Below are 132,503 nucleotides of genomic sequence, written 5' to 3'. Positions count from 1 at the left end.
TATGTATATATAGGTATTCAATAAAGATCAGAAGTGGAGACGGCGCTTCTACAGGACAAGGAATAAAAGGGGAACTTTATTAAAAACTAAGAGGGAGTATTCGACGTTTCGACAGCAGCGCTGTCTTCAACAGGAATGGGATATTATGGTGACGCAAAACAATTGCAAAGAATGAGAGGGGAATATGTACAAGGGGAGAGGGCAGCACACGTGCTTTGTCAAACAAAGGTAAAAGGGTACAATGAATCACAGGCAGTCATATTCTTCGCCGGAGGGCAATGATTTCATGGGGTGACCAACCGGGGAGTCTGAAAGAGATACAAAAGAGTGTATGTATTTTAAGAGGATTAGGAATTTAGGTTGCGAACTGTTGAGAGGACGCCGGGGTCCTCGTTAATCTGGCTTTTAAATTTGTAGATCAGGAACGATTCTCTTTGTTCTCTAAGGCGTTGGGATGGAAAACCCGATTGCAGAACGAAAATGGCTATGTCGTTAATTGAGTGGCCGGGTTTACTAAAATCTGCCAGTGTCTCGACATTTTAGTAAACCCGGCCACTCAATTAACGACATAGCCATTTTCGTTCTGCAATTGGGTTTCCGTCCCAACGCCTTAGAGAACAAAGAGAATCGTTCCTGATCTACAAATTTAAAAGCCAGATTAACGAGGACCCCGGCGTCCTCTCAACAGTTCGCAACCTAAATTCCTAATCCTCTCAAAATACATACACTCTTTTGTATCTCTTTCAGACTCCCCGGTTGGTCACCCCATGAAATCATTGCCCTCCGGCGAAGAATATGACTGCCTGTGATTCATTGTACCCTTTTACCTTTGTTTGACAAAGCACGTGTGCTGCCCTCTCCCCTTGTACATATTCCTCTCTCATTCTTTGCAATTGTCTTGCGTCACCATAATATCCCATTCCTGTTGAAGACAGCGCTGCTGTCGAAACGTCGAATACTCCCTCTTAGTTTTTAATAAAGTTCCCCTTTTATTCCTTGTCCTGTAGAAGCGCCGTCTCCACTTCTGATCTTTATTGAATACCTTTACTTTTCATGGTCAACCGCATTCGTTTATTTCAACTTATATATATATATATATATATATATATATATATATATATATATATAAAGGGGGGGAAAGCCATTAAAAGAATAATAAGTAAATGATGCTAGACGTGTTTGAAATTCAAACTTACAGATTAAAATGGCTTCTATGGCTGCACGTAGAGAAACAGATACTCATTGAACGATGCGACAGCACCAGAGGACACGTGTTTCGCCGTGTTTGCGGCTCGTCGGCCCTGGGTAGCTGCCCTGGGTAGCTGGGTAGCCCTGGGTAGCAGCTACCCAGGGCCGACGAGCCGCAAACACGGCGAAACACGTGTCCTCTGGTGCTGTCGCATCGTTCAATGAGTATCTATATATATATATATATATATATATATACACTATCAGATCGTGCACTCCCAGCCAAGTACAGCTGTTTCGTCCTGTACTTATTATGTATATTTTCACTTTGTATATATATACATATATATATATATATATTGAAAACATATATTCACACTTAACTGGGACGCCCTGTATACCACTCTTCTTGCTTCTAAAATGTCATGTTATCACCCCTATCAGCTGGCAATATAAGCCTTCTACATAGCTTGCATATATCACGCAAATCATGAAATATATTTCCTCATTTATGAAATCGTCTCTATACATATTAGAAGAGATTACTCTTGTACACGCCTGTTGGAGCCGTTTTCATTGTGCTGCTTGACTGAACCCGCAATATAAATTCGGTGTTTGATAGGTGTATAAAATGGTTACGTACACAGCTAAATCTTGTTCTAAATATGCACTCAACGACCGTAAACTTTACATGAGCCAGGTGCGAAGCGATTTAGTAGTTCAACTTGAATAGAAGTATACAAAGGAATAATGGCTGCAAAGGTGAAGTGCTGTACTGCTTTGGAAAGTCTATTCAATGGGTTCGCGCACTGAGACAAAAGGGAACCGTTACAAGGACCGCCGAAAGATGATGTATATTCAGCCCCGTTTTAGTTTTCACGCCGGTGCTCTGCCGTATACTTTTGCCGGCAGAGACGAATGCTGGATAACTCCTCTGGCACATCCAGTGCACACAATATCCTATTGCACACCAACACACTCTATTTTCATTTGGTTTGAACCCACTCGAGGTGAAACGAAAGCAAACGCTTAGCTCTTCACACGGCATATCAAGGCGTTCCACTTGTTCAGGGAACAAAGTGGGTGAAGCATCAGTCGTGAGCCAGTTTCTGTTTGGAGCCACCCAGCCCGGAATTACCAAAATGTCCGTCTCCACAAAAACGTCGTCAGCGAAACGTAAGGAACAGATATGCAGAACATGGCGTTCTTCCTTCACACTAGAATTTTGTTGCGATTGCTGTTTCCCACTCGTTTTGTGTTCCTGTCCCCATTCCGATGGACAGGGTTAGCCCCATCCGCAGGTTAGCCTCGGGCGATTTCGTGCAGCCAGGAATGTAACACCGCGTGTCCCTGTACTCCTCGGCATGTTTCAATCTCAATAGCAAGGAAGGTTCAGCAGATTTTCGCCGAAATAAGCACTTCGTATGGACGATACGAAGTCGAAGCAGTTGGTCTTCGAGTAGCAAAGCACAATCGTCAGCCATTCAAGCGTGCGCTGCCCTCTCCTTCGTCTGGCGCTCGGACCGAGACGTCAAATTCGAGACGTTCACCGCTCACGAGCACACGTGGTCAACTCGAAGCTGCAAAACGAACCCTGCTAGTCTGTGGTGCAAATCAGAGTTGCGGAATGGGGTCACCTATTCCATTCCAATTCCATTCCGAGGAATGGAGATTTGTGGTGATTCCATACCTTTCAATTCCTCGGAATGAGAAGGTATGATCAATTCCCACTCCTGGAATGGCTTGGCAGCCCAATTCCATGCCGTTAATTCCCTTAAGAAAAGAAAAGGACCGGTAACCGTACTGGCAAGTCCAGCAGTGCGAGAGGAGATTGACATTACCAAGCACGGAAAAAGCACGAGAGCAAGGTTATTTCACTCTGGACCATGTGTAGGTGCGGTGCAAAGGGTGCGAGGGCAGAAACCAGCACGTTGAAACCAAAACTGCCACCGGGGCACTCAGACCATTCCATTCCGAGGACAGTTTCCGCCATTCCATTCCAATTCCTTCCGGGCAATGCTAAATCTGGAATGATTCCGGAATCATTCCAACTCTGGAGTCGCAACTCCGCAACCCTGGTGCAAATAGATGGTACCAGTTATTATTTCCTCTAAGGTAGCAGCACTATAGTAACTTTGTATTTTTCTTTCGTGCTTAAGAGCAATCTTCTTGTAGCCGATGTGACATTCCACTGCTCGTAATTAAAGACGTTTCTACCAACCGTCAGCAGATTAGCCAGACTTATCTGAAACGGCAAAGAATGACGTTGTCGGTTATCCGTCTGAAACAACCATCCTTCGCCTTCAAGATTTTAGTTGGTTGAGGTATGGAAACAGAACTGAGTATCTGAACGATGTATTCTCATTTCCCACACATGTTTATTCACATTCGCAGACATTCTGAGTGCCCTTCGGGAGATAGAGCTTAAGATTGGGAATGTAGGCAGCTAGTTACCGAGTAAACCAAAAACGTCTAATGGATATCCAGAAGATGGTACATAGTGGACATTTGGGATGTCTAGTAGATATCCAGATACGTCCAAATTACATTCCATGGACGTACTATGGATCGTCGGAAGCTTGTCCATAACTGTATAAATGCATGTCCTCTGAATGTACCTGCTGTACATTTGTCGCATCCAGTGGACGTGTTTGTGAGGCATTACGACGTCAAATATACGTCCTATCGATGTTCCTACCGGATTAACATACGACAATATAGACCGGATTGCAAATCTTCTTTTTGGGCTATTTTGTCTGCATGAACAGCACAAATGCCGTACCCGTGGCTGTACCCCACCCAACACAGCTTGAGCATTTCTCAGCAGCCTCTATTGGCGTACTGGATGAAACAGTATATATGTGTGTGTCAAGAAAACAACGCCGGCTATCCTGTGACTACTATGTTGATGATGTCTTGTTAAAATAGGTGAACTCCTTTAAATATCTTGGGGTCTATTTCCAGTCGAATCTTTCATTGAGTACTCATGTTGACTTTGTTGCTCAGAGAAGGTTGCGAAGGCTGTTCTAGCTCAGACGTACCTTATGGATAAGCACACCGCAGGTTAGACTAACGGCATATAAACACTTAGTTCTCCCGTTGGTTCAGTATGCCTCCACGGTTTGGGACCCACATATTGCCATTCATAAGAAGAAACTGGTGCAAAGTAAAGGAGCAATATTTCTTTATAAGGATTTCAGATAAACAACCTCGGCATCTGTTTTATGTAGACGGGCGGGGCTGCCCCCAGTTGAGTTATATTTCAAGGTACAGCGACTTAAGCAACTGTTACGTAAACGCAACCCTTACTCTCCCTATCTAGCTGCAGACAGTCAGCCTTCAAGACACAAACATAGTATGGCCCTTCAGGAATTTCAGGCCCGTACCGATGTGTTTAAATTCTCATATTACCCTAGGACCGTACACGACTGGAACATCCTTCCTGAATCATTTGTTGCCGAGCAGAGCATGCCTACGTTTTTAGGTAAATTGGAAACACATGTGTATAGATCACTCCTGTAACGATCCAAAGCTGGATCAACAGTATTGTAAATAAATAAATATACTGAAATACAAATAGTTGCGGGATGTTTGTTAAGTGTAGTGGGGGGCCGAAAACGTTTGTAACAGTGACAAGGATCTGTTTCTGCAATGAATATGTACGTCTGCAATGAGTCAAACTACCCGCTAACATTTCTCACATTCCTTCCTGACAAATGGTACCTACTGAGTGTAGCTGTCAAACTGATAGGTTTCCTGTCCCAGTAAACCACGAACGTCTAAGGGACATCTAGAGGATGGTACACCGTGGATATTTTGGATATCTAGTAGACATCCGGATATGTCCAGCTAACGTGGAATGGATGTACTATGGATCGTCGGAAGCTCATCCATAACTGTATAGATGGATATCTTCTGGATGTAACAGCTGGACATTTGCACATCCAGTGGACGTGCTTGTGAGGCATTGCGACGTATAATATACGTCCCATAGATGTTCCTAACGGATTAACATATGACAACATATAGACCAGATTGCAAATCAACTTTTTCAGCTATTTTGTGTGCGTGAACGGCGCAAACGCCGTAGCCGTGGCCGTACCCCACCCGACACGGCTTGGGCATTTCTCAGTAGCCTCTATTGGCATAATGGATGGAACATATACTAAAATACCAATAGTTGCGGGATGTTTGTTAACTGCAGTGGGGCAAAAACGTTTGTAACGGTGACGAGGATGTGTTTCTGCAATTAGTTCGTACGTCTGCAATGAGTCAAACTGCCCGCTAACATTTCTGATATTCCTTGCTAACAAATATTGTGTTTGTAATTCAGGCTATTGTATATGATGAGGTTACCTACTGAGTGGAGCTGTCAAACTGACAGGTTTTCTGTGTTGGTGGAAGAGTGCTACGTAGATACTTTGCAGAGAGCAGGACGCGAACAAATGGAAAAACTTGCTTTTACTTGTTCTCCAATTTCTCACGTTCTCGCAAGATAGATTCGCTTTCTTCTAGCGCTATACGTAAAAATTACTATTGAATTGATAGTTGAAACAACGTTTCATAAACGTACGTCTATATTATCGTATGTTAATCCGGTAGGAACATCGAATGGACGTATATTAGATGTCGCAACGCCTCACAACCACATCCACCGGATGTGACAAATGTCCCACTGTTACATCCAGAGGATATCCATTTATACAGTTATGGATGAGCTTCCGACGATCCATAGTACATCCATTCCACGTTAGCTGGACATATCCGGATGTCGACTAGACATCCCAAATGTCTTAGACGTTTCGATCTTTCTGGTATGTCTAACAGACGTTTGTGGTTTACTGGGGTGTTCGTCGAAGAGTGCTACGTAAATACTTTGCAGAGAGCAGGACGCAAACAACAGAAAAACTTGCTTTTACTTGTTCTCCAATTTCTCACGTTCCCACAAGATAAATTCGCTTTCTTCTAGCACTATATGTAAAAATTACTATTAAATTGATAGTCGAAACAACGTTTCGTAAACGTCTCACAACGTTTGTACCATCCATTATACGTTCATTGCACCTGCTAAATGGATGCACAGAGGACGTCTAAACATGGGTATAAGCGTCCCATAGACCTCCACCGTTTACAAGTAACTAACTGTACGTATCATAGATACGTTCCCTTCGATCTTAGATGTTTGGATAGTTCTGGTACGTCTAACAGATGTTCGTGGTTTGCTGGGTAGCAACTGCGTTTTAGATGTTACATCTTGACGCCCACTTCAGAGTGTCATGCTCTTGTGTCACAGTGTCACTAGTAATTTGATTTTGATAAGCTTCTACATGTTTCTTCTTCATAGAAAGTAGCGGGCAGTGTCAAGGGAGATTCCAGCATTTGGTTTATATTATTTGTAAAATTTAATTGTTGGCACGGTGGTGCACATTTATCACGAGTACACGATCCAGTCACTTGCTTTCGTGTTTGACTCAAGCCGCCCGGCAGCCTGTCGGCCATCTGAAGGCTCCTTCGTTTTCCTAAGTGCCTTCGGGGACTCGGAGTGAGAAACCCGTTATCCGTTCGAAAGAAAGAAGTAAATGGTAAGCCTTGAAACGGAGCACAAAACAGCATATTAATGTGAAGCAAGTAACTACATTAGGAATTTCGGTAAACATTTTTACGTGGAGTGGACGTAGCTTGAGCAGGTTTCGGAGGACATGCATTGCGCACAATTACGTGGATGGCTTTCTCGAAGGTGATGATCACGTGAATAGCGGCTAAGCAAGGAAGAGAAGAAATGATTGTGGCCAGGATGAAACAACTGAACACTTTTTGCTCAATGTAAAACCCCGAGACAAGGGAATACGAAAGGACAGACAGAAACACGAAGTCTCAAACACAGCTAAAACCCTTATTTAACAGACCGCAAACATATACACACAAAGGGGAAAAAAACAACTTACGGTTGATGAAAAAATAAGAGGTCAGTGCAGAAGAATGAGCAGGCTGTTCAAGGCCGGACCGAAGGTTACGCAGGGGTTGCTGACACAGTTTCCACATCAGGTTATACAAAGGGTCTCTCGCAAAAGCCTTCTGTGTGGGTCACCTTCCGAAGCCTTTACAATTGTTTCATCCCATAAAGGGAAGCAATGTGAACATTCCTCCAAATGCTTAGCATTTTCGTAGTTCTGAGGTTTATTTTTCACCTTTAAGGAATTCTCTCTCAAACGGTCATTTAAGCAACGTTTTGTCTGGCCAATCTAACAGAAACCATAAGCTAGGGGGATCTGATAAACAACGTTTGAAGAACAGGGGCCGAATTGGTTCCTGTTGTTCTTGCAGGTAATTTCAGGTTTCCCGAAAGGCGTGGGAGACGGTCAAGACGGAAGTTGTTCTTGAAACCAAGGTTGATTTGAAATTTCCTCGCAACGGCCAACAAGTTGTGAGACACTTTGTGGAAGTGATGGGATTACCACACGTTTGGAGACCAAGTGCTCAGTTTGAGGCGAGCGAGGAAGCAAACTCTTCACCAAAAACCTAATGCACCAAGTAACATATGTTGAGGAAAACCAGCATCATTCAAACGGAGAAGCTGACTCTCCGTAGAAGGAAGGACATGGTGAAAACAATACTTTTTTACGGCAACTCCCCATAAAATCGACAACAGAGAGAGGGCGCAGACAAGCTGGTTCATGATGACAAGGATGCAACCCGAGGCAGGGAATTAAACAACAGACAACAAATTCCTCAGACACAGCAACAAAATTTAATAGCGAAACCGTCACTTATATACACAACAACCTTCGGAGAGGGGGTATGGGCACAAGGGAGGGCTTGCTGACGCAATGTTCACGTGCAGCTGTCTCTATAGATTCCCTGAGTAACCTCTGCCACATATTCCTTTCTTTACACAAAACTTCGGTTTCAAAGAAAATCGGTTGGCAATTGTTGCATTCACGCACGTGGGCTACGAGTTCACTGGAAATGTGATTATTCCCCCTATTTAGGTTATGCTCTTGCAGCCTATGATTCAAGCACCTCTTTGTTTGCCCCACATAGCATAGGCCACAACTAAAAGGAATACAGTGAACCACTCCGCTGGAGCAAGGTACGAAGGGCTTTTTGTGCGACACAGTGCAGCATTGTGATTGGAGCATATTCTTCTTCATTGCCCTCACTACCAACCTTCCCGAACCACACTCTCCGAGTCTCTTCGTCAGCTGGACTCTCGCCCTTTCTCCCTATCGAAATTGCTTGGTCCCTGGCCCAATCCAGCACAGCAACGCTCTGCACTCAAAGCTCTTCTGACATTTCTGGACACCACCGGACTTCGATCGTTATTGTGAATGGGCTCGTTATTTTATTCCCCCCATTCCCACCAGCAATGGGATAGAGTATCGCCTGTGGCGATGAAAATCCCCACTCTCCAAGGTCAAAATAAAGTTGTTTGTGATTGGGAAAAAAACGGCGTCAGCCTGGATAACTTGTAAGCATTAGTGAACACTGCCCTTATGCCATAGTCTTTTGCTACTGCCAAAATATTATGAGACACCGAGTGGAAATAGGGAATAGAAACAGTATGGTCGAAAGAAGGCTCTGTTGATGATTGATTACTGGGGGGTCTCATCATCTTCTGCAATTGAATTAGAGCACGCTTGGCCAGAATGTGTTGTTCGTACCCAGCCTGTATCAAACGGAAACATTGTTGCTGCAGACTGTACGCAACGTGGTGGTTTTAGAATGGCAGCTCGAAGCGGGCAAAATGGGCTTAGCTTGTGATTTGCCGTAAACCCAACAAAGAGCGAGTTTTAATAAAAGCCTGATATCAAGAAACTTAAGCACGTAAACTCAGTAGGGGAACTCAGTAGTAAACACAAGCTCCGTGGCCGCGGACAAAATTACATTCTTACACTGATAAATAACACTATCATCGGTAGAAACAAAAAGCAGATTATCTACAAACCTTCTTATAGCGACATCACGTGATGAAAGAGAGGACATAAAGTATAAAACCGCATTGTCAATTACCCTCAGGTAAATCTCTGAAAGAACAGGTGCGATACTCGAGCCAATACAGACACGAGTTTTTTGGGTGCACAGTTGGCCGTCAATACTCATGGCAGTTGATCTCAGATAAAGCTCTAGTAAGCGCAAAAATCAGTGACAGATACACTAACTTTTGATTTAAAGCGGACCAAATTATCTTCAAGAAATCGACGTACTCTACTTAACAACGCGTTCTCTTGCAGTGAATAGTAGAGATCCTTGATGTCTAAGGAGAAGGCAAAACATTTCTTTCCGTGAAACAATTCTAGATCCGGAATAAGTTCTTCAGAATTTTTCAAGTTTAACGCACTAGAAACAAATACAGAAGAAAACCCGTTCTGCAACCCCTCATGGTTTCCTTCAAGCATGTAAGCGCGCCTGAGAAGCGCATCACCTTCGCCGATGGAGACTTATCTGGGCGGCAAAGCGGTTTATCTGGCCCGCAGGTCGGCACCTACTCCAATCATCTCCAGCGCTCCAAATCACGTGGCCCCCTGACGTGAAATGAGGGCTGTACCCCCGCGGTTGTCCACCTCTACTGTCCACCGGGCTGTACCACCACGGCTGTCACCGCGGTTTCGGTTTCGGCTCATTTGCATATCAAAATTTGGGGGTGGATATCTTCACGCATGTGCGTGTTTCAGGATTTTTTAAACGTGGAATGGCTTTCTACTGGGATGATATCTCATTCTGATTTCCCGCTTTTGCCCCAAATCCCTTAAGTAAAGAGTTAATTAATAAATTTTAGGTAATTAGTCATCTTGCAGTTGCATACTTTCTTCGAGGGGATATCAGCCTGGCCGTAGAACTGAACTGCAGAAACGGCATCTATTTCACTCTGCTCGTTTTTAATAAAAGTTCTTTAACGAATAAAAATAAACACCCTGTATAATACGGACGCTTTTATCGTTTACAAAAATTTTCCACACAGCAAGTCGTCCAGGTATACTACCGAACTACAAAACACTGCATCTAGAATAAAGGCTCTGAGAAATGAAACACGTCTACACGGGTGGTGCTTTGTGTTTGCACGTACAGCAATTTTAATTAACTAACCAAATCTACATTTATGTTCTGTAACGCAGAATGACTTTGCCATATGAATCCACATATGCAGGCGGAGCTTGTGTGTCGCGAAATTATGGCATTCACGAGTCACCTCCCGCCTTTCCGTGCATTTCTCGTAGGATTGCGGGGGCGGGCTCGGCACTTGCGCTTTAGTGCAACACGTGAAGCCGCTCTGACGGGACGAAAGTTTGGAATCTAGCTAAATGGAACCTCGAAGACCCGAATATTTTCAGAGAAAAATCGCGTGACATGCTTCTTAGTGACATAGGAGCGAATGCAATGCGCCACCAAGAGAACGTGCTGCACGTGCTTTTCCATACGTTATACATTGCGTCTATTGAGGTTCAAACAGGTAAAGCCCACTATACGTTTTGTCCCGAATTCTTGGGCATGCAGATGCGCCTAACCTCGCCTTACACCTCATCACTGCCACAGAAACGTAATTACGCCCAAATGTCCTGGCCAATCTCCCTTAGTGGCAGACGGCATTTTTTGTTTGGAAGAAGAGGATGAAGAATGATGTGAGAGAAATTCACTGGATGAGGAGGAAGAAGATGTGAAAAAGTAGGCGCACGAACCATTCTCGCTTAGCAACTTCATGAAGTACGTTCTGTTGCCTGCAGTAATGCAGCTTCTAGTTGCCGTCGGCTGTATAAAAGAAACGGATCTCTACAAATCAGGTGAGATCAACATATTGCATTGGAGCCATGGGCTATATGCAGCTGCAGCCTGCAGGTATAGAATAATTTGACGCATGCGAAGCCAGCCAGGCAGTCATAAAAGTGCTGGTTCGTCATTGTCCCAGTCCAATGATTGATTGTCGGGACCACTCGGTTTTAAAAAGCAGTGAAAGCGTTTGAAAGCTAAATATTGCGCAGAAGTGAAAGAAGGTCATATACTGAAACCAAAAATATCAGCATTATAAAATTGTGTGGTCTAGAACCTTTTTTATATGCGCTTGAACAACATAATCTGAAACACTTCTAGCACAGGGGAAACACGGCAATACTAAGCCTAATGGATTCCGAAGTTGCCAGTTTGCAAAAGGTGGGGCCGTTGAGTTGGGTTATTTCAGCTTACTTTAGTGAGGTTAGGCCAGTTCGGGTTTGGCAGATTGGGGGTTCTGCCCCCCCCCCCCCCCCCCCCCAGGCACGTACTAGGCGGTGGGGCAATGTGATTGTGCAGCCGGTTGGATCCTGGAAACCTTAGTAAACATGGCGCTCATCTTGGAGACACCGGTGATAAAGTTTAATTTATGTACGTTTCGCACAATACGGCACAATTCCCACGGCATTCACACAATATGACGCTCATTCTTGTTTAATATGATACCTTGTTTGACTGCAAAACATATCTTCTTTGTACATGAAAGAACTGATGTTCTGAGGCTGGAACAACATAGAAGGGACAAATACATACAAATCCTCAATTTGCCTAAGAAATTAACGAGGAAAGATGAAAGTCACTGAAAAGGTTAGCCAGCTGTAGGACTCGAACCCACATCTTCTGGAATGCCGGTCCAGGGCTCTACCAATTGAGCTTAGCTAACACGCCTTCTCAGCGACTTCCAGGGTGCGTCATCTGAAGGGACAAACCAGCCACTCTCTCTCACTCATCCTCCTTTCACTCCTACATTTTTGCTCACTCATACATACACATTCACACATTCATACGACGGGGTCGATGCAGGCGGCAACTGTTCAACACGAAAGAACTGATGATCTGAGGCTGGAACAACATAGAAGGGACAAATACATACAAAGCCTCAATTTGCGTAAGAAATTAACGATGGAAGTCACTGAAAAGGTTAGCCAGCTGTAGGACTCGAACCCACATCTTCTGGATTGCCGGTCCAGGGCACTACCAATTGAGCTAAGCTAACACGCCTTCTCAGCGACTTTTTCAGGGTGCGACTTTCAGGCTAACCTTTTCAGTGACTTTCATCTTTCATCGTTAATTTCTTAGGCAAATTGAGGCTTTGTATGCATTTGTCCCTTCTATGTTGTTCCAGCCTCAGAGCATCAGTTCTTTCATGTTCAACAGTTGCCGCCTGCGTCGATCCTGTCGTATGAATGTGTGTATGAGTGAGCAAAAATATAGGTGTGAAAGGAGGATGAGTGAGAGAGAGTGGCTGGTTTGTCCCTTCAGATGACGCACCCTGGAAGTCGCCGAGAAGGCGTGTTAGCTTTGCTCAATTGGTAGAGCCCTGGACCGGCAATCCAGAAGATGTGGGTTCGAGTCCTACAGCTGGCTAACCTTTTCAGTGACTTTCATCGTTATCTTCTTTGTGTTAATATTCTATCATTAAAAAACCGAGTGGTCCCGGTGCGGAACTACATCTCAAACGGACATTCTCCTACGCTGTGTTCGACTACAGCCAGTATACCGTCGGACCTGGTTTTATGAACCCTCGATATACGAATTCCCTCAACTTACGAACGGCTCCACAGGGAACCAAACTTTCTCCGTGTATTTTGACCTCGTTTTACGAACCCTGGATATCCGAACTATGAACGGATTATTAGGAAACGGACCCAAAGTAGCCAAGCCATTCTGACCTCGATATACGAACGGGCGTTATGAACGTACAGAGGACAGGCCAATGGACCGGAGGATAATGAAAGTTCCTCAGTACATGCTGCCAAGGTCAAACATACAATGTCCCAACGTCGCTACGTTCCACAAACATGATTCACCATTTCCTGAAAGAATAATTCGGACGTTTACAGCCGAACCGTTGTGAGTTTGGACCAGGTCTCCGAGATGGAACATCTTGCCGTTCTAAGAGAAGGCGTTCAGTCCTCACAGCCGGTGACAAGCGTGATATTTGCCGTTGGAAACAGTCTCATCCACGCGCGATGCGGTACTTTGAGGACCGGGTGGATGAGTCAAGTGTCAGACTTCTGTCATCTCTTCTAAACAGGATAGACCCTGCAGAAAGTATGGTGCAAAGCACAATTACGCAGTATTTTCAAAAATAAAACTTATTCAAATCAATTCCCCGTGTTTTTGTGAGGTATTTGTGCACTGCACACCTCGGACCTCGATTTACGAATACCTCGATTTACGAACGATTTTCTGAGAAACGAAGGGTGTTCGTAAAGCGAGGTTTGACTGTATACGTATAGTATACTGTTTACAACATGTTGGCTACAACATGTCTACTGTTGGCAGCCTAAAGGAATTCCAAAATTCGCTCCTACTTTCCTTTCTCGAGTGACTGCTGAATATTGCAAGGCTGTCACAAGACTGGTTTTGTGCTGCAAAAATCTACTATACGAGCTCGAAGCGACCCGCGAGCGGAGCAAACCCTCGCGTTTTCCTCGAGTAACAGCAACAATAACTTTATTTTAATGATGATAATGCGGTAGTTTCACCGGGGAGAGATTTCTATACGAACATCATTTATGAACGTGCAGGGGCCAAATGTTGAACACGAGTCGAAAGCAACACCTTCCTGGTGCACCGGGTTACCGATAATCCGGATTAGCCAAGGTGTGACACCTCGCCTACTTCGGATTGTCGGATGATACGTGGGTTGTGTGTCCGAAGTTAAGCGAAACGGGTCGGCGTTACTCTTCCGTCTCGCACAGTGACTGATCTGTGCACAGAAATGAATTCGTTCTTGGGCCAACACTTGCAGCAGCCCAAATGAAGGCCTCCTTTGCATTTCTGAATTGCAAATGTGCATGACATCAATAATAATGACACAAATCGATTATTATCCTGTAGTGCCTTTCGGTGATGCAGGAATGGATGAATGTGTACAACAATTAAGAGGCATTGATTCTGCTACACACTTACACAATGGATAGAGCAGATGCCCTCTACTGTCGTACATAAAATCCCCGGCACATACGTGCGCGCGTCTTGCCCTTTGGCACCTATATATTTCGCATCACATAAAAGGGAGTGCCTGACACGTTGCTCTCATTATCGTATTCTATACATAAGTCACCATTGCAAATCACACATTATACACACTTTTCCAGGCGGGTGTGTTGGCAGCACCTACTACACCTTTCGGTGTAAACATTTTTTTGTTTCTCAAAGCCAGTGATCGGCAAAGTACCTCAAAATTGTACTTAAAGTAAAGTACCAAGTACCTGGCATCATTAGTACTTCAAGTAAAGTACAAAGTACTAGGTAAAGTACAAAGTACTAGGTAATGTACTTCAAGTACTCATCAAGTATATTGCCAATTTAATTTGTATCACTTTGCATTTCACTGTTCTGTGTCTTGCTTTTTTGGCAAAACTTTAGCGAGTATTCTTGACAAATGCTCTGAAGCCATAAAGTCCTAGGTTAAGTGCTAACCCGTGAATATGAACTTAATCAGATGTCATAATTTGCAGTTACATGTAGAGAGGTAATCAGTCAGCTGTGCTGTGACTATACAAAATAGTATTATACTCTGACTGATCCAAGATCGCCCGCCTAGTGTGGTGTTCCGGTACCAGGCTAGGAAATTTCAAAGGGAAAAGAGTACAAGCCAAGAGACATTATATATTTCTGGGCATTCCTTGCTGCTTTTTGAAATACAACATGTTTAAAAAAAGAATGCGAAGAAAGTAAAAAAGGATGAAGCACAATGTAAGCCTTCATTTTTATACGACTGTGATCTGCAGCAATGTAATCCATGTGACCAATTAAAACAACGTAAAATGTAAAAATGAAAACGTGTGTCTTTCAGAGTGTTCATCATGTAGTGCAAAAAATCAGACATATAATGTGATATAAAATAATTATTAATTGCCAATGAAGGAAACAATATAAAAAAAGGCATAGAACCCTGCGTTGGAAGAACTGAAATGACAATTGACCAAGTCATTGTGCTGCCGGTTACAGTGTCATAATGTGTGTGTGTCTTTGCATTCCATTCGTTTTACATGATCATAGAAGCGTTGATACTTTTTCAACATTTCAAACCTCTCAACAATAGATTTACTTCAAAAATCTTTTTTTGTAAAATGTCAGACTGGGATTCTTGGTACTGCATCCCACTAAACGCGCTAAAATGACGGCAAAAAGACGAAAACTCAGAGATAGCCCTATGTGTGTCTTGTTGTCATTTTAGCGCTTTTAGTAGGGTGCATTTTTGATACTCTTTTGTGATTTTTTTGTCCGGAGTCCAAGTTTGGGTACTTGAGTACTTGATGGGAAAGTACTCGCAAAAGAGTACTTGAAGTACGGTACAAAGTACACGATTAACAATGCACTTGAAGTAAAGTACAAGTACACAGAAATGTACTTAAAGTACTACTTGAGTACTTGGTACTTCAAGTACTGCCCATCACTGCTCAAAGCCCCTTGTTTACATGCGTGTGTAAAAATATGCAAAAAGTACCTTTAAAGGGACTGTCGCATCCGGGTTCATATGTAAGAGACCGACACGGTAATCTTCGCCACCGATTTACAGTCAACTTGACCAAGTTTCTTCCGAAAACAGCGTACATATAAAATAAACGAGTTTTAGAGATTCGCACTCCCTCTGCAGCTAACGCCATGGTGACGTAAGCCAGGTACACGAATGGGAGCGCAGCGCAGGCTATTATCTCCGGGGCCGCCTCTTTAGCGTACGCATCGCAATATATTAAGTGAAAAGTCCTCGGTAAATGCGGTCGACATTCGCTTACCAGTGTGAGTTCTGATGTGGCCATATTATGTGGAATACGATGTTACGCTCTTGGCTGTACCAACACGGGCTTAAAACGTCCGACGCGGATTACTCTGGTTTACACTTCGCAAAATAAACTTCAAGAATAAACTCCTCAATATAAATCACGAAAAAATCCACGGTGTAAAGATAAAGCCGTAAAAATCAACTTTTGCGATATAAACGCTTTCGATTCAAACTTTCAAAATAAATCGTCTCTGATTGGTCGACAGGCACGGCAGCCCCAGAGCAGCGAAGGTTTTTGGCTCCCGCGTCTGAAAATAGCACAGGGTGGCATCCAATGTATTGCTCCGTAGACGAAAGCGTGCCGGGCGAACGCAATGCATCCTGGACAGGTCCTAGTCGCACGTCACAGCAAACGTCAAGGTACACGTCACCTTAAAGATGGTGGCGCCCGTGATCGGCGACCAAACCGTTTGTAAATAATGCGGTTGTTGTTTCTGCACGACGTTTTGGATGTCTTTCGATCACGGTAATTATTTATATCCAATAATCTCGCAGTAAATCGCGCAGTTTTACACATAAAGCCTCGTACTGTGGGCAACTTCCAAAGGTGTGATGACGACCGCGCGTTAAGACCCACCGAGCCGATGCGATGTACTTAAACTAAGGCAAAATGGGCTACCATGTTGCGGAAGAAGCACCGCATAGTTTACGCTGGCAAATTACGTTCATCTCTTGGTGTTATGACGACGAAAATATGTCGGTAAGCGGCAAAACGACATGTAAACAAAGTCACATGATCTCAAAACGACGTTTTTTATGACGTGCGACCGTGTAAAGGGGTGTACCCTGTTACCCACTCTTAATAATAAAACTTTTGAAATCCACGCTAAGAAATCCACCCTTCAAATTCCAATCCTTTCAAATTCAAACTGTCAAAATAAATCACAATGGGTCTATGCAGTCCAGTGTTAAGCATGGTTTTACTTGAGAAAATCAGTGTTTAAGAAGGTCACACTCCAGAATAACGAGTCTTTATGCAATTCTGTGTGGTATTCAGCATGTATCTCTCAATTATTCATTAATTTAATTAAGTTAGAGGCGTAAATAACTACGCGTATGAATACTAGGAAAACAACGCTTCAGAGGTTCGGCCGTTCGGCTACTATTGGGGACGAGGCTATTAGAGAAAATGGAGTAACGACGGAGCTGTATGGTGTTGCGTGATGTGCTGCATGAAAAGGATAATCACTGCAAGCTCTAATAAAGCATATGTTTCTTCTGCCGATTTCGTCAGGTATTTTTCAGACGTGTAACGACTTGGTGTGCTAACACGCGCGTGTAACTTATAAAGGAATTCATTGGTGAAGTGACATTGATGCAGTCGTAGCTGTTTTGGACAGGCAATCTGGTAGCGAAAAATGTCCACGATAGGCAACATATAAAACGTACCGCAAAACTGCTGTGTCGACCATTTGTCACGACGGTAATCACGTACATCACGGTAAACATAATGGAAACGTCTCTTGCTTTCCTCGGCCTCGGCCTACGAAGAACCGCTAATGTTGTGTTTGATAAGCGCCGCGAAAAGTGGTTTAGCAAGGTAAAACTGTGCCGGACACGCCGTCACTTAAGGAATGCAGAGGAAGACAGAGTAGAGTACCCTCAAATTTTGTACTACTTTTTCTGAATTACTTGTAATTATGCAGCAGCTACATAGGCAGCAGTTAAAATGCTACTGAGAATTGCCAAAACTTCATGCTAGCACTCAATTCTTTTTACAAACTTTGGTTTGTGATGTGATGAATGTTTCGGTGACTTCCATAGGCCCGGTTTCACCAACTCTGGTTAACTGAACCAATATCAAGGGTTGCCAATCCTCGAACAGACACTTAACAGACACTTCTTTTTTTCCATCGGTGATGTGGTGAAGCAGATAGTTTAATGACCGTTCATCTTAGTTCAGATGCTGAAAAGGTTGGTGAAACTGGGTCATTATGTAGCCTTTGTGTTCTGGTGCTGTGCAATGGTTTTTCGAGGGATTCAAACTACAAAAAAAGGGTAGTAATAAAAAAAATTCTTGGCATACCTACCTACCTACATATATGTCCTGGACAGCATGTAAGAAACTCAACAGAATATAAATGTCATCATGACATTGGTAGACAGACTGATACCGAAACAAATCGGAAGGGGAGGGCTGGGTTCCACGAATGGGCACTTGTTCACTGCCTCCTCTTGAAAGAAAAGTAGGACCGAAAGTCGCGTGCTCTGTCAAAGACCACCATAATCCCCTCAAGACCGTGCCTTTTTGATGCGAACTCGTCCCCCCTAGCTTTGAGCGTAGCTCAACTGTACCAAATTGGTGGCAGTGTTGAACAGTATGATGTCATTTGTTTTTATGATGGACAGTTTGATGTCATTTGTACCGTTTCTAAGGCACTTTGTACAAGGGTTTTGTATGCCAGCAGTGTACTGTCTGCGAAAGGTAGTTTCCGTGTCCACTTCAAGAAGACAATTTTTTTAAGAGGCTTAGAGGATGCGTAACTAATGTGTGATTCCCACTAAATATCAGAAGAGAGGTGCACACTTAAATACCTGAAACCCTCAACTCAATTAATTGTAGGATCAAAATTACGTGGGAATATATTGAGGTTTGTCTCGTTCACAAAAGACATCATTGCACACTCTGCAAAGTGCATCGGTAGTTGCCATGGCCTACATCAATCATAGATACTGCAAACCACTTATTGAGCATATGACTATGCTCAATAAGTGGTTTGCAGTATCTATGATTGATGTAGGCCATGGCAACTACCGATGCACTTTGCAGAGTGTGCAATGATGTCTTTTGTGAACGAGACAAACCTCAATATATTCCCACGTAATTTTGATCCTACAATTAATTGAGTCCGCGGTGCACAAAGTGAAAAGCGTCATTGCCCATTGTGAACATGGCCATGCAACAGTGCTTGCGGCTTCGCATTTCTCACTAGTTTCTCTCATCACTTTGTTATGAGATGACTAACGCTTTGCCAATTCAACACTTGGAACTTTGGAACAACTTTGCAAAGCATGTGTACTCGTATGCACTTCCTTTAATCGCTTCAGGAGTATTTCATCCGTAACATATCTCAGCAAAGCAGTATGTCATGTAGGTAACACAATTTTGGCACAGTATTTGCTTGATATGTCCAACAAGCAGAGATATCAAATCTTTGTGCCAAAATGGTGTGCCACGTGTCCGTGTAAAGACGAGTCGCTTAGATGGAATAGGTACAGCATCTTGATGTTGAATGCAACAAGTTAATGTTTGACAACATATATGTCATGGGTTAAATAAAGCAGTATACTGTAGAAGTGTTTTTTTCCACGTGGAAAATATTTTCGCGTTTTCGAGCAGAGCTGCTTTGAGGATTGATTCGCGAGAACTTAAATTCGCGACACAGGTTTCCGGGAGTGCTTTGCTCTTGCATATCGTGCCGCCGTCAATATTCGAGCATATTTCGGCACGTCCTAAGACATCCGTTGTTCACGTGGATTGCGGCATTCTAGGTCTATTCCTTTCTTCTCCTCACAGAGATGGGAGGAAAGGCCCTGTCAAATGGCCTTTAGGGGCCCTGTAGGAGGCCATAGTACTGGCCGTGTGCAAGTTAGCCAGTTTATTTTAGCAGTTCTTATTAATTATCACTCGGGGCACTGACCAGTTCGGTTGAGATGTGGTACTATCATTCAAGCTGGTTTTGAGAATGCGGGGAAAGGCATGTTCTGGCTTCGTGGTATAGTGGTGGTATATTGCATGTATAGTGCAAAGCGTTTAGAGGAGTAACAAAAGCATGATGAATTTTCATTTCTTTTCATCTTGCCTGACGGGATAAAACAATCTTCTGCGCTTGCTTAAACTGCCTACGCTACATGGAGTAGAAAGGGTCAGGTAGCCGCGGTATAGCGTCGAACGCCGAACGATTTTCGCCCTCATATGGCCAGAGTTACTCGTGGGAACTTAAATTCGCGATTTTGGAGGTGTGCGCGAAAAACGCGAAAAATAATTCCGCGTGAAAAAAACCACTTCTACAGTATCATACACATCAGAAGAATGCCAACACTTCAGTGCTTTACCTTTACCTGTTATTCCAATGTTTACTCTCCCTTCTATTGGGATTATGTATTTCATAATCATTTTTGTATTACTGAATTTTAATTTGGCAATCCTTTCACATGTCTTGTGATAGACAGGTTAGCAATGTAAGCAGTGTTTATGTGCCTCTCACAACCTGCATCTTTATGCAAAAGTACTCCAAAAGCCGGGAGACGACATAACTAGACAAAAAAGTAGAGAACTCCAACATAACATAACAAAATAACAAGGTTTACTCAGACGTTTCATCCGTGATGCGACGGAGATCATCAGTGCCTAACTGAATGAGCGATTGCACAACCTGTCATTATTTAAGGAGATGGGAGTATTGTTCGGGGAAGGGCCACGGTTTTTCTTAAAAACCGAGGGGTCACTGCGTATGTTTCGAGACTCTAGAAGCTTCCTGTGTCCCCATCTTTGTTCTCTCTTGTTATGCTTGTTAAGTTGGAGTTCTCTACTTTTTTGTCTGCATTTTTATGTGTGAGGGTGTTTTTGTGACAAGAGGGCAAGGGTGCCGGCAACATGGCACATGTTAAAAAAAATGCAGAACCAGAGACACACACACACACACACACACAAAGTATACCATAACACAGTCCCAATCATTTTGTCGTGTCCGTTTTGATGTGTCGTCTGTTCTACAGTTTTTTTTTTTTTCGTGTGTAGTTTCTGGATTTTAAGCCCAGGAGCAGTTGCTGCAGAGGATGCTGAGAACATGTGAAGCATACATTTTCTCATTCTCACATTATGCTGTAAGCAGTGTGAAATACAACCCAAAAGGAATTTAATGAGAGACAACTTGTCATCAAGATCAGTGTGGGAACATCGCAAAGGAAAAATAATTCTGAACCATAATGAATTTCTATCCTATTTAATGGTACAGTATCAGATGAAAGTAATCCAAATAATATTAAAGAAGTAACCGTGCAAATTATGAGTCAAACAGTGAAGCTGGCTGCAGTACACTACAATGTGTCACATGTAACAATATCAGTGTTTCCAAAACTGACACATAAACCTTAGGGAGGCCGCAATAGTCAAAGCAGGGGTTACACAAGTTGGCGAAACGAAAAAGCAGATGAAATGAACGCAATATGCGACAAAACCAAGGAAACTATCACGCTACAACTGCAATATATTGAAGTTGTTTTTAAAAAATAGAAGTTAGTTCAGCGCACAGATATCAGCTGTCGAACACACAGCCATCCCGAAAACTATGCCCATCTTCGTTGATGCACCCACGAATCCACAGGAAGACCGCCGAGGCTTTCCCACTCGGATTAAGTATCTGTACCTGGAACTGTGAACAGTTTGGTGTACACTCCACAAAACGAGAACAGCTGATTGCCGATTTCATGGGCGCGGCCATGCGAGCCGACAAGGACAGTTCAACAGAGGAGCAATTTGAACGCGAATGTGGCGCTAGTGGTAGGCGCAACAATTTGCACTTAAAAGGACGTAAAGTGACCAAAAATTAAGCAGCGACGATGCGTGCTTGCTCATTTTTGATTATTTGGGCCTTTAGTCCACATCACGGTTCAGAAAAGCTGCTAAAATGCCGATGACTGGCACAAGAAAAACGAGTTTGCAATGTTTTTTGACCCGTTGCGGTTCAAGCGAATATATCTTTTTTGTGCTTCCTTCCTCTTTTTTTCTTTCTTGTTTTTCTTTTTCTTTTATTGTTTTTTACTGTTGTAGGTTTGTTCCGGAGCCCTAGCTTGGAAAGCTGCTCCTGTTTAGTTTCGGTATAAATCGGAATGTGGGGGCAGGGGGAACAGTCCACCGCTCCTCGAGTTTTCACAGTGCTGGCTCTGCCCCCCACCCCCCGCCCTCGAATTTTCCCTCCGAGGACCTCTTTGAAAATGCCGTACTTCTCAATCTCTAACTCCATGTCCAGCAGTGCTCTCCTTCAGGTTAGGTTAGGTTGGGTTAGGTTAGGGCTCGCTCCCCCTTGCCGACTTCCGAGTTAGTGCGAGCGAAGTATCTCGATAATGGAGAATCTGAAACGGTGCACTAAAAACAAATGTCACCTCTGGGGATAATAATTTGAAGCATATCGATGAAGGATTCATCTCATATCTAAACCGATTGCCAGCAATTCTACTCTTTCTGTTTCTCGAAGAAAGAAAAAGAGCTTCACACACACACACACAAAAAAAAAAATACATCTTAGTGAATTATGCAAATTAGAATGCCAAAATACCTTGCAGATAAGGTTTTCCTCCACTCGCGTACGCGTACGTGCGAAACTAATGTACACATAGTCCTAGTTGTTTTATTTTAAAAAATCTCCATTAAAATATGCTACGACCACGAAGTATGCGTTTGTGGCACCCCGTTTATTTTTTGTGTGTGTGTGTGTTTCAGCTTGGGGGGGCTTTTATAAAAAAGTAACGAGAGCACGTCATTTTCACAGTTGAGTTATACGGGCGCGTATCTTTTCCAAGAGAGACGGTAATGACTAATAAGGATGACTAATCAATTAAATTCATTATTTAACTCTAATAAGAACGTCTTGAACAAAAGCCAGATACCAATATGAGAGACTGTCCTAGTTAAAATCCACGTTTAAAAATTTTGAAACGCGTACGTGTATTAAAATATCAATCCCTGAATTTTGACATGCAAATGGCCAAAACCGAAACCGTGGCAACCACGTTTGGGGTGGTGGTCTTCACGGTACGGGATCTCTATGGGATACTTCTGTAAGTCAACTCCGCTCGCAACTATATTGTCTTGGCTCCGAAACCGTATGTTTCTGGAACGTAGAGAGGGAAAAAAGGAATCACACAACAGGAATATACTTCAAGTACTCTTCTCCTTAGGGAAGCGAGGAAGCGAAAGATTTATTGACTCTACGTTACGTTGCACTAGTGTCAGCGCGCTGAGCGGTTGAGCTGGAATTGGAATTAGAATTGGAAATGAATCAAACAGAATGATAAATATTACTAGAAAGAAAAAGAATGAAAAAAGCGTTATCTGAGCTGATCGAACTCGGTTCACTCTGGAAATTGTTGCACCGACGACTGGCGCCACGTTCGAACTTACCTAAAATTGCTCCTCTGTTGAACGGTCCTTCTCGGCTCGCATGGCCGCTCGCATGGCCGCGCCCAGGTCCCCCAAACTCACCTCGGAAAAGCGTGCAACGAAGAAGGCCGCCACTAGATACCCCACTGTTGCCGTTCCGGGTCACTTCAGCGCGCTAAGTTTAGCGACAAAATGTTTTTGTTGTTTCTGCGAATGAGTCTAGTCTTTATATGTCCAAATAAAACGCGTATAACAACTTTCTCTGTCGTGTTTCACTTTTTGGTCCCGTTTTTAAACGTGTTGAGCGATGGAAAGGATCAAGTGCACGACTGCGTGCATCACATAGCGTACCTGTCGTACCAGGCGCCGCAGGCGCTGCAGTCGTCCATTTCTCCTTCGGTGACTTGGCCTGGCTTGGATTGTGCTTCAACTGGATCTTTAGCGCGCTACAATCCACGCAACCCAACGTCTGGTAACAATGGGGTATCTAAGGGCGGCCTCCGGCATTGCACGCATCGGGATACGAACAAATGCATGGGAAAATGGCGACCTTGGGGGACCTGGCCGCGCCCATGAAAGCAGCAATCAGCTGTTCTCGTTTTGTGGAGTGTGCACTGAACTGTTTGTAGTTCAAGCTACAGGTACTTAATACGAGTGGGAGAGCTTCGGCAGTCTTCCTGTAGATTCGTGGGTGCATCAACAAAGATGGGCATAGCCTTCGGGATGTCTGTGTGTGTCAGCCGGTGTCTCCGTCTGTTACGTCGCGAGACAACTGAGATCACCGTCTGTGCGCGCTCAGGAAGCTCGAAATCTGCCCTGATACATATACAGTAATATACACCTTCAATATACGCTGATACATATACGGTCAATAAATTGGGACTTGCTCCACGGCAATCTTTCCAGGAGTTCACAAGAGACACTGTTTGTGGATTTATGCCTTACATTTAATCTATCGCATGTCGTTCCACATCCTACGCAAATAACTCATGCCACGCAGTCAACCCTTGACTTGGTTTTAACCTCCCATCCTGAGCACATCACTTCTTTGCATGTCACTGATGGTCTCAGTGACCACAAGGCCATTTTCAGATATCTCTTCAAGTAGTCCAAATGTTCATAAATTCAACGATAAAACCATATACGACTATGCTCGAGCTAACTTCCAAGCCATCAACGAGGGTCTTGAAGCTCTGTATGAAAATTCATTTCATGGCACCTTGCCTCACTCCATTGAGGATAACTGGTCCCTCTTTCGTGACAACATAAGCTACCGTACCGAGTACAATGTTCCAAAGATAAGAGTGTGAAATCTTATGATCACAATCCTTGGTTCACGAAAAGTCTTAAAATCTTGCTAACCAAGAAAAAGCGCTTATTCAGGAAAGCAAAGCGTCTTGGCGACAACGTATCATGGGCTAAATTTCACTACTGTGAACGGGAATACAGGTGCTCGATCAAGGAAGTGAAACATAAGTTCTTTACCATCGACCTCCCGTCTCTCTTGACGAATAAACCAAAACAATTTTGGAAAATCTTATCTCCACCAAAATCCCACCGTATCAGTCTGACACCCGCCGACAGCGACTGCGCCAACGCTTTCGCTTCCTTGTTTTCATCCGTTTTCAACACCGATAACGGGTACACCCAAACTCAATTATCAGTAATCGCCTTGTCACCTATGGTCCCCATTCATATCAGCACTCATGGCATTTGTAAAATCATTGAGTCACTTAAGCTGTCGTCGAGTGCTGGTCCGGACTCTATTAACCCGAAGGATCTATACAACACGAGATCTATTTCCAGCAAGATTCTATGTTGCATATTTACTCAGTCACTCCAAGATTCTGCCATACCGCAGGACTGGAAGATGGCGAAGATTGTCCCTATTCACAAATCAGGCAGCTGCCACATCGTTAATAACTACCGCCCCATTTCACTCACATCTATAGTATGTAAAATTCTCGAACGCATACTCCAACGTAGTTAAGTACCTTGAAGAAAAATGCTTCTTCTATCACTTGCAGCACGGGTTTCGAAACCTCTTTTCATGTGAAACTCAAGCAGTCAGTTTTGTTCACGACATCTTTCTCCACGCGGACAATAATCATCAGACTGACGCCGCTTTCTTAGACTTTCGCAAGGCCTTCGATATGGTGCCGCACTCTAAGCTTCTATACAAACTCTATCTGCTTAACCTCGACCCGTATGTCGTCCATTGGATGGCTCAATTTCTGACTAATCGTACGTTATTTGTTACTTGCAACAACCACCAATCCCCAGATGTACCTGTGCTTTCTGGTGTCCCTCAGGGTTCAGTCCTCGGCCCTCTCCTTTTCCTTATCTATATAAATGACCTTCCTTCAGGCATATCTTCCACGATTTGCCTCTTTGCTGACGACTGTGTAGTGTACACGCAAATCCTCTCTCCTTCTGACCAACTAACCTTACAAAGCGACCTTTAACTAATCCGGCATTGGTGCAATGAGTGGCAAATGCCTCTCAACATTGCACAGTGTCGCATTTTGTCGTTTTCTCGAAGACGGGTCTCCTGCCTTCCTCCTTTCCCCTACACTCTAAGTGATATCACATTAACCCGAGCAGATTCTTACAAATATCTTGGAATCCACCTTTCCTCCAACCTAACTTGGAACGAGCACATCAACCACATAATAACTAACGCTTCTCGCTCCCTAGGCTTTGTTAGACGCACCCTCAGGTTGGCGGGCTCCATCTTAAGCTCCTAACCTTAACGGCTCTTGTACGAAGCAAGCTGGAATATGCATCACCTATTTGGGACCCTCCTCAAAAGTATCTCTGCGACGCCCTAGAAGCCATCTAGAATCGGGCTGCCCGTTTCATTTCCAACGACTACAAATTCGATCCCTTGTAACCGCGTTAAAATCAAACCTTAATCTCGACTCACTCGAACATCGTCGCCGTATTGTCAAGTTAGCCCTCTTCCATTGGTTCTTTTTCATCTTGCCACCGCACCAATCGCCCATCACCCGCCCGGGTGTCATTTTTCCTTGCATCCACCACACTAATAAGGTCACATGCTTTCATTGTAATACCAATGCATTATCCAGATCATTCTTTTGTTCAACTGCCATCGAATGGAACAACCTCCCATCACCTCTCGCAACTATTATCTACCATACACTATTTTGTAACACCCTCTCCCGTTCACTCCACCCACAAGACCAACACGCTTGTATGTCAGTTGCTATGAAATTTTTCACCTCCCCCTTATCATATTTGTTAATTATCTGTACTTACGTGAACGAACTCCCTGTTTCACGCTTTAATACTTGTTTTCATATAAGATTGTACTGTCGTCGTTTCTTTATTTTCCTGTTTACTTACTGCTAATTGTGTTGTTCTTTTCTGCTTGCTTGTTTGTTTCTATCAAGTTGCCGTAAATGTATCTTACGCTCGGGTTCCCACCCCCCATGTAATGTCCTCCGGACCCTTGGGGTTCTCGAAATAAATAAAGAAATATGAATGTTATACTAGTGCGTGAAGTAGCGTCTGATGTAGGTCCACGGTCTCGTCATGATACAGTGGGGAATACTGCTGCACACTTGATCCAAAGCATTGCTGCGAGTTAGCTTGTTTCCCGACTGATTGTGTGCTGAACTGAACTTGCATTTTTGTAAAACAACTTCAATATAATGCAGTCGTAGAGAGATAGTTTCCTTGGTTTTGTGGCATATTGCCCTCACTTCATCTGCTTTCTCTTGGGCCCCGTTTGGGCTATCGCGGCCTCAATGGGGGTCCTGACACACTGTTTGGGTAACACTGAGGCATACTGTATATTGTTACATGTTGTAGTGTACTGAAGCCAGCTTCACTGTTGTATTGTTTCTTCGCATGATTACTTCTTCAACATTACTTGAATGAGGAATGCGGAGAATGAGGAAATGTATGCCTTGCATGTTCTGGATGTGCTCTATTTGCTGACCCCTGCTGTTGGGCTAAAATCCAGCAACTACACAAAAAGATTAACAAATGCAGAACAGGAGACAGAAACACGGACACAATGACACAATTGAGATCATGATATGTTGTCAATTTTTTTCTGTGTCTCTGGTTCTACATCTTGTGAACATGCACCACATTGCCAGCACCCTGCTACTCCACTGCCAGCACTCTTGCTACGAAGAGAGCCTCTCAGCAATAAAAATGCGGGTTGTCAAATGCACGTAAACAGTGGTTACATTTTTTGGGGGTTCACTCATCTAATGTTTATGCCAGAAAATGCTCCCCTAGTTCACATGGCATACTGAATATGAGTGTGCTCCACAGCCACAAACTACATTGTAAATTAGCACTGCAGTATGTTTATTGGCACACATGAAATTACCCTTCATAAGTGCATCATGCAAGCTGATTGATTCTGATGCCAACTGCTCATGAAATAACGTGGGGTGGGGTGAAAGACACTGGAATCACATGTTGCGTCACTAGCAGTGCCGTACTCACTCAGCAGTGACATCACAAGCAGTGATTTTTCGCTGAAGCGTGCAACTCAACGATGTAATTTACATCTTGATTGCAGAAAAAGTAAGCACATGTTTGTTATTACTTGGTATACAGTTGAAACTTGTTAATGTGATGACGGTCATTCTCGTTGATTTTGGCAATGAAACCATTTTAGGATAAAAAACACCTGTCAAGGTGTAAGCTATGAAAAGTAGTAAATTGAGTGAGGCATTTTAAATTGCCTTTTTTCCTTTATATTTCCAGTGCAGACATACATCAGCTTGTGTAACTGTCAACCTGGGCTATTCCAGCCAAAACCAGCCAGAGATGTAGCTTGACTCTGTTAAATATCACTGAAAAAAATTGTGTGCATTTTTTAGATGATGCATATATCGAATGTAACTCATCATTTTGTTTTCTTGAACAATGGGGGCACATTAAACTGTGCCGAAATATGAAGTTGTCCCTTACGAGCTTCCTTCTGACATCTACATATGCATCATTTGTGCGCTTTCCTAGCCTGGTGTTAGAGGGGAACCACGGCTCTGCCATCCCAAAGGGTATGTAGAACGAGAATAAATCTGGTGACGTGGTGAGAACTCGAGAAAAGAACACATTTGGAGTCAAGTTTACAATAAATTTCTGACACATTAGCATTCTTGAAGGAGCCCCAGATTATTTATGCTTGTTACTGATTGCTTGTGATTAGCTTCACATAAAAATATCAAGCTGATCTATATTCATTGTTTAACCATGTGTTTGAGAATAACAAGCACTTGCAAAAAATTACCTTTTTTTTCAGATAGTATATTCACATATAGGTCGTCTAAAAGAAATCTTCCCTTATTTGTATAACTAGTCCTCTCATGCAACATATTGAAAATCTAGAGGTTTATTTTTCTTTAAGAAAAAATTAAAAAAATTGTCACCATAATGTGCTGCAGCTTGTTCGTCAGTTGAGGCCATCTAGGAAGCAAAAAAAATATTTTGAGAAACTAGCGGTTGTATTTGCTCTTACGCAAGAAAAATGTTTCGTCAGCTCATTCATATCCCATCTGTATGACGCTATAGCACACTTTGAACAAATTCTGCATTCAACCGTTCTGCCCAGTTCTACAGATTAATTGCAGTCGCTGCTTCATAACAGCTTTGTCAACATTTATGATTGTTTTCACATACCTGAAGTCATCTGGAAAGTGAACAAATCTCATCATTTCAAGGGCATACCCTCTCCTATAGCATGTTCAGAATCTGCTGGCATGTGTTTTCTGTAGGTCTTATAGCATCAGCTGACCATATTGGCTCAGATCATGTCAGAATGCGACGTAACAGCTTTTGGAAACAATTTATTATGATCTCGTGTGCCCTTCAACCACAACAGAAAAAAAAAAAAAGAAAACAGTCTTTCTTTCAGTGGAAATAGGTGTTTTTGCTGCATTAACAGAAGGTGGCTCAAATTAATTGTGTACCTCCTTGTGGCCTGGGTGGAGCATGCCTCACTGTGCTTTATGTCCAGTAATTTCTTCTCCAACCGCATCTCTTTGGCAGTGAGCCACGACGTATGCAGTCTTCAAGCTTTCTTTCACCCGGAAGAACAGCTTACAGCTCTGCAGGCATCAGAATATTTGCACGCAATAAGGGGCTACAATCTAGCCCTATAGATGCTAACGTTTTAAATGGTACTGCGAACACAGTCATAGTACCCTATATCACGGCACAAAGCAATTATGTCAAAGCTATGCTTGTGGAGGCAAAGTCACGCTTGCCAAAGCCAAAGAGGCAAAGTGATGCTTATGGAGGGTTTTATTATGCCCTGCTGCTCAGTGTATGGCTTCTGTTTTTAGCTGGAACAAACCAATAAAAAAAAAATCTGAGGAAAGAAATATGCCACCTTCAGTTGTCATCGACCAAGCAAACTAAGTCAATAATGGTGGTTGTTATTCACTCTGCTATGTGATTGTCTTCATGTAAATTCACCTCTTTGGTACTGTGGTATCAGGTAGCTTCCTTGTAGCGTAACATATATGTGACCACATAGAGGACAAAGAGGACGAATTAGCTAGTCTGGCGTAGGAGCTCTCACACTGGCATAGCTGGTCAAAAAGAAAATGTGGGCCATACATCACATAAGACACAAATACCAGTATATTTTCAGCAAGCACTGGTTAATGTCTAGTAGGTGCAGTGCATATAGCATGTCCATGGACTGATTTTTTATTCTTAGAGAAATAATATTTTTGCAGTTATAAAGGATGACAACATGTTCTATATCCGAAGCGAATGTACTAATTAGGTCTCGTTTAATTATTAGAAATAGAAGGTCGGTGCAAATGCAATGTCAGTTTCCCTATGTGCCGCTATAGTTTTCCAAAGTATGCTCGTGACCATTTAGTGCGAGGACATGGCCCCGAAATAATGGCTGTGTGAGAGTAAATCCCGGAGCGTTCTTTTTGCCTTTTCACTTGAACGTGAGGAAGAAACAACGCTGCAGAACTGCAAGCAGCACATTTAATGTAATGTCCTACAGGATGCAAGTTTTACAGCGATTTCATATTTCAGCACAATATTTATAAGCTGTAAAAATGGGTGCAAGGGTACCATACAGTGAAGTAGCTGGTACCGTAAATTTTAGACCTCTTCTTGGCGTGGGTGCTTGGCATAAAGAGTGACTGCTAATAAACGTACTTGGGGATTTCTGAATGCGAAGATCATAGGAGAGAAAGGAAGGCAAACAAAGACAACAGAGGGTGCCATTCATTTCTCACAGTTCTGATTTCAGTTACTTCATTGCTCTTAGTTTTCTTCAGTTCCGACATCTGATAACCAGAATTTACACTGTATGTCCACGCGAATAAAAAAAGATGCAAAAATTCCTGTGAGAAAATTTCATGGTTTTTAATACCTTGAAAATGGCATTCTTCGGTTCCAGTGTATTCAAAGACCAGTGAAAACAAAGTGCTTGAAGTATTATGTCTAGATACATCTTTTGCAGCTTTTGCATGGCAAATCGTTGTCTAGGAAGGTGCGCGAATCAATGTGGATGTTCCTGAAATTAGAATCTTATTTCGTTACACTTTGAGATTACCGTATGCTGGTTACCAAAAAAAATTAGGACCTCTGCTGACTCAAGTAATTCATTCGAGAGAAAATAGTTTTTTTTCTTGCAAACAAACACACAATTTCTTCACATTCATATGCAGCTTATTTGCAGAAATGCATTTCGAGAGTCTGTCCAGTACCTGTTCCGTGCGTTAATCAGAACGTAGGCTCACAAGGAAAACCACAGGCAGGTTCCGATTTCACGATTCTACGGTTCTGAGCCTGGAACACAGGCAGACACATACAGACGGACAAACGCAACACATCCACACGGTATCGGAATCAGGCTTTTTCGTCCATCGTCACTTTTCAACTATACGATTTCACAACCAAGGCAGCCCTGCAGGAGAATGGCGATGTTCGCGACAATGTTCATAATATAGCAGGTGTCCACCATAGCTGGAACCAACACCGGGAACTCATTTGGTGACAAGACACGAATTCAGAGTTCGACATTCGACAGAGTTTGACAGGCGAGCAGCAGAACCATTAACTGCAGTCTCAACAGAATCCTGATAGCCGGCGAAGAATACAGTAAACGATTCGTCCAGACTCGGTACTCTCGTTCCCAGCCCACCGCAAAAAGCCTCACCCTGCGGGGAACTATTTTGAAACGCGGGAGCGAAAAGCCTTCGCTGCTATGAGGCTGTCGTTCCTGTCGACCAATCAGAGACGATTTATTTTGAAAGTTTGAATCTGAAGTGTTTGTATCGCAAAAGTTGATTTTTACAGCTTGATCTTTACATCGTGGATTTTTTCGTGATTTATTTCGAGGAGTTTATTCTCGAAGTTTATTTTGCGAAGTGTAAAACAGAGTGTTCCCGTGTAAAGATAGCCGTAAAAATCAACTTTTGCGATACAAACGCTTCAGATTCAAACTTTCAAAATAAATCGTCTCTGATTCGTCGACAGGCACGACAGCCTCAGATCAGCGAAGGCTTTTGGCTCCCGCGTCTCAAAATAGTTCCCCGCAGGGTGAGGCTCTTTGCGGTGGGCTGGGAACGAGAGTACCTAGTCTGGGCGAATCGCTTGCTGTAGTTTTCGCCGGCTTTCAGGATTCTGTTGACATTGCAGTTAGTGCTTTGTTTTGCTGCTCGTCTGTCAAATTTGAGTACGTCCAACTCTGAATTCGTGTCGCAAGTCACCAAATCAGTTCCCGGTGTTGGTTCCAACTATGGTGGACGCCTACCATGTTGTGAACATTGTCGCGGACATCGCCATTCTCCTACAGGGCTGCCTTGGTTGTGGAATCGGAAAGTTGAAAAATGACGATCGACGAAAAAGCCAGATACCGGCACCCTGTGGATGTGTTGTGTTTGTCCCTCTGTGTGTGTTCCAGCCTCAGAACCGTAGAATCGTGAAATCAGAACCTGCCTATGCACTTTCCTGCGTGTGGTTTTCCTTAGGAGCATACGTTCTGGTAAATGCAGGAAACTGGTACTGGACCGACTCTCGAAATGCCTTTCTGCAAATAAGCTGCATGCGAATGTGAAGAAACTGTTTGTTTGTTTGCAAGAAAAAGCTGTTTTCCTTCTGATGAATAACAGCAACAGATGTGCCTTCATTTTCTGTAACTAGTAGACTGTAATCCCGATGTGTAACGAAATGAGATTCTAATTTCAGGAACATCCACATTGATTAACGCACCTTCCTACACAACGATTTGCCATGCGAAAGCTGCAAGAGATGTATCTAGATATAATATTTCAAGCACTTTCTTCTCACCGGTCTTTGAATACCCTCGAACCTAAGAATGCCATTTTCAAGGCCTCAAAAACCATGGAATTTTCTCACAGACCTTGAAAAATCTTTGCATCTTTTTTTATTCGCGTGGATCCACAGTGCAAATTCTGCTTATCTCATGCCGGAACTGTGTCTCTAAACGAAGAGCAATAAGCAACTGAAACCAGAAGTGTGAGAAATGAACGGCACCCTCTGTTGTATTTGTTTGCCTTCCTTTCTGTCCATCATCCCTTCTGGTCTTTGTGTCATCTTCACATTCAAAAGTCCCCTAAGTACCTTTATTAACAGATCACTCTTTATGCTAAGCACGCACGCCAAGAAGAAGTCTAAAATTTACGGTGCCAGCTACTTCATTGTGCGCAACCGTACCCTTGCACCTACTTTTACAGGTATTGTGCTACTATTATAAATATTGTGCTGAAATATGAAATGGCCATAAGACCTGCATCATGCGCGACATTACATTAAACGTGCTGGTTGCAGTTCTACAGCGTTGTTTCTCCCTCACGTTCAAGTGAAAAGGCAATAAGAACGCTCCGAGACTCACTCTCACAGAACCATTATTTCGGGGCCATGTCCTCGCGCTAAATGGTCACGAGCATCCTTCTGAAAACTGCAGCAGCACATAGGAAAACCGATGTTGCATTTGCACCGAGCCTCTATGTCCAATAATTTGACGAGACCTAATTATAGTATATCGACTTCGGATGTAGAACATCTTGTGATCCCTTATATCTGTGAAAAAATGATTTGTCCAAAAATAAAAAACCCAGTCCATGGACACGCTAAATGCACTTGCGCCTATTATAAATTAACCATGACCAAAACAGGTGACTTAACATGAACACAATCACAAGTAGAGTGAATAACAACCACCTTTGCTTATATTGCTTAGTTGATGGCGATCGAAGGTGGCATATTTCTTTCCTCACCATTTTTTGTTCATTGTTCTGTTCCAGCTAAAAGCGGAAGCTATTCACTGAGCAACAGGGCGTAATAAAAGCACGGACATAACATAGAAAAACAAAATTCAATTGCTAACGTTTGCCTCCAGAAGCATGACTTTGGTATAAATATTTTGTGCCGTTATAAAGGAGACTATGTTGGCAGTACCATTTAAAAGGTTGGCGCTAATAGGGCTAGATTGCTGCCCTCTATTGAGTGTAGATATTCTGATGTCTGCACAGCTGCAAGCTTTTCTTCCGTGTGAAAGAAAGTTTGAAGACAGTGCATACGTTGTGGCTCACTGCCAAAGACATACGTTTGGAGAAGAAATTACTGGACATAAAGCACAGTGAGGCATGCTCCACCCGGGCCACAAGGAGGTACTATTACTTTGAGTCATCTTCTGTTCATGCAGCAAAAACGCCTATTTCCACTGAAAGAAAGACTGTGGGCTTTTTTTTCCTGTTGTGGGAGAAGGGCATACGATACGAGATCATAATAAACGGTTTCCAAAAGCTGTTATGCCACATTTTGACATGATCTGAGCTAATATGGTCACCAGATACAGTAAGATCTACAGAAAACACTTGCACAGAGCAGGATGCAAATGCGGTGACGATAGTTTTTCCCGTTCAGGAAAACACATGCCAACAGATTTTGAACATGCTATAGGAGAGGGTCTGTCCTTGAAATGATGAGATTTCGTCACTTTCCAGACGACTTCAGGTATGCGAAAACAATTATAAATGTTCACAAAACTGTAATGAAGCAGCGACTGAAACTACGGTAATCTGTAGAACTGGGCAGAACAGTAGAATGCAAAACTTCTTCAAAGTGTGATATGTAGCATCATACAGATGGGATATGAATGAGCTGACGAAACATTTTACTTGCGTAAGAACAAACACACCTGTAGGTTCTCAAAATGGAAAAGCAGAGTGTAGATTTTCGCAGGAGACAGCCACAAAGGCATCATTTTTGTTACTTCCTAGACGACCTCAACTGACGAACAAGCTGCAGCACAGTATAACTTGACTTTTGAGAAAAAGTTTTTAAAAGAAAAATACATCTGTATGTTATAGGAGAGGACCGGTTATACAAATAGGGAAATATTTCTTTTAGACGACCTATACAGGGTGGTCAAAATTAAGCTTTCACGAGCGCAACGCAAACACAGCGATGACAGGAAACCGGATGATAACTTTACGCTACTTGTGTAAGAAACAAGTGCTGCTAATTATGTAGCACCTGTTTCTTACTCAAGGAACAGAAAAAGTAGCACCAGTTTTCTTACTTAGCTTACTTTTGAACACCCTGTATGTGAATACACTATCTGAAAAAAGTGTCATTTTTTGCAAGTGGTTGATATTCTCGTACGCTTGGTTAAAAAATGAATATACAAGGTGTGTGCAGAAAAACGTAACCCGCATTTTTACATGTAACTCGTTGTCTACTTACCCGAGGAACTTCGGGTGGCGTACGATGGCGTATTTATGCGTGCGAAAGCTACGAAAAAATCCTGGAAGGCATACTCAGCGTAAAAAAATAAACAGCGCGCGAAAACATCGTCCTCCATGCATTAGAATAGGCCGGTCATGAGAGTGTATGGTAGTGCATGGCGGTTTCAGGAGAGTTATGTGCAGACACCACTAGGGGCACTAGCATCCATGTGGGCCATCGTTTCAATTTCTGCACCGATAGCTCCCCTAGCGGTACCTGAACACAACTCTCCTGCGTCCGCCCATGTTGCCCTATTCTGATGCACGGAGGCCGACGTTTCCGTTGCTTGTTTATTTTTTAAGCTGAATATGGCTTCCACGATTCTTCTGCAGATTTCGCACGCATAAATGCGCCATCGTGCGCCACCGGAAGTCCGTTAGTTAGGTAGACAACAAGCTAAGTGCCTAAATGCGGGTTACGTTTTTCTGCACACAACCTGTAGATCTGCTTGATATTGTTATGTGGAGCTAATCTCCATACAGCAGTTTACAAGCATAAATAACCTGGGGCTCCTCCAAGAATGCTAATTTGCCGGAAATGTATCGTAAACCTGACCCAAAATGTGCTCCGTTCTTGAGTTATCACCAGGTCACCAGATTTATTCTCGTTCTATCCCAAAGAACACACGCGGTCCTCAGGACGTCCCCACAGTGTCATCGTGTCCTCGTCCTTCGAGGTTATCCTCAGGACGTCCTGAGGATAACACCTTCGGACTGTCCGTGAAGAGTCATTCAGGTACGTCCTGTGCCCATCCCTGTGGGTAACTAGCGGGGCGAGAAATATTAAACATGAGAGATTTGATGTTCTGAGGCTGGAACAACATAGAAGGGACAATAACATACAAGGCCTCAAGTTGCCTAAGAAATTAACGATGAAAGATGAACGTCACTGAAAAGGTTAGCCAGCTGTAGGACTCGAACCCACATCTAATCGGTAATCCAGAAGATGTGGGTTCGAATCCTACAGCTGGCTAACCTTTTCAGTGACTTTCATCTTTCATCGAGAAATATTACTTTGTTTAGTTTACCTGTTCAGACTTTCTAAACACATTTGTTTTCTTTTTGGGCCGATCCTGGGACCTGAGTGACATTTTTCTGAAATAAAGGGTGGTCCAGGGTAAAATTATCTGCATCTAAAAAGGATGAATGTCTATGATAAATGGAGCGCATTACTCGTGGAATGGAGAGAAACGCGCGATTCTGTCGCACTGCTTTTGACTTTCAAAGCTCCTACCTGAACGTCTCAAACCAAAAGGAGTAAGAAACATAGACTTTGCATTGATGTGGATCTAATACGTCAATCTATTCCTCACTTTGAGTATTCTTTCTTTGCGTAATCGAAAGAAACATGGATAGCTCACCCTTCGTTTTGTGTCACAGGCGAGCAGGACTCCCGAATGTACGGAGGATCGCGTTATCAGCAATAAACATGTCTGTTTTGGCTTCGGAAGAGAATTCTAGTACCTTTCGGAGTGGGTTTCTCGGATTTCGCGCCCCTGACAAGATTGTTTTTTTCGTCTTTTATATATCTCTCTCTCTTTTTTTAAACCGCTGCGCTCGTTGTCCGTTATGAATTGTACTAGAAACAAACAGTGAGATTGTATCGCGGAAGTTAATCAAGATGTATGGAAAAAGAGAAGTTATCAGGACTGCGTCTGGTTTCGTATAAATTATACGCAGAAAAATGAGGTACAGGTGGGTGCAGGCGAAGTCGTCCTCACAAGGTCCTGCCAGTGTTCCAGGTTGACACCCTGAGGATGTGCAGGTGATATGACCGGGTGTCCCAATATAACACGGGGGTGACACTGGTAGGACCAGTTGATAACTTCCTGAGGATATCATCATCGTCCGGGTTGACATCCTGGGGACGATCACAGGACGTTTCTGTGTTGTTGGGGATATGCCCTTCGGGATGGTATACCCACGCTTCCCCTCTAACACCAGGCAAGGAAAGCGCAGAAATGATGTATGTAGATGTCAGAAGGAAGCTCGTAACGGACAACTTTTTCATATTTCGGCACAGTTTAATGCGCCCCGATTGTTCAAGAAAACGAAATGATGAGAAAAAGGTTTACGTTCTACATAGGCATCCTCCAAAAAATGCACACAATTTTTTCTCAGTGATATTTAAGAGAGTCAAGCTACACCTCTGGCTGGTTTTGGCTGGAATGGCCCAGACTGACAGTTACACAAGCAGATGTACGTTAACTTTCAAAAGATGAAGCATGAGTACTCTATGGCCAGATTCCTTATTTTACTACTTTTCATAGCTTACATCTTGACATGTGTTCTTAATTATCCTAAAATGGTTTTATTACCAAGATCCACGGGAATGACCGTCGTCACATTAACAAGTTTCAACTGTATACCAAGTAATAACAAACATGTGCTTACTTTTTTTGTAACCGAGGTGTGAATTACATTGTTGAATTGCAGGCTTCAGTGAAAAATCGTAACTGCTAGTGACGTAACATGTGATGCCAGTGTCTTTCACCCCACCCCATGTTATTCCTTGAGCAATTAGCATCAGAATAAATGAGTTTGCATCGATGCACTTATGAAGGCTAATTTCATGTGTGCCGATGAACATACTGCAGTGCTAATTAAAAATGTAGTTCGTGGCTGTGGGGTACGCTCATATTCAGTATGCCATGTGAACTAGGGGAGCATTTTCAAGCACAAAGATTAAATGAATGAAGACTCCAAAAAATGTAAGCGCTATTTATGTGCATTTGACAACCTGCATTTTTATTTCTGAGAGTCTCTCTTCGTAGTAAAAGGGCAAGGGTGTTGGCAATGTGGCACATATTCATAAAATGTAGAACCAGAGACACATAAAAAAAATGACAGCATATCATGATCTCAATCATGTTATTGTGTCTGTGTTTCTGTTCTACATTTGTTCTCCTGTTCTGCATTTGTTAACCTGTTTGTGTAGTTGCTGGATTTTAGCCCCACAGCAGGGGACGGCAATTAGAGGACGTTGAGATGCAAGGCATGCAAGGCATACAGTTTCTCATTCTCCGCATTCCTCACTCAAATAACATTGAAGAAGTAACCGTGTAAAGAAACAATCCAACAGTGAAGCTGGCTTCAGTACACTACGATATGTCACATGTGACAATATATAGTATACCTCAGTGTTTCCCAAACTGTGGGTCAGGACCCCCAGAGGCCGCGATAGCCCAAACGGGGGTTACACCACTTGGGGAAAACAGAAAGCAGAGCAAGTGGACGCAAGCACGTCGAACAATATGCGACAAAACCAAGGAGACGACCTCGCTACAACTGCTGTATATTAAAGTTGTTTTACAAAAATGCAAGTTCAGATCAGTGCACAATCGCTCGGGAACCAAGCTAACGCAGCAATGCTTTCAATTAAGTGTGTCGCATTATTCCTAACTGTATCATGACCAGACCTCTGGACCTACAGCATACGTCACTTGCGCGCAGTAGTTTAACATTTATATTACTGTATATGTGTCAGGGCGGAGTTCAAGCTTCCCAAACAAGAGCGCGCACACAAACACACACATGCACAGACGAAGAAAAACATCAGCGGTTGCGCATACAGCTATCACGATAGCTATACCCATCTTTGTTGATGCACCCACAAACCAACAGGAAGACTGCCCACGCTCCACCCTCGCATGAGATATCTGTACCACAAACAATTTCATGTACGCTCCACACAACGAGAACATCGGGAACACGAAAACAGATGATTTCACGAGCGCGGCCATGCGAGCCGAGAGGGACAGTTCAACATTCAACAGATGGACAATTTTGCTGAGTTCGAAGGTGGCGCTAGTGTTCGGTGCAACAATTTCCAGAGTGAACCGACCTCGATCAGCTTAGATAGCTCAACCGGTCAGCGCGCTGACACTAGTGCAAAGTAGAGTTAATAAATAGCTGGTATAAAAACAGCGGTTAAAGGGGCCGTAAACAGGTACAAAAGGTGCACATTTCTTTGTGTTATATTATTGGAACTTAGTCGGTGAAAACTCCTTGCAATTACTAACGCTCAAAAACAAAAGGCGCTTGCATACGGATGAAATATTCACTGCACTCTTTCGCATTTTAGCTCCGCCCCGCGCTCTAACTTTACGTCATTTTGACGTAGCGCTTTCCCCACCAATTACGATTGAGTGTTCCATGTATGATTTTATTTCAAATGCGGAATTGGACTAGATGAGCGTGAATCCTCTTCTATTCAAAATCTAAACAGTTACAGCCTCAAACTGAGAAAGAAATGCGTTTAATTTAGGTATCATACGCGCACTACGTTTTCTGGGCAGTAGCACGCAGCACACCACCTGCGCGAATGAATATCCCGGACTACAGTTCCGGAATCTTAGGCAGGTGCGCGATGGAACATCTTCGTCATCTTCGAATGGTTCCGACAACTGGGCTGCCGTACTTTGATTTGATCCACGCGGCGTTGCGTCACCAGCTCGCGTGGTACAGTGGATAGCGTGCTGGCCATGTCACGTCGTGACTGGGAGGAACCCGGGTTCGAATCACGTCATGTGATAGCAGCCCAGCTGTTGACGTTTGCGCCAGCCGGAGATGCTGAAGATGTCATGTCGTTGAATTTCGGGACCACGGAGCGCAAAACGTCGTTTCACACAAACAAACTGAGCGCTCCGACTCACAGCTGATAACGAAGTATGTTTATTGGCTGGTAATTTGAAACGTCATGTGCGCAGCTGGGCCGCCCGATTGGACGGCAAAACGCTACGTAGCCATGTGACGTATGCGTTGTGGAGAGAGGCTCGCTGGTTACTCATCTTTGAAAGCAGTTATACGGGTTAATGAGCTGGCACGAGCCGAACGAAATGTGTATTTGGGTATTATGAGATGCGTTCTTTCATGGGGTATCATTATTTCAGAAATGTTTGGTGGCCTGTTTACGGCCCCTTTAATTTCACATTGTGTAGCAAAGGAACGGCGAACTCTCGCTTCCCTAAGGAGAAGAGTACTTGAAATATATTTGTGTACTTAGTACTGCAAGCACTGCCCATCACCTCGCTCAGCGTTGACTATCATTGACCGTGCTGATACAGGTAGGACGATGTCAGAGCTGCTGAGCTTTCAGCCTGGGAATATTATTTTTGGCGCGCGCATGAAATCTGCAATCAGCTGTTCTCGTTGTGTGGAGCGTACACGAAACTGTTCGCAGTTCAGGCTAAAGGTACTTGGTGCAAGTGGGAGAGCTTCGGCAGTCTTCTTGTGGATTCGTGGGTGCATCAACGAAGATGGGCATAGCTTTCGGGATGGCTGTGTGTGCGACAGCTGATGTCTTTCTCCGTCTGTGCATGTGTGTGTGTGCACGTGCGCTTGTTTGGGAAGCTTCAGCTCTGCCCTGACACATATAGAATAATGTAGATGTTATACTACTGTGCCCAAGTGATGCATGCTGTAGGTCCGGGGGTCTCGTCATGATACAGTGAGAAATAATGCGATGGACTTGGATGGAAGGTATTGCTGCACATGAGCTCGGTTCCCGGGTGTTTGTGCGCTGAACTGAACTTGCATTTTCGAAAAACAACTTCAATGTATTGCAGTTGTAGCGAGATAGTTTCCTTGGTTTTGTCGCATATTGCGTTGACTTCATCTGCTTTCTCTTTTCCCCAAGTGGTGTAACTTCCGCTTGGGCTATCGCGGCCTCCCTGGGGGTCCCGATCCACAGTTTTGGAAACACTGAGGTATACTGATATTGTTACATGTGACACATTGTAATGTACTGCAGCCAGCTTCACTGTTTGACTGATCATTTGCATGGTTACTTCTTTAACGTTATTTGAATAACTTTTACCTGATACTGTACCATTAAATAGGAATTTTCCATTATTGCTTAGAATTATTTTTCCTTTACGATGATCCCACACTAATCTTTCTGACAGATTTTCTCTCATTAACTTCCTTTTGAGTTGTATTTCCCACCGCTTACAGCATAATGTGAGAATGAGAAAATGTATGCTTCACATATTCTCAGCATCTTCTACTGCTGCCAACTGCTGTACGGCTAAAAATTCAGCAACTACACACGAAAAAAAAACAAAAACAAATGTAGAACAGACGACACAGCAAAAACGAACACGACAACATGATTGAGACTGTGTTATGCGGTAAATTTGTGTGTGTGTGTGTGTGTGTCTCCGGTTCTACATTTGTAAAAACATGTGCCATGTTGCCTGCACCCTTACCCTCTTGCCACAAAAAGAGCCTCAGACATAAAAATGCAGGTTGTGAGAGGCACATAAACACTGCTTACATTCCTAACTTCTCTATCACAAGACATGTGAAAGGATTGTTAAATTAAAATTTAATAATTCAAAAATGAGGCTGAAATACATAATTCCAATAGAAGGGAGAGTAAAGATGGGAATAACAGGTTGTAACAAATGTAAAGCTCTGAAGTGTTGGCATTCTACTGATGTGTATGATATACTGCTCTATTTAACCCATGACAGATATGTTGTCAAACATTGTAACTTCTTGCATTCGAAATGAAGGTGCTATCCCTATTCCATCCAAGTGACTTGTCTTTACACGGACACGTGGCAGGGCTCTGCAGGAAATCAGAGGCAAGACAGAAATATTGAACAATGTCAAAATTATTCAGGATGATATTCGTATCGATATTTCATATGCTATTCTATCGAGACTCCTGCTGGCGCAGATATTGATATTTTACCAACTTTCGAGTCTATGAAAGTACTTTGATGACAGTGCTACCAGATGTTCCAGTTTCGTTTGTTGCATATTTTGTTCACTTCGTCTGTCTAAGCAGACCCCTACAAAGTTTGGAAAATTTTGAGACATTCAAAAGTATGAGGAGTGTCTATGCCGCGGTGGGATTAACTAAGGTTACACATGCTAGGCTACCTTAAAATAGTTGCATGCGCATGTTCTATACAAAATATGTTTATGGCACAAAGGTTTGATATCTTTGCTTTTTTGATATATCAAGCAAATATTGTGCCAAAATTGTGTTACCTAATGATGTGCTGCATCTCCTGAGACATGTTACGGGAGAGAAATACTCCTGGAACGATTAAAGGAAGTACATACGAGTACATATGTTTTGCAAACAAGTTGTTCCAAAGTATAATGTCGTTCGTGTTGAATTGGCAAAGCACTGATCATCTCCTAACAAAGTGATGAAAGAAACTAGTGAGAAATGCAAAGCCACAAGCACTGTTGTATAGCCATGTTCACAATGGGCAATGATGCATTTCACTTTCCGTACCACGGACCGACTACGCTCAATGAGTCGTTTGCAGTGTTTATGATTGATGTAGGCCATGACAACTACAGATTAACTTTGCAGAGCGTACAATGATGTCTTTTGCGAACAAGATAAACATCAATATATTCCCTTGTAATATTGGTCATACTATAATTAATTGAGTTGAGGGTTTCAGGTATTTGGGTGTGCACCTCTTTTCCCATCTCTGGTGGAAATCACAGATTAGTTATGGGTCTTCTAAGGCTCTTAAAAAAATTGTCTTCTTGAAGTGCACACGAAAACTACCTTTCGCAGACACTTCGCTGCTCGCATACAAAACCCTGGTACAGCGTGCGTTGGAAACGGTTTGAGACCCCTATGCAGACAAAGATGTTAGAACCCTCGAAAACGTTCAATCGAAGGCCGTTAGGTTTGTCAAAAAAAGTACGCTGAGGATCAGCTTAGAGGATCCATACTTCGTCCTCCCAGGATCCTCTTCACTAGGCTGTGCACATCATCTGAATATTGTACCCTCTGTTCAGGTGTCAATGTTTTCAAGTATAGCTTTTTGCCTTCTACAATTGCCAAACGGGATGCTATTGGTGGTGGAAACAGGGAACATACTTTGAACAAATTTTCACAGACTGTATGCTCGCTCCTGCCATACCTATAATAATGGCTGCAGTATGTATAAATAGGCTTGTAAAAGGCTGAATAAACAGACAACACATATTGTCACGATGTGGTTTGGGCATGGTGAATAGGCACGAAATACGGTACTGTTTCCCAAATTGTGGGTTGAATCTCCCCCAGGACGGCTGCAGAAGTAGCACAGGAAACACAGAGAGCTTAAGAAACTGGACAGAACTGCACAGAAGTATATGGACTTTATTTCCTGCTGCATCAATAGACCGCTCCCTGTTTGTAAACAAATGACATCATAGTGTCCAACAGCGCCACCAATTTGGTAGAGTTGAACTACGCTAAAAAGCTAGGGGCGGACACGGTCGCGCCTAAAAGCCATGGTCTTGAGGGAATTACGGTGGTCTCTGAAAGGGCACGCGACCTTCGGTCCTACTTTTCTTTCAATAGGAGGCAGCAAACAAGTGCCCATTTGTGGAACCCAGCCCTCTCCTTCCGATTTGTTTCAGTTTCAGTCTGTCTGCCAATGTCATGGTGACGTTTCTCGGGTAGAGATCTATTGAGTGCAAATGCCACTTTACTGACTCTTATATTCTGTTGAGTTTTTTTACTAGCTGTCCAGGACATGTATGTAGGTAGGTAAAAATAGTTACGCCAAGAAAATTTTTAATACTAACCTTTTTGTAGTTTGAATCCCTTGAGAAACCATTGCACAGCAGCAGAACCCAAAGGCTACATTATGACCCAGTTCACCAACCTGTTAGCATCTGAACTGAGATCAACGGTCACTAAACTTAACTCTGCTTCACTAAAGGAGTTATTGTTACTGGGACATTCACCTCATCACCAATGTAAAAAAAGAAGTGTCTGTTGAGTTGAACCCTTGATCTTGGTTCAGTTAACCAAAGTTGGTGAAACCGACCCTACGGAAGTCACCGAAACATTCATCACATCACCAACCAAAGTTTGTAAAAAGTATTGAGTGCTGCATGAAGTTTTGGCAACCAATGATGGGCAATTGTGAGTAGCATTTTAACTACTGCCTATGTACACTCTAAGAAATTTCGTTGAAAAACAGCCATATTTACATGAATCGTTGATGTAAAATTTTACAGAACCATTTGTAGACCCGCTTTAACAGGGCTGCTCGGTCAATCGACACAAAAATGGTCGCTGAGGCGGTCTCCGATGCGGAGAGTCGGAGTATGTTTTGCAGCAGTCAGGTAGCCCCGTAGAAGAACCTAGATACAGAAATTGGAAGCAGGACTCGCCTAACTCGACAGTTCGCCCACACCGTTATTCCTTTGAAGCAGGAACAGCGCAAGAACGTTTCATAGTGTCGACGGACGCCGTGGCAACCGTCATTCGCCTTTCTCTTCGCCTGCACTGCGGTTCTGTTGAAGCGTTGGTATGTACACTGCAATTTCTGTTCTTGTAGTGCTGGAAGTCTGTTACAGCCAATACTCCGGTAATGGAGTGATAGTTTGGGCTCCTTCGCATACATTGCTTAGAATAGGGAAATCGTGTTTTCTACTTCTCACCCCGCAGGGGAAAAGCCGATGCTGTCGTGTTCGTAATGTCGGTTACTACAGCCATTCAGTTGGTACGGCAGGCACGCTAAACCAATGTTGCGTTCATGCAGTTGGTATTGTGTTGTGCTCGTGATTCGTGTTATTTTTGTTGTTGTGTGCGGAATATGATATTCACGCCTTTTAATTCTTCATAATTCTTCATGTCGGTAGGTGTAAGTGACACGTTCTTGTTTTGTTCATTTAGTCACAGATGACGAACAAATGTAAGCTGCAACATCGATGTCTTCACGTACGAGTTACTTTAGACATCAAAGGAAACATCTAAATGTCAGCAAGTATAAGTTTCCATGGTTTGCGTCTGAATGCAGTGCGAAGCGTTTTCTTCACATTCCGTTTTCTCCTCTCAGTGCCTAAGAAATCCTGCTCGTAAAAAGCACCAGCGGCATGGCCGAGTGGGCTAAGGCGTCCGCTCGTTGGTGGTAACCAAGGTCGTGCTGTAGACTGGGACGTGGTGGGTTCGAATCCTACCGCCGGCTGTGCTGTCTGAGGCTTTCCCTGGGTTTTCCGAAGACTTTCCAGACGAATGTCGGCACAGTTCCCCCTGAAGTCGGTCCAGGACGCACACTAATCCCCTGTCCCCCACTCCTTCCTGCTGTCCTCTCTCCGTCTCTCCACATCTGAACGCCGCTTATAGCAACAGTTGCTTCGCGGCGCTAACACGCAATCAAAAAAATCGTAACAAGCAACAACTGCCGGCTCCAACGATTTTCAGCATGGAGGAGACTGAATCATTCCTTCTTGGAGAACTGCAGGTACCGACAGAATAACGGAGCATAAAAGACGTGATTTTCTCCTGCAGGTAAGCTTTGTGCTGAGATTGCAGGAATGAACCCATGTGTGCTTGCAGCATTATAAAGCACGTTATAGCAGTGCACGTTGCTCTCTAGGCAGGACAACCAATCCAGGATATCTCTGTTCCATCCCACGCTAGTCATATATTAAAAATTGGTAAAAAGTAATATGCTGAGATCGTGTTGTTGAAGCCAGGAGTGCTTTGCTGCACTATGGAGCACAGTGTAGTAGAGCACTTTGCGTTTCATGCAGGAGAACCACTGCAGGGTGTCGCTCTTCCACCTACGCCAGTCATATTATCAACTGGTAAGTCTCCCATGCAAAAACTTCTGGGAAAAGCATAGGAGAGATCATGAACGTGCTGAGGAATAGTTTCCTCCAATGTGTAACTTGCGCAGACATTTTATAACGGACAGAATACAAAACTGTCTCAAATGACAAATTGCACATTAGGTTTGAGTATCCTGGACTACACGGCCCTCAAACATATGCTGACAGAACAATGTCCACCTTATGTACCTAGTCCCAAAAGTACAGTTGCACGGTTGCGCTGTCATTTGTGCCACTTGCTCTTGCTAATACTGTTCTTTGGATGGGGTATACATTTCAGATGCTTCCTTGAGATCTATCAACCGGTGGGAGCTACATGAAGGCACAAGAAGCATTGTTCGAGCACAGAGAAGGTTCTCTTGTTGGGGGTATCAAGCAGCATCAAACAAATGCTTGGATGCTTGAATAGACCCTCAGAGTAGCCTCTCTGCACATAAGAAGAGTTAATTTATGATTGCAAGTGTATGAAACTATAGGAAGATCCTCAATAACGACTAGCAGTTCTGGGACTGACTGCTTTGTCATGGACTTCACCACGTTTCTTGCAGAGCTTCTTACCTGTAGAAAGAAATCCTTCCAAGGCAGTGGACTGAGTGCTGTAATTTTGATATAGCTACAGTAATATGTAACTGGGGCCTTGTAAAATTTACATCAACCTGTTCTAATGCAACAACAGGCAATACCGGTTATATCAACAGTCCCTGTAAATTTATTGAAACAGACCTATGTAAATATTAACAGGGCTCCTGGACTATTTTTTCCAGCACTTTCCTGTTAAAACAACAGAAATTTTTCTCAGTGTTGCTGCAGCATAATTACAACTAATTCAGAAAAAGTAGTACAAAAATTGAAGGTACTCTACTGTATCTTCCTCTGCATGGTACTGAAATTGTGATCATTCCAAGTGTTTATCCTCTTGCACCAGATTCTGTAGCATATTTATCGGCCATTTGTGTTCCTATTTCTGTTACTGTGGCAAACTAGCCACTTCACCCACATACCAGCATTCCTACGTTACACAGAACATGTAGTTATCAGGGTAGTTTAAACCACCTTGCTGAAGTTGGAGATGCTGTTCAGTAACGTTATAAGAAATGTAGTTAATTGTTCCAACAACAAGTTTATTTTGAGATGAACAGGGAATTCCATCGCCAGCGGCGATACTCTAAACCATAGCTGCTGGTGGTGTGAGGAAGGAAATGTCCTATGGAGTCCAAAATAGTCAAAAGAGCTCTAAGGGCAGGCATTCGTGGGCTCGGTTTAGCCATGGGCCAAGTAATTTTAGTGAGAGAGGGCGGGAGTCCAGATTATTAAGAGATCTGAAAAGGGCAGTTTGGAAAGGTTGGTAGTGTGGGCAATGACGAAGAATATGCTTTAGGTCTTCTACAGCACCGCAGTGACAGCATTTGAGACAGTCAACTTGCCTCAAGTGGTGATGCAACTGAGCTGTAAATGCCCCATTGAGTCACATTGCACCATCTTGGCGAGAAGTGTTTCGTGGCATCCAGAAACCAAGCTTTGGATCAACATTTCTCAGTATAGATGGGAAGAGAATGTCAGTTGTCCATTGACAGGAAGCCAATTTGTGCAATCCATTCATCGGTTGTACAAAGAAATCTGCTTTCTACATGACCAGTAGCCCTTTTCGATTGAAAAAAAAAAAAATTGTGAAGGACCATCAGGCTAATGGTCCTTATGTGTTTTGGGATCCACCAGGTCCATCAGGTGCAGTAGGCCATCAGGTCAAGCCGACCATCAGGTCCAGTAGGTCCAGTCGTGTACATCCTCAAGAACATTTGGGTTGGAAATTCTATCCCGTTAGATGCTGTAAATAGAGGCAATTTGTTTATTATGAAGCATAAGGGGCTTATGACATTTCACGGAGAATAAAATTGTCACGAAATTTCCCTACGGATGCTACAGAAACCAAAACGACAAGGCTACAAGCTTTGTTAGAGCAATTATTACTACAAAATGAAATATTTTTTTTTGTCCCCTGTGATTGTCGTGATACATCATTACATGCACATGGGTAAATAGGTTGAAAAACCTGTGTACATTTGGCTCGTTATATTTTAAGTAGCGCCTGTAGCACTCAGTGCTGCGTCTTCGTTTTATCATGATTTTTGTCAAGTGCTCCTTTTAGAAAAAGACTTTCACCGTGTGTCTGTCCCCTCCTCTATACTTTCTCCATTTAGCGGAGCGCTTCACAAAGATGGGGATAAACATACGTTTATCCCCGAAAGCCGGACGCTATATCGCTCGTTCGCGGCGCTTGTGTTACAACCACGTGCTACATTTTAAGGAGTATCTATCCATAACCCAAGCAGCAGAAAAGTAGCGCCGCATTTTCTTTTGTCGCTCTTTTTGTTAAGCTCTGGTTCAAACAAACTGCTTCAGAATGTCAGCGATGCAAAGCATTTGTGAACATTTTGTGACGCTAAAAAGAGACCACATTTAACCTCTCTGTAGCACAGCTACAGCTTTTTCGGGAGTTATTAATCCTCTTGTCGTACATTTTAATCCTTATACCATGGCATTTAATCAATTTGCCATCGGAATTAATCCTCCTTTCATTATTTTTAATCCTCATTTCACATAATTTAATCCGTTTCTCAGGCAATTTAATCCAAGTGACTATGTGTGGGCTACATGACTTTTTTGTGTATTTGGGAGTATTTGGGGTGTATTATGGGGAATTCCCATGTGTATGCATATTGCACTTGCTTTTCACTAATATTGTGGGTTTCTGCACCATAACGGGATGTTGTGAGACTGTCAATCTGGATTACGGTGTTGTGGGACTATTCCCATATCTACGAGTATTACCCATGGTTTTCATTAAAAACGTGGGCTTCTGCATTGTAATGGGATACTGTGGGACTGTGTATATGAATTACGATATCGTGGGACTATTCCCATGTGTACGGATATTGCCCATGCTTTTCATTAGATATGCGGGTTTCTGCACTGTAATGGGATACTGTGGAACTGTGGATCTTCATTACGATATTGTGGGACTATTTCCATGTCTATGGGTATTACCCATGCTGTTCATTAAATATGTGGGTTTCTGCACTGTAATGGGATACTGTGGGACTGGCAATCTTGATTACGATATCCTGGGACAATAAGCATGTCTATGTGTATGCCCTGTGCTTTTTATTAAAAACACGGGTTTTTGCACTAATGGGATACTGCGAAACTGTCAATCTTGATTAGGGTATTTTGAGACAATTTCCATGTATACGGGTATTGCACATGCTATTCATTAATAATGCGGGTTTCTGCACCATAACGGGATACTCTGGGACGGTAAATCTGGATTCTGGTATTGCGGGACTATTCCGATGTGTACGGATTTTACCCATGGTTTTCATTAAAAATACTGGTTTCTGTACCGTAATGGGATACTGTGGGACTGTCAACCTTGCTTACGATATTGTGGGACCATTCCCATGTGTGCGGGTATTAGCTATGCTTCTCATTAAATATGCGGGTTTCGGCACCTTAATGGGATACTGTGGGACTGTCCATCTTGATTACGATATTCTGGGGCTATATCAATGTCTACGGGTATTCCACTTCCTTTCCATTAAAGCGTGGTTATTTTCATTGTAATGGCATACTGCGTGTCTGTCAATCTGTGACTATGTGCGGGCTACATGACTTTTTTGTGTGTATTTTGGGACAATTCACATGTGTACGCATATTGCACATGCTTTTCACTAATATTGTGGGTTTCTGCACCATAACGGGATGCTGTGGGACTGTCAATCTGGATTACGGTGCTGTGGGACTATTCCCATATCTACGACTATTACCCATGGTTTTCATTAAAAACGTGGGTTTCTGCATTGTAATGGGATACTGTCGGACTCTGTATATGGATTACGATATTGTGGGATTATTCCCAGGTGGACGAATATTACCCATGCTTTTCATTAGATATGCGGGTTTCTGCCCTGTAATGTGGGACTGTCGATCTTCATTACGATATCCTGGGACTATAAGCAAGTCTACGGTTATTCCCAGTGCTTTCCATTAAAAACGCGTTTTTTGCGCTGTAATGGAATACTGTGGGACCGTCAATCTTCATTGCGATATTGTGGGACTATTTCCTTGTCTATGGGTATTACCCATGCTTTTCATTCAAAATGCAGGTTTCTGCAGTATAACGGGATACTGTGGTATTTTCTACCTGGTTTAGGATATTGTAGGACTGTTTCCATGTGCGCGGGTATTACCCATGCTTTTCATTACACATGTGTGTTTCTGCACTGTAATGGGATATTGTGGGACCGGCAATCTCGATTACGATATCCTGGGACTGTTAGCATGTTTATGGGCATTCCCCTTGCTTTTCATTAAAAACGCGGGTTTTTACACTAATGGGATACTGTGGGACTATCAATCTGGATAGCGGTATTGTGGGAGGATTCCCATGTCTACTGATTTTACCCATGGTTTTCATTAAAAACGCGGGTTTCTGCACTGTAATGGAATATTCTGGGACTGTCAATCCTGATTACGATATTGTGGGGCTGTTCCGATGTCTACGGGTAATCCCCGTGCTTTTAATTAAAAACGCGGGTTTTTGTGCTGTAATAGGATTCTGTGAGTCTGTCAGTTTGGATCACGATAGTGTGGGACTATTTCCATGTCTACGGGTATTACCCATGCTTTTAATTCAAAATGAGGGTTTCTGCACTGTAATGGGATACTGTGGGACTGTCTATCTGGATCACAGTATCCCATTACAGTGCAGAAATTCGCATAATTAATTAAAAGCATGGGTAATACCCGCACACATAGGAGTAGTCCCACAATATCCCAAACCAGATAGACAGTCCCACAGTATACCGTTATACTGCAGAAACCCGTATTTTGAATGAAAAGCATGGGTAATACCCATAGACACTGAAATAGTCCAACAATATCGTAATCCAGATTGACAGACCCGCAGTATCCCATTACAGTGCAAATAACCGCGTTTTTAATTGAAAGCAGGAAGAATACCCATAGACATGCATATAGTCCCAGGATATCGTAATCAAGATCGACAGTCCCACAGTATCCCACTAAGGTGCAGAAACCCGCATATTTAATGAAAAGCATGTGTAATACCCGCACACATGTGAATAGTCCCACAATATTGCAAGCAAGGTTGACGGTCCCACTGTATCCCATTACAGTACAGAAACCCGTATTTTTAATCAAAACCATGGGTAAAATACGTAGACATGGGAATAGTCCCACGATACACAATCCAGATTGACCTTCCCACAGTATCCCATTATAGTGCAGAAACCCGCATTAATGAATAGCATGTGCAATACCCGTAGACATGGGAACTGTCTCAAAATACCGTAATCAAGGTTGACAGTCCCGCAGTATCCCATTAGTGCAAAAACCCGCGTTTTTAATTAAAAGCAGGGGAATACCCATAGACACGCTTATGGTACCAGGATATTATGATCAAGATTGCCAGTCCCACAGTATCCCATTACAGTGCAGAACCCCACATATTTAACGAAAAGCATGGGTAATACCCGCACACATGGGAATGTCCCACAGTATCACATTACAGTGCAGACTCCCACATATTTAACGAAAAGCATGTGTAATAACCGCACACAAGGAATATTCCTACAGTATCCCATTACAGTACAGAAATCCACATATTTAATGAAAAGCATGGGTAATACCCGCACACATGGGAATAGTTCCACAATATCCTAAACCAGACAGACAATCCCACATTATCCCGTTATACTCCAGAAACCTGCGTTTTGAATGAAAAGCATGGGGTAATACCCATAGACATGGAAATAGTCCCACAATATCGCAATGAAGATTGACGGTCCCACAGTATTCCATTACAGTGCAAAAAACGCGTTTTAATGGAAAGCACTGGGAATAACCGTAGACTTGCTTATAGTCCCAGGATATCGTAATGAAGATCGACAGTCCCACATTACAGGGCAGAAACCCGCATATCTAATGAAAAGCATGGGTAATATTCGTCCACCTGGGAATAATCCCACAATATCGTAATCCATATACAGAGTCCGACAGTATCCCATTACAATGCAGAAACCCACGTTTTTAATGAAAACCATGGGTAATACTCGTAGATATGGGAATAGTCCCACAGCACCGTAATCCAGATTGACAGTCCCACAGCATCCCGTTATGGTGCAGAAACCCACAATATTAGTGAAAAGCATGTGCAATATGCGTACACATGTGAATTGTCCCAAAATACAAACAAAAAAGTCATGTAGCCCGCACATAGTCACTTGCATTAAATTGCATGAGAAACGGATTAAATTATGTGAAATGAGGATTAAAAATAATGAAAGGAGGATTAATTCTGATGGCAAATGGATTAAATGTCATGATAAAAGGATTAAAATGTTCGACAAGAGGATTAATAACGCCGGAAAAAGCTGTAGAGGCAAGCTTTGTGTTAGTTGACTAACAAACAGGTGCTGCTTTTGACGTAGCACCCGTTTATTACTGAAGTACCACAGAGGAGCCCTCCGGTTTCCGTTTAATGCTCTCATTGCAAGGCGCGCTCCGGTCTGCCATTCGTGAATCACCCTGCATATATGCACGTGCGCAATGTGGGGCTGTGGACTGTGCATAAATAAACCCTTGTACCAAGTATGTCTCTTCATGAACGATTAAGCATGCAAAAACATGCACGGCGTGCTCCCATCAGATTCTCCCGTCGGTCTTTGACTTCCATCAGGACTTTCCTGATGGCGCTTCACGGTCATCAAGTCGGCACCACACCCCATAATGGGGTGTGGTGCCCACCAGATGGGGTGTGGTGCCCATCAAGACTCCATCGAGACGCTCTGAAGGAGGTATATACTTCCATCAGGACCCACCAACTGGTCTTGATGGGACCATCAGGTGGGTCCATCAGGACCATCAGATGTGACCATCATGATGGGACCATCAGGTACCATCAAAACTTTCTGATGGACCATTAGACAGTTTTCCTATAGGGTTTGCTATCTGTCACTGTGATCTAATTAAACACCTCCATCCTATGACGGTGTTCTCTGCACAGTTTTACCTTGCTGAACCACTTTTCGCGACTCTTATCAAACATAACGTTCACGGTTCTTCAGAGGCTGACGCCGTGGAAAGCATGAGACATTTACGTGATTACCGCCATGACAAATGGTTGACAGAGCACTTTTGCGTTGCTCATATGTTGCTCATCCTGGGCATTTTCACTACCCGATTACCTGTCCAAAACAGCTACGATCAATGCATCAATGCCACTTCACCCATGAATTCATTCATGAGCTGCACGCGTGTTAGCACACCAAGTCGTAACACGTCTGAAATACCTGACGAAATCGGCAGAAGAAAAATGCTTTATTAGAGCTTGCAGTGATTATCCTTTTTATGCAGCACATCCGCAACACCATACGACCATACCCCTCCGTCATTACTCCATTTTCACAGATAGCCTCGTTCCCAATGGTAGCCGAAGCATTGTTTTCCCAGTATTCATACGCGTACTTCTTTACGCCTATAACTTGATTAAATTAATGAATAATTGAGGGATACATGCTGAATACGACACAGAATTGCATAAAGACTCGTTATTCTGCAGTGTGGCCCTCTTAAACACTGATTTTCTCACGTGAAACCATGCAAAACACTGGACTGCATAGACCCAATGTGATTTATTTTGACAGCGTGGATTTCAAAGGGATGGATTTTGAAGGGTGGATTTCTTAGCGTGGATTTCAAATGTTTATTATTAAGAGTCGGTAACAGGGTACACCCCGTCCGACGCTAACCAGAAACAACATTCCGCCGAGCTTGCATTATGCCTCCAGGAGCAACCTTTTCTCCTGGGTAATTTGAATGGAATACACCCCTGAAAAGGTACTTTCTGTAGAATGCTCCCTTTGGAACAGTGTTCTTTTGGGTTACACTGATCTAATGGGCGTTTTAGAGGAGCCCAGAAAGCGATCCAAAAGATTTTCTGTTTCAAGCGAATTACGAAAGGATGTAACTTGACGTGACAACTAACACCAAAAAAATTCTCTGTATACGCAGTATTTTTTTAATAAAACGCCCTCGAACATCGACGCGCGCGTTCCCGCTCGACTCACTCCGCAGGTCGAAACGAGGAGGAGGATTGTGATGTCATCAGGGTTACAAGAGAGACCGCGCTCCAATCGGGGCCGGCACATTTTTTTTCTTTTTCGTTTCTACTCCCAGTTCTCTCGCTATGTAGCAGACGACGCTTCTCCAAACAAGCAAACGAAATAGGGGGTTGCACCGTGGTGACGTCAGAACCACCCTAGCGGCTAGTTGGGGACATTGCCGCCGTTGCGCGCAGTCGCGATTTTCAAAATTGAATTCTGCGATATGTATGCGTCTGCCGAGTGAATCACTTCGCGATACCACGAAGCGTGGTTCGCTGTTTTTAACTTGTATTGGTCTCTAGTGACTGGTAGTGAATAATTTCAATGACAATGACTTAGGCTAAGATAGCATGCTTTTTGAACTGTTATATTCCTACCGAGAATCTACGAACAACACGGCGGGGTTAGTTAACCACGGCGACACAAGTTACCAGTCAACCGAAATCGGTAATACATGGTCATGCTCCTGTCGTAACCACCACTACTAATTCAACGACACTATAGACTTGGAATCGACCAGGACGGATGCGGTTGTCCCTTTAAGGCAGTACATCCTGTTTGAGCAAAAATATAAGAATGAGCACATTTTCTAGCCGTGTTTGGGAATGGTCTTTACATGCTCCCGGCGCTGGTACAGTCGATTCTATATGAAAAAAAAAAAATAGCGCATGACAGTAATATTTCATTTTTGAATCACGTTGGAGGTAAAATGACTTTTCTTGCAGTGAGTTTGAACGAATTCTGCTCCGGAACAGACAGCGCGAGAGGGGTCTTGCAGAACACATCGTCTTTTCCGTCGTCTGCGATTGTGTGGGCCACTCAACAGAGGATGAGGAGTCTTCATAAAGGTGTATGCGGATATGAAATATCCTCCGCTGGCAACACCGGGTTTATTGTAACTGCCGAGCAGATGAACTTGCGGAAGGGATTATTCAATGAGACCTGCATCGACTACGTCCGTGTGAGTGCAGGGAACTCGTACGAACTGTTATAATGCAGGACGCTTAAATGACTGTTGAATCTCAATATGATAAAATTAATCATGGCAAAGCAACTAATCCGCGGCTTTACGTCGCGAGAGAACTGTGATCATGAGCGACGCCACAGTGGTCGGTGTGTGGATTAATTTTGCTCACCACATGTACTGAAATCTGAACACATGGCACACCGTATTTAATGTCTCTCGCGGAAGACTGCGTGTCTAGGCAACTTGTGCCCTGCAACCAAGCTGGAGGCGTCCTCGGCCGAGTTCGGACACGCAACTGACCCACTGATGACATGGTAAACCAACTTGAAGACGCGAACGGATACGGACTGCGTTACGCTAGCAACCGGTTTGTTGGACGTCAAACACACAACGACTACACTTACAAGTCTCTTGCAACAGGAGCAACCTCGGTAGGAGAAAGGGTGACAGTGGTCACCCACGAAGCTAGATTGGAGCGTCTTTCGGCCGACGCACACCTTTTCCTAAAGGATTTCGTGAGCTCTTGTCCCAATTGTCAGCCGGATTTGGACAATAACACCCAGTCAGGTGGAATCATCCTTCCAGGCGGGGGACGGGAGGGAACTAGTTGAAGCGGCGCTTATTGAGTTGTTAAACAATAACGTGCACCAACGGTCTGTCGCCATTTCCCCTGGCGAAATTGCTTTACCTGGTAGAGACTCGCCAGTGTAGTCGTTGTGTGTTTTGCGTCCATTAAACCTGTTGCTCCTGTAACGCTGTCTCTTTCCGTCCGTGTCCTGTCCGTGTCGGCTACGTGTTTCACCATGCTCCAGCTGATTAAAGGCTGAAAAGTAAACTTGTAGAGATTGTACGTTCTTCTGAAAACTCTGAAAGCTTCAGCAACATAATAGTCGTGAAAGATAGCTTCGCCGTGCGTTGCCGACTGTCCTCTAGCAAGACTAACGCGACTCAATGTGCCATCTGCTGAGGACACCACGCTTGCAACCCTCAGGGCACTCTCCCTTTCACATAGTGTCTTTTGGAATTCCATGATACAGAACGGCCATCGTCGAGCGTGCACGGTTGGACACATCCAGGAATGATACAACGCGGTCCACGTATCCGCGCGGATCACCTGTTATTGAACTTTTGTTCAAAGCAGTAGGCGAAAAGCAGGTCGTTCACTTACTCGTCCCGCCTAAACACCAGTCCATAGCAGACGACGCGAGTACAAAAAGGCAAACAGAGGGCGCAGATGTTCCAAGAGGCTCCAACAAGCGACTGGTCGATCATTTGAACGAAAGTGTCACAGTACTCAATAACGTGTTCGCATCAGGTAATGCTTTGCCATCACATGTTTTTTTTTTTTCCAATGCAAGGCGGCCTTATTACGCTTCCTTATGCGGCTGCGTGTGGTGCTGAGATCACATGACACAGGCAAAACATCAATATTGAACATTCATTGGAATGAAAAGCATGCAAAGGCGAAAGCATATAGTTGACATACTTTAGGTACAACTGTTCTGCAAGCGGAGATGACTTCGGGACACATTGCAACGCTAGGACCCACACACAAAACATATTTCTCTTTTTTTCCTGTGTATCTCACTTTATATTCTGATCACAAGTATCATAGTAAACAAAAATTTTAGAAAAAAAAAAAGAAACGAAGTCCTGAGAATAGCGCGAAGCCTCATCGCAAGGGCATCGAGAGTGATTATCGGCAAAATTATTAATATTCAGTCAATCATAAGGCAGAGTCTAATAGCAACTTCGACTGGCCGTCACCGATCGCTCTAGAGCGCTCTGGAGCGCGCCCTCTATCTTCGACTGGTCAAGACGGAGTGCTCTGACAACAGCTTCGGCAGTTGTTTCTTTCTTCCATCTTTTTTCTTCCTCCAACTCGGAGTGCTCTGGCTTAGGACATTGGTGCCCCTAGAGGAAGATACCATGGTGCCCCTAGAGGAAGATACCATAAGTGTGTCATCTGTAAAATTCGGGTACATTTCCCACTCCTGGCGTAGTTGTCAAAATCGTTACACATAAACTGCGTTTTTACATTAATTTTTAAATTGTCTAAGCTAATACATGTTCAAATATGGGGAATGTGTGTGTTCTACTTATCCTGTATACATGGAGAACGAAATGCTAACTGTTCAACTGTGCTAACTGTTTTGAGCCTTGGTGTTTGTGTTTGTTTACGTGTCTTGCCCATCGCTCAGGCTTGCCTTATCATGGAATTTATCCACCAGCTAGCCTGCATTTACGCCATTCTGTTCAAACATTATTTGCTTTCATAGATGATGGACCAGTTCACAGGTGCGTATAGACATAGAAAAGGACCACACATAAACACGTAGATTTCCAAGAGGAGACGCGGTTAATACGACTTGGTGATTGAACGACCTTACAAGTGATAGCTAAGGTATTCATAATGGCCGTGGATGATTTAGATTCCACACGGGGAAACACGCGGTAACCCTAGCTATGCTGGATGACTCTTCGCTGGTAGAGCGACCACGGAACAACTGTCCAATCACATTATTTTGTGACGAGGTGCAAGAGTACCTCTAGTAGCTGGTGTGAGAGATGCCCTCTCGAATGTTTCTTCGCCGTGTTAGTCCCTCGTAAAAAGTAATCTACGTTAAAGGTAATAGCACGGGGTGAACGGGACGCCTTGTGACGGTGCCTGACGCTTTGCGGCCAGAGTTCTTCTATTTTCGCCTGTCATCGCTGAAATTATTTCGTGCCCTCACATATTTTCGCAGGCAGGAAACGACTATCCTTCTGTGGGCAAAAATGGAATACGGTGCGGTAAGGTTACGGAGGAGGACAACGTGCACTGGACTGCTGGTCGGTTAGTCCGGATAAGCCTTGTCACTGGGACTCCAGTGTCGGTCTTCATTGAGGAAAACATCTTGCGACTCGTTGTCACCAGCTACACGGACGGTAGGACTTCACATTGAAGTTTTCGACTGCTTTTTTGCTTCTTGGTGTCGTTGCTCGTTGTGATTACGAAATGCAAGAGAAGGAAATTTGATGAGACCTGTTATACAACGCCTGGGATACGTCTCGCTCTATCAAATACTGTCCTTGGAGATCATATACTACGAAGCGTGGAACAGTGCGCCTTTGTTTCCCACGTGAGAACATACCATGTGTTTATAATACTTTGTCCCATTGAAATGAGTGTGTCGCGAATACATTATTGATAGACGTATGCGCTGCTATCAAATTCGCGACCGCACCCGCATGAGGTTTGGTGGAGCTACGCCCACCCGCACTTGCGGGTATATCCGCAGACACGCACTACAGGGGCGTGCAGCCGAGTCGCACAAGTTAGAGTACTGAAGCGCGAAGAAGGAAAGCGTTTATAGACGTTGAACTGCACTCCACATTTGGTAGATCAAATGCAGAATATACATAATTGTTGAAAGAAGGTAATCCAATCATCGTAAAACGAAGGGAAGGGAATTGATGTTCTGAGGCTGGAACACATAGAAGGGACAGTACAACTACAGCCTCCAGTGCCTAAGAAATTAATTATGAAAGAAGGAAGTCACTGAAGAGAGTAGCCAGCTGTGGGACTCGAACCCACATCTTCTGGATTACCGGTCCAGGGCTCTTACCAACTGAGCTAAGCTAACTCGCCTTCTATGCGTTCCAGCCTCAGAACATCAATTCGCTTCATGTTCAACAGATGCCGCTTGCGTCACCCCGTCGTGTGAATGTGTGTGCGAATGAGAAAACATGTAAGCGTGAAAGGTTAGGGAGTGAGGGAGTGCATGTGTATGTTCCTTCAAATGCGGCACCCTTGGAAATCACTGGAGAGGCGTGTTAGCTTAACTCAATTGGTAAGAGCTCTGGAACGCTAATCCAGATGATGTGGGTTCGAGTCCTAGAGCTGGCTAACCTCTTTAGTGACTTCCTTCTTTCATAATTTCATTATTATAGAACGGACTGGAAGTCCGGCCTTTTGCGCGCCTATTTCGCGAAAAAGCATGAACGCGGGTATAGCGCGGTTCCCGCAGCGCCAATGCGGATGCACACGCACTTTAAGCGCGGCCCGCATAAAGTCACATTTTCTACACGCAAATCCGAGATTACTGCGGGTGTCAGGGAGGCCGTCAAGTTGAGCTGGTTTCAGGCGATCGATGGAGATGTTCTCGTGGCGTCCGTGAAGGTCAACGGTGCAGTTTTTATCAGGTTTAGGCCACCAGTTGTGAAGAACTGTAAAGGATGAGGCAGGCGGCAAGCATGAGGCAAACGTTTACTGAAGTGGTCAAAACCGTAGGCCACGGGGAATATAAGTCAGAAACTGGCTGGAGGGCGAAAGCTCGGGTTGGCGTCGATAGGACCGTCGTGAATGGTTGAAATGGCAGCCTCAGCTTTTTCTTCTTTTCTTCGTAGGAAAGTTTTTCCCAACTGAAACACTCTGCTTGGAAATCGAGACAAATACATCAGCATTATATTTTCATTCCACGCAGCGATAGACGGGAAGTGTCCTGACCGTGGATTTCGCTGCGACAACAACCGCTGCATCTTCTTCCGCTACACGTGTGACGGAGTCAACAACTGCGGCGACAATAGCGACGAGTCACATTTCGGAAGTTCTGCATGCTGTGAGTCTGAATCCGAATAGCACACATTAATCGCTGCATATCCGAAGGCGTGCAAGTGGCGACCTTGCTCTTTCAGGGGCAGTAGACAAGCGATACTAAATGAAGGGCACAATGAGGAACACGTTGTATAGCGCTGATTTTCTAACAACCTCGTCGTTTAGGGTAAGGCAGGACAAAGTGAGACGCGAAGCAAAACGAGTAATTCATTTTTTGCTTTACGCCACCTATCTCAGAAACTCGTGAAACAAGGTGGATAACAACCCCCGAATTCCGAAGTGTGCGGGAGGTTTTCCCAGAAAGAGGTAAAGGGACACGGGTCCGACCAGCAAGTCCGATAACGAACGAATGCATTTATTCGGCATGTTCACGCGCGCTGAGGCGAGCTGCGTGGGCGGCGCCAGCTGACCGACTTCGTCGTCGGCAGTCACCACAGCTACCTCCCAGCTCAGAGTACCGTCGGTACGGAAAGGTTAACACCGCTCCGGACCAAAGAGCGCATGGGGTACGTAGTCGGTCCAGGTGACGTGCTTGACCGGCACGGGTGTAGAATATTTATTTATTTAGAATACGTTAAAGACCAAAACGGGTACAACATAACGGAGGAGTCGGCCGACAGTAAAAACTCAAAAAAGTAATTAACATGATCGGCAAGCAACAAAAGAAACGTCAGATATATTAAAAAAAAAGGAAATACAACACTAAAGTCATCAAGAGATGATGCAAAAAACCAGCAAGGATGTACACATATAGATCCTGGGAACAACAGTGCGAAAAAAAGAAACGAAAAAGAACGTAAAGAAGAGTCAGGGACGAGATGAGAAATTGGTGATGGCCGCCTGAAACTGGGGATGATTAGTGAAAAGTGCTACATGGCGGGGAAGGTGCTACATGGCCGAAGTAGTAACTTGAAATTAGAGGAAAGGACCGTGAGAAGGAGAGAACTTTACATTTATCAGTATTGACAGGTAGTAACCATGCCGAGCACCAAGATGATATACGTTCAAGGTCCTGTTGGAATGTAACACAGTCAAGGGTGGAACATACTTTACGGTAGATGACGCAATCGTCCGCGAAAAGACGGACAGAAGAAGTTACAGATGTCATTAATGAAAATGAGAAATAAAAGAGGGCCTATCAACGAACGCTGAGGGATTCCCGAGGATACAGGTGCCAGTGAAGACGCTGTCTCGTTGGCTGTCACAAACTGTGGCCTGCCGCTTAAGAAATTCTGAATCCACGAGAGAACGAAGGGGTCGATATTGAGTTAAGATAATTTTGCAAAAAGACGGACGTGGGGCACCCGATCAAAAGCCTTCGCAAAATCCAAAAAGACAGCGTCCACCTGGCAACCCTGGTCAAGAAAACTAAATATGTCATGGGTCAGTCCAGCCAACTGAGTTTCACAAGAATAACCACGACGAAACCCATGCTGCAGAGGAAAGAAAAAGTTGTTCGCCTCAAGAAAGGAAGTTAAATGTGACACTATAATGTGTTCCAGGGATTTGTAATGCAAACAAGTTAGAGACATAGGCTAATAGTTTCTGGGGTCAGCTTTGTTACCTGACTTAAACACTGGGATGACCTTAGCAATCAGAGGTATGTCACCAGTGAAAAGAGACTGCGATAATATTAACGTTAAGTATTTTGCGGATATATGTTGGGTACTTTTTAACAGTTTGGACGTAATTCCATCAACACCACAAGAAGAAGACAGCTTACAATTTTCAATTAACTGAAGTACGCCACTGTAGCTAATGTCAATCCCCTCCATAGGTGGGACATTGTACAAAGGAGGTGTAGGTACATTCACAGCTGATTCCCTAGTGAATACTGACACAAAGTATTGGTTGAGGACCGTCGAGCAATCGTTTCTCCCCACAGGCGAACCAGAGACATCGTGTAAACATAAGCCAGTCTCGACAGGAGGCGAAATCAGCTGCCAGAACTTACGAGGCTGATTCCTAAGTAGGGAGGGAAGTGTGCAACGATAGAAAATTGACTTGGCCTCACGTACGCAGTCTTTGAATTTTCTCTCGGCAGTCTGATATTTTTCCCACGCGAGGGGAGACCCAGAAAATCTGGCTTGCAGAAATAAACGTTTCTTTTTTGAGCGAAGACGCTTCAGATTGGAAGTAAACTAAGGGACCGTAGGACAAGTGACATAGAACGTAGGTATCATCCTCCAGTTCCTTAAGTTTCGCCTTAAAAAGACACCAGTTTTGCTCCACGGTCCTCAAGTGGAAGTCGGCAACAAACACATCAAAGAAGGATGGCAGTGTAGTATTCATCGCTGAAAAGTTGCCAGCTCTATAGTTTTTAAGAGGCTTTCTACGACTGCGCATCCGAGGTAGAGTAACGGGAATCGAAAAAGACAAATTTATTATCACTAGAGCCATCGAACACAGAAAGTGGGGAAATAAGGCTGGGCGCCGAACACAGGACAAGGTCAAGGATACTAGATGAAGTAAGAGATACCCTTGTTGGGACCTTAACTAATTGCTCAAGGTTAAAAGTGAGACATGTATTTAGAAAATCACGCTCAGCAGGCGGTAACCTCACATGACAACGCTCCCGGGACCACGTACTAGCCGGAAAGTTGAAATCACCAAGCAGTAATACGGAGAATGACGGAAAACGCTCAATTAGACTAGACACTACACTATGCAATTCACACACAAAGGAGCTAAGATCAGGTGGGCGATAGCAAACTCCTAGGAGTATCTTAGCACGGGCCCAGGAGACAGTGGCCCAACACATTTCGAGGTTTGAATTAACAGTAACTGAAGAAAGGGGGGGATACAGTCCCTGACAGCCAGTAGTACTCCACCACCTCTGCGATTAGGACGATCACAGCGAAGATAAGAAAAACCGGCAGGTAGCTCGCTATCAAAAATTTCCGGACGTAGCCAACTCCCAGTAAGGGCCACAATGTCAGCACCAGAATCCTCGATCAAAGAACACAAACGATCTGTTTTATTGATAACACTGCGAATGTTACCAAAGAGCACATATGGGTTTTTAATGTGGTGTCATGGCGTGGCAACATCTTTAGCGGCACTAGTCACGTTACTTAGGAGCTTAGACTTTGATCCGGTGATCTGTGTTTCCGCATTAGTGGAATCCATGGAATGGTCGGTGTTGATCAGGGCTCTCTGATTGGCTTCCTTGTTCCAAGTAAAAAGCTGATTGTTAATAACCAACTTATCAAAAACAAGGCGAACTTTCTGACCATTAGACCGTTCAACTGAAGCACTTTCCCACAGCTTCTTACGAATGAGCTGAACACGTTTAGTGTAATCTTCTTTGACTGAGTAGTGTGTCCCCTTAAGCCGACCACAGTTACGTAAGACTTCCACCTTTTCAGAAAAATTATAGAATCTGACAATCGTGGGACGAGGATTCACACCACGCTTTTTTCCGATCCGGTGGACGCGCTCAATGCTACCAATACTTGTGTTAAGAATGTCACGGAAAAACTTGTCTCTGACAAACTGGAGCAGACTATCAGAAGACTCAGAAGCATCTTCGTGTATGCCATAGATAAGAAGGTTGTTTCGTCTAGACCGGCCCTCTAAATCATCGGCTCTCAGGATCAATGAGTTAAGAGTTGACTCAAGAAAACCCATTTTGCTAGAGCTCTCGGAAATAGAAACCTTTAAACATTCGAGCTCGGACACCTTCTGCTCAATTGACGTCATTCTGTTAGTCAGGCTTGCGAGTGTCTTTTCGGCTTCTGATAAACATGTCTGAATCGACAAGAGCAATTTTCGATCAGCCTCTTGGTTTTCGAGCACCTTAGCCAAAAGTTCAGTATTCGTTGGACCGGGATTTGTTTCAACATCACCAGACATCAACAGAATATTAGCAATGACACGTTTGCGATCACAGACCAACGAGAACATCCTGCGTGGGCACGGCAAGACAACTATACATAAGTAATTGCTTCTAACTGAACTGAAAGTGACAGTACATGTACTAACCTGCAAGGCAAAAGCAAAGGTCTTGAAGCGACACATTCCTTGCGACATCCCGTGCCCACCATTGAAGTAATCACGCAAAAAGTGCTCTTTTATAGAAGACTCTTCTGGCGCTGTGTACACTGTTCCCGTTGAATGCGCCACGTGAGAGGATGATCCACACAAGGCGAACTTGCTGCTGGGAGCATCGTGAAGGAAAACCAGTATTATCTCAGGTGGTGAAGTTCGCACAAGCAGGGGGAGCACTGATTAAATCCAGTCCGCAGAAAAGTGGATAAGTGACAGATGCGGTGAACTGCAAGGCAAAAGCAAAGGTCTTGAAGCGACACATTCCTTGCGACATGCCGTGCCCAACACTCCGAGCGTTGTCCATGAAAGCAGGCTTTAGCCTGTCGATGGAGACAGATTCCGGCCGGCCGCGGACGTCGATGACCAAGGTTTTGCGTGAACGGCGCTGGACCTTGTAAGACCCGGAATACGGAGGCTCGAGCGAGCGAAGAAGGCGGTCCGTCCGGAAAAAAACGTGATGCTACGGCTCGGGTCGGAGTCAACTGAAGCGTGGCAAAGGCTTGTTTCAGGCGGGCGACGAAAGCAGATTGGTCCGTGCAAGTGAAAGATGGAGGTGCAAAGACGTCGGCGGGCAGGCGAAGTGGGGTCCTGTAAACCAGCTCCGCCGACGAACAGTCAAGGCCGACTTTAACTGCCGCCCGAATGCCCAAGAGAATGGATGGTAGGTTCTCGGTCTAATTCGCACGGTCACCGTTAGCCATGATGACCTGCTTGAGGTGGCGGTGGAAACGCTCCACCAGGCCGTTGCAAGCTGGATGGTACGCGGAGGTGCGTATGCTCTCGACCCCAGGAGTCGCAGGAAAGCTTCGAAGTGGTGCCTCTCAAATTGTGGGCCCCTGTCCATAACGACTTCTTCTGGGACGCCGAAGGACGAAGTTCAGATGGACAAGAATGTACGCGCAACGGTCTCTGCAGTCATGGGACAGGCTTCGGGGCAGCGGGTGAACCTGTCGACAGACGTCAACAGGTAACGGTGCCCCTGCTATAAGGGTAAAGGCCAGACAATGTTGAGGTGGACCTTGCTAAACCTGGCATTGGGAGGCAAAAATGTGCAAGACAAACCGTTGAAGGGTCAATGCCGTCTAGGCGCGGACTCCACGGTGCGCGAGGCCAAGGAGGGAGTAAAACACAGACTTACGCAAGGCGGCCGGAACTACTGAAGGAGGCTCAGCATTGGTCATGTGGCAAAGAACGGGCCGCGGGTAGACATGCAAGGACAAATTCTGAAGCATGGGGCTTGTCGAATGGCCGGTACGAAGGTGGGCGATCTCAGTGTCTTCAGATAGTGCTTGGGGGATGGTGACGGAACTGAGGACTGTCACTCCACAGCGTGAACACGACTCAACGCGTCCGCGACAGCGTTGCTGAGTCCTTTGATGCGACGGATGTCGGTGGTAAATTTCGAGATATAAGCGAAGTGGCAATCTCGCGAGGGCTGTACATCGTGCTAGAGGATGCGAAAGCGCCGACAAGCGGGTTATGGTCGGTGAAAGTAAAACTTCTGGCCTCCAACAAATGACGAATATGGCGCGCCGCAGAATACGCCGCGAAAAGTTCCTCCCCGAAAGCACTGTACTTCGACTCCGTGGCGCTGAACTTGCGTGAGAAAAACGCGAGCGGCACATGTGAGCCATCGACCTCTTGCTGTAGAGCCGCGCCAACAGGGTTGTCCGAGGCGTCAACAACAAGGGACGTAGGAGCGTCGTGCCGGGGGTGACTAAGCATTCTAGCTGAAGGCAAGGCGTCCTTGACGGAGTTGAAAGAGGCTCGCAGGTCGTCGCCCCAGCGTAAGGGTGCCGAAGATGAGGATGCTGGTTTGGTCTAGAGCAATTCTTCGAATGGTCGAAGAAGTTCCGCGCAAGATCGAACAAAGCGTCTGTAAAAGCTGACGGAGTCAAGGAAACGTGGTAGCTGGCGGACAGACGCTGGCAGAGGCTGTTGTATCGCCAGAACTTTTTGTGGAAGGGGGAAGATTCCGTCGGCGGAGATCTGATGTAGTAGAGTAAGCGTTTGGGCTGGTTGGTTCATATTGAATTAAAAACAATTAAAAACCCCCAGTGCTGGGTAGGACAAGGACAGAGGATAAAAGGACAAGGACCGGCACTGAACTGCAACCAAGTGAAGTTTATTCGGGGTGAGAGGGGTGTCACTGGTTTGCTCGAAAAAAAAAACTTAACTTGGTTGCAGTTCAGTGCCGGTCCTTGTCCTTTTATCCTCTGTCCTTGTCCTACCCAGCACTGGGGGTTTTTAATTGTTTTTAATTCGAGATCTGATGCCCTCTTACTCCAGCGAAAGCTTGCCTTATTCGCACATCTGGGCGTTGATCACGATGCCGTGCTGTTGCAATCGTGCGAAAACCTGGCGGAGGTGTTGCGCGTGCTGCTCCTGAGTTTCATTGGCAACGAGGATGTCATCCAGGTAAGCCAAAGGCCATCCACGAAAGGCTTCGTGATGGCAATCTTGGGAACGTCTTCGGCAGCCACGGTGATCCGCTTTCACCAGATCTAGCTTACTGAATAGACCAGCTCCGGCCAAATTCATGGTAAAGTCCTGAATGTTGGGAAATGGACATCGATCCGATTTGGTGACCGCACTGAGTGCCTTGTAGTCGCCACAAGGTCTCCTATCACCCGTTTTCTTAGGGATCATATGTAAAGGCGAGGCCCAGTCACTTTGAGACGGTCTAGCAATACCAATGTCAAGCATGTGCTGGAACTCAGTTTGAGCGACATTGAATTTTTCGGGCGCAAGCCGACGGGGTCGAAACTGTACTGGGGGACCAGTTGTTTGAATGTGATGAACCATATCGTTCATAGAATTCGCTGAGGACAGCAGCAAAAGGCGACTGCAGCGACGAGATGGTGACGGCTGGTGGAGGCTGTCGAACGATTCAGGGATGCCCGGGTGTTCGCAAGCTCGTCTTCGAGTCCACGATGGCTTTGCGACCGAGGCTGATGATCAAACCGAAGTGGTGCAGAAAATCCGGGCCCAGTATGTTGTCTTCAAGTGCAGCAGTTTTGAACACCCACGGAAAGGAGCGTCGAAGTCCAAGAGTCAAAGTCACCGAACGTTTGCAGCTGCGCGGTGGTAGGTGGGTTGCCGTAACCCTTCCGATCGAGTAGCAGGGATTAAACTGACTTCCGCTCCTGTGTCGACCGAGGAACGGCGTCGGGATGTTCTATCGGAGACGTAGAGAAGGCGGTTGCCGCTGCTGTGGGTTGATGGGGATGCGCACGCCGCCATTAATGATCCCCGGGGCGGTTCTCCGGCCAGGCGCAGCGTGATTGACATCTACGGCCTCTTGCGCTGAACTGCCAGTGAAACCAACAGCACTCCGTCGGTTTTCTTCCGGCGCCGGCGATGAACAACGACGGATCTCGCGTGGAGATATTGACCGACTGCGGCGACGCGTAACGCTGCGGCCACCTGCGCTGCCACAGACGCCAGAAGGGACATTATATTTCGCAAGTCGTCCTGTAGCTCCTCAAGGGCAGTACGACGGCCGCCTTGGTGATCTTCCGCTGCATGGTGCAGAGGGAAGTGGGCATGGGACACGACCGGCGGACGGCGTGTGAGGTGTGTGAAGGCCCGTTCAACTTCTGTGCTGGAAGAAACGACAGTCAACAAATATCTGTACGTACGTGTAGGCAGCGGGCCTCTGCCACCTCCAGTCATAGAAAGTGACATTTCCTTACGAAGGAGTGACTCTGTGCCTGATGGCCCACAGCTGTTTGATTTTCCTGTCACATTTGCTCTCACGAAATCCCGTGACTTCGTGACGTCAAACATTGACCGGGATCCCGGGATTCGAGACATCCCGATTGACAAACCTATAGTCACAACCCTTGTTTGCTAGTCGTCACAAGTTCTACCTGTGCCTTCTGTCCGTAACAATTTCGCTTAGCTCTCGCATTGTGTGATCCGCTGCTCCTTTATAACGAGTTTCGTACTTCGAGACACCTATTACTTTTGTACGCCACTTGAGCTTACTTCTTCTCTCTATACTCAGTGATGCCACGCAGTGCTCTACTATTCATGGTTATCGGAACGATGAACTTCGTTGCTACGTGGTCTTCGGTCATCTACTGGTGCCTTCACAAGAAGCATCTCAGGAAGAAGGTGAGATACCAGACTGCTAACAGCGAACGTTTGCTCTAATCATGCAAGCTTAACCTAACTCTTTGTCCACAGATTGGTACCGAAGCCCAATGGGGATCTATCAGTACCGCAGTTACTTCGCCGTCTGGTCTTCTTAGTGCCGAAGGGAACGCCGTGTCGTCCCCGGAGAGAGAGGTCTTCTCAACGGATGCCTTCCGGTCTGATATGGGTTATGAGTCGCCCTCAGAGCATGCAGCTATCTTCAAGAGTCCCCTTATCACGCGTCGTCCCAGTGCCAATGAGGCAGATACACGTGACGAAGACAAAACGAAACCGAATGAGTGATAGGCGTCCGAAAGCTGTCACAAATAATTGAAATATGCCATGTTTTATGAGCATCAGCCGTGGTAGCAGACAGTGTACACATGTGTGTTATGTTATTGTTGTGTTATATGCAGACGACACAACTGTACTCATTTCTGCGTCACAAGGGTCAGACTTGGTTCTCAATGGGAACACCATTTTAGATAACATTCGAGTTTGGACTGAAAAAAATTGTTTGCGTGTTAACACTTCAAAAACAAAAGCAGTAATCTTTAAACCTAAAAACAAGACTTTAACAACAATTTCCCCCTTAACCTTTGGTAACCACAATTTTGCCGGTTGTTAATAGTCAAATATGTTTCTTCCTCTACATTATTGGCATTCTGTGGTACGTGTGTACAACACAAGGAGTTATTTAAAGGGACTCTGACCAGAAACTGTGGGAGCTCTTGCGTACTTACAGTCGATAAAGCATCCGACAAGGACTCTCCATGCGAAAATTCATGCATTAAAACCCCACGGTTTCTCTAAGCTCGAATTTTAAACATTCGACTTCATCCGAGTGCAGCACGCCTAGCGTCAAACCGAGAAAACATACGTTTATATAGAATATCCACCCTGGCCCACCATCAAGATGACGTCAACACGGGGGCCACTCGCAACACCCACAATTGGCTCAAACGCGTCACGTGGTCACGCAATACCTGTCAATTTCCTTCATGAAATGGCAGTTCTACGTTAATATGTTTTTGTTACAGAGCCTCAAAAAGAAAAATATACCCTGCATTTATCACCTGCAACAGTTTCTACGATTTTCTTTTCAATCTGTACACGGCGTTCCATATATGCTTCCGTATCCGGTCAGCTGTAATGAATGCCGATGCCGACCTTGCGAACTGCGAACTTGTGTGACTCCCGGTTCATCCTCTTTGTTCGGATCATTGGGTTGGTGTTGCAGTTGGTCGCCATATTCTGAGCGTTTCACCTATCGTTGCGGTGTACTGTTCTTGATCTGCTACGAAGCGACGAACCGCAACGGCAGTCACCGCCTCAGCGAAATTCTGTCTGCTGCATCTCAAAGGAACATGGAGACCTGATGATACTGTGGGAGCTAGCTAGCAGACAGCCACACAGGAGGAAGCCCAGAGGTCAACTGTTTATTCGGGCGCGTAACGCGTGGCCGCTGTTGCGGTAGACATCGTCGTCGTCGATGGTAGGTGGTCGCCACAGATACTCCCCCGCCCAGACACAGCGGCAGCTGAGGTTGCATGTTGTGGGGGCAGGATGCAGCAGTAGCAGGAGCTGGCTGGAGCTGGCGGGAGCAGGCGGGTGGGAGGTTCCGAAAGAAAGGTGGTGATGACGCAGCATGAGACGCAGATGGGTGATGCGATGATGGGAGGCAGGTGCGGGGCTGAAGGGCGCCTTGAGTCGCTTTAGAGGCGCTTTGACGTTCGGGTCACCAACTGTGGGAGCTAGCTAGCAGACAGCCGCACAGGAGGAAGCCCAGAGGTCAACTGTTTATTCGGGCGCGTAGCGCGTGCCCGCTGTTGCGGTAGACATCGTCGTCGTCGACGGTAGGTGGTCGCCACAATACCTTCAACTAAAGAAACCAAGTGTGCTCTCATGTGGTCCTGACGGAAAAGTAGTTTCAACAAGGTTAGCACATTTATTTTTCAGTTCCAAGTCTACGTACTTAAAACCATGCAAGTGCAGTCGATCATTCTCGTAGCTGTTGTGTAACGCGTATGCTTTCTTACGTATCCCACAGAACCCTGCACTTTTTCAACCAAGTTATCTTTATGAGATCCTTCTGATGGCTTCTTACTAGGCTATGCCGCTCCGAAGCATTGAGATGACGAAGCGTCGTGGTAGCTGCACCTCCGCTTTCGAAAGATGAAACAGTCTTTCCACACTGTGCTTACTGGCTTTGTATAGAGTCTGGCAAATCCGACAGACTTGGACTGCATTTTTCAAGAAAGTTTGAAATGTAAGTATGTGTATATTGGTTTCACATATCCACCACATATTGAGCGTGTGTATGATTGTACTTTATATGCTATAGCATATCAGCGCACATTATTATTCAACACGTAGTGTGGCAAACTCGACATCAGTCACACAAAGCCAACAATTGCCTTTTCTTCAATTGCTTATTTTTATCATATCATGTTTTTGTCTATATCACAGTCTCAAGTCACAGTTTTACCATGGTTTTGGCGCACTATAGCCCGAGTTGCTTATGCGTCATTAAATTGAATCATCATCATCTTCAACTGCCATTATTCAATTGAAGTGCCAGGTGGATATAATGATATGGCGAGATAAATTTTTTGCTGTCATCCTGGAATTGCTCATTTCAGAAGAATAGTCACCGTGAAGTTTGTTTTCGTTTTCGGAAACATTAAGAGGACTAAAACCACTTTTCTTTCAGAACATACCTTATGCACCTGCATTTCAATTCCAATCTGTATTACAAGAATGACAGACCACTCAACAGAGATGAACATCTGAAAGTGAAAGAGCTCGAACGAATATACGTTAATCTGTGTGAAAGGCGCTTAGTATGTGTGTGAGTCGAGGACATAGGTCTCAAGCTGATTCCTGTCTTCAGAAGAGGTGATAACTATGATCCTCCTATCTATTAACCAGCTCCACTTTTTAGGGTTCCCTGTAAACTAATGGAGCACATCATATACTAGCATGTTGTCAACCAAGTTGAGTCTGTCGATTTCTTTTTTAAAATTCCAGCATGGCTTTAGAAAAGGGTATTCAGGCAAAACTAACGTAGTGGAATTCGTTCACAGCATTTTGCACTGTCTTGATTTCTGGGTCTAAGTAGATGTAGTATTCTTTTATTTTGTAATGGCTTTTGACACTGTGCTCTATGCTCGCGTGTTGGCCAAAGTAGCCTAATTAAAATTTGATCCTGCTACCTGGATATGCAGTTTCTCAACTAACCGCAACAGTGGCGACAACTCGTGAGGAGAACCTATCATATCGCCACCATGCATCATTTGTTATGTTACAATCGCTTCACATTTTAATCTAGTCAAAAGCAAGGCCTTTTGGTGATCGGTCTTGTATGATTACATGCCCCTCCGTTATGTAACCCCACACTGGGTTCTTCAACCTATGAGAGATAAATAAATATATTGCCAAGTACATTGTTTACAAGGCTCGTTATTCCATTTCGCCACACTACCACAAGCAATTGTTAGAGTAGTGGCCCAGGGTATGAATCTCGCCACTAATCATTATTCAAACAAAGTTCATAATGTAAAATCCTTTACTGAGAACACCGGCTTAACACAACAATTAAGGATAAAGAGAGTAAACGTTTCATTGCCTATCCAGGTGGCATCATCCCTACAACAATCAAAAACAACATCAAAGTAGTTAAATCGGTGGTGCGCATCCCTTTCATCCAACGTATTTCATACGCTATTTGGAGGGCACTGTGCCCATCAGGCATTTTGACTGTGCATATCAAGTTGAGTGCATAGAATGTGATGCAACCTACATTGGCGAGATAGACAAAAGAAGTGGGACAAGACTAAAAGAGCACACAAGGGACGTTGCCAGGGCTACTAATGCTTAGCTTAACTAACCAGGACCGAATTAGTCTACCATTGCTGTCCTAAGGGACATATATTGATGGTGCAGTAACCTTTGCACATGACTAACGATGGGGCCCTAGGAAGTTCTTAGAGTCCTGCTTTATCAGGCGTGATGCTTCAGCCTGTAATACAAACCGTGGCTCCCTATCGGATGTGTATGATGCCCTCTTAGATAGGCTGATGTACTCGTCTTTGGCCTCTGTTGTACTGATGATGCCACCCGGATAGGCGACAAAACGTTTACGCTCTGTTTTTAATCGTTGTGTTGAACGGTGTTTGCAGTAAAGGACGCTACATTATGAGGTCGTCACCCGGCTTTTGGAATATATTTTCAAATAAAGTTGTTGTTTTACAAAGCTCAATACATTGCAGAAATCATTCTCATTGCCTATTGTTTAGGGGATGCCATTCTTGCAGTCACATGAAGCATTGAAGGGCCAATTTAAAAAATAAAGGCAGTCTGATTTATGTTCTTGCCGACGTGGCACAGCGTATGCACGAGGTAGCTCCATTTCAGAAGCCTGAGAACACTCAACGCAATTAGTGTGCTAGCATCAGATATGGTGTACAGCATTACATATTTGCTTTTGCTAGGGCAACTAAGAAGGGTGGATAGAAAGGCAGTTACAACCTGTTTCCACAAAAGACACTCAGATTTATTAGCAATTTCGTCCAAGAGAGACAAGGCTTTTTCTAGATTACTAGAACATGGGTACCTGGTTATAAATAACAAGAATTCACCTACCAGAGGTCAGTGTTTCACACACCCTGCTTTCCATCAACACTATTAAAAGGTGTGACCTCCAAACCTGCACAAAATTCCTGGAGAGTCTTTACTGGACACAGTTGCTGTCCCTCTCACCAGGTGTTGTCTATGAACCTGATTCACAGTTCTGGATGCACTGCCTGAGCTAACTTCAGCATGCTTTCCCAACACGAATGGTAACTGCTATGAGGAGTGTTGTACCTACTGAAAGCAACATGAAATGCTGTACCTTGACAGGTAATGTTGATATCCTTCTTAAGACCGTAGAGAGATGTTCCTTGCTCCCTTTATTCCAAATCGTACTATCAGACACAAGCCCACTTGCCACCAAGCCAATGAGTTGTGCCTCACAGTCAGTGCAATCAAGGGAATCTATCACTGAGGCTCAGAAAAGCTGTTTTCCATCGGGATCTGATCCAGGACTGAGCCGTGAGTAGCCCCGTGAAAGCACCAGGGTTTCTTCGAATTTTAGATGTACCAGCTTTTGTTTTCCTCCCCCTCCTTCTTTTTATGTAGTAGCTGATTACTTTAGCCTTGTACTGCTTTGGAGATTGAAGATGTGGAGATGATGTAAGAGGTGGAACTAGGCTTTAGGCAAAATGAGGCAAAGTGTGACTATGTACAAATCTTCTGAGAATGTTTATGTATCATTCACACAAAGAGAGGATAGGTGTTACATCTTTTTCCGGTTTTGATATTTATTTGTTTATGAATACTATATCTCAAAGGCCCTCGCAGGTATTACACGAGGGGGGACATCAACATGGGTCACTTAACAAATATGGAAGTTACAAGGAACATACACATTTGGAAGACATACTCTGTTTTTCGTTCGTTCATCAGTCTTGCTCAAGAAATTGTTCACTGTAGCAATGGTACACAATGTCACGAAAGGAGTGCTCATCCAACGTTCCGCAAGACTGATTAGAAAGGACTAGTGTTGTGTTTCAACACAACATATTGAACTCATGAACCATGCATCATCCTGAGAGCTATAAATCATCCTAAATACAGATGCTGAATTATTTTAAATGCGATAGACGAGCTGTGCGAAGAGGTACCTCCAGTTAGGATCTTAGGTACTTGAAGCCTGTGGCATTTTCTGTGGGAAAGGCTTGCCCGACCCTCTTCACTGCACAGGCTGGGATGACCATGCTCTTGTTTTTCCCAAGCTTGTGCCATACTCACCTTGCAAACTGGCGATACGCAGTGTATCTGCATCGTCTACACAGATGTACATAAAATATAGTTTAGGCAAATAGGTAACCGGTTACAGTACAGTGCGTGTGCAGTGTCATTTCTACATGTACCTGAGAGCAACTGCAGTTTACCTGCCCACACCCTGTACAGTACTACACATGCTGTGTTCTTTTAGAAACCAACATTGTTTTACTTTTCACTGAATCGACAATCAAGAACACTCAATATCGCTAAAAACCTACGCTAAAACATTATGCACAGGGCAATACATAAAAACGTGACTCGGGACACAGCACACTGACAATTTCAAAATTGCCTATATTGGTTTTCTCCAGTTCAGAGTTGTGTACTGTATAGTCTTTTTTATGTGCTGCGCCCTGTACTGGAGTTTTTAACGACTTTAATGCAGGACCAAACCAGTTTTGGGGCCCAAATCTTAACATCATTCGACAAGGACACATGTGACTTACTTGTGAATATAGTCGCTCATAGGTTCGCGCTGCCCACGGAGTTCAATATGCGACTTTCAGGACAGTCATATTGAAGCATAGAAGTTGGAAATCTTCGTGGGTTGTAATGCACTCATACTGCAGTCATTCGGCAGTGTTTTCGAGCTCCTTGCAGCACAAGCATTCGATCTCCTTCGGCATTATGACACACCAGCCACACCGGCACCATGAACAGCAAGTGCGCATTAAATATCAGAACACGAAATTTCAGAGAACGTTTACATGTTCGATCACAGTGTGCGTTAAAAAGCTCATATCGCTTACCTGTCTGTCGAAGACAGGCAACTCATGCTGTTTGCTTCATCTGTGACCGATGTTCGTAAAGCTCTAACTTCGTCTCGCGTTCGCGGCATCGGCGACGTTTCGAAAGCCTACCGAGCTGTTCATCACGAAGAATTTTCTTCTCGATCGCAGAAAGGTCTGAAAGAAGTTCCAGGCTCTAAGTCTCCGCCTTTCTTCCTTCGACCGCCATATTGAAGATCGCTTTCCGGACGGATGCCGGCGCTCTCACAAACTCACTAACAACAGAACTTCCGGTCCGGGCGCCCAATGAAACGTGGACCTCGTGCTTTCGTCACACACACGGAAATTGGCGGATGTCCACTACAAAGAGGCTAGATTTCGGTCCCGATTGCGCGAGTTGAGGAGGAAAAGCGAAGCCGGTTTTCAGCTCCCCGTTTGGCAAATTTTGCCGCCGCGCACAGCCAAAATATTTCACGTGTGGCTTGGAGGCATATTATACCTTCGTAATAGATGCAAACGAAAGATTTGTCGAACTTCTGGTCAGAGTCCCTTTAAGATATTTGTACAATGCGTGAGAAAGATGTTTAGGAAGGTGTTCGTAATCGGGCCCAACAAAGATTGAGAAAGGACAGGCAGCCAGTGAAAGGTAACTGAATGTTTTTCGTTTCCGTTACCGCCTCCGTTAGTGGCCCGTTACTACCATCGTGTTTTTCATTTCCGTTACTTTTCTCTTTTCGATACCGCCCCGCACCCCCACTCTTCTACTTCCCGTTTACCTTCGTTTTGATAAGCTGTGAGATTGTCACAAAAGTTATTCACAAGAGTTCTGCGTATTCTACAAGGCTTAAATTTTCGTGATCGTGCAGTGCACCCTTTTGCCCAGTTTCAGATTTTGAGAGTAGATGCATTGCATAAATATCGTTTGATCCAGCCTCATAAGGGGATGGTGAAAGCCGACAATTTGCATGTTGATATATTTTGCCCCCCCCCCCCCCCAACACAATCACACTCACACACCCCCGGGAACTACTACTATCCCAGATTTGGGCCTCAGTGCGGTACACGTCATTCCCGTTAACTAAACCTTCGCTGATACCTAACGCTGATACCTTCGCATACCATAGTATAAATGGTAATAAATGCACGTCTGAATAGTTACAAAAGCAATAATCACATGCTCAAAAGTTATGCTGCTCAAATATGTTTCCTCCTGTACGGTATTGGCATTCTATGGCACGTGTGTACAACACAAGGAGTTATTTAAGGTATTTGTACAATGCTTGAGAAAGATGTTCAGGAAGGTGTTCGTAATCGGGCCCAACAAAGATTGAGAAAGGACAGGCAGCCAGTGAAAGGTAACTGAATGCTTTTCGTTTCCGTTACCGCCTCCGTTAGTGGCCCGTGTTTGTTTCTATTTCCGTTACGACCATCGTGTTTTTCATTTCCGTTACGTTTCTGTTTTCGGTACCGCCCCGCACCCCCACTCTTCTACTCCCCGTTTACCTTCGTTTTGATAAGCTGTGAGATTGTCACAAAAACATTAATACCTCTAGGTATATTATATTCTGAAATCTATTTTGATTGCTTTAGGGATCCGTGCACAAAACACTTGCAGTAAACGTATTTTTATTCGCGATATACTAATTTTCCGGAATTTCGCGACGGCTAAAATATCGCGAAGAAAAAATGCACTCGTGAATAAAGAGTATGGCATAGTACGTTGATAGACTAACTCATTGCCTTGATATATTGACCATGCAGACACACTGTCAGTTCATTTGTCAGAAAACTGCAAAATGTACGAACGATACATGTATTATTCTTTTATTGTCACATTTGTCCTACCTTGCACAAAGCCTAAACGAGCAGCGGCGTCACATACACAGATTTCCCGGAAAGCTTCAATCAACCACGCAGTATGAATGGATTTGATGGTCGCAGCACGGAAATCCACCTTGACCTCGGAATGGGAACAGTTTCAACACATCTTGACGTCAATCCTGCGAAAGGGAACTGCCCTAGAATCGCGAAATTAAATACACCGCGAATAAAAATACGTTTGCAATGTTCAAAAATATATCCGCTAACATGGTTTTCTCTAATGTTACTCATGATTGCAACTTGCAAGTCACCATAAGCGTATAAGAACTCTGCTTCTCCTGTTTGCTATACAGGGTGTTTCAGTTAAATCCCCAGGCTAAATAATTCGCGAACCGGTGCACCAATCGAATAACTTTCTTTTTTACAAGTATCTGTCCAATACCGCCTACAAGATGCGCACCGCGTGAATGAGCGGGAGGCGCTCATTATTTAAATAAAAATGCAAATGAGTTTCGTAAAAAAGCGTAACTTCTAAAGCAGGGCGCTGTCGGTATTAAAATGGGTACTACCCCTTTTGGGACCTTCAGTGGACACCTTTCAGAGAAAAATCTGCCACCGAAGCGGGTCATTTGTTGCAGTAATTAATTGGTTTCGGTTTACGTATTTTTGTCTCGGCTGGTCGCGGCGAAGCGCAAAAGGACGTAATTCATTGGTGTAATTCATTGGTGTAAGGACTTAATTCATTGATGGATAAGGGAGTGAAAGAGCGTCTTTTTGCGCTTCGCCGCGACCAGCCGCGACAAAAATACGTAAACCGAAACCAATTAATTACTGCAACAAATGACCCGCTTCGGTGGCAGATTTTTCTCTGAAAGGTGTCCACTGAAGGTCCCAAAAGGGGTAGTACCCATTTTAATACCGACAGCGCCCTGCTTTAGAAGTTACGCTTTTTTACGAAACTCATTTGCATTTTTATATAAATAATGAGCGCCTCCCGCTCATTCACGTGGTGCGCATCTTGTAGGCGGTATTGGACAGATACTTGTAAAAAAGAAAGTTATTCGATTGGTGCACCGGTTCGCGAGTTATTTAGCTCGGGGATTTAACTGAAACACCCTTTATAGTATTTACTTATATGCTCCAGTTTGATAGTTCGTTTTAGCCTCAATTCTTCAGTTAATTTTAATACGATTCATTGAGCTTTATTTCATAAATTTATTTAACTGGCTCTCTAAAGGATTCTATTAATTTCAATTGCCCGAATTATTACAGTAAATTATTTTGGTTTCTGTTTATTAGTCAGGTATTCTGAGTGTGCGATATGAGTTTTTGTTTCTGTTACCATTACTTATTTCCGGTACAATACCGTTTCCGTTACCGTTACCTTTCCCTGCATGCAACACCGCTTCAAGCATGAAATTCTTGTCAGTCTTGCGGGTATAACATTATTTGATTGTAATTAGGCCACTTTGATCGGGGCGTTTTGGTCCTGGGGTCACTTGGCGGCGCTTTCACTATTGCGAGTTGTCGTTGGACGCAGGTTTTCCAACAAAGCGACAAGACACGAACTTCAATCTGCTTCAATCGCATTTCAGCATCTACTCAGATTGCTAGATCCTCTAGATTAGGGAATGGAATGATCGTTGATACGCGACGACCAGCATGCTGCCACATGAAACAGGCAAGCCCACCAATGTGCTCGGAGTTTCTCTTTTCTTGTCCCCATATTCGGTACACCAAAACTTCCGCGTAATTTGCCGGCTGTTCCTATGGTTCTCAACCACAATAATAAGGAGCTCTGTATCAGCGTAGCCGGTTATATATCTAATATTCGCAATCTTTCACACGGCAGATGTGCCGTTTGTGGCCTCGCCAAAATGCCGAAACAAAAATCACGAAAAACGACACTATCTTACGCCTCTTGTTGGGACGCTCTTTATTTTCGAGAAAGCAGCAGCGAGAACATTAACATTCAGAATGAGGGTTGGCCACGGACGTGTGATGAGTAGCTTCACATGCGCGCCGTTTTGTATTTTGCCCCATCGAGCAAATCACCCCCATAGTTAAAGAGCTATAGACCAATTTCTATTCTGCCTGTTTTCTCTAAACTTTTAGAATCGATAATACACGTTAGATTATCAAAGTTTGCTGACAAGTATAAGCTGATTGCTAGGGAACAGTTTGGCTTTCGGAAAGGTTTCAAAGGACAAAAAAGGACGCATAAGGACGTAATTCAGTGGTGTAAGGACATAATTCATTGGTGGATAAGGGAATGGAAGAGCGTCCGTTTGCGCTTCACTGCGACCAGCCACGAGAAAAATATGTAAACCGAAACCAATTAAATACTGCAACAAATGACCCGCGTCGGTGACAGATTTTTCTCTAAAAGGTGTCCTCTGAAAATCCCAAAAGGGGGTAGTACCCATTTTAATGAAGATAGCATCCTGCTTTAGAAGTTAAGTTTTTTTTACGAAACTCATTTGAATTTTTATTTAAAGAATGAGCGCCTCCCGCTCATTCACACGGTGCGCAGCTTGTAGGTGGTATCGGACAGATACTTATAAAAAAGAAAGTTCGTCGATTGGTGCACCTGTTCGCGAATTATTTAGCCCGGGGAGTTAAGTGACACACCCGGTAGATACAGAACATGCATTGTTATGCCAAAAATAAATGTATACTTAAAAATATGGAAAATCGCAAGCTTACTTTAGGGATCTTCTTAGACCTTACAAAGGCCTTTGACAGCGTTAATCATAGTATTCTTTTAACCAGACTAATCAAATCTGCATCAGGGGCAAAGCTCTATAGATTACGGCTTCTTATTTAGGGGCTAGAAAACAGTTTGTAACCTTAAAAAGTGGCATGTCTGATATACTTGACATAAGGTGTGGAGTGCCACAAGGAAGCATTCTTGGTGCAAGATGCGCAGTTCGTTGTATATGCAGACGACACAACTGTACTCATTTCTGCGTCACGAGGGCCAGACTTGGTTCTCAATGGGAACACATTTTTAGATAACATTCGAGTTTGGACTGAAAAAAATTGTTTGCGTGTTAACACTTCAAAAACAAAAGCAGGAATCTTTAAACCTAAAAACAAGACTTTAACAACAATTTCCCCCTTAACCTTTGGTAAATATGAACTTAAGTATGTACCTAGTGCGAAATCTTTGGGTGTTATGTTTTCTCAGGATATGTCCTGGAATGATCATTGCAAATTTTTATCAACCAAGATATGTAAAGTTTCTGTTATGTTAAGTAAATATAGACAATTTCTTCCTGTGAATGTTAAGGTCATTTTATACAGTTCTCTATTTTTTTCTCAGCTTTGCTACTGTACATTAGTTTGGGGTATCACCAGTAAAACTAACGCACGCAAGCTAGATTTGATTCGAAAAGAGTTCTGCGTATTCTACAAGGCTTAACTTTTCGTGATCATGCAGATCACCTTTTTGCCCAGTTTGAGATTTTGAGAGTAGATGCATTATAAGGGGATGGTGAAAGCCGACACTCCGTATGTTGATATATTCTGCCTTGAACACACCGAAAGTGCTTACGGCTTTCGACAGTTTTGTTGTGCCCTTTTGTCGGACGGGCTATGGGTGTCAATCCATTAGATATTAGGTACCAACCATTCTGAACGACCTTGCATCTACTAGTAATAATGCTTTAGCTTTAAACGATGCCAACATTTAATAAATGTTAATTTATTAGTGCAATTTCTTGCTTATATTTTTTTTGATGTGTATGATGTGTGAGATATTTTTGTTGTTGTTTCCAGGCTGAGACAACGTACTGTGTGTTATATTGTGTAATCTATATTGACTGCTGCTGCTAAAAAAATGTACGGGGAGCTATGGCCTCGTCAAGCCTTTCCGGCTTTTTTGCCATCGTTACTCCGCACCGTTTGGTGTAAGTAAAATTTCATTCGTTCATTAAATGACTCCAATGCCAACATTGCAAGGATTGAGCTCACCAGAACCAGCATGCTTCGCGCATTGTTAAGTGGAACAATGCTGGATAGTAAATTGGACTTAAGCGAGACAGCTTTTGTTATGGTGGGGTGAGCCAGAATACGAGGAAATCCCGACAAAAAGGAGTAATACGACACTTTGTGGCCGGTTTTCGAGGGAAGCGTTTTTTCCACATAGAAACACCATGTAACTCACCCTCGTTATTATGACAACTCGTTAATCCGACTGTGACCGAGATTTTGAGGACGGACCAAGGAGAACACGTGTATTCTGCCCCCCTGTGTTCTGTCCCAATTGTGACCACCGACTGTTGACCCTGCGGCTTTTGTGATCCACCAAGAATATCAGTGGCTCCGTGTGACGCATGTGTGCACAATGTCATACAAAGCACACCCCCGTCTTCAGAATTCGTTAGTGAGTCATAGTCTTGCACCGAAAGCAGCGCTTGAAAGGCCAGGACGTTTCCTCGCTTGACCATTGCGTTTATCCTGCATACGGGCAACGCGATGAGCATGGCTGGAAACAAGCGCAAGCGGACAGAGCTGACTGCAGGGATGAAGAAGCGGTTATGCACCAGGTCCAAGGAGAGGCCACCTACGCACCAGGAGCTCGTCGAATGAGCAAAGAAGAAACTTTCGTTGGACATCAGTAGATCAACAGTGTCGACGGTGCTCAAAGACTCCGAGAAGTGGCTAGACGTTCCTGCTGACCAAAGACCTCAAAAGTATGCACGCATCCCTGGAGAAGGCTCTGGTGACATGGTTCAACGACGTCCAAGCTAGACGGGCCATTGTGAACGACGCGATGCTTATTGAGAAGGGCAAGGTTTTTGGAAGTCTCCTTGGTGGGTTTTCGCAGTCTCATGCTCGAGTGGATTTGTTATGAAACTGACCTTTTTACTTTTCGTTTTACCAGGTATAGAAGATTTCAACTATTCTACGGGCTGGCTTGGACGTTTCAAGAAACGCAATGGGATCCGCTGCTTTACCTTGCACGGAGAAGCCGCGTCCGTTGATGAAGATACGGTGACCATCGGATGAAACAAGCTTCATGAGGTTCTTGCTGGCTACAGTGAAGACGAAATCTAAAGTGAAGACGGCTGGGGCCGTCGCAGAGGGTGGGAACACCTGGAGCGGGCTATGGTGAATGCCAGCGGAACGGACAAGCGAAAACCTATCGTGATTGCGAAGGCGGCGCGACCAAGGTCATTCAAAAAGTTATTTGACCCGAACATCTATTGCGATTATTTTTATAACAAGAAAGCCTGGATGACGAGTGCCATCTTCAACGACATTCTACGTCGATTTGACCGGACTCTTCAAAAACAAAACAGGCGAGCATGACACCTGGTTGACAATGCTGGTTGCCATGTGATGGACCGGGAGCCTTTCACTAACTTGAGAGTTGAGTTCCTTCCCGCCAACACCACGGCGAAGCTGCAGCCCCTGGATGCCGGAATAATTCGTGCCGTTAAAGCTGCATACCGCACAGACCTTGTACGACACTATCTTGCCTGTGCTGAGAGCGGAAATGCTCAGACCGTTGATCTTTGCTGGAGCCTGCTCGCTATCGTGCGATCGTGCCATCGTGATCTTCTTATATCCAATGATATTAAGCCCCCACTGTGATGAAATTGGCCATCTGACCATTTCATGTGCCGTTTTGCAAGCGATTTTGTCAAAGGGGATCTCTCAGTGTGCAACAGGGGAACAAGGTACGGGGTTCAAGCCCCGTGATCTTACTTTCACATATACATATCACAAAATTAGGTTAGGACATCTTTAATATTATTGTTCGATCAAATGATATTAGGCCCGGAAGTTCATGAAATTGCCACTTCGCCATTTCGGGTGCCGTTTTGGAAGGGATTTTGTCAAACGCGACCTCTCAGGGTGCAACAGGGGAACAAGGTACGGGGTGCAAACCCCGTCATCTTACTTTTACATATACATGTTACAAAATCAGCTTAGGACATCTTTAATATTATTGTTATATACAATCATATTAATCCCCGAAGGTGATGAAATTGGCCACTTGGCCATTTAGAATGCCGTTTTGGAAGCGATTTTGTCAAACGCGACCTCTCAGGGTGCAACAGGGGAACAAGGCACGGGGTTCAAACACCGCTATCTTACTTTCACATATACATATTACAAAATCAGCTCAGGACACCTTTAATATTATTGTTATATCCAATGATATTAAGCCGTGAATTTGACGAAATTGGCCATTTGGCCATATCGAGTGTCATTTTGGAAGCGATTTTGTAAACCGCGACCTCTCTGGGTGCAAAAGGGAAAAATGGTACGGGGCTCAAACTCCGAAATCTGGATTTCATGTATACATTCTGTAAAACCAGCTTAAGACATTTTTTTATATTTTGATAGCATTTTCTTTCTTTTTATTTATTTATTTATTTTTTGCCATCGCGGGTGTCGTTTTAGAAGCAGTTCCTTCAAACGCGACATCTCCATGTACAGGGGAAACAGGTACGCCCTTCCACCAGGATTAAAGGGGCTTCGCACGTTTTAAAGGGCTGCCGAACGTTGCGGTAGGCTTTGTTACAATCCCAGTACAAGCCGCTATAGTATCTTTTTGTCACCATGATACAAATCATTTGAGTCATTGTAAAAGGCCCTGCTCCCGCCTTTTCCAAATTTTGTGGTGGTTTCCGATGCAAACACAGGAGAGGGGCATAACATAAGCTCGTCTTTATATGTGTGTAAATTGTCTGCCACCATGATTAAAGGGGTTTCTGTCCGTTTAAAAGGGCTCTGCTGCAGCCTTTTATGGAGTTTGCGGCCGCATCCGTTATAATTCCAGTAGTATGGCAATACCATAAGCCGTTGCGAATACGTATATGACTTTGGAACTATGATACAAGGGGTATCGACCGTTTTAAAGGGCTCTGCTGCAGCATTTTCTGTATTTTGCGGTAGCCTCTGTTACAATCTCAGTAGAAGGGCATAGCACAAGCCATTGATGGCATGTCACTGGCAGCATGATACAAAGGGTCTCGCCCGTTTTGAAGGGGTATGCTGCATTATTTTCCGATATTTGCAGTCGCCTGTGTTATGATCTCGGTAGAATGGCATGGTATAAGTTGTTGATAAGTCTCTGGCAGCATGACACAAGGGGTTTTGCTGGTTTAAGAGGGCTCTGCTGCCACGTTTTCCAAATTTAGCGATCGCCTGTGTTATAACTCCAGCAGAATAGCATTGCGCAAGCCACTGATAACTTTATTTCTTTCGCTACATGATACAGGGAGTGTCGCCTGGTTTAAAAAGCCTTGCTGCCACCGTATCCGAATTTTGGGATCCCCTCTTGCGCAATCCCGGTAGAAAGGCATAGCATAAGCCGTCATGAATATGCCTTTGGTACCACGATACAAGGGGTTTCGAACGTTTTAAAGGACTCTGCTGCTGCCTTTTCCGAATTTTGTGGTCGCTTCTGTTGCAATCCCTGTAGAAGAGCATCAGAAGCCGTTGATAATATCTGTTTGGAACCGTGATTAAAGAGGTTTCGCCCATTCCAAAGGGCTCTGCTGCGGTCTTTTACGGATTTTGCGGTCGCCTCCGTTACAATTCCAGTGGGAAGGGCAATAGCATAAGCCGTCTCAAATATGTTTTTCGCCCCATGATACAAATGGTTTTGCCCGTTTTAAAGGGCTCTGCCGGCGCCTTTCCCAAATTTTTCGGTCACCACTGTGAAAATCCCAGTACAAGGGCCTATAGTATAAGTCGTCCATAATGGCTTCGCTATGCAGAATACACCAGTGGTGTATTCCTTGGATGCCCCTTCCATCATCGGGGTTGCAGAAAGGTTACTTTTTACTTTTCTCAAAGAAGTTGGCAAGTGATGCAATGTTTCAGAAGGAGACTGTAGGTCATTTCTTGCAGGTAGACGTGTAAGCGAATCATGGACTTCTCTATGCGTGCTGCACTTAGAGAAAAATTGGTTGATTACCATGAACAGTGAAATTCAAACGGCTTCGTAACGGATATGTATTTTCATCTATGATGTCTTTTCCTCAAACTTTAGCACCAGTGCTCGTAGGTGTCTGCTGCCGTGTAAATGTCTATGGGGGTATATCTATGGGTGTATGGACTGCCGGCGATTTGCCGGCCAAGTTCACTTTTGTGCCCCGTATCTTGGCAAATTGTTTTCCTTACCATATCGTCGCGAATCTCTCATGCTGAATTCAAACGGCAGGTATCAGCTTTTAGTCCGTTGCGCAACTCGTATCAGCACCGAAGAGCAACGACAATTTCTTCTTTGTCATTGTTGTTGCGCTGGCACTATCATCAATGCGCATAGAAGCCAAGATGCGGTATACCCGGCGTGATAAGATGTCTGCGTGATTTCGAGGGGAGCGAAACATAGGGGGTATAGCTTTATGGATACATATCTATGGGTGTATGGATTGTTGGGATTGTTGTAAGCTGTATCAGGAAATCTCATGATTTACAGGGGGGTGGTTGGGAAAAATTCAGGGTGAGAGTACACCTCCCTGGGCGGTGGGGGTAATGATAATAATTAATAATTGGGTGTTTACGTCGCGAGACAACTGAGATCATGAGCGACACCACAGCGGTCGGTCTGTGGATTGCTTTTGCCCACCTGAGGGTTCTTTAACGTGCGGTGAAAGATCATCACACGGCACCCCGTGTTTAACGTCCCTCGCGGCAGACTGCGTGTCTAAGCAACTTGTACCCTGCCACCAAGTTGCTGGCGTCCTCGGCCGGGTGGTAGGGGTAATGAAACCCCTGGAAAGGACCTCAATTATAACAAAATACCTTAGCGTAAACAGCTGAGCGGTATAGTTATTAGGCATTCGCGTATACAATTTGTCTATGAAAAACTTCACTCGACACACCCACAGAAAAAAATGAGCTTCCTATCCAAATAAGACACTGAAAATTTGAAAGCCGTTTCAAGTTCTTCGTACATAGTTCTTCACGAACGATTATCCCAACGTTCAGGAGCACTGAAATTGTCTGTTTACACACTGTATTGTGGATTTTGCTTGCATTTTCAACGTGAAAAAGAAAAAAAATCAGGGAAAGAGAAATAATCAAAATTTTTCACACAATGACCCTCGTACATAACTCCATCTCTATTTTTCCCCCTTTTTTCTCGGCGCCTCTCTGTGCTCCGTATAGTTTCTCGCGCATGTTGTTCGGAGAGGCTGCTGCTATGCTGCAAGCCGATAAACTTACTGTAATAATTAAGATGATGCCATTCCCTGCACTTGTCTTAACTATTACCTCTCTATTAACATATTACTTACAGTCAGAGTTGTACGTAACGCGTTACAAGTAACGCGTTACTTGGTAACGCGTTACTTTTTCTGGTAACGAAGTAACGACTTAGATACTTTTAAAAAAACGTAACGAGTAACGTACTTTCGTTACAAAAATTGGTAACTCAGGTAACTCAAGTTACTCGTTACTTTTAAAATTTTCGCCTGATATGAAGTCCTCACTTGCATAACCCTTCTGAAGACTTCTTTCTTTCATTCATGAACACGCACATTCAGCCAACGTAAATAGAGAGGGGATTCCGGAACATACATTGCTTTCTTCATGTTAAGAATGGGAGGCTTTTCAGTTTTTTGCACAATACCACAGAGGTCAGGACATGACCTGAATGAGGTGCTGGCAGGGATTATCTTCTCTTGCGTCACTGAGCACGGTGCTGTTGCGCTTTCGACTCTGTCGGAAAAGAAGGCACACGAGAGATCTGTTCCGAAGACGACTTTATTGTCCGATTAGGAGGTGCGATAGGAGGTGCCTTCTTGAAAATGGACCCAGGGTTTTTCCGTGCGCTGTTCCCGTTTCATTTTAACCTCGTCGAATAGAACAACTCTTCAGATCCGAAACGTTCTCGTCAGCAACATGACCTGCCTTGCAACAGCGTCACCGTGGCCTTCGTTGGACCAAATTTTCACGTTCCACGAGGCAAAAAGCAACGGCAATATAGTGTTTTTGTGCTTTCTTTGTAGACCGAAGACGAAATGTATAAGCACATCCAAGTCATCTTACTCCAACTTGAAAAAGCACGTAATGGTAAGCTTCATTTGATATTTTTGTTCAGCATGCATGCAGAGCGTTGACTGTATACAGCGTTGATTAGTTCTTAATGATAAAACATCGTTTTAACGTAAGTAGGCTAGAGTAATCGAGGCGAATCCGTAAAAAGGTATATCTCGTATAGTTGACGGAAGTTTTCGCAATTTCCTGTGTTTTCACTTGCTCACTTACGAGCTATTTACGATTTCCGAGCTATCAAAAACGCCATCGCTCTAGACCTCGTCTAAGACATGAAGGCTATACATTTCAAAGTCAACGAGCCGAAGACGAAATTGAAGTTCAATCATGTTAAGTTTGGTAGAAGTATTACAAACGACCATACGTGTATATGCACTTGATCCAATCTTATATACACTGGTGGTGCCGCTGGCTATATCAGAGCTGTATGTCCGCCTTCGAGGTGTCATGTTGCTCGGTGCACGGTAGGAATGCGATTAATTTTCACCACCTGGGGTTGTATTAATTGCACGTGTAGCCCGGTAGCTCAGTGGTAAGGTGTTGCATATTCCCGGCATTCGTGAATAGTTTTCGCTACAGTCACTATATATAGTGACTGTAGTTTTCGCCTTACTGTAACGGGACGCGGCTATAAATAAACCCGCTAAGAAGCATTTGTGCTCTCTCCACACAACAATACGGGAGCTCGGTTACTCACGAAGTTTCATATTTTACAGAGCATGCACGCATCGAAGATGAGTGTATTTGACGCAGCAGTAAATAAAAAGAGAAATGCAAGTGCCGAACCTAAGGACGAATCTCCACTCAAACAGCTGCGCATCGACGAACCTGGTATGGGCCAGCGGAAGGTATGTCAAGACAAGATGAACGACCTTGTTGTGGACTTTGTAGTGAATGGAGCGCATACGTTCTCTGTAGTCCAGGAACCATCTTTTGTAAAAATGTTACAATATCTCGCGCCTACGCAGAAGGTTTTGACGAGAAGAATGCTCGTTAAAAAAATTGACGAGAAGTTTCTGGAGATGAAGTGTCGTCTACAAGACACCTTCCAGCACCTGAACTACGTAACTGTTACTGCAGATTGCTGGTCCTCCCACCACAGGTATAGACTCGCCTACAGCATATTGTTTCGTAGTGCACTTGTGTTTCGTTTGGATGATTTTCTAATACGTACTCTATCTATTCTAGGCACTTTCTTGGAGTTACCGCTCTTTGGCTTGAACCAGACAGTCTGGACAGAAAGATTGCGACCTTGGCATGCCGTCGAATGGTCGGCAGCGTCACTTATGACAAACTCGCACTAGAGATGAGCAACATTTTTGAGGAGTATGGCATCCAAGGCAAGGTGACTAAGGTCATCACTGACAACGGGTCCAACTTTATCAAAGCATTCCAGTAAGTTTCTTATCCCATACGCTCGTTCATTGACATCACCACTATGGACACCCATTTCGTTTTTTTTTTTTTTTTTTCAGATGTTATGGAGGCAATGCTGAAGAAGCTGCAGATGAGCCCGACACATACCACAGAGACCTGTCCTCGCTTTTAGACGGGGAAGACTCCATGGTGTGCCTACCACCGCACCACCGTTGTGCCGCGCACACTTTAAACCTTATCGCAACCACAGATGCTGCACGAGCTAATATGGATCCCGAGTACTCCAAAGCGTCAACAAGTGTCTTCAAGAAATGTTCGGCAATTTGGAATAAGCAAGGACAGTCTGTACGTGCAGCCGATATTGTTAAAAGCTACTGTGGTATCTACTTAACACGACCTGTGGCGACGCGGTGGAACTCTTATCACGAAGCGCTCGAGTGTATTCTTCGATTAGTCAACGAGGGTAAAGACATCAATGGACTGTGCCGAGCCTTGAACGTCCCAGTGTTCCAACGAGGCGATGACTTCAAATTTATTGAAGAATACTGCACAGTAAGTACTCTCTCACAAGTATTTTATTCGTTGCATAGCAATTTCTCACGCCCCGAAATAAGCCGTGTACGTATCCCATTAGGTGATGAGCCCACTGTGTGCTGCACTGGATATTCTCCAGGGGGACAAGTACATATTCCTCGGATATCTCCTTCCGACCATAACAGTATTGATAAGAAGACTAGAATACGAGGGCATGAAGGGGCTCAAATTCTGCAGGCCTTTGGTGACTGCGGTCCTTGATGGGATTCAGAAAAGGTACCTAAGTATATAATGCTGCAATGCAGCCCATTTTGGAAATGATGAACTGTCAAGAAAGGCAGTGCCGCGTTAAACGGATTGTGACGGCTCCCTGCAGGGTATACGCAACACTTCTGATATTAATGTATTAACCGCCGACCGTATATTCTCGCAGGTTTGGCCATCTGATGGAGGACAAAGAGCTCCTCCTCGCTGCAGCCGTCCTTCCCCGTTTTAAACTCTCGTGGTTGAAGGACGTGACTCAGCACGCGGCTGTCATGGATATGCTAAGAAGGGAGATCGCAAATAATTCTGCAGCGAAACCCCGCCACACCCCCGTCGTAGTCACGAGACCTCGTGCTGACGATTTTTTTGCGTTCGGCGACGCAGTAAGTGCCTCAGAATCCACAGCATGTACGGAAGACGACGAGCTCACGGAGTACCTGCGGATTCCTGAGGATTACGACATTTCGAAGATGAAAACTGATTTTCCTCGTGTACAGGGGCTCTTCCTGCGAGTAAATACCGCGGTGCCCTCAAGCGCATCAGTTGAACGGCTGTTCAGCACAGCGGCAGATGTGTTCACAAGAAAGCGCACAAAGCTCACGGATGTCAACTTTGAAAAACAATTGCTACTAAAATGCAACGCAACCTGATACAATGCAGAAAATAAAATGTGCGTGTTTTTATGTAGTCTGATTTCGAGCCGTCACTGTAACGGAAAAGTAACGTGAACGTAACTCGCTACTTCCAAGTAACGGGAACGAGTTCCTTTTAGTTCCTCAGTAACGGGTAACGTATTTAGTTACTTTTTTTGTCATGTAACGAGTAACGATAATCAGTTACATTTTTTCGGTAACGTGTACAAGTCTGCTTACAGTGTAGTTTAACAAAATGCCTGTTCAGACCAGATCGCTATAACTACTTGTTGAGGGTCATGAGTCACAAGAACTGCTCGAATGTGAATGTACTTCCCAACGTCGACAGGAGCAGCACTACATCGATCAAGGGTAAAAACAATGCCTGAAAATCTGGTTTCAGTCTGAATTCTTCATTATTGGGGGGGGGGGGGGGGGGTCAAGAGCCCTCGGGGCAAAGAATTGCTGACTGCAAGCCATGCACATGCGGCCCGCGTGTGTGAGAGCCCTGATTACCCTGATGTAACCATTGCTTCATGCTAAGCGAGAAATACATAATGTACTCGTGGGCGTGTAGCACTTGTTGAGCGCTATTTCCAAATCTGCTCATGAACAACTTTATTTTTGACGTTGGGGTGTCTAATCGTCACCGGCGATATTCTACCCTGTTCCAGTTTCTACTCCCTTATACAGGCTATACTCAATCCCATGCCAGTCTTCATACCATAGATCCATGGACTGGTTATTGGAAATCTACAATAATCATTGGAGATCAAGTTGAAAGGTATAGGCTGGGATTGAAGGAACGGGTCGCACCATCAAACCGCGTTGTTGTTGTTTCGTTTCAAACTGATCTAAACTCACTGATTGCTATGCAATTTATTTTTGGAGCACCTTACATTTTCCACGCATAACTATACGACTGAATACAACAGACATCTGTCGACGTCTGTACGCCGCTCATAGCCGCAGTTACTTCGCTGCGCTAACAGGCAATAAAAAAAAAACTGAATACAACAAGATCCGTACGGTGCATCCGATGCACCCTACATTTGTATTTGTAAGGGACGAATGTCCGCCTCGGTAGAAATACTTTCACCCGCTTGATCACGTCACGGAAATGTTTCCTCCAGGCGGGGGGGGGGGGGGGGGGGGGGGGGCGGTTCATTCGTAGCTTGTTCAGCTAGTGAAGGTGATGTTCTTTTGATGACTTGCTTGAGTTGCTTCGCAGTGGCAAAGCGAGATTCCTGACTTCCGTTGCGAGTGCGCTGTATTTTGTATGTGCACTTGTTTATGTCAGTGATGATGAATGGTCCCTCGTAAACGGCTGCAAATTTACTGTTGCGAATACCGTTATCGTACCACACTGCGTCACCGACTTCAAACGTTGGTAGTGGGTGGTGTGCATCAAACGTCGACTTCACATTGGAAAGATAATCCGTAAGGTTTGCAAGGGCTTCTCTGCGAGCAGTCTGTGTGTTCTCTAGTCCATTGATGCAAATTTCCATTTCATTGTCGATGGGAAGACGGGGAGTATAGTTGAACATAAGTTCAAAGGGAGATGTTTTGAGTGCTGTATGGAACTGGGTGTTAACCTGGAAGGTAGACTTCTGTAAGTAGGAACTCCAGTGGTCAGCATCTCCATTTATGTTCTTCCTAAGTGGTTGAAGTATCCGACCGCTAGCACGTTCTACAAGTCCATTAGTATGTGCAGCATACGGTACGGTGAGTGTATGTTTGATGTGATGTGTCTCGAGGTACTTTTCCATTGCTTGTGACGTAAAACTTCTGTCGTTGTCACTGATTAGTGTACGTGGGCAGCCAAACTTGTTAATGACATCGTTTTCCAAGAATTCAATAATGTGAAGAGATGACGTATCAGGTACCGCTTTGGTAATGATGAAGCGAGTGGTCACATCAACTGCTGTAATAAAATATTTGTTCACGTCCGCAGTGTTAATTGGGCCCACGTGATCGATAGCAGTCGCTTCAAATGGTTCCTCGGACGGTAATCGTGGATTCAGTTCGCCTGGAGATGTGGTTGTCTGGTGGTTGAATCGCTGGCATAGCTCGCAACTCTTGACGTATGACGTGGTGTCCCCAGTCATGTGTGTCCAGTAATACTTTCGCTGGATCTTGGCTAGCGTCCTTGTGGCATCGGCATGCCCAGCATCGTCATGATGAGACTTTGGTACAGTATCTCTTAATGAGCTTGGTATTACTGTGCGCAGTGTTTCGTTGTCTCCTATTTTGGTGACGTACATAAGTACTCCGTCTGTTATGCGGAAGTGTCGTTCAGTGTCTTCCTGTTGGTAGTCTGATGTTTCGGCATCCTCAAGCTCCTGGATGATCTTGGAGAACTCTGAGTCTGCGAGTTGTGCCTCTCGTAGATGCGAATCGGTTGCAGCGAGTACGTAGATTGCATTCACTGGCTGTGGAATCCTCGACAGTGCGTCTGCAACGGTGTTTGTGACGCCCGGGGTATGACGTATGGTGAAGTTATATGCAGTCAAGTCAAGAACGATTCGTGCAAATCTTCTGCTTGGGTTTTTCTTTGACATAATATGGGCGACGGCCCAATTGTCCGTGTACAGGTCAAAGTGTGACAGTCCGTGTAGGTATACATCGAAGCGTTCTGTTACAGCCCAATGGGCGACAATAGCCTCTAACTCTGTAGAGTGTTTGCTTTGGTCTGACTCTGGCACTTGTACTGCTTGCATATTCGACCACTTTAGTCTCAGATCCATGTTTCTGAGTGAGGACTGCTCCAAACCCCGTGTACGAGGCGTCGACGTGTACTTGGGTTGGCAATGTGGCATCACATGTTGAGAGGATAGGAGCTTCAGTTAACTTCTCCTTGAGTGTTGCCATAGCTTCTTCACACTCTTCTGTCCATTGTAATGGAGTACCCTTCTTCGTAAGTAGCGTTAACGGACGTGCTATCTTAGAAAAATCTTTGATGTATTTGCGGTAATACGATGCAAGACAGAGAAAGGATCTTAATTCTGTCTTCGTTCTCGGTTGTCTGTACTGAAGTATGGCATCTGTGCGGTTCGGGTTGGTTCTGATAGTTCCCTTGGACACAATGACGCCAAGAAACTCTATCCCTGGTACCATGAAAGCACATTTTTTGAAGTCAATGCGAAGTCCAGAATTGTAGAGTATGCCCAGTACTTTGTCAAGGATGATAAAATGTTCGTCGTACGTGTCTGTAAAGATGCAGACATCGTCTACATAGACAGTCACATGTCCCTCGCATTAGCTCGCGTAGTTTCTCATTCATGAACGATTGCATTGTAGCTGGAGCCGTGCTAAGTCCAAAGAGCATGCGTAATGGTTCGAAGTGACCTTCTTCTGTGATAAATGCTGCCTTGTGTCTGTTTTCAGGCCGCATCGGGATATCGAGGAAAGCTTTCTTCACATCCATTTTTGTGAAAACTTTCGAGTTCGCGATTTTTCGTGTCATTGTGTCAACTCTTGGCATGGGGTATGCTCTCTTGACAGTCTTTGCATTTAGATGCCTATACTCCACGCATAATCTCTTGGGTGTGGTGACATGATGTGTTTGTTCTACTACCGCTACTGGTGACGCGTACGCAGACGTTGACTTGGTTATGACACCTTGTTCAAGCCACTGTGATATCTCTTGTCGGATGAACTCACGGTTTGACTCTGTGGTCGAGTAAGGCTGCATTCGAACTGGCTTAGAGTCCATCAGCTCAATTGAGTGTTCAACTTCTGTGCAGAGTCCCAGTTCCTCTGTTGGCTGAGTGAATACCTTGACGTTCCTCAAGAGAAGAGTTTCTAATTCTGCAGCTTGTTGGTCTGTTAGATGCGAGAATTCTTCTTGGTTGAGGATAGCCTGACGTGTTTCTTCATCTGTTGGCAGTACCATAGCTGTCAGCTCTGCACTATTTACGTTTGATTCATTGATGCATCCGTGGACGTGATATGATGGAAGCTGTTCTATTCGCGTACGTTGCTGATGCTCTGCAGGCATTGCTGTTCTGGCACTATCAATATCACTGTGTGGCTCTTGTAGTGGAGTGTTTTCTACTCTGACATTGGCTGCTAACAGTATCGATGCTCCCTTCTTGTCTGTAGCGACCTGGCTCGGTTGTCCGTGGTTGTTTTGGGGTATCCATTCAATACTGTGTATGCCGTCTTGGAAGCGTTCAGCATAATCATAGGGAATTACTTGCTTCCAGTCAAGTCCGACTATGAGTGGGTGAGGCAGGTCCTTCACGCTTTTTACCTCTACAATGGCACATGCCTCTCCGACTGCTACCGTGGCTTGCATAATCCCTAATGGCTGGGAATGTTCACCAAAGGGTCCTTCCAGCATGAATGCTCCAGACTCTGTAAAGGCAAGTCCGTGTCTGGCAGCGAAGTCATGAGAAAGCAGAGTGACGGCTGAGCCAGTATCCCATAAGCCCTCAATTTCGATTCCATTGACGGTGGCTAATAATAATTGATCTTGTAGCGGCACTGTGTGCTATAACAACATTGTTAACGTTGGACAGCGATGTTGATGGTTGGTGTGTCACTGATTTTGCCTCCTTGCTTGACGGCTTGCGAACTTCCCACCTTTGCTTTGCGGCAAGTTTTTTCTTCTTCGGAGCGTGTGTCCGGTTGTGGGCAGTCTTTGGCTCTATGCCCTAGCGTATTGTGGTGTTTGAAGGAAACGACGACAAAGCGCATCAAGCTAGACGGGAGCGCGTGGTTTACTGTGTGGGCATTCGGGTTTTGGCAGCCACCGGAGACGGTTTGAAATGTACGGTGTTCTCGGGCAATAAAGGTTGGAACGTAACAGACTGGCGACGACGATGGGATGGGAGATGCTGACCGCGTTCGTCTAAGTTTTAGGAACGGATCTTCATCTCCGACGGGATCGATGACTACGCTGGGTCGGATCGAGCCGTTCGACGAGGCTTCAACGGATTGGAACACCTACGCCGAACGAGTGGAACAGTTCTTCATCGCAAACGCCGTCTCGGAAGAAAGGAAAACTGCTGCATTCCTCAGCATTATAGGTGGGAAGACTTATGTGCTTTTGAAGAGCTTGGTAGCGCCAGTAGCTCCTTCCGCAAAGTCCTATTCGGAGTTGGTGGAAGTACTCAAGGATCACTTGGCACCGAAGCCCTTAGTTATCGCAGAACGTTTTCGTTTCCACAAGCGTAATCAGATAGACGGAGAGACGGTAGTGGATTTTGTTGCTGAAATCAAGAGATTAGCACAGACGTGTTAATTTGGAACACACCTCAGTGAGGCTCTTCGGGACAGATTGGTGTGTGGATTAAGCAGTGATGCCATACAAAAGCGACTCTTAGCCGAGTCAAGCCTAACGTTCCAGAGAGCCGTGGAGATCGCTGTGGCTGTGGAAACAGCAACAAAGGATGCGTGAGCCTTAAGTAACTCTAAGTCAGCAACGGAAGTCGTGCTAAAGTTGTCCGATACCGGTAGGAGGCAGGAAAGTTGTCAGCACTGCGGTTACAAAAATCATTCGTCGGACGACTGCCGTTGGAAAAACGCAATATGTAGACAATGTGGCAGATCAGGTCATCTACAACGCGTATGCAGAAGTTATTCAACTTCAAGAAAGACGTCGGTAAGGAAGGATACTCGAAGGCGCAGCCCTAGGCACAAGGTTAAGTCACTCGAAGTAGACAATGCAGACGAAGTACTCGAAATGTTTTCTTTATTCTTTATTCCAGACGTACCCTACATAGCCCGAAGGCGTATAGTAGGGGGGTTACAAACTTGCAACAAACAAATCAACATTTGCAGAGCACACTTGCGACTGCGACAACCGATTCCACTGCGCAATGGTTTTAACTAAAAAAGAATTTGCATACATGTTGGTTCTGGCATGGATATCCCTAATTTTAAAGTTATGGTCTAGTCGCCGCGATAGATAATGTGGTCTCTCTAAATAAGTATCTTTATTAATACCCGTTTTGTCGTTTATTATTAAATATAACAATTTCAAACGAAGTTTTTTCCTGCGGGAAGCGAGGTTTCTCTGAAGGATCGCAGGATGGATCCGCTGGAAGTGACATTGTTAGTTGACAAGAACCCATTAAGACTGGAAATTGATACCGGAGCGGCGGTGCCAGTTTTGCCATTGGAACTGTACAACGAGAAGTTTTCGCATCTACCGAAGCAGGAAAGTAGGGTAGTTCTCAAGAGCTTTACTGGGGAAAAAGTTAGGCCGATTGGAGAGGTTCAGGTTCTGGTAGAACAAGGAACTGAAGAGTATAGTCTCAAGATTCAAGTTATTGACTTCGATGCCCCCCCCCCCCCCCCTCTTCTTGGCCGCGATTGGTTGGAAGTCATAAAGGTGGACTGGAAGAGTATTAAAACGCTGAAGGCTTGCAAGGGTCGAGAAGCTAACGTCGAGTGTATCTTGGAGGAGTTTAAAGACGTTTTTGCGGACGAACTAGGATGCATTAGAGGTTTCGAAGCAAAAGTCAGAATGCACGACGATGCCGCCCCGTTATTCCATAAGGCGAGGCCGGTTCCGTACGCACTTAGAGACGCCGTTGCCGCCGAACTACGGGAAATGCAATCTATGGGGATCTTAACTTCCGTGGAGACAAGCGAATACGCTTCGCCGATCGTGCCGGTACCAAAGAAGAATGGGAAGATCAGGGTATGCGGAGACTACAAAGTGTCCATAAACAAAGTTATAGAAGTCGACAGCTACCCGCTACCCAGGATAGAAGACCTGTTTGCAACGCTGGCAGGTGGGCAACTGTTCACAAAGCTCGATTTAGCAAAAGCTTACTTGCAAATCCAGATGGAAGAACAGTCGAGGAAGTACCTCAGCATAAACACGCATCTGGGTCGTTTCCAAGTTAACCGGCTTCCTTTCGGCATTGCGTCCGCGCCATCGATATTTCAAAGAACAATGGATCAAATTCTGCAGGGGATTCCAACACGACTTGCTACATTGACGACATCCTCGTAACCGGACGGACAATGAAGGCACACTTATCAAATTTGAAAGAGGTGTTAAAGCGTCTGAAAGATCGTGGCATACGCCTGCAGAAAGAAAAATGCGAGTTCTTCAAGGAGGAGGTTTCCTACCTCAGACACAAGATCAGTGGAGGTGGGCTGACCACAGAGGACGATAAGGTAGCTGCAATGCGGGACGCGCCAGTTCCAGAGGATAGGGCTCAACTGCGCTCATTGCTTGGTCTAGCGAATTATTACGGAAGATTTATCCCGAACTTGGCAACTGTACTGCATCCACTAAATAGGCTGCTTCGCAAGGACGTTCCATGGAAGTGGTCACGTGACTGCGACCGATCGTTGAGTGAGCTGAAAGAACGACTGTCGCGGGCGCCCGTGCTAACACATTTTGATCTAAAATTGCCAATTGTGTTAGCGTGCGATGCGTCAGCGTACGGCATTGGTGCAGTATTATCGTGTTCCAAGATGGGTCAGAAAAGCCAATAGCTTTTGCTTCACGGACACTGACTACTCACGAGGTCAACTACTCTCAGTTGGAAAAGGAAGCGCTGGCTATTATATTCGGAGTGAAAAGATTTCACTATTATCTCTATGGTCACCACTTTACCCTCGTGACTGATCACGCACCTTTGCAGAAGATTGTTGGACCAACGACAGGGATTCCTTCCATGGCAGCGGCACGGCTGCAACGCTGGGCCTGTATCCTGGCAGCCCACCGGTACAACATAGTCTACAGGACGTCAGAGGCAAATGCGAATGCAGATTTCCTGTCAAGACTCCCCCAGACAACCCAGGAGTCTCAAGGCGACGTAGTCGACGAGACCCATGTCTTCTTCTGCGACTATCTCGAAAATATTCCCGTAACAAGTAAGGACATTTTCAGAGCTACTTGTCGAGACCCCCTGTTGAGCATGGTGGTTCAGCTGGTGTTGAATGGCTGGGGAAATGTAAAGAAGACGGCAAGTTCGGAGCTTCACCCGTTTTTCGTGCGCCGTATGGAGCTATCTCTGCATCAGGGCTGTTTGATGTGGGGAATGCGCGTTATTGTCCCCCAGGCTTTGCAAAGAAGAGTGCTGGAAGAATTGCACAAGGATCACCAAGGCATTGTGCGAACTTAGGAACTAGCGCGAAGTTTTGTATGGTGGGTGGCCATTGACAAAGATATCGAAAGGGTAACCGCGACCTGTGAACAATGTCAACTCCAATGGAACAACCCTCCGGCAGCACAAATTCACCCCTGGGTATGGCCTACAAGACCATGGGAGCGGTTACACATTGATTTGGCTGGGCCATTCATGAACAAAATGCTGTTAGTCGTGGTGGACGCCCACTCAAAGTGGCCGGAAGTGTTCATTTTGCGGAGCACGACATCGGAAGCAGTCATCAAGTGTCTGCGAGAGTGCTTTGCCCGTTTTGGTCTGCCATCGAACTTGGTATCTGACAACGGGCCCCAATTCGTGTCGGAAACGTTTAACAACTTTCTCAAGACAAATGGTACCAGGCATGTCACATCGGCGCCTTATCATCCGTCTACCAACGGGCTGGCGGAACGCTTTATTCAAACCCTGAAAAATAACCTGCGTAAAACAGCATCAACAGCGTCCATAGATACTGCTGTATCTAGGTTCCTTCTGTCTTACAGAAATGCGAAGCACGCAACAACGGGGGAAAGTCCTGCCACTCTTCTTCTGCGGCGGAGTCTCCTTCACACGATTGGACCTCATACGGCCGTCTGTTGCCGAGTCAGTGGCAACGAGTCAGCTTCGACAATCTGGAAGAGCAGGGCGTGAAGCAACCTTCGCTGACGGACAGCAGGTATATGCCAGGGACTACCAAGGGGCCTCGAAATGGCGGCGAGCAACGGTCGTTTGTCGGACAGGACCTGTATCGTACAAGGTTCAAGTTCCGTCAGGTAGCATTTGGCGACGGCACCTAGACCAGCTCAGACCAGAAGGTTCCGATGACTTCACTTGGGTTCCATCACAAGAGGTCGACAACAGTGAGGAAGCTGGAGATCCTGCGAAGGGCGAGTCTGTTGCGCAAGAGGTGTCACCACCGGAGCGACAACCACCGGAGCAAGATATGTCCGACGCAGCGAGCTCGACGAGTGCAGCGCGGCGGTACCCAGAACGTGTAAGGCGGCCTCCTGACAGACTGACTGTGGTGTAGTTTGCAATACTTTTGGGTACACGGCTTGTTAGGAATTTTGGGGGTCACAATTTAAAGGGGAGGAAAATGTGGTGTTTGAAGGAAACGACGACGAAGCGCATCAAGCTAGACGGGAGCGCATGGTTTGCTGTGTGGGCATTCGGGTTTTGGCAGCCACCGGAGACGGTTTGAAATGTACGGTGTTCTCGGGCAATAAAGGTTGGAACGTAACACGTATGACATCTGGCGCACATCTCACGCGGCAGTCTTGTTTTGTGTCGGTGGTAATTTTCTTTCTCTGGCGGGGTTAGCGTTGGAGCTTTACTTTCACTACGCTTTAGAAGTTGATCTTTTTTTTCCTCCTGGTGTCTGTCCATTTGTCTCGCGTACTGCAGGAAATCCGAGATCGTGCCTTTTCGCAGGTCATATAATGCTCTTAGTATTGGTCGGCATTCTTGTGATGATGTCCCCTCAATCAGCCAATCGACAATGTCGCAATCCGATAGCTGGTACTTCCCATTTTTAATGCGTTGTAGACGGGCGTACATATAATGGACGACGCTTTCCTTTTCGTCTTGACAGCGTTGGTTTACGAAAGTCACCCACTGTCTGAAGAGTAGTGGTTTATCAAATTCGGTTCGAAAGGCTTCAATCCATGCGTCCCAGTCGTTGAAGGTGATCCCTGTTGTTTTGTGCCACGCCGTGGCACGTCCTCGTTGCACCGGCATTGCTCCATGAACAGCGGTCACGCATTGTTGTAACGGCCGCTAACCAGTCCTTGAAATTTTCTCCATCTGTGCCAGCATATGTAGGTAAAGTAGACGTCAGGTCTGGCATAGTCGTGAGTAGTATATATAGGTTGAGAGACTCAAACAATGAGAAACTCAGACATTGCCGCCAGGGCAGCGCTACCGTCGCGCCGACTTTTTCGCGTATTTTTCCTCGCGCGCGGCAGGCGGCGCTCGGGTGGAGGCTCTTACCGGTGGGCGGAGCGTGGCCGGAGGGTTGCGTGCGCGCTTACCCGCTCACATTTTTCAGCCTGGGCCGACTTCTTTCATCATTTCTCATTCCGTGTCGAATTCAATCGCAATTTTTTCCCCGCTACAACAGGTGTGCAGTAGGCAGTTTACATGCAAAGGAAAGCCATACACAAAAGTACAAGTGAAAATATATTTATTAAAGTCATTAGTGTCAGGAATTATGATATGACTCTGTGTGAAGGAGAAAAACCCAGCCGAAAAACCTGAAGCAGAAGAAACACAATACATGTAACAAAGATTATACTTATTACAGGTATGATGCAATAGCATTGAAGGGGTATCACACATCATACACAATATTTTTTATTAGTGGTAATCACGCGTTTTCAATTAAGCAGAAGGGATAGCACATTTAATCAAAGAAGATATTTTTAATCCATATGATTACAAGCAAAATTACAAGTTTTATTATAAAAAGTCTCACATTTTTTCAGCCTGGGCAGACTTCTTTCGTCATTTTTCCGCCCGGGGCGACTTCATTCATATTTTTACCCGATACAATAGGTGCGCAGTAGGCGGTTTACATGCATGTATAGACATGCAAAGAGGAGTCATACACAAAAAGTACAAGTTAAAATATATTTATTAAAGCCATTAGTGCTGGGAATTGTAATGCCAATTGTGATGCCAATCAGGTGAAAGAGAAAAACCGAGCCGAAAACCTTCACGACCTGAGACAGGAGAAACAATATACATATTTTATTCACTATACCTAGCCATCTGATTCTAAAAGAAAACATAAAATCAACATTCATCACGTTGCTCACTAGTTTAATATTCCAACATGACACCAAGAATCAGTTTCTTATGAAGTGAATAGCGCAGACATAAGCAAATAATTAGAATCAACACGATCAACACATAGCATTAATACAGAACCAATCCTCCAACATGTAGGGAAATAATAGCTACACAATACAATATCAAAACGAGAAACAGTCACCACATTTAATCAAAGAAGATATTCTTAATCAATACGATTACAATCAAAATTACAAGTTTTATTATAAAAATTCTGAGATGCGAGAACCTGATAAATGTAAGTAATTTCGAGCGCAATAGGGAAGATTATTCCAACATTACACAATTAATCAGTTTCTTATGAAGTGAATAGCGCAGACATAAGGAAATAATTCGAATCAACACAATGAACACATAGCATTAATATAGAACCAATCCTCCAAATGTAGGGAAGTAATAGCTACACAATGCCATATCAAAACGAGAAACGGTCACCACATTTAATCAAAGAATATATTTTTAATCAATATGATTACAATCTAAATTAAAAGTTTTATTATAAAAAGTCTAACATGACCACCATAGTGGAGCTTTAATTACAAGTGCCAATAGATGTATGTGAACAGCAGAGAACCTGGAGGACCATGGGACACGAGGAAATAAAATCTATAACAATACATTGGTTAATCAAAACAACAGAGGAGAATAATCTATCACTTTAACTGTCATAAAATCATTCTCGTGACTTCCCAATACAGTTTTCATTCTAAGAGACACTACAAGCTTTACTTTGTTTTATGAATCCGACACAGAAAATATGTTAAAAAATTAACTTCAACACATAGCACGCTCCTAGCCAACAATCAGCTCTAATAATATCTGCCCTGATTTGTTGAAGACGGGAGGCGTACACCAGACAGATATGAACATTTTCGAGCGCAATAGGGAAGATTATTCCAACATTACACAATTAATCATTTTCTTATTAAGTAAACAGCATAGACATACGGAAATAATGAGAAACACGATCAACAGCTAATAGAGAACCAAAACCTATCACATAAACAACAGACAGATGCAGGCAAATAAATGAAAAAAGAATCTATCAAAACGATAAACATGCACGGACGAATAGCAGAGAAACACTTTGAACGCCACATGATGAATAATTTAATACAGCACAGAGCTACAGGTACACAAAGGATAAATAGTTGAAGAACAATCTAACAAAACAAGAAACATGCACGGATGAATAGCAGAGAAACACTCTAAACGGTGCATCTACCAACGGTAAACAACAGACACATACAGGAAAATAATTGAAAAAGAATCAAACAAAACGATAAACATGCACGGATGAATAGCAGAGAAACGCTTTGAACGATGCATCTGCCAACATGTAAACAACACACCGGAAAATAATAGCGAAACAAACTATCAAACATTACAATTTGAAATAATATATCTTTTGAACTATCATAAAATCAACCTTGCGAGCTAACAGTATAGAATTTTCACACTACTCAGGCACTATAAACATTACCTTGGCAGAGGTATCCAAACACGCACCACAGCTAAGCTTTCCATAGTACAACCACACTGGAGCCAAGAGGGGTCACTTTCTCCCTCTATGCAGCCCGGTGGGGTCACTCTCTCCATCTATACAGCCCAAAGCAAAGAATCTGTTGTCAATCTATGAAGTGGGGAAACCCTCTCTCTTTTTCACATTCTTTCCTCCGAAAGGAAATATTCTTAGGACCAGTGTATTGCAAATAGACATTGGAATTATTCGACTCTCAAGAATACAATAAGAATCCTATCAAAAAACAATAGCACGCAAAAAATCTAAGAATAGACGTTTATGTCAGTGCAAACTGATTTTAGAGAAACTTTATCTAAGCAAACGAGAAAATATTATCGGCGCAAACAATACCAAACGAGAAACGATGCATTTTAATGTATTTCATATCTGACACAACTATTATGCATACACTATTCTCAACTCACAAAATATCAATCGAGTGATCATCTGAAGCAAAAAGAGAAAGTCAAATTTATTCAATGATAGAAAGAATACTCATTCGAAAACGAGAGACAAATTTAATTACATATTTTTTATGATAACTTTGCAACAGTAATTTCTACACGCAGAAGCCACAATCAACTCATCTGAAATGTAAATTATTGTGTTTGCTACAACGAAATCAACGCGCACAACATTCCCAACTAGTAGAATATTTTTATTAATATCAATCGAGTGATCATCTGAAACAAAGTCGAAAGCAGTAATTAATTTAGGCAAACATTTTTTGTAACCATGCAGCGCAAATATACATCACGGAAACATGTCTTTTTCATTCGCGCCCCCAACTAGTGGAAACGAAGTGAGAGAGGGAAGCTGAGTTCCCGCACACTTTCGTTAAGGTTACGCCCGCAGGGAGTAGGGGAATCCAAACAATGGTCTTGGTACCATAAACCGACTCCCGCAAGTCAAGTTAGGGAAGGATGGACTCTAGTGCTGTCTTGTACGTAGAATCATTGAAAGCACACATTTTTTCATTACACATCACATCTTTTTTTGTAAACTGACTTCCATAATTCTATCGTCAGGTGGAACATTCTAAACCTGATAACATAATAAATAAAATTAGCATCGATTAAATGTCGAGGCACACTACAAAACAGAACAGACAATTGCTATACATTGAAGAGATGGACAGATTTTGTACTCGTTACCATACGTCATGGGGGGACCTGATAAAAAGTTGCTTCGAAAAGGAGGAGACGCGAAACGATTAATTTATCGCTGCATTTCAATACGTCCTAGACATGGTCCTGTTCGGAGATATGGTGCAAATTATGGAATTCAAGATGCGAGAACCTGTATGCCGAATCTACAATAGTTATAAAAATATTTGCACGTCATCGTCGGAAGGACCACTTGGGCTGATGGTGGAGTTTTTGAGGTTCGCTAACGAAGAATTGAAATACACTAGACCAAACGTAATTGTAATCATTGCAATGAGCATTGCATTAATCAAGAAAGCAATCCGATCAAATTATCATATACAAGCAGTCTATATAGCACGATTCATTACGGATTTGTTGAAATTACACCTAACGGTCGAAATGGAAAGTACATTAAAAAATCTTATCACGTGGTATATTCCACCCTAGAACCTCTACACATTTATTTTATTCTACCAGTCAAGGATGTCGAATGAACAGAAGTTCAATATTGTCGTGCAAGGTCTGATGTATCACCACTTATTGAAACTCAACAAACATATCAATGGCGGTGGACCACCGGACGATTTTCATCTAATACTCTCTTGTACGCCATTCAAGAACCTTCATACAAAGAAAGGAAACATCAATAAGAGAGTGTGTAAGTTCATCGCGACAAAGTGCAAGTTGTTGAAGCAATACAAACACGGAGACAACATATCACCTGCCTTAATCAACGCTGGATTCAAGTGCCCAATAATCAGAATAAACTACTTGATGTCTTCGGAATTCTTCAATCAAGACAACAAACGCAAACTTCAGAGTTTGGAATAGAATTGTGATTTAGCGAAATAAACAAGTGTATAGCTGAAATAATAAATGTATTCTTTGTCATCATTGTAATGTATTCTACACATCGCAACGAAAACAGCTTATGATTAGATCGAAGATTGCTAAGGAGACAATATGTACAAGGACCTTCGCATGGAATCAGCGCTGGCATTCAAAGAGATTCAAAGAGATTTTTACACGACCACACTCTATACATCACCGACAACCAAAGGAAAGAATTGTAGAAGAATCGCTAATAGAAATTTAGAGACATGTTACATCAATCTTTGTTTACAAAAGAGGATCACGAATATTTTGCGAAAGCTTATTTTATGAATTAAATGCACAGTGTATATATTTTCTCAAACGATTGGACAGTTGACAATAGTATATTGAAAGGAATCTATTATCAAATGACGCGACGCAAGTGATGGACAAGCATGATGCGCAGGCGGAGTCTACATTTCTAATCATCATAACATGCGGCACACAGTTCCAATAAGATTTTGGGAGAATCGAATCACGCAACTGTCATCAGAAATGTTTAACCACTAAACAATGAAGATGAGCAGTATCCATAAGATACGTAGTTATAATAAGTGAATATTCCTTTTGTAAACTTAACCAAAGCAGCACACATAAACGTAGCTCCAATTCACTGAACGCACACGAGTTTCTTCATTCAAACTATGAGTCTACTCACTATGTCACGGTATATGAGGCACTACAAATGGGAAGGACATACATTAATTGTAGAAGATTTTAGATCATAATGAAACAAAACGCAAACTCCAACACCAAAAGGTTCTTGTTTAAACTTTCAAAGTCAAAACTGTATACTATTTCTTACAATTTTTTAATATATAGATTAAAAAGCTGTCTATACGGTCACACATTGTATACAATATATTTGTTTGTACATTAATTGCTAAAATTTATCAGATCACATTCCGGAGCAGGGGTGACTATCGGTAAGTGTTTAATTAAAATTTGAACTGCTGCCGCAATTTACGAACTGAGCTGGCTCACTTTACTACGCGAAGGTTTTAAGAACTCTTTGACGATGTCAAAGAATTTAATCGAGTGTATTGACATTTTCTAAATACTCTATAACGTAATGTGAATTCTCTATGACGTGGATAGTAAAAGTTACGAATATTTTTCAAAGTAAATTTACTTAAAACTCGAAGAAACGATCATCCGCGTCGTCGACAACACGCCGGGCAGCGTTTCCCAGACACCCATTCCGAAACCGAACGCGATTCAGCGCCCGACGCGTTAACACGACATCCCACGCGTGCGTGTTGCTTTCTTCCGGAAACGGGTTCGACGACGCGGATGATCGTTTCTGCAAATGATCTGCTGATGATCGTTTCTTGCAAACTGAAACGGGCTTCACTGTACAAGACAAACGCATCGTAACATTTAATTGAAATATAATATAAGAACAGAAGCAACATTTTGTCACAACTCAAACTATATTTTTCGTTTTTATTGTCCAGGGATTTAGGAAACAGAGTAGGACTTTCTGCCCTCTGATGCTTTGACGTACTTGATAGAGTTGTAAAACCTGCAACAAAATAAACAAGAGAAGCATAAACAGTTTTGTCTTTCCCTTTTGAATTTAACAATTTAACAATTTTCTTCGCGTGTGCTAAGCGAGACAACAGAAATGTACAATGAAGGTTGTACAAAAACAGCAAATCTCCGTCGACTAAAATTTTAGATATGTGGATGTTACCACATCGTGTAGTTTCCATCCAAAAGCAGGACTACACTACACTTTCCACTTGTGGCAGGGTGCAGAGGAAAACTCTTTGAAGTTATCATCTGTGGCAACAAAACGATTTGGCATGTTGATAAGGCAAGGCAAGGTTGTTTGGTTGTTGTTGGTAGGTTATTGGCATGTTGATGTGCTATACCGCACTCTAAGAAAAAAAGGAGTCAAAAGGGAGTAACTGCAGCTTCTACTCCCCTAGTCTGCCCCCCCCCCCATTACTCCCCATTTTAATCCCCTAACCCGACACTCAGTCCCGACATTTATTCCCCAGGACTGCAAATTGTCACTAAACTTCGCGCATGGTCTCCTGAATCCAACAGTCTACGTAAATATGTGCCCTTGGTCAATTTGAACGACATAAGGCTGTATAACTCAGACAACGTAGCAATTTTCCAGCCACACAAAGTAAGAAACAGTTAGAGCATCTTTCTTCGCAAATTGTGCCCTATGTATGGCGCAAAATCTTATATATCACTCTATATGTCACGGTTGACGGTTTGCTTCAAAGTATTTTCATGCATGCACACGAATTATGTACTTGGGACTCTTACAAGAGCGCGTGGAATGCAGTCTGAACTCTGTGGCTCGGAGAACAAGGAGCAGTCAAAACAGGGACAAAAACACAAGAAGACACACAAACAGAGGCTCCAACAACCAACAAGTCATGTACCAACAAGCCCATCAAGCTACTCTAGTCAACTCTGTGACATTCATTTACTCCCGTGCATTTACTCCCGAAAGGGACTATTTTTTGTGGCAACGCATTTACTCCCCAAAAGGAGTAAAAGTACTCCTTTTTTTTCCTTAGAGTGCGTTATAGCACATCAATATAGAAGAGGGGCAATCACAGTAGATGGCGTGATGGCTGCAAACTCTCAATTGAAGGTTTATTCAACATTACAAGAAACTGAAAGCATGAGTAGAAAAAGGCAGTGCCTATGCAACGCATAGAGAACCACATTAATCTCTGAGATGGTAGGGTCGGGAGAGCAATGAAGAGAAATGACCGTTGTGTCCGAGATAGGGGAACTCTGCAAATTTAGGACCAATATGATATGGTAACCTTGCATGGTTCACTGTAACTGCGATACACTTCGAACAATTCCAGTAGTGGGGCTTCAAAGACAATGAACTTTCGCTGTTTCACTGGGCATTCAAGTGTAGAGGATGCATGTCTAGAAAATTAATTAGCGTTCCTTAGTCATAACTAAGCCTCATCAGGAAGTATTCCTCTACCCTTCAAAGAAGCTAGTAGTTATCATGGGTTTTTCTCCTACTAATGTTCTGCACCTGTCGAAAGACTCCAAAAATGTCACAAAGTCTGCAACACGTAACAAATCTAGTGCTTCTATCTGTGGACTTTGCATACCTGCTTTCAGCTATTTCTGCCATGTCAACTTGAGTGCCTCGATCGCATACACACGAAGCAGTCTGGCGCCACTTCAACATTGGAAGGCCCCTAAAATTAAATTTGATGTTGACAATGTTCAGTATGGAACAAGTAGGATAACATAAGTTGAATGGACACGTCATTGTTATATCATAATTTATACATGTGGGACACATGTACATACCTGAGACGTTGTGTTGAACTCGTCACCTCGGTGAAGCGAAATCACTGGTTACTGAACGGCAGTTTGAATCGGACGTCTTCGCAATTCGCCTTCTACGGAATCTTCGTAGTCATCGGCAGCAAAATGAGCTCAGCTCAGCACACACGACACGACTGCTGTATCTAATAACCGAGTGCTTCGAACCACATTCGTTTTCGCGCACTCTCCTGCGGAATATTGTGGTAGAAAACGCCCGCCGTCGAAGATGAACGAAGATGATTTTTGCATCCCCGAACACCGAAGCTACACCAGGCATATGTAGGTCTCTCGAATACGTGACACAGCAGCCAAAGACACGTCATTCACTTCCATTTTCTGCTTCGCGCCACCAACATGACCACCCACGACGTAGACAATGAACGCGATAACACAGGCGGCCTTGCAGATAGCGCGGCGGTTCGTAGCTGGTAGCGGCGAAGTAGCTGGATGCTCTATTAATGTAGAAACCATGGAAGTGAGCGTCATTTTGAAAATGGCGTTTAGCTGTAAGATAATGTGCGTCAACTTTGTTCTCTACAAAATTAACTCTCACGTGGTAAGGGTTGACCAATCCCTGGGAGCCCTGGATCCGAAACCCAAGTTGCTCTTTTTCGCCGTTCGTTGGCAGCACTGTCCATGTTCCGGCAATCTTCAAAATATTTATACGTAAAAAATACGCCGAATTGAGAAGGAACGCTTTCTGTGTGTTATCAAACAATGATGTTGTGCACGATAGTGGGCAAAAATATGAGGGTTATTTTTCATTTTACAGACCGTTTTAACGAGCAGTCTAGAGGCACACAACTTTGTTTCTGTTTTTTGGTCGCTATGGAATGTTAGGCGCCCGAAAACAGTTTTCCCAGAGTTAGTGCAACTGTAGCGAAATTGGGACGCGTGCAATAGCCCCCCGAATCTTCCATGCGCGAAACACCCTCCTTCGCCTTGACGATAGATACGTGATGAGCGCCGCAACGCGCGTCACCGTTTGAAACCATTAAAAATAATCTTTCAAAAATAAACGCGTAAGTACCCACTGTTAAAAATATACCTCCCAGAATATACGCTTAAAAATCAACGCACAAAAATAATCGCCGAAATATCCCCGTTTAAATAAAAAGGCTAAGGAATCCACGGTTAAGAATATATCGTTAAAAATAAATCGTTTCAGAATCCCCCAAATCCACCCTACAGTTGCTAGAGTCATGTGGTATGGCCCAAATCAACGTGAACTGCAAACAAGGGGCTTAAACTAACCTCACAGGACCAAACTTGCCTAAACTATCCCGAACTAACCGAAACCAAACTAAACCAGCATAGCATAACATGATCTAACCCGGCGCAAATTGCAATTTGTCTGCCTCCGTGCTAGATGGTGAGGGGATTTTGAAACAGTTTATTTTTAATGGTGGAATATTAAACGGTGATTTCTAAGCGGGGATAGTAAGCGGTTTATTTGGGAGATACATATTTTAGCCGCGTATTTTTTAAGCGGATTATTCTTGAGTGTTTTATTCTTAAACGTTTATTCTTAATGGTGGATTTCGGGGACCCCCCTGGGGCCATACCACATGACTCTAGCAACTGTAGGGTAGACTTGGGGGATTCTGAAACGATTTATTTTTAACGATATATTCTTAACCGCGGATTTTTTAGCGTTTTTGTTTAAACGGGGATATTTCAGCGATTATTTTTGTGCGTTGGTTTTTAAGCGTATATTCTGGGAGATATATTTTTAACTGTGGTTACCTACGCGTTTATTTTTGAAATATTATTTTTAATGGTTTCAAACGGGATACACCCGTGACGCATAGGTGGAGAGTTTTCAATCTGCTGGAAGGGGCCGTGGGACAACTCCCCCCCCCCCCTTTCATGCACAGAGGTTGGGCAGGGTGTCGGGAATTCCGTGCGTGTTGTGATGTTATGAGGCAAATTTTTACAGGATTTTCATGATCACTCGCACGAAACATGCGATTCTTAGGATATCTCTCGAAACTTTCGTCTTGAGTGTCAGCTGGGTAGACTTTCCGGAGGGTGCTGGGAATGTTCCGGTGGGCTCAGACCCCCAAGCCCCCCCCTTCCCCCGCAGTTGGCGCCTATGATGTGACGTGAGTGGTAGGGACGCTCTTCATTGAACCTGGGATCACATGACCGAGGTGAGCAACACCGCACAGGCAGGAGCGTCTGCTACCGCTTCGGAGACGCCAGGCCAACCCCTCACAGCTCTCGCAAAATCTGTATCAAAATGCGTGGTACTGCGCACGGAGCGGGTGTATGTCGTTTGAAACCATTATAAATAATCTTTCAAAAATAAACGCGTAAGTACCCACTGTTAAAAATATATCTCCCAGAATATACGCTTACAAATCAACGCACAAAAATAATCGCCGAAATATCCCCCTTTAAATAAAAACGCTAAGGAATCCACGATTAAGAATATATCGTTAAAAATAAATCGTTTCAGAATCCCCCAAATCCACCCTACAGTTGCTAGGGTCATGTGGTATGGCCCAAATCAAGGTGAACTGCAAGCAAGGGGCTTAAACCAACCTCACAGGACCAAACTAGCCTAAACTATCCCAAACTAACCGAAACCAAACTAAACTAACCTAACATAACATGATCTAACCCGGCGCAAATTCCAAGCAGTCCGCCTCCGTGATAGATGGTGAGGGGATCTTGAAACAGTTTATTTTTAATGGTGGATTATTAAACGGTGATCTCTAAGCGGGGATAGTAAGCGGTTTATTTTAGGAGATATATTTTTAACCCTGTATTTTTTAAGCGTATTATTCTTGAATGTTTTATTCTTAAACGTTTGTTCTTAATGGTGGATTTCGGGGACCCCCCCACGGAGCAATCCGTGCCTCTCCATTGGTCGGACGCCAGAGGCGTGTTCGAATTAGTTGCTGGAATTTAAAAACGGCACTTCAGCTTCCTCGCCTGCGTGCTGCGTACTCTCGCGGCGGTTTCATTTGAAATTTGAACGGTGGACGCCGGGTCGGCGGTGTCTTTCGTTGGGAAGCAAGTGCATTCGCCGTCTTATCCGTGTATTATGGTTTGTGGTGTCTTTCATCGTGCTGTACTGTTTCTCGACACAAGCATCGGTCTATGAACAGCCAATCGGATTTCAAACTGAAGTGTTGTCGTGAATTCTGGCTCGATGAACACGTTCGAGCGCCGTCGGATTTGCATAGCGGGAACAAGAAAATAGCATTCATGAAGCATCATCATTTTATGTTTGACGTATAGCGGGCAAGGACATGATAATCAAGAGATTGTGCGCAAGTGTTCGTTGTTGGGAATAGGCTGTGTCGATATGCGTGTTTTGAAAGTTTGAACTTGGTTGCAGTGTGCCAGGAAGCGCGCAATGGACTCAGTACGCTCAGTGCATGTAAATACGTCAACCTGCCGATTGTGTTAGTACAATGACTCAAATAAATTACTGCTCATTACAACACTTTTTCACAGTTGTTTTGGAATCACGGAATAACTTTACTGCGTGCATGAAAGCTAGTAGACCTAGAAGTCAGGGGTATCCGGTACAGGCCAGTATGGAAAGCAGAAGTTAACAAGAGCCAGAACCGGTCAGGCTGCGAGCCGGACGGAAAGAATTCTGATTGGAGGATTGAGGGAGCAATCGCTGCATTCTCATTTTTTGTGCGCGCAGTGTTGTGTGAATTTTCCTATACTATGGGCTCTATGGGGAGTTGGGAAGAGCTGGTCAGGCGTTCTCCGGCTGCGTGGTGTCCGAAACGGATGATTTGAAGGCTGTCAACGACACGACCTGGATTTTTTGGGACCGCAGACACTACGGGAAGAGCGAGTGGTGCAGCACGAATCTAACTGTGTGTTGTACAAGGATACACCGTCGCGTCCCGACAGTGTGCAGCCTGTCTGACCGTTTTCACCGCACAGGTGTTCAGTGGCTAACAGGTGGCGCCACAATAGCGCCGTCATTGCTTGCTTTCTGCTACTGTGAGTTTTGACATTGCACAGAAGCCACGGACGGAAGTCACCATGAAACAGCTTGCAAAGTTCGTAGCAGACGGTTTTTCCTACCAACGAATGAGGGGGCTCTTTACCACAAATGTCACACTAGAGCGGGTGTGGTCTGCAGTTGCAGCGCTTCGACCTGTCACCGCGGCAGCGGTTTTGAAAATGAATTGCGCCGCGGTGAAACAACTTTGGGCAGAAATATTTTGTGGGAATGCTTTTCACATACTGCTTTACAAGATGACAGCAGCTTTTGGTCATGTTAGATACCGCTTTAATGCTCCTTTAAAGCCCCAGGACAGATTTCGTCTTCCGGAGGTACGGAAAATTTGGTTGACTGAAGAGTGGGAAAGGAGAATCAATGACGAAACCAAAATAACCAGAAAATGAGCTTTCTAGACCTCAACGATGAAATCTCTCTTGTTTCTAGACCTGCCTGCGTACGAGGCATCCCCCGTGCGTTATTGTTATCTCAGAATGACACAGTAGGGTCTGTCCCTCGCCGGCTACAAAGAAAACATTTACGTGACGTTATGAAGCTGCTAAAACTAGGTTTCCACTCAGTGTTGCCACATCTACAGATTTGTATGGAGATCTACATATTTTCCGCAACATCTACAGATCTACAGATTATTTCTGAAATCTACAGATGTTTTTGACTTCATTATAAGATGGGCTACACAAAATACACGAACATACACAACGATCGTCGTGTCTCTTCCTGTATGTTCCCATGCTCAAGTTTGTTTCATCATGAATTCCATGCACGAGCTAGCGTGCGTTTACGGTTTGTTGTCGGATTTTTGGACAGTCGTTAAAAAAGTTGTGACGCGAAGCCCGATTCACGATGCGCCCCTCTCGGGTGAAAAACAACGAATTTTTCATTTCACGTTTGCTTCATGGCGTGCGTGTTAAAAAAAAAAAGTCCGTCAGTATTATCTTTTATAGTTTGTGTCACTGTGACAAAGAAACTGTTCGTACTTAATCACACGACGTAGATACTAATCACCATGGTTAGATCACTTATGTATTGATTTGTCTAATGATGATGCTTTTTTCTTATTCTTGCTGCCTCCACTGAAAAAAAAAATAGATCTCGCGCATTCGCCGGCGCATTGGCAACGACGAGCACCGACGAACTGGTAGTGGTGGTGTGTTATTCCAGAGCGGTTTGCCTGCCGGTTTGTTGCTCGGGTCTTCCCACACAGCACAGCCGCCGCCGGCTTTGAACCCGGGAGAGCCACTCCATTCTGCGCAGCTCCTAAATAACTTTTACCCTCACACGTTTCTGTTGTTTCGATGCAAAATGCGAAACAGAAAATGTCAGTCGATAAAACGCACAATCTCCTGGACTAAATCGAATGTTGATTAAGCAAATTATATGTTTTACTGCCATCTACTTATTTTCACGGAGATCTCCACACTTTTCCTCCGATGTGTGTGGCAACACTGTTTCCACTGCCCACTGAGTGTCCCACTGAGTGTCCACAACAAGGAGGTTATACATTAAAACTTCCGAGCGGTGACGCCGGCGCGTCGCCATCTTAAAAGGGGCAGGAAAAAAAAAAAAAAAAACAGCGAATCAATAAACAATGATCATTCAATGACAAAGGTAGCTCTAGAATGTGTGTTTTTATGCGAACGTGCAAAATAGTTACTTAAGAAAGCCGTTCTTGCCATCTGCCCCATTTAAATGGACCGTGAAATACAACTGGAAATCGCTGAATGAAAGTCTCATAAACCCTTGGCAAGTGCGAGCATCACCTAACAAATCTAAGATTCAGTGCTCATAAAGACATACGTCAGACGACCTGATTCTTTTTTATCGATTTTTCCGCCAAACACAGCTGAAAAAAAAAAAAAGGAAATGAAAGGGAAATTCTTGCCGCAACCATACTGGCGGTGTCAGTTCTTGCCTCTTCGAATATGACCGCCGGCTTCACATGCTCGCATTGGCTTGTATGGGGGATCGCCACTCCAGCAGTTCTGGTATGCAACCTCCTTGGTCCACACCGGGGTTCGCCGTGCTCTTGAGGTAAACCGACGAGGGTGAGGGAAGCGAGACTTCCGCGCGCACTACGAGGCTATCGTTTGCTTTCATGCGCCAGGAACCCTCGTCTTGTTCTTGGCTTTAATTAGTTGATCGCTGCCGCCCGCCGTCGTCAGTCGTGCAAGGAGCGACTGCTTGGACGGCGCCAGAGAACGGGCCTCCGGCATCCTCCAAGTACCGTTTCTACCGTTGCGGGCGCCGTTCCGTGCTCACGGCCGGCAGTGGGAACGCGCCTTAAAAGTGTGACAACATTCGCCGTCTCTACTCTACAACTCTATGATTGCAGTGTGCACTGTTTGTCTCGTTCCTGCGTTGCTGTATTCAGTCCTAGGGGGATCTGTGGAAAATTTAAGGTGCTTGGAAAATAAATTGCGTCCAAATGAGCGAAGTTACATCAGCTCCTTTGCGAAGGAAAACAAATAAATTGTGATGAAAGATGGAAGTCACTGGAAATGTTAGCCAGGCTGTGGGATTCGTATCCACAGCTTCTGGATTACCGGTCAGAGCCCTGGCATTCTTTGAGTTTGAGCTTGCCCTGGCATTCTTCTTCTTAGGCATTTGAGGCTTTGTATGTATTTGTCCTTTCTATATGTGTTCCAGCCTCAAAACGTCAATTGTGTCATGTTAAAATAAATTGTGTCCTGATAATCAGATTCCTTCATTCAATTACCGCGTACCTTTCGACTTAATCGAGTGTTAGTGGCCCGGAAGTTATCAAATTCTACATTAGCAACATAACGTCATCCGGTCGAAGCGACTCTGTGAGTGACTTATCATACTTTTGGAACCGATATTGTGAATCCCTTTCGATATACTATAACTCATTTTTATTTTTATTTATTTATACAATACTACGGGCCGTGACGGCATCTTTATTGTAGATTTCTAATAATGCAATATCGGTACTCATTTGCGTGAACCCATGTTATGAACACCGCAGAGTAACAGTCCTGGACCGCAAAGTAAGTGATCGGCGATTCCGAGTAAGCAACAATAGCACGGTTACTGTAATGACCGTAAAGTGGGCTCATCGGGAAAGGAAGCAAAAATGCATATAAATGACCCAATGTACTGCAGCTACCTCTGTTGGTAAACGACATCGATGACCAGTGGCGACAATGACATTGAGAAATGCAGAAGTGGAGGAGGTGCAGAGCAAGACGAGTGCCTGCATTTATTCTCTCGAACATGCGTTGCTGAAGAAACACATGCACGTACTCAGGGTTGCCTAAAGCCTTTTTCGAAGAACCTCGGCCTTCGAGAACGATATTACAAAGTATTTTGGAGCTCCCCCTCCGGTCTGGGGCTCTGTCCGGACTCAGGTCATCTGCAAAGGAAATACCGTGATACTGGGAGAGCAGGCGTTGTCCTTGCCAGTCGCGAAATGATTACATTTTAGCCTCGTTGACATGAACCCGACGGGAGCCTGTACCCCGCCTTTGGGTTGACTCGACGCGACGCTACGCGTTGCTAGCACGAGTTAGCATTGTTGCCGTAAACGAGACGAACCCGACAACCCAACTCTATGTCCTTCTGTCGGATTCATGTATACGCGCAGCTGATGTGTTGTAGGGGCGTGTGCTTTATCCAGTTCCATCCATCATGCCGTATGTTCGCCAAAAGTGGGTATAGTAAGGTCACATCGCCCACAGACATTCTAGGCCAGGGGACTCAAAGTCAAATCTAATAGAGTCGCGGACCGCATTGACCTGGGACGACATCATCTGAACTAGAAAGAAATGACCTTAATAGACGATATGCAAAACGCAGCGCCCTGTTGTAACGCGCATGGAAGCCTCCGGAATTCCGCCATGTCTGAGCCTCCCTCCCCGACCCGTGTCATATACACGACACACGTCCAGCTGTTCTATCGCGTGTCTTGCCTCACACATGTGCTGTTTCACTATGTTATTCACACGGTAAGACGAAGGGATCAAAAGGGAATGCAAGCAAGGCAAGAGTGCTTCTGAATTTCGTGCTGCATTGGAGCGCGGTCATTTCGATTTTGGGAGAGATAATTACGTTAACATACTGCAAGGCTGCTCTTTAATGCCATCCTATGACATATTTGAACAGTTCAGTACACTCCATTTAAGAACTATTTAGTGCACTGTATAGGGCATAAACATTTGGTACAAAATAAAAGCTTAGTACGATTGCGGCAAGTATAGATGGTCAATTATCCTAGAACTATTGGTTCTGGACACTATCGATGACTTATCGATAGTTTTGCATCACTACTACGCGGTCCCTTGGTAGTTTTCTCTCTGGCTTCTTGGATGTGAAGACTGATGGCACAGCAAATTCATAGACACCCCGTTTTCCACTTGGTACGTTTGTGACAAAATCAGTCTACTATCCTTGACCTTGCTGACCAAGAGCGAAGGAGGCGCGCCAATAGGAGGACTCGGAAGGCGGAGCGCTGCGGCCCCTGCTCTTGCCTAAGAGATGGCGCACCGGTAGCGCTCGGCTCGGGATATGTGACCCGCTGTCGTCTGTTTCTTCCGGTAGAGCTACGACCTTGAAGCTGACCTAACCTAAATTCCGATGATGCGGCGACAGCGAACCATGGGCCTGTTGTACTAAAGTTTCGTCCGGCGACCGCAGCGCCAATGACATTGCGACATTTTACGTGGAGACAGCAAAACCAACTGATGGGAGCCGCTGAAAGTATGATTAGAGCAGTGCCGTGCATGCCAAAGGGAGTCTGGCCATTAATGGGACCTGCCTATACCTGAGGCTCCACCCACTTTTTGAGGTATCTAGACAATCACAGGTCGAAATACAGTTGTCAATTGTTACATCCATCCAGTACTTATACCTCACCCTTATTTACTGGGCGCTACCATTTTGGAGAAAATTGGATTTGGATTGAAACGGATATCACTGGTGACAGACCAAAACGACGGATTTTGGTTCACTTTTATCAACGCCATCTGCACGGAGAGAGGCATGCTGGGAAGGCTCAGAATTGCAGAAATGGCTGCTGGCAGAAGTGAATGGCCAGGATGGCGGTACAACCGCTTCTTCGTAGCAGACCAGGTCCCCCAAACTCACCTGGGAAAAGCGTGCAACGAAGAAGGCCGCCGCTAGATACCCCACTCTTGCCGTTCCGGATCACTTCAGCGCGCTAAGGTTAGCGGCAAAATGTTTTTGTTGTTTCTGCGAATGAATCGAGTCTTTATATGTCCATATAAAACGCGTATAACAACTTTCTGTGTCGTGTTTCACTTTTTGGTCCCGTTTTTAAACGTGCTGAGCGATCGGAAGGATCTAGTGCACGGCTGCATGCATCTCATAGCGTACCTGTCGTACCAGGCGCCGCAGGCGCAGTCGTCCATTTCTCCTTCGGTGACTTGGCCTGGCTTGGATTGTGCTTCAACTGGATCTTTAGCGCGCTACAATCAAACGCAAGCCAACGTCTGCTAACAATGGGGTATCTAAGGGCGGCCTCCGGCATTGCACGCATCGGGATAGGAACAAATACATGGGAAAATGGCGACCTTGGGGGACCTGTAGCAGACGACAGCCAGTATGAAGTTTTATATCACGTAATGCAAGTACATTGAATCAAAAAGGACCAAAGGTGTATGTATAAATAAAATGCAATTATATAATGCAAAATCCTACGTATAAGGGTCGTCCTTCTTGCTATTTTCCTGGTATCACGATCTTAACTAGGCCTAACGTTAGCGACGAAACATCCCATTTTCACGTAAATAATGATGGCGGAGCGAAAGTTGAAGCTGATTTTGCACATGCGTACATGAGGATATATACTCACAGTATGAAATTAAAGTAGTCTGTGAAAATGTTTTGTCACGAAATCTCCGCTTCGCCGTTCCAAGCACCATCCTCCATTTTGGAGAAAATTTGGTGTCATGGCAGCTCCCATGGAAAACGGTAACCAATGAAATGCCCCTAAGTTTGATTGACAGGTCGAGCTTCTTTTTAGGCTCCTCCTAATGGCCAGACTCCCTTTGGCATACACGGCACTGGATTAGAGATACTGGATACCCCTTGGTTACCTGTAGTGGATTGCATAAGACATCACAAAGGTAAAATGTTCCCATGCATCACAAAGACACGATTCCAAGTTTTTAGAAACATTCTCTCCACTGAGTACCACAAAGAAATTTGATTACTTGAAAGCAGCACTGTTGCGTTATATTTCTGTAAGGCAAGTGTAACAAAACATATTTTTTGTACGTTATACAGGGTGTCCACGCTAAGTGTGAACAGATTTTTTAAAAATATATATAACACTTTTTCCAAGATGAAATCAATTGCAATATAGCATATGCTGAAGGGCACTCCCTAGCAGGGCATTAGCAAAGTCCAAAGGCAATGTCTTAATTAACTTTCATTAATTAACTTTTTAATTTTAAGAGCTACAGAGTTGTCCCAATGAGAACATCTGTTCCTTTCGGTCACCTGATATCGTAGCAGTTTTCAGAACAAAAATCCGTTCGATAGATCGCCCGCAAAAAATTCGTGAAGGAACGCCATTTCTTTCTTTATTTTGTTCATTGCGCTTCTTAGAAGACGCGTATTTCCTTCATCCCCAACGGGAGAGGGGGAAGCAGTGAGTAGCACAGTGCCGCCTCATGCGTCGAAGATGAGCTTTAACTTGCGGAAACAAAACAAAAACAAATGTATCGGGTGACTGTATCAGAACTGGCCTTATCTTGGGTTGCATTTTCTGTTTCCTTTTAATCTTTTTCCAGGACGCGAGAGGCGATAGTGTCCTCTTTCTCCCACTCACATTGGGGGTGAAAGAAAGACGCGTCTTCTAAGAAGCGCAATGAACAAAATAAAGAAAAAAATGGCGTTCCTTCACGAATCTTTTGCGGGCGATCTATCGAACGGATTTTTGTTCTGAAAACGGCTACGATATCAGGTGACCGAAAGGAACAGATGTTCTCATTGGGACAACTTTGTAGCATTTATAATTAGAAAGTTAATTAATGAAAGTTAATTAAAACATTGCCTTTGGACTTTGCTAATGCCCTGCTAGGGAGTGCCCTTTAGCATATGCTATATTGCAATTGATTTCATCTTAGAAAAAGTGTTATATATATTTTTAAAAAATCTGTTCACACTTAGCGTGGACACCCTGTATATGCAATACGTGCATAACGTGGATAACGTGCATAACGTGCATACGTGGAGTACTTCTCAGGAAAAACCTCACGAATACTATACTATTAAAACGGCAAGATGTCAAAGACTGGCAGCCGAGGGTCCCTTTTGTGGAAATCCTTGCGCCACAATTTTTCAGAGCCGGAGTGTAGGTGATACATGCCTGTGTACGGAAAAACCTCCGCCTACACGACCACAAATGGCCCTGTAGAATAAGGTTCGGAGTACCCACAAACGTTGTAAAACAGGCCCATACTGCGTAGTTTTGACGATTATGCTTTATGAATGTGTCATTAACTAAATTTTTGGCCAGTTCGACGTTTCGCTTCGCTCCTATGCGTGAACATTGCCTCAGCTCATGAAAAAGGAAATAAATGTTGCTGCTTTTGTTCTAGTCCTCGCACTGAAATAAATCATTTAAAATAATGGATTATGTAAAACCCCGAGACTAGGGAACACGAAAGGAGAGACACAACACGAAGTGTCAAAGACTTCGTGTTGTGTCTGTCCATTCGTGTTCCCTAGTCTCGGGGTTTTACATAATGCATCATCTTCACCAGCTCGCTTGCTTCCTAGCCATTTTTTCATTTAAAATAATTGTACTTCTGTGCGTCTTTTTCTTTCTTGTTGTAAGTAGTTATGGAAGTATGTAAAAAGGTGTGAGCGCGGCTAAGAGAGATAGGCCAGGAGCGTAGCGGAATGCAGATGTATTGGACGGTGGCCGCGGATGGAATGAACTCCGGGTGGAGAGCGTGGGCAGGAGCACGCGCTTCTTCATCGTCGGCGGAGGCCGCTACAAGGGCCCCCACGCTGAACCAGAGGTCGCCGCGGAACAGTGCGGACCGATGGTGGACCAGACGCCCAGCTGACGCGGCGGGCAGGAGAACGAGGAGGAGGCGTGGTCAGGCAGCGCGAATGTGGCGACGGAGGGTCCATCGAGTCGTTAGGCAGGAGGAAAGCCGACTTGACACGGTCGACTGAGACAACCTCCAGACGGTTGGGCAGGCGGATGGTTAACGTCTTGCCCTGGCGGGAGTGGACGAGGAAGGGGCCGTCGTAAGGGGGCTGCAGCGGCTTATGCGTGGCGTCATGGCGCAAGAAAACATGAGTCGCTGTGGCTAGTTGAGGGTGGGACAAAAACTTGTCGAGACGAAGGGCGGGTGGAAGGGGACCGTAAGTCCGTGCAATAAGCCTGCAAACGGATGGCAAAGTTGAGAGGATCGGGGGCTGGCTGCTGGAGGCAGGCTGCATCGAAGAATTGCCCGGGCAAACGCAGTGGGGCACCGAATACCAGGTCGGCAGGGGAGAGTGGGAAGCCAGACCGGGTGGCGGACCGTATGCCCAGCATTATGAGGGGCAATCGCTCTACCCACTGGTCAGAAGGATTGGCTCGGAGGGCGCTCTTGAGGGTTCGGTGGAGGCGCTCTACGATCCCATTGGCGCAGGAATGATAGGCCGTGGTTTGATGGTGGCGAGCTCCCAGAAAACGGCAGACAACAGCAAAAAGTCGCGAAGTAAACTGTCGCCCTCGGTCCGTAGTAATGACAGCTGGAGCACCAAAAACGGGCCACCCAACTGTGCAGAAAGGCGCGGAAGGTGCTGGCAGCCATGTCCTTGATGAGTATTGCCTCCGGCCAGCGCGTGAAAGGATCCATGATTGTGAGTAGGTAGCAGTGGCCGGACGACGTGGGGAGAGGTCCCACTAAGTCCAGGTGGATATGTCGGAAACGGGCGTCGGGTGTCGGAAACGGCAGTGCTGGAGATACTGTGTGCCGCTGCACCTTCGTGCGCTGACATGCCAGACATGTTCGGGCCCATTGACGGACGGCCCGGTTCATGGAAGGCCAAACGAAGCGGGCGGCGATGAGCCGCTGTGTGGCCATGATACCGGGGTGACGGAGTCCGTGGAAGGTGTCGAAGAGACGCCGGCGGAAAGCGAGAGGGACGAGGGGCCTCGGCGTTCCCGTCGTCATGTCGCAGAGTAGCCCGCGCGGTGTGTCGAGGTAGGGAATGCGCTGGAGGTTGAGTGACTGCGGCGACTGTTGGAGGGCTTGTAAATCGGTGTCCGAGGCTTGTGCGTTCGCCAAAGCAGTACTGTCGGGCGCGGGAGGGAACGCTTGCGTAAGCGTGACTATCGGTGATCGAGAGAGGGCGTCGGCGACGACGTTGTCGGGGCCGGTGATGTGGCGTACGTCCGTGGTGAATTCGGCTATGAAGGCCAAGTGACGTAATTCACGCGGAAAGCGAGTCTTGGTCCCAGATGCTATGGCGTATGTCAATGGCTTGTGGCCTGTGTAGACCGTGAAATGGCGTCCGTTAAGGAAGTGGCGGAAATGTCTGATCGATAGGTATACAGCAAGCAATTCCCGTCCGAAGGTACTGTAACGGGTTTCTGCCGGTTTTAGGGCCTTGGAAAAGAAACCGAGCGGCTGGAGCTCTCCATCGGGTGTGACCTTGTGGAGCACCGCCCCCACAGCCTTGGAGGACGCGTCGACGAGCAGGACAGTTGGTGCGTCCGGAATGGGGTGGGCAAGTACCGCACAGTCTGCGATCGCCTTCTTAATGGCCAAGAAAGCGTGCTCTACGGCGGGTGTCCAGTCGAGTGATTTCGACGGTCCGCCGGGGCCGGCAAGCAGAGCACAGAGCGGGTTGAGAAGCTGGGCGCAATGAGGCACAAAACGGCGGTAAAAATTTACCAAGCCCAGGAACTCTCGGAGCTTGCGACGGGTAGTTGGGCGGGGGTAATTGTCGATAGCGGCGACCTTCTCACGGAGGGGTGTAATTCCGGATGCGTCAATGCGATGGCCAAGGAAGTCAATAGATGTTAAGCCGAGCTCACACGTTGCAGGGTTGATCACGACGCCGTACTCTTGCAAGCGGCGAAAGAGCTGTCGTAGGTGATCTTCATGTTCTTTGGCGGAGCTGCTGGCAATAAGTATATCATCAAGATATACAAAGCAGAAGTGAATGCCGCGCGTAACCTCATTGATAAAGCGCTGGAACGTCTGGGCCGCATTACGCATCTCAAAACGCATGCGAATGTACTCAAACAAACTGCATGGCGTTGTAATGGCGGTCTTGGGGATGTCCGCAGGCTCTACCGGGATTTGATGGTAGGCCTTGATGAGGTCGATTTTTGAGAAGATGTTGACACCGTGAAGGTTGGCGGTGAAATCAGAGATGTGAGTTATCGGATAGCGGTACGGAATAGCCGCAGCATTTAGGGCGCGGTAATCGCCACAAGGGATCCAGTCCCCTGGTTCTTTCTTAGGGACCATATGGAGTGCCGAAGACCAGGTGCTGCTAGAAGGTCGTATGTAGCGCAGAGAAAATAGGTGCTCGAATTCGCGACGAGCAATGGCGAGCCGCTCAGGCGGAAGTCTTCGAAGGCGTGAGTGAACCGGCGGGCCTTTGGTGATGATATGGTGCGACGTGGTATGACGAGGCGGGGTGTCCGTGGGCGGCAATCTGATGACGTCAGGAAATTCATCAAGGACGTTACGGAATTGCTGCGAGGAAGCGGGTCGGGCGAGAGCTGGGCTTATCGGCTTCGTCAGGGCGCGGATGCCGTTGACGGATAATCCAGTTACAGTTGTCGATGAGCTTGCGGTTCTTCACATCGACCAGAAGGCGGAAATGCCGCAGGAGGTCAGCCCCGATAGTGGCGTCGGAAACGTCCGCAATGATGAATACCTATTGGAAATTTTGGCGCAGTCCAAGGTTTAATGTGAGGGAACGCTCTCCGTAGCATTTGATCGGTGAGGAATTGACTGCTGGTAGTATGTGGGAGGATAATCGCCGACGATTGGTAGAACGGGGAGGGATGATACTAACTTCCGCAACGGTGTCGACGAGAAAGCGGATATGGTTGATGGAATCAGTGACATAGAAGAGGCGGCGACCGTCGGACCCAGCAGCCGCTGCCGCCTTCAGTGGCTGGGGCTGGAGTTCTCCTCGGCTGACGGCAGTGGTAGGCCCGTGCACCGAATGTCTCATGATACCAACAATATGATGATTGTGCTGGAGAAGGAGAACGGTAGCGGCGAGGGGAGCAGCGTCTGCGACGAGGGTCATCCCGGTAATAAGAAGGAGAGTGATGGGGCATTGAGGTAGAATTGACAACAAGAGTTGTCAGGCCGGACACTAAGTCAGTGAGGCGGCCTACGCTGGACTGCAGCGATGTGACGGTGGTAGAGAGGCCCGCGATGGTCGATGCTTGAGAGTAGCTGGCACCGAAGAGGGCCGCTGAAGCTGGGCATTGTGCGCAAAAGGCAGGAACGGCAGGGTGGGGAAGGAGCGGGGCCGGCTGGATCGGTAAGCCCAGGGGATCGAGTGGCGTTCACCACCGACAGCTGACGCAGGTCGGCAATGCGGTCGGCGAGGCGCGCCAAGTCGTCGAGTGACATCTCGCCAGAGGCCGCGAGGACGATTCGAGCGTCGTGGGGTAATCGCTGAAAGAATAGTTCCCGCAGGAAGGCATAATCTAAACGGGTGTCGCCCGTAAGCTGTCTAATGCTGCGCGGCAGCTGTGAGGGTTTCTGGTCACCGAGCTCCTCAGTGCTGAGAAGCTGCTGGAGGCGCCGACTAGTGGAAAGGGTAGTACGTTCGAGAAGCTCACGCTTGAGGGTGTCATAGTGCGCTTCATCTGGTGGATGTAAAATGATGTCGCGAATCTCAGCGGCGATGTCAACTGGAAGAGCGCTAACAGCGTGCCCAAATTTGGCGGCCTGCGAAGTCACGCGTAGTGCGTCAAATTGGCGTTCAACCAGGGCGAACCAGAGTTCAGGGTCCTGCGCCCAAAAGGGTGCAAAATCGGAGGGCGGCAGGAGAATCTTCGGACGATGCAGGCACCGCTGCTGTGTCGGTGCCGGACCGTAGCAGGGGCATGGCAGAAGGTGGTCGTGCATCAGAAGAGTCAGGCATTAACCGTTCGGATCACCAGTTTGTGAGCGCGGCTAACAGAGATAGGCCAGGAGCGTAGCGGAATGCAGATGTTTATTGGACGGTGGCCGCGGATGGAATGAACTCCGGGTGGAGAGCGTGGGCGGGAGCACGCGCTTCTTTATCGTCGGCGGGAGGCCTTTACAAGGAAAGAAATGGTGGTGCTTGTTCTACTCCTCGTACTGAAATAAATCATTTGAAATAACTGTGCTATGTGTTTCTTTTTTTTTCGTGTTTGTAAGTAGCTACGGAAGAAAATAATTGTACTGCGTGTCTTTTTCCTTTTTGTAACTAGTTACGGAAGAAACTAATTTACTGTGTGTGTGTGCGTTTCGTTTTTGTAAGGGTTCCGGGACATTTGATCGAACGTCGTTTGGTCGAAAGCCGTTTGATCGAACGCGGGACACTTGATCGAAAACAATTTGATCGAACACCGTTTGATCCAAACGGCAACGGTCTTGAAACAGAACACACAGACAACGTGACAAGATTAAGAAGCAATTCTCCAAGGCCCTGATACCTTCTGCATATTTACGGCAGATATGTTGGAAAAATGCAGCGAACAACATGTCTCACGTTAGCGTGGGCGTAGGAAGAAAATGTCCTGGGCTGCGGAGCATTTTGCCAACTGTAATGTTTGCGCGTACTTTTAGCAATGCGCTCAGGCACTACCAGCCACGAGGACATGAGAGTGGAGCTCAACGTCTAACTTTACTTTCAAACCTCGTGGAAACGCAGTTTCAGCACTTAATGCAAATAAATAGCGAAAAAAACAAAAGGCACACCATCGGATCACCTGCTGGATGCGAAAAAGTGGATTAGGATGAGGAATGTGTTTATGGGCAAGCGGATTACACAGAGTGAAATAGTCCTTAGGATAACAGCATTTAGACCTGAAGCATTATTTTGTTGTTTTCTTCTTCTTTTTTGTTTCATCAACGCTCCAAGAACGATGTTCGACCAAATAGCTTTCGATCAAATGTCCCGCGTTCGATCAAACGGCTTTCGACAAAACGACGTGCGATCAAATGTCCCGGAACACTTACAAAAACGAAACACACACACACACAGTGCAATTAGTTTCTTCCGTAACTACAAAGAAAAAGAAAAAGAAAAAAAAAGACACACACACAGTACGATCAGTTTCTTCCGTAACTCCTTACAAAATTAAAAAAAGAAACACACAGTAGAATTATTTAAAATGATTTATTTCAGTGCGAGGAGTAGAACAAGCAGCAACATTTCTTTCCTTTTTACATACCTCCATAACTACTTAGAAAGAGGAAGAAAAAGGCACACACAAGTACACTTATTTTAAATGATTTATTTCACTGCGAGGAGTAGAACAAAAGCAGCAACATTTCTTTCCTTTTTCATGAGCTGAGATAATGTTCACGCATAAGAGCGGAGCGAACCGTCGAAACTGGTCAAAAGCGAACTGGTCAAAAATTTGGTAATGACACATCCATAAAGCATAATCTTCAAAACTACGCAGTATGGTTCGCTGTCGCGCTTCATCGGAATTTAAGTTACCGGCCAGTCTCAAGGTCGAGGCTCATCCCGGTATTCCCAACCAACCCTGACGGCTCCCCATGTAACCTCTAGCCCTGAGGGAGGAGAATTTTGTTTCGCAAAGCGCCCGTATATGGAAGGGGCGCCCCAAGGGCACGCGCCAGTCAAGTGAGCTCGCGAGCTCACTGTACGCTCCTTGACGGACGCTCGCCTCGAAACAAACATGGAGGACATGTGCATTTGTGGATCGCGTCGTGCGATTCAAGCGTTACCCTCACGATGTTATTGCTGTAGTGACGGTGCGACGAATTCGGGACTGGGAACACCACCTTGAGCGGTACGACGAATATGAATTCAAAGAAAGATGCTGCTTGTCGAAGTTGTGTATCATGAACACTATCGACTACACTGAACATCAGGAGGGGCACGGATAATCCTGGCTTCCCGTCTCCGCCCATCCAGTGATTGTTACAATCTGGCCGTTTTAGTACAACACACACACACATACAAATCATATCCGCAGTACCCGAGAGTTGTACAACATCGAAACATAATATTGACATTAAGTTCGGAAGCCAAACGCAAGCAGAACAGGAGATACCAAAGTATCAGACGACAGCCGTCGGAGACGGAAATGAAGCGCGGTCCTGCGCATGCGCTTCTGCCTCGTTCTACGAGGAATCGGGCCGAATCCGCTTCGAGCCTCCCGACGGCCAGCCCTTCGCTGAGGGCTGGCACGTTTACGTTCGAGAAAGGCATGCTGCCCTGAGAGGATGTTCGCCCTCAAGGGACCCTGGGCTACGGGCGCCCTGAGGGCGAAGTTGCGGGTGGTTTGGGAATACGGCCCTCAAAGTTGTGGCGACCACACGTGCCCTTACCGGCCTTACCGAGCGCCAATGTTGCGCCATCTCTTACGCGGGAGCAGAGACTGCGGGTCAGTTTCAAGGTCGTAGCTCTATCGGAAGAGGCAGACGACAGCGGGTCACATATCCGAGCCGAGCGCTACAGGTGCGCCATACGTTGGGCAAGAGCAGAGGCCGCAGCGCTCTGCCTTCCGAGTCCTCCTATTGGCACGCATTTTGGAGGCGGAGCCTCCCTCGCTCTTGGTCAGCAAAGTCAAGGATAGTCCATTTCTCCTGGGATGGGTTAACAGCATTGTTCCACCAGGTTAACGTAATTTTCTTGTCCAACCTATGTAACCACGCTCAAAGCTTTCGATGCAATAAGGGATACAGACATTTGAGGTTTCCTTATCTGGTTTACATTCCCCTTTGAAACCCGCGTCTGATCACAATACGATATTGAAACAACATATGTGAGATGCATGACACGCGAGAGAACTGCTGTATGACAGTTGTTTGCAGTGTTGGGGCCGGGTGGGACGCCTTATACATGGCGGAATGTCGGTAGGTTCCCGGGAGCGCTACGAGATGGCGCTAGGTTTTGCATACGGAGTCACGAAAAATTCACGTTCACGTTCATAGTTCTTCACGAACGGTTATGATAATCGTCAGAACCACTGAAATTGTCTTCTATTTACACACTATGTAGTTGTCTTTGCTTACGGTTTCAGCTCGGAGAAAGAAATGAAAGAATAAGAGAAAGGATAATAATAAAAATAATAATACAGTGGCGCTTGTACATTACTGTTCCATCTCTATTTTCGTTTCTTCTCCGCTTTGTTGAGTTTTCCGAGGATGGGTATCGAGAGAAGATGCGGCTTCTACAAGTCAGTGTAAGAATTTAGACGAAGTCATCCTCATACTAGCTACAGTGAAGTTTACCAACGTGCACGTGCATATCAGGTTCCTTGGACCATAACTTGTTGAGGTTCATGAGCCACAAGAAGAGCTCACACACGTACGTGCCTCCTAACATGGGCAGGGCATGGACAGGGGCAGTACTATGGCGAGCAAGGGCAAAAACGACGCCTGAAAACCTGGTGTCATTCCTAATTCTTCATTAATTTTTTGGGCGGGCAGCTTTCTTCTTCTGTTTAATGGTCAATGACCGTTGGACCAAGGAACACCTAACTGCGGGCCACATGCGTCCCACGTGTGTGAGACACCATATCAAGGTTTGCTTGAGGGCTGGAGAGCGCGTAGCACGGGTTAGGAGTTATCTCCAACTCTACTGTCCAAAGAACAAGTTTGGACGATGATTGGGGTGCTTCATTAGGCGCGTTCACACGAAGGCGAGAAAGGTCGACCTAGCCAGATAGGTCGACCTCCCTTCTTCATGTAAACCGGCATACGCGACTGAAAAGGGAGGTCGACGCAGAGTGGGGAGGTCGCTAGGAGGGCGTAGTTCAGTCGACTTCCCTTTGCCACGTAAACAGGTTCAGTCGACCTGGCGATCGGTGTCCATTATGTCATTAGCGAGCCCTTCCCATATTGCCCGCTAAATTCCGCATTCTCTGAGGAAAGCAAGCAAGCGATGTTCCCGCTACCCCTTCGAACTCACGGCGATGCGTATGGACCGACGAAAGCACTAAATTAATGTTGTCCATTATTCGGAAATTAGACATCGCATCGCAGCTGAATTCCAAGCGGCAGCGGAGCCAAGCTATGTTTCAGACTGTGGAACAAAAAATGGCAGAGGAGAGTCCGCGAAAAGCCTGTAAAATGCGTTATGAGACACTTCGTAAGTAAAAATTCTGCGAAAATAAAATATATTTACTTCCGAGATAACATTTAACGACGTGGCGGCGCTGCTGCTGGCGAGTATGGTCGACTCAATTTCGGGAGCGCTAAGGCGTCTTATCTAGTTGCCATGTAAGCCGTGGACAGTCGACGCTCCCGATCAGTCGACGTTCGCGCCCATGTAAACGCAGTTATTGCCACAGGCGATACTCTACCCTGGTCCGGTCTCTAGAGTACTCTAACCCATACTCTGTCCCATGTTGCACTTCACGACATGGATCCATGCAAATTGGTGTATGTTTATTGGAAATCTACAATGAGGATTTGAAACAACGTCGAAAGGTAAGCCGCAATTAAACAAAGTGGTCGCATTTTCAAAGCGCGTTTTCTTTGTTTGCTTTCCGACTTATCTGAACTCGCTGGTTGCCCCCAATTGGTTTTTCCAACACCTTACATTTTCCACGCATAACTATACTACAGAATACAATAACGCCCGCACGACACATACGATGCACACTACAGTTGTAGTTGCTTGTTATGGGCGAATGTGGCCTATGTAGAAGTACCTTTAGACGCTCGATCAGACAAGGGAATGTTTTCTTTGCAAGCGGCAGGTGACGGACGCTGCCGTGTCATTCCGAGATAGAGATAACGCACTGACAGCGCCAGTTAAACTTATCATCTTGTTATTTTGATTTCGTCGCTGATTTTCCTTTTCCACACTTCAGCCAACCAAATTTTCCGTACATCCGGAAGACAAAATCTGCCATGGGGCTTAGGTGATGAACTTTTGTTTTTAGAGTGTACGGCGTCGCGATGCTCCGGTGCTCCCCAGTTGTGTCGTGGTTCTTCCCCTTGTTCCTAGCGATAGCGTCCTTCTTGGTGGTGTTACTGCATACGATCGACCCAACCCCAGCTGATATGCCTTTGGTATCACCCTTTCGCCGCTTATCTTCAACCTTTGGGGTGTCATCGTCCCTGTTGTTGTCTGACCGATCTGCACCGACGGCTTGGCATCCGTGTGGAGGAACAGGGCTTGTTCGTTGCCGTCTCTTGTCACGTCGAAGCCAATGGTGCCGCCTGCCATACCTACGATTGCAGCGAAAAGAAAGAAAAAGCTTTCCATTTGCAATACTTTAAAGCTGGATGCATGATGCAAATATGCCAAACATAACATACATGTAAAAGTAAGCTGTTTATGGGTGCAGCCGAATTTGTCGTGTGACGAATTCAACCTATCCCTAGTATTTTTTTTCTCATCAACATCAACACCGAACGGGCACGTGAAAAAAAATATATCACGGGAATATGCCATCGCCACACGAGGTAAGTTGCTGGGAAGCACAGTAATGCAACCAGAAAATCTACTGATAGAAACGCAAACATAGGCGACAAATTAAGCGTGTCTGACCTCGTACTACTTTTCTCAGTATCTTTCCTGGAAACCTTTGCCTCATCCTTTTCCCGTGCATGGTGTTGTGTGTCATGTTTGCATCGTGCCTCTTCTTTTTATTCGGTTTAAGTCGGTCCGTACAATGTAAAATTTCTATATATACATAATCTCAGGTGGAACTTGCATTCCTGAACACAGCGCACCTGCCGAAAACGTGACACCTACACCAAACAGCAACACTGCAGGTCATGCAGAAATATCATGCCACCAACAACGAACATCCGATTCCAAATTTGCCGACCATATGGTCGGCTTTTCGGTAGGTTGAACAGGTTGAAGGCAGCGCTGACTGTCGAAACGTCGACCCCTAACTGTAACTGTAAATCTATTTCTAGTACCTCCCGCTTAATTTTTCAGGTAATAAAAGTATCAATTGTTTTTAATCCTTATACGGCCTCCCAAGTCTCTTCATTACTTGTGGTCTATATCTTTTTCGCGTCCATCTGTACCCAGTTATCCATCCATATATATATATATATATATATATATAGGGTGAGGTAAAAGGATTATCAAACGGCCACGAAGTTTTACAGAAGTTTAAAAAAAGACGCGGAAACAGATTTTAGGGAAGTTAAAAACACTAGTTTATTACATGGGGAGACGTTAAAAAGTAAAATGGGCAAGGGGTCGACGTTTCGACAGTGGCACTGTCTTCGTCAGGACAAAAAAAAGACTCTTTTTTTGTCCTGACGAAGACAGTGCCACTGTCGAAACGTCGACCCCTTGCCCATTTTACTTTTTAACGTCTCCCCATGTAATAAACTAGTGTTTTTAACTTCCCTAAAATCTGTTTCCGCGTCTTTTTTTAAACTTCTGTATATATATATATATATATATATATATATATATGTGTTTCTAATTCAAACGTCGCCGTGCCAGTACTGGACAGCTGTTTCGGCCTTGCTGGGCCATCATCAGCAGTACGCAGGCAGGCAACGTTTGAGCGGATGGCGTCAGAAGGTCACGTGGCACGTGATGCCTCCCGTCAGGGTGTCCTAAGAAGCCCTGTGCTCTGAAAGCTTGATAAAGTTTGATTGAATCAATCAAACTTTAGCTCCGATAGAGGCAGGGAACAACGCGAGTCCTACCTCATTTACAAGTTCCAATCAATCATTAACGAAGATCCCGGTGTACTTTCAACAGTAAGGAATCTGGTAGTCTAGATGGGATATACTTTCCCATTTTTTTCTTTTTATTTTTCTTTTTTTTTTCTTTTCAGCTATGGCCTCAGTACAGCTCACCCTGAGCTGGCTCCCCAAGAAAGATGACATCACCACCCGGACTTGACCTTGTGGAACGTTCCAGAATATGACTCAGACAACAGCCACGTGGCATACTTGCACCGATTGTGACGTCACCCAGGAAACCTATTTAAGCAATATGCAACCCTTGTACCTCTTTTGTCCTGACGAAGACAGTGCCACTGTCGAAACGTCCACCATTCTTTTTTTAATCTATGTGTTAAATTGCCCATTAAATAAATTAGTTTTTGTTAACGTTCCTGTAATCTGTAGTCCAAGTCTTATTATTTCACTTATATATATATATATATATATATAAGGAGGGGAAAAAGGCCAATAAAGAAACAAATAAATGACACTAGACGTGTTTGAAATCCAACATTACAGATTAAGATGGCTTATATGGCTGCACGCTGGGCTGGCACGCATATGGCATTGAGGAGTGCTCAGTCACCCTCCCAGGTGTATATCGTTGCCTGAGCGACCCCTCGTTTGCCAATCCCGAACGATGCGCAGCTACCCAGAGCTGACGAGCCGCAAATACGACGAAACACGTGTCCTTTGGTGCTGTCGCATCGTTCCATGAGTATCTATGCAGGGTGTCCACGCTAAGTGTGAACAGATTTTTAAAAAATATATATAACACTTTTTCCAAGATGAAATCAATTGCAAAATGGCATATGCTGAAGGGCACTCCCTAGCAGGGCATTAGCAAAGTCCAAAGGCAATGTCTTAATTAACTTTCATTAATTAACTTTTTAATTATAAAAGCTACAAAGTTGTCCCAATGAGAACATCTGTTCCTTTCGGTCACCTGATATCGTAGCCGTTTTCAGAACAACAATCCGTTCGATAGATCGCTCCCAAAAAAATTCGTGAAGGAACGCCATTTTTTTCTTTATTTTGTTCATTGCGCTTCTTAGAAGTCCACTCCTACCTGGATCCCAAACGGGTCCCATAGTATTTTCAAATAAATAAATAAAAATGTCTAAAGCATGGGCTCCGGCGGCATTGTCAGCGCGTGGCAAAATCTCGCGGCGGTGCGGCTCAGCGACGCACATGTCTAACTACGCTGTAGTTTGGGCGTTATGTGCTGTCCGTTTGTGCCTCTCAGAAATGTTCTGAAGCGTATTCTAGCAGTGGACCTATGTCTCAGAAAGGAAGCTCATCACGATGTGTAGATATACGCAGCGGAAAACAATTCGGTGTAAAGCATATTGGCTGAAAATGCAGCGCCTTTTCCATTCGCGATAAACTTTGACAGCGTGTTGAAAGTACAATGCAAAACCAACGTAAGTACTTGCTGCATATATCTACAGTTGAGTAGGTTGTGGAAAATACCTTTCTTTCTTTATCTCTCTCTATCTCGTTCAAAATCTACCATTGACCACGTACAGTTCAAACAGCGTTGGTTCAGCGCTAGCATTCTACATTCAACATTGTTCAACATTAGACAACGTAGAGTTCACATTCACATTCCACTAACAGTCGGTGTTGGCTTGGCAATTTGCACTTTTGCGATGCTTAAAGAGCACCCTGGGTTTTCCGAAGGCATTCCAGTTCCCTCTGAAGTCGACCCAGGACGTATGCAAACTCCCCTGTCCCCCACTCCTTCCCGCTGTCCTCTTTCCATCTGTTCACATCTGCAGGCCGCTCATAGTCGCAGTTGCTTCGCGCCGCTAACACGGAATTAAACAACAACAAATGTACAGTACTTATAAGGTGCAGATCATAAGGGTTACATGTGGTATATGTAACTTCTATATCTGGTACTCAGGTTTCGTTTGTTTGTTTTACAACAGAAGCAAATATCCTGCAAAGCTGTTTACCTCATTGCAGTGTGTACAAAAAAAAAAGCCTTCGGGAATTCAACTGAGATTTACGCATATTCGGTGAAACGCCGCCATAAGCCGCGAAGCGCTCTGAGCTCCTGTGAGCGTCGCCGTTGCAGACCACGGAAGTGACACGTATTATTTCTCACGTTGGAGTTCCTGTGGTTCAATTCGCTGTTTTGCGATCGGAGGTTTATTTCCACGACAAAAAAATTTCGCATGCTGGTTAAATGTCTCCTGTCTGCGCTGCAGCATGTTGCCGATTTCCTTTCGACCACGGGAGGTCAGGATATTTTTGTCACAAACACTGTATCAAACTTCAAGTGACGTTTAGTACAAAGGCACCCTACCGAGGCTGGTCTCCAAATCCCTCTGAAGGGAAAGAGACCTGATTCTCTCCAAAGGGACTTGCCGCTCACATTGTTGGTTGCCTCTTCTTGCGTTCACCAAATGCAACACCCGCTAGAAATCTGTTGTTTCCGAAAGACGTGAACTGGCTGTGAATCCGTATCCGTATCCGAATCCGTATCCTGGCCGTGAATCCGTCTAGGCCTAAGTGCACGGCACATTCTGTTGACCAGGACTTCAAAACAAATCCGGAGGTGCTCATTAGCATTCTGTATTCTTACGCAAACGGAAGGCAAAAATCTTCACCTTCTCTTGGCGTTTCGCCGTCTGATCCGCTGAAACACGGCAAGCAAGGTATATATAGACAGGTAGCGAAACTCCCATAGGGTCCTGCGTCTTCAGATGACGCCATGATAGAGGCTGTCAGCGCCATCCATCCGTTGCGCGGACTACTACTTTTGTAAATAAATGACGTCAGCTATGACGTCAGTAGCAGTGTTGCGGATTTGGCCGCTCAAATCGGATTTAAATCAAATCCGCATTTTTTCTAAAGGTAGTAAATCAAATCCAAATCAAGTCCGGATTTAATTTTGAGACGTTAAATGAAATCCTTTTAAATCCGGATTTATCGAATCTTTTGACAAATCCGGGAGCCAAAATTCGTGCAGTAGCATTACTAGACCTATAACCGTGCCTACAAATTACTAATACTGCACGTATTCACTAAACAACGCTTAAATAACAGCGTGACGTGGCACAAAGAGCAATAAATTTCGTCTGATTGACGAGGATATAAAGGGCCAACCTATCAATCCGCTGGCCGAAATTTTATACATATTTTAGGACAAATTTTTGAGTTTAGAAAGACAATTTCGGTTAC

General features: G+C 44.7%; 3 protein-coding genes and 1 non-coding gene across 4 annotated transcripts; 3 read left to right on the top strand and 1 right to left on the bottom strand.

The window, feature by feature from the left end:
• Positions 1–10,840: 10,840 nt before the first annotated feature.
• Positions 10,841–67,726, top strand: LOC135366787 (uncharacterized). The gene is made up of 6 exons (XM_064599704.1): positions 10,841–10,964; positions 54,339–54,574; positions 57,328–57,508; positions 59,047–59,181; positions 67,237–67,346; positions 67,419–67,726. Exons 1-6 carry the CDS (start codon positions 10,883–10,885, stop codon positions 67,668–67,670), a joined length of 996 nt encoding a protein of 331 aa, XP_064455774.1. The 5' UTR covers positions 10,841–10,882; the 3' UTR covers positions 67,671–67,726.
• On the bottom strand, positions 58,133–58,206 carry Trnat-ggu (transfer RNA threonine (anticodon GGU)). Its single transcript has one exon. It is a non-coding gene; the product is annotated as a tRNA-Thr (tRNA).
• Positions 67,727–86,807: 19,081 nt separating the features above from the next.
• LOC135366780 (uncharacterized) lies at positions 86,808–88,690 on the top strand. Its single transcript, XM_064599691.1, has 5 exons — positions 86,808–86,930; positions 87,017–87,223; positions 87,304–87,757; positions 87,840–88,015; positions 88,173–88,690. The coding sequence occupies exons 1-5, from the start codon at positions 86,815–86,817 to the stop codon at positions 88,651–88,653; spliced, it is 1,434 nt and encodes a 477-aa protein (XP_064455761.1). The 5' UTR covers positions 86,808–86,814; the 3' UTR covers positions 88,654–88,690.
• Positions 88,691–93,361: 4,671 nt separating this feature from the next.
• Positions 93,362–97,989, top strand: LOC135366772 (uncharacterized). Its single transcript, XM_064599680.1, has 2 exons — positions 93,362–93,668; positions 97,253–97,989. Exons 1-2 carry the CDS (start codon positions 93,467–93,469, stop codon positions 97,777–97,779), a joined length of 729 nt encoding a protein of 242 aa, XP_064455750.1. The 5' UTR covers positions 93,362–93,466; the 3' UTR covers positions 97,780–97,989.
• The last annotated feature ends 34,514 nt before the right edge of the window (positions 97,990–132,503 follow it).

The sequence above is a fragment of the Ornithodoros turicata genome, chromosome 1 (assembly GCF_037126465.1).
Source record: "Ornithodoros turicata isolate Travis chromosome 1, ASM3712646v1, whole genome shotgun sequence".
NCBI lineage: Eukaryota > Metazoa > Arthropoda > Arachnida > Ixodida > Argasidae > Ornithodoros > Ornithodoros turicata.
Note: the sequence above shows the minus strand (reverse complement) of the source record. Positions and strands in the feature narration are given on the sequence as shown.

Coding starts and splice junctions, on each gene's coding strand:
- LOC135366787 (XM_064599704.1), top strand. CDS start 10,883: ATGAAGTACGTTCTGTTGCCTGCAGTAATGCAGCTTCTAGTTGCCGTC. Junction 54,575..57,327: donor CCTGCATCGACTACGTCCGT/GTGAGTGCAGGG, acceptor ATATTTTCGCAG/GCAGGAAACGACTATCCTTC. Junction 67,347..67,418: donor AGAAGCATCTCAGGAAGAAG/GTGAGATACCAG, acceptor CTTTGTCCACAG/ATTGGTACCGAAGCCCAATG.
- LOC135366780 (XM_064599691.1), top strand. CDS start 86,815: ATGCTCGTTAAAAAAATTGACGAGAAGTTTCTGGAGATGAAGTGTCGT. Junction 86,931..87,016: donor TGCTGGTCCTCCCACCACAG/GTATAGACTCGC, acceptor TATCTATTCTAG/GCACTTTCTTGGAGTTACCG. Junction 87,224..87,303: donor AACTTTATCAAAGCATTCCA/GTAAGTTTCTTA, acceptor TTTTTTTTTCAG/ATGTTATGGAGGCAATGCTG.
- LOC135366772 (XM_064599680.1), top strand. CDS start 93,467: ATGGGAGATGCTGACCGCGTTCGTCTAAGTTTTAGGAACGGATCTTCA. Junction 93,669..97,252: donor TGCATTCCTCAGCATTATAG/GTGGGAAGACTT, acceptor TCTGTCTTACAG/AAATGCGAAGCACGCAACAA.